We start from the raw sequence: 144,179 nt of genomic DNA, 5'->3' as shown, positions 1-144,179 counted from the left end.
CTCAATTAAACACAGATTTCCCAAATAACATAAGGGCTTCTCTAGAAATCCTCTATAACTTCAGTCAACAAACCATTCCTTTTTTTGCAAGCCAAGTGGCCTTTGAAATGGACTCTCGGTCAGTGAAGTGTCTGTTTTAAAATGTCAGGGCACCACTCTTATTACCTCCCTGATTCCTTTAGTGGGCCGAGTGTGTGAAAAGGACACTAGGTTACTGGCCTTCTTGTTTTATGTGCCCATAGAGATTTGGCCTTCTTATTCTACTTTGTCTACAGTTCTGTTCTTATGGCCACTCACTTTCCCCCAGCCGTGACGGCTTGAAGTGTTTGATGGTTGGCAGCTCTGCTCAAAGGCTGCAAATGGATCTTGGAGCTGGGCTGGGGTTGGTCAAAGTTTATTTTGACTTGAACTGTGTCTATCATCTCATCCAGAGCTATTTCTCTCCCAGATCTTTCTTGGTGGTGGTACCGTGTTTTCTGGGAAAAGACTGGGTGAGTTCGCTTTTCATGGCCTGGTGCCGCAGGCGGGTGGAGACCTCTCTTTAGGAGGACCGATGGAATGGTTGAAAATGAGTAAACTCCCTCCACCCAGCGCACTGGTCCATGCAAAATGAATTCCCCAGACAACACAGTATCAGCTTGATATGCAATGCACACATTGATTGGGACATAGCTACTCTAGTGAAAAGGGGCTTCCTTAAAGTTCAGATGGCCAAGATATAGATTACATCCAACGCTAGCTGCATGTTCTGCATGCTGTCAACCGTCAAACTTGAGACTGTGCCTGGTGTTGTTAGTGACAGTGATTTGGTTACACTAGCTTGCTAGCTACATTACTTGATAATGCTTGTGACTAACAAGGTGTTGTAGAACCTTCCCTCTACTTTAACCCACACATAGAACTGAATTAGCCCTCATTTGGTGTGATTGAATGGCAAAGACATACCCCAAAAAACACCCACATGAAACCACACCCCAAAGACAACTCGTTTGCCTTCAGTCATGGCCACTTGCAATTCTGCATTTTAATCTGGAACATCACCACCAGGCAGCCCACTATGCCCCGAGCACACGTGTGCCAGGTAAAGCAACGGAACTACGGCCTGAACACAAGAAGAAGAGGTGGACGAGGATGACTGCATGTATGGCATGAGTGGCTTTTTTCTTCTTTTACTTAGCCTCTGTTGTGGAGGTTGAGTTTTCAAAAGCTGAGCACAAATGTGAGCATAATGGGCTATCAATATCTAGAACATATTGTAGTATAGTATTGGACTATTTTGTATGGTATTATACTGTATCGTATACCTGTTGGGTGCAGAGGCCCATTCCAGAGCCAGGCAGGCCAGATCCACAGCAGCATAGACAAGGAAGAAAATGGTCACTCTGTTGGTGATGGTGTTCAGCTTCCCTGAAAACACCACCTGCACTAGGACCCATGAGATGAGCACTGATGCCAAGGGGTTCCAAATTTGTGACTGTCTTTCTTGCCAGAGCCAGGACCCCACCTGTAAATATCAATGCAGGACGAATAGGATTGGCACCATGTAAATTAACATGAAGAAAAAAAAAAAAACTGTGAGTGACACCTGTGGCAATCTTACACATTATTTGGGGATTAAGGCCCATTTCTGTGTACGCGTATCGATCCTACTTCATCTACATACTACAGATTGTGTGGAATAAACTCATCAGCTTAAGACCCCCATTTAAGAAGTTAAAATCATGACGAACTTAAGTTGAGGTGAATTTCAGAGAGAACTCTCCCTTTAACCCCAACTGGACTGATCATGTCTGGTTAACCACACATAAAGAGAAGCTGATTATCTGGTTGAAAACGGCCAATGTGGCATCGATAGTAGTCCTAAACATAAATTCTAGTGCCAAAATTGACTGAAAAGTGTAAATAGGATAACTTTGGTCATTAAGTTAGTAACTTCCTAAACTGAGATTTAGGAATGGTTTTTCACCTATGTGGACATGCAAAGCGCCAAACAGCTGAGACACATTGTGTAGAATACCAGAATAGAATGATATAAGAACCTTTGAGGGAGATGGTGTCAATCAAGATGTGCAGACTTGAGGTTATTTCAGCCTTACCACTCGCCAGGTTGTCCCTGGGGAGTGCTCAGAGGATGTGGGAGGCCCCTCACGTTGATGTCCCCCAGGAAACTAGTCCCTCTGGAGAAGATGACTGGGAGAAAGGGGTACATTATCACTGCACCACAGATACAGTGCATTCGAGAAGTTTTCAGACCACTTGACTTTTTGGTACGTTACAGCCTTATTAAAAAATGTATTAAATCGTTTCCTCCCCCCTCATCTATCTACACACACACCACCCCATAATGATAAAGCAAACACAAAAAAACTGAAATATCCCATTTACATAAGTATTCAGACCCTTTATTCAGTACTTTTTTGAAGCACTTTTGGCAGCGATTACAGCCTCGAGTCTTCTTGGGTATGACGCTACAAGATTGGCACACCTGTATTTGGGGAGTTTTTGACATTCTTCTCTGCAGATGCTCTCAAGCTCCGTCAGGTTGGATGGGGAGTGTTAATGCACAGCTATTTTGAGGTCTCTCCAGAGGTGTTCGATCGGATTCAAGTCCGGGCTCTGGCTGGGCCACTCAAGGACATTAAGAGACTTGCCCCAAAGCCAAATATGAGTTGACTTGGGGGTGTGGTTTGATGTGGGTTTCTTTGGTTTATCGTTGCCACCACCAAGACACACCCATGTGTCAGAACCTTGCCCAAGTCTTTGAGTTCCTGAGCCCTCTGGAGCAGGTTTTCATCAAGGATCCCTCTGTACTTTACTTGGTTCATCTTTCCCACAATCCTGGCTAGTCTCCCAGTCCCTGACGCTGAAAAACATCCCCACAGCATGATGCTGCCACCACCAAGCTTCACTGTAGGGATGATGCCAGGTTTCCTCCAGATGTGACGGTTGGCATTCAGGCCAAAGAGTTATATCTTGGTTTCATCAGACCAGAGAATCTTGTTTCTCATTGTCTGACAGTCCTTTAGGTGCACTTTGACAAACTCCAAGCAGGCTGTCAAGTGTCTTTTACTGAGGAATGTCTTCCGTCTGGCTACTCTACCATAAGTTCCTGATTGGTGTAGTTGCAGAGATGGTTTTCCTTCTGGAAGGTTCTCGCATCTCCACATAGGAACTCTGGAGCTCTGTCAGAGTGACCATCAGGTTCTTGGTCACCTCCCTGACCAATGCCCTTCTCCCCTGATTGCTCAGTTTGGCCGGGTGGCCAGCTCTAGGATGAGTCTTGGTGATGGAGGCCACTGTGTTCTTGGGGACCGTCAATGGTACGGAAACATTTTGGTACCCTTCCCCAGATCTGTGCCTCGACACAATCCTGTCTCTGAGCTCTCTAATTTGTTTGACCTCATGGCTTGGTTTTTGCTCTGAAATGCACTGTCAACTGTGGGACTTTTATATAGACAGGTGTGTGCCTTTCCAAATCATGTCCAATCAATTGAATTTACCACAGGTGGACTTCATTCAAGTTGAAGAAACACCTTAAGGATGATCAATGTTAACAGGATGCACCTGAGCTTAATTTCGAGTCTCATAACCAAGGGTCTGAATACTTGTGTAAATAAGGTATCTGTTTTTTTTTTGTTGCAAAATTGTCTAGAAACCTGTTTTTGCTTCGTCCTTATGGGCTATTGTGTGTAGATTGATGAGGAATAAGGCTGTAACGTAACAAAATGTGGAAAAAGTCAAGGGGTCTGAATACTTTCCGAATCACTGTATAAACCTTTGGAAGGATGCCTTTGGTTTCTTTACCCATGGTTAACCATCTCAAGTCTGTGTGGCTTGCCATAATCGTGTTACCGGATAATGTAATTACCACTGCCAAGTAAACAAAGATGCTGGCGTGTGTGTGCATGCTTGTATGCAGTTGTGTGTGAACAGGTGTCTGCATATATGTACATACATACAGTGGCAAGAAAAAGTATGTGAACCCTTTTGAAATACCTGGATTTCCTCTTAAATTGGTCATAAAATTTGATCTGATCTTCATCTAGGTCACAATAGACAAATAGTGTGCTTAAACTAATAACACAAACATTAGTATATTTTTCTCTATTTTGAATACATCCTTTAAACATTCACAGTGTAGGTTGGGAAAGTATGTGAACCCCTAGACTAATGACTTCTCCATAAGCTAATTGAAGTCAGGAGTCAGCTAACCTGGAGTCCAGTCAATGAGACGAGATTGCAGCTCTAACCAACATCTCCATTGACCCATAAAAACTCACAAAATTTGAGTTTGCTATTCACAAGACGCGTCGCCTGATGTGAACATATTATGTCTAAACACCAGACCTGTTTTTTTTTTAAATGGTATTTGAGTATTTGTTATTTAAATACTTATTTTCTCTGTATTTAAGTACTTTCAAATTATGTGGCCCCGGGCCTGGTTAAATGCAATACCTGGTTAAATGCAAGGGAGTATTTGAATTAGTGTATTGGAGTATTTTAAAATACTTTCCAAGTGCATTTCCAAATACATTCATATACTCAACTACTTCTCAAATATAAAAAAAAAAACCTAAATAACAACTTCCAAATGTCTTTGAAAGTAGTTGAAATACCCTAAAAAGCATTTGAACTCAGGTCTGCTAAAACACTCACAAACACACACATCATGTACGCTGAACTTCTGCCAATGTCTGCCCTTAGTCTCACCTGACATGTTGGAACTAGGATTATGATGCCTGTACAGCCATTGAACATGACAGCAAACACGGTGTAAATGTCATCATGGTGCCTGTGGTGTAGTCTCCTGTGTAGCCAGCAGGGAGGGGAGAAGAGATCACAGAATACATGAACATCTATCAAGACAATCTCCAAAGCCAAGATATTGCCGATTTGGATTTCTGAACTATTATGGCTGCGTTTACACAGGCAGCCCAATTCGTGGGGTGTTCTGTAGAATTGGAACAATTTGGAACGTTCAGATAGAAATAGGCTTTGTAGATCAAACATGCCTCATATTTAAAATAATGAATCATTTCAGCTCTATTCATGGCATTTATATTTGCAATGTTCAAGAATGTTTGGCATCTGAACGTTGCCCTGATCTTCATCCAATAATTGGTGTTATGACCAATCATATCAACTCTTGAACAATCAGATCAACCCATTTGTCAATAATTGGGCAAAAGATCAGAATAGGGCTGCCCGTGTAAACAAAGCGTATAGGATTACAGGTCTACGGTGAATACCAAACCAGCCCTCATCTGTTTCATAATAAAACACAAATGAAGATTCAAATGAACAATTTCCTGCTGTCGTTTTACAAGATCTAAACCTCAGTAACAGATAAACATTATTTGGGAGGTATTTGTCATTTTTGTGTTATTTTGTATGAAAAAAAAACATATTGCAGTGCGTGTTGGGATAGCACTTCGCTCTGGAGCCTGCAGCCTTGCTGTCTCGGTCTAGTTCGCCCCTACACCCTCTAATTTGGGTAACTTGTGCATCAAATCTAATTTTATTTGTCACATACACATATTTAGCAGATGTTATTGCGGGTGCAGCGAAATTGCGCCAACAGGGCAGTAGTATCTAACAATTCACAACAATACACACACATCTCAAAGTAAAAGAATGGAATTAAGAAATATATAAATGTTAGAATGAGCAATGTCAGTGCCATTGACTAAAATACAGTAGAATATAAGAGTATACACTATAAAGCAATATGTAAACATGATTTAAACAGTATTAAAGTGACTAGTGTTCCATTATTAAAGTGGCCAGTGACTTCCAAGTCTATAGGGCAGCAGCCTCTAAGGTGCAGGGTTGCGTAACCGGGTGGAAGCCAGCTAGTGATGGTTAACTTGTGCATATGGAGGAGGAGGCAAAAGGGTGGTTTGGGATGCAGCCCTAGTGAAAATGGTGTTTAGGTACTTTTGATGGATATGCTCAAAAGATGTCCACCAGACCTCTACATAGCCCAACCCCTGGCATGCAACCACACCAACAAAACATCCTATACTCCCCCCACAGGTTGTCCCTCAGGGTTGCCAGGCAATGATCAGTGAAGTTGGCAGTGCCCAGGCCGGTGGTAGAATTGGCACCAGGAGCGTAGGGCAGCGTGATGTCCCGCTGGCCCACAGTGAAGAAACAGGATGAAGGTGGCCAGGACCGACATGACGATTACTGAAAATTAGGAAGACGGCCTTGGCATAGATGTGAGCACTAATCTGAAATGACAGTATATGTAGATGTCATCATGTATAGTTTGCAAACAAAACATAGTACATTAAATAGGGTATAATGCATCTCTAGGAAGAGACACACTGCATCACATTTCTCTTTCCTTTCTCCCAGTGTGTACAGGCTAGTGAGTTTCAAGCATGCCTCTAAGGAAGCAGAGGAGAGAGAGAAAAGTATCTTACCCGACAGAAGAGGCAGAGAAGAATGGCCGTGCCATAGAGCAGAGACCACCAGTATTCAGCAGGCAACACCTGGTCCAAGATCAGTGGTGCTAAGGACACAGTAGGCGCAGCCAGCTTCCAGAGCCCCGCTGGCGATGGCACTGACCGACAGAACAGTCAAACTGATGAGGTCAATGTTGAGGTAACCTGATGAGGTATGCTACTATGAACATGGCTATGGACTGGTACATCCCACACTGGCCCACCATGACGCTACACAAACAGACCGGAGAAAATAGTCAAATACTGTAGGTCTGTGTGTGTGTGTGTGTGTGTGTGTATGCCAGCATGTAAAGTCCCCCATATTCCCCTATTTGGATGTAGTCAACAGCGCCAAACATTGTTGGAATTACCACGCCGGAATCCAACAGAACTGAATTTCAATAGCATTTCTTTGTAACCCCAACAACAGCATCACTTTTTGTAACCATACATCCTTACGTTCCAACTTTCCAGATCTTCAACTACACAAAACTGATGCAGAGTCTGCACCATTACTACTCTTCTTGGTTGCACCTCCTCTGTCCATTGCAATCCAACAACAATCGCAACCATTTCTGTTGAATATACAGATAAATCATTTGTCAGTCTGTTGCATAGATTAACATCGAACTCAGGAAATACACCTGCATAAATACACCTGCTCCCGTCTTCCCATTCATGGGATCCTTTGAACCGTCTGTATACACTGCAAGACAATAATACAACTGATTACTAATTTATTGATCCACTAGTGCTCCTACATTATCTTCTTCACACCACTGTTTCTTTTCTTCGGTCAGGCTAAGATCAACACGTGGTCTTGAATAAAAGCACAATGGCACATTTCCTATTGACACAGATGGCCTTATTACAATATCTCTGAGTCCATAATTCATCAATCCCTTTTCCAATCTCTGGGCCAGAACCCCTCTTTTGATATCGTGCATATTTCCAGCAGTCTTCTAATACTGTTAGCGTAGAAAGATCTACCATACTACCCTTCAGTCTTGCCCAGTATGCCAGGGTTACCTTAACTCTTCTAAGGGACAGTGGCATTTCCCCAGTATCTCAAATCAAAGTGTATTTGTCACGTGCGCCGAATACAGCCTTATAGTGAAATGCTTACTTACAGGCTCTAACCAATAGTGCAAAAAAGGTATTAGGTGAACAGTAGGCAGGTAAAGAAATAAAACAACAGTTAAAAGACAGGCTATGTACAGTCGCAAGAGAACAGTCTCTGACTGGGGTGTCTGGGGTCTTTGACAATTTGTAGGGCCTTCCTCTGACACCACCTGGTGTAGAGGTCCTGGGTGACAGGCAGCTTAGCCCCAGTGATGTACTGTAAAGCCTGAACCGGTGTAGTTTTAAATGCACCACCACACATCCTGAGTGCCCTAGCTTGCATCCTATGATGGCACAACAGCGATGTAAAAGCCGCAGAACCATATACAAATAAAGGTGAAATAAAAATAAATAGAAATTAAAAAATAAAAACCACCCATAAAATGTGGACAATCATCAAAGTACGATAAATATTCAGTAAAGATTGCCTATCTGCCCGCCAATCATGCCCAACTATTGACCTCATAAGATTTAATACTTTCTTACATTTATTCTCATACATGTAATATGATGTATCCAGCTTTTCGTCAAACCATAGCCCCAAATACTTAAATTCTGTTACCCTTTCCATTCGTTCTCCATATAATTGAAAACTGACATCTTCCTTAATCTTTTTGTTAGCGAACAACATGTGGCAAGATTTTGATAAAGATAACTTGAAAACCCATGATAATGACCATTCCTCTACTGCTACAACAACACCTTGCATTTTCTCCATTGCATAAGGAATATTCCTTCCCCTTTTCCAAATGGCACTATCATCTGCATATAACGCCACCCCTATACCCTGTCCAATATCTCCCCCAAAAATATGAATCAATGTGAATAAGATAGGACTAATAGCACTACCCTGTGGAGTTCCATTTTCCACCTCATATTCTCTTCATAACTCCAATCCCAACCTGACCTGGAAGGTTGGGGTCAAACAAGAAATCCATACTCCAGTTATACATTCTCCCACTAATACCCATTCCATTCAATTTAATCTGTAGCCAATCCCGCCACATTAGCGTAAAATAAGCTTTTTCAGTATCAAAATATACTATTGACATCACTTCCTTCATTGCCAAAGCTTTGGTCACCTCAGTACTAACTTTAACGAATGCATCAAGGGTAGTCCTTCATTTCTGAATCCACTCGGGTATTGACTTAATAGACCCCTATGTTCAAGATAATACACCAATATGCCTACAATAACCTGTTCCACTAATTTACAGAGATTTGATGTAAGTGCAATAGGTCTATAACGAGCAGGACAGGATGGATCTTTACCTGGCTTCACAAAAGGCAAATCCACAGCAAGTTTCCATCCTGATGGTAGCTCTCCTGTCCTCGATATTTTGTTAAATAAACGCAAATCGTTCCCAAAACTTCTGTAGGCAGATGTTTAAACATAATGTAGCATAATGAATCCTCACCTGGAGCAGTACAACCACACCCCTCGTTATTTCAAACATGGTTAATCCAGCATCCAGTCATTCTCCAGAATCCCACTTCTTACGCTATACATCTTCATGCATTCTTAGATTTTCTTCCTTACATTCATTACCTAGATTGTCAACTTTAAGCACTGCTGCAAAAGCTCTTCATCTTCTTCTATGATAACATGGCGGTCCGCAAACAAACGTTTAAAGTGCATGCTGCCACCTACTGTGCTGGATTGTATGATCAATCATGATCTTCCAAATTCTGTACTACCATGAAAATAAAATTCAAAACCAAATAAATCCCTAACTTCTACCACACCCTTCCTCCTCCCCAACCCCATTAAACGTTATCTATATCATGCTGAAACAACCAGCTGTCAACAGCATGTCAACAACCATTTCAACGGTAACACATCTGTTACCCCCAATTTCTCTTTTGCTGTCTCCACAATAACCTTCAACCTGACATTTCTGCTTTACACAACCCGAGTCGTATTGATAACCTTCCCAATAAAAGCTATGAAGTCAACTTTATTCATTATTAAAAAGTGTCCTTTGACACCACACATTCCTTTACACTGAACAGCTTCATGTCCCATTCTTTGGCATTTAAAACACTGCAGTGCCTATGGACAAAAATTCTCTAACATTGAAACTAAGGAATCCTATCTGTACACGTCCCGGCAAGACTTTCTCAAACCTCAGCATCACTGATAAGCTTTCACTACTTTGACCCTCTTTCCTACTGATCAACTTTTTGGCCTCAATCCCTCTGCCTCCCTTCACATTTTCTTCAATATCATCTGTGGACATAGATATTGAGAGCCCAGTGATGACTCCCCTTAACCTATCACAGTGGTTTCCAGACTTTTTATAGTCCCGTACCCCTTCAAACATTCAACCTCCAGCTGTACCCTCTCTAGCACCAGGGTCAGCGCACCCTCAAATGTTGTTTTTTTCCACCATTGTAAGCCTGCCACACACACACACACAATACGATACATTTATTAAACATAGGAATGAGTGTGAGTTGTCGTCACAACCCGGCTCGTAGGAAGTGACAAAGAACTCTTATAGGACCAGGGCACAAATAACAATTTAATGATAAATAATTTTGCTCTTTATTTAACCATCTTTCATATAAAACCTTATTTGTTCATCAAAAATGGTGAATCACTCACGACAGGTTAATGAGAAGGGTGTGCTTGAAAGGATGCACATACAGTTACTCTGTAATGTTGGGTTGTATTGGAGAGAGTCTCAGTCTTTTTGCACACACAGTCTGTGCCTGTATTTAGTTTTCATGCTAGTGAGGGCCGAGAATCCACTCTCACATAGGTACATGGTTGCAAAGGGCATCAGGGTCTTAAAGGCAGGATATTCTGAGCACAGCCCAATCCAGAAATCTGGCAGTGGCTTCTGATTAAATAACATTTTCACAGAACCGCTTGTTGCAATTTCGAGGCTCTCTTGTTCAGATATCAGTAAGTGGACTGGAGGCAGGGCATGAAAGGGATAACGAATCCAGTTGTTTGTGTCATCCGTTTCGGGAAAGTATCTGCATAATTGCGCACCCAACTCACTTAGGTGCTTGGCTATATCACATTTGACATTGTCCGTAAGCTTGAGTTCATTTGCACACAAAAAAATCATACAATAAATGGAAAGACCTGTATGTTGTCCTTGTTAATGCAGACAGAGAAGAGCTCCAACTCCTTAATCATAGCCTCATTTGTCCGGCACATTGAATATAGTTGCTGAGAGTCCCTGTTATCCTACATTCAGATCCTTCAGATCATTTTTGGCAGTGAAACGAGGCTACTCATGCGAGAAATTTCCTACCTTTCAGTATCATGATCTCTCTTCTTCCTACAGTGCCTTGCGAAAGTATTCGGCCCCCTTGAACTTTGCGACCTTTTGCCACATTTCAGGCTTCAAACATAAAGATATAAAACTGTATTTTTTTGTGAAGAATCAACAACAAGTGGGACACAATCATGAAGTGGAATGACATTTATTGGATATTTCAAACTTTTTTAACAAATCAAAAACTGAAAAATTGGGCGTGCAAAATTATTCAGCCCCCTTAAGTTAATACTTTGTAGCGCCACCTTTTGCTGCGATTACAGCTGTAAGTCGCTTGGGGTATGTCTCTATCAGTTTTGCACATCGAGAGACTGACATTTTTCCCATTCCTCCTTGCAAAACAGCTCGAGCTCAGTGAGGTTGGATGGAGAGCATTTGTGAACAGCAGTTTTCAGTTCTTTCCACAGATTCTCGATTGGATTTAGGTCTGGACTTTGACTTGGCCATTCTAACACCTGGATATGTTTATTTTTGAACCATTCCATTGTAGATTTTGCTTTATGTTTTGGATCATTGTCTTGTTGGAAGACAAATCTCCGTCCCAGTCTCAGGTCTTTTGCAGACTCCATCAGGTTTTCTTCCAGAATGGTCCTGTATTTGGCTCCATCCATCTTCCCATCAATTTTAACCATCTTCCCTGTCCCTGCTGAAGAAAAGCAGGCCCAAACCATGATGCTACCACCACCATGTTTGACAGTGGGGATGGTGTGTTCAGCTGTGTTGCTTTTACGCCAAACATAACATTTTGCATTGTTGCCAAAAAGTTCAATTTTGGTTTCATCTGACCAGAGCACCTTCTTCCACGTGTTTGGTGTGTCTCCCAGGTGGCTTGTGGCAAACTTTAAACGACACTTTTATGGATATCTTTAAGAAATGGCTTTCTTGCCACTCTTCCATAAAGGCCAGGTTTGTGCAATATACGACTGATTGTTGTCCTATGGACAGAGTCTCCCACCTCAGCTGTAGATCTCTGCAGTTCATCCAGAGTGATCATGGGCCTCTTGGCTGCATCTCTGATCAGTCTTCTCCTTGTATGAGCTGAAAGTTTAGAGGGACGGCCAGGTCTTGGTAGATTTGCAGTGGTCTGATACTCCTTCCATTTCAATATTATCGCTTGCACAGTGCTCCTTGGGATGTTTAAAGCTTGGGAAATCTTTTTGTATCCAAATCCGGCTTTAAACTTCTTCACAACAGTATCTCGGACCTGCCTGGTGTGTTCCTTGTTCTTCATGATGCTCTCTGTGCTTTTAACGAACCTCTGAGACTATCACAGTGCAGGTGCATTTATACGGAGACTTGATTACACACAGGTGGATTGTATTTATCATCATTAGTCATTTAGGTCAACATTGGATCATTCAGAGATCCTCACTGAACTTCTGGAGAGAGTTTGCTGCACTGAATGTAAGGGGGCTGAATAATTTTGCACGCCCAATTTTTCAGTTTTTGATTTGTTAAAAAAGTTTGAAATATCCAATAAATGTCGTTCCACTTCATGATTGTGTCACACTTGTTGTTGATTCTTCACAAAAAAATACAGTTTTATATCTTTATGTTTGAAGCCTGAAATGTGGCAAAAGGTCGCAAAGTTCAAGGGGGCCGAATACTTTCGCAAGGCACTGTATGTCTTTCCATTACAGACCATTCAGATTCTTGAACATCATCATTCCACTCTGTATCATCAGAATAATCACCCATAGTGATCGCACTCCAGCACAGCTGTTGCTTCTCCAACCTTCTCTCCATTTCTTCCATTTCATCCACACTACTTGCCACCATCCCTTCAAAAGCTCTTCCTATCTGTCAGTATTTTATTGACCACGCCCATTTGTAACATTTTGTTGTTTATCCAATTAGTGATGGTCCCTCCTTGATCACCTCATGACCCCAAAATTGTACAACAGCTGGTTGGTTTCAGAGAGTACTTGTATTACTTTCACAGAAGTTTAATTAAAACATTATGCGTAAAATTTGGCATTTTATGAGACAGGATTTTTTGAGTGTAGGCAGGCTACAATTTCATTTGTGGGTTTAATTTGAATAATTTCACACAAGTATAAGGAAATATTTATATAGCCTGATTAATTCATTAATGAAAATACAGTTTTAAAACCAATGTTATGTACAGTGAACAATATATAAAAATACTAAAAGCGGACTAGTATATGATCGCATCCAAATAAGGAATTGCTTCACACTTGTTCCAAATGCTCTGTTGGTAGGTGCCATACATTGCAAGCCATCAAATAGTCCTTCATTTCATCAATCATGATGTCATTGTGTCAACACATACATTCTTCTTATTAATTTTGTCCTTGCAGTAGTAGTAGTACTGCAGAAACATCCTGCAGTCCACACTGAAGCCTGAAAGAGTGAACTCTAGTTCCAAATAATGACCAGAAGAGGGCAACGTATCTCCATGTTTCATCAAACATGTTTTCATTATCAGCCAGACAAAAGGCTGCTTGCTGTGTGGCAGGGGGTTGTTTCATTTCTCCTCTCCTCTCTGAGCAGCTCCCCTCTCCTCATCTCCTCTCCTCTCTGGGGGCATCTCAATACTCTAAAGCAGCTCCCTCTTTTCGTCTACTTTTCTCTTTGGGCCCTGTCAATACTCTAAAGCAGATCTCTCTATGTGGCTGCATCTCAATACCCTTAAGCAGCTTCCTCTCCTTGTTTCCTCTCCATCATCTTCTGGGGCACCTGTGGGTCAGATCAGCCATAAGCCACTCCAGCTTGCCAGTGAGCAGTCTGCTGAAAGTCCACAGAACAGTGCTCAGGCTGTGGGTACTCTGAGGGGTACAGGACAACACTGGGCTCTCCACAGACCCCTGTAGGACCAGAGGGAAGAGGGACAAGGTGGGGTATAGGTAGGATGGAAAGAGCGGGAGAACGGGGGGGGGGGGGGGATGGAGGAAGAGAGATAGTCAGTATAACAAAAATATAACACACCTGGGTGATTCCTCACTAAACGAGAACTAAAAAGACCTTAATACTTTAGATTTTCACTAAATGTAATCCATAGAAGGGTCCTTTCACTTCTTAAGAGGAACGATTGCATCTGCCCTATACAGTTGAAACTGGGATTCATCCGTTAAGAGCACACTACTCCAGAGTGCCAGTGGCCATCGAAGGTGAGCATTTGCCCACTGAAGTCGGTTATGATGCTGCAGTCAGGTCAATGATGACGAGCACCTAGATGAGCTTCCCTGAGAAGGTGTCTGACAGTTTGTGCAGAAATTCTTCGGTTGTGTAAACCCACAGTTTCATCATCTGTCTGGGTGACTGGTCTCAGACGATCCCGCAGGTGAAAAAAACGGAAGTGGAAATCCTGGGGTGGTGTGATTACACATGGTCTTGCGAGACCGGTTGGTTGTGAGACCGGTTGGACATACTGCCAAATTCCCTAAAACAATGTAGGAGATGGCTTATGGCTTCCTCAACACTTGAGATATCTGTGGAATTGTGTTGTGTGATAAAACTGCACAGTTTAGAGCGGCCTTTTATTGTCCCCAGCACAAGGCGCACCTGTGTAATGATCATGCTGTTGAATCAGCTTCTTGATAATCCATCCACCTGACAGGTGTGGCATTTCTTGGCAATGGACAAAAATGCTGACTAACAGTGATGTAAACAAATATGTGCACAAAATTGGAGAGAAATAAGCTTTTTGTGCATCTAAAAAAATATTGGGGCTCTTTTATTTCAGCTCGAGAAACATGGGACCGACACTTTACATGCTTCTTTTATATTTTTGTTCAGTGTATACTATTTCTCAATTATGCTTTAAGATACAGACGTCACATATAGCCTAAACAATCCTTCTTCCTTCTATGGGTTTACATTTTGAGGAATCACCCACATGTCCAAATATGGAACCTGTACATTCCCAACAGTTTCCATTACAAACGCTATTAACTTTGCCTAAGCATTTGTTGATTTAGAGCTGGAGTCTGCATTGGTAATTTGATAATACACATAAAAGCCTTTTGTTGACATTGTGTGATGAGAAGGAGACACACTCAAGACACACATTGTGAATGCCAATTGGAAAGAAACAACTGTTCTGTTTTGCTCGTTTCTAGCTAGTCTTATGACAAATGTTGCTGGTGAATGGCCTGTCCCTTGCATAAGCACTCCATGCTCGGCCTACGTGGCTGTGCCTCTGTCATGGGGAAGGTATGCCCTGCTATCTGCTTTTCTTCCTGGGGAAGGAAGAGCAGGGGTCGTCGGGGTCACAGCTACATATGAAATGAGAGGGAGTCAATGAGAGATTCCTGGAAAAAGACAGGATACTGCCTTTTTCATATGGAAACGATAGTGACTTAGCAACACTGATAGGCTAACTACGTGTGGGCGGCGAAATGGATGTGTTTGTTTACAAAATGAATAAAATTGCATGTGGGTGTGTTTGTACACACACACACAGTGCATTCTGAAAGTATTCAGACTGCTTGACTTGACTTACATTTTGTTTTGTTACAGCCTTATTCTAAAAAAAATTTAACATTTTATCCCCTCATCAATCTACACACAATTCCCCATAATGACAAAGCAAAAACAGTTTTCTTGACATTTTTAGTAATGTATAAAAAAAAAAGAAAATATCAGACCCTTTACTCCTTCGGCAGTGATTACAGCGTAGAGTCTTCTTGTGTATGACCCTACAAGCTTGGCACACCTGTATTTGGGGAGTTTCTCCCATTCTTCTCTGCAGATGCTCTCAAGCTCTGTCAGGTTGGATGGGGAGCATCGCTGCACAGCTATTTTCAGGTCTCCTGACATGTTCGATCGGGTTCAATCCGGCTCTGGCTGGGCCACTCAAGGACATTCACCGGCTTGTCCCGAAGCCACTCCTGCGTTGTCTTGGCTGTGTTCTTAGGATCATTGTCCTGTTGGAAGGTGAACCTTCGCCCCAGTCTGAGGTCCCGAGTGCTCTGGAACAGGTTTTCTTCAAGGATCTCTCTGTACTTTGCTCCGTTCGTCTTTCCCTCGATCCTGACTAGTCTCCCAGTCCCTGCCTCTGAAAACATCCCCACAGTATGATGCTGCCACCACCATGCTTCACTGTAGGGATGGTGCCAGGTTTCCTCCAGACATGGTGCTTAGCATTCAGGCCAAAGAGTTCAGTCTTGGTTTCATCAGACCGGAGAATCTTGTTTCTCATGGCATGAGAGTTTTTAGGTGCCTTTTGGCAAACTAAGTGGGCTGTCAAGTGCCTTTTACTGAGGAGTGGCTACCGTCTGGCCACCCTACCATAAAGACCTTATTGGTGGAGTTGCAGAGATGGTTGTCCTTCTGGAATGTTCTCCCATCTCCACAGAGGAACTCTGGAGCTTTGTCAGAGTGACCATCAGGTTCTTGATCACCTCCCCGACCTGACCCAATTGCTCAGTTTGGCCGGTGGCCGGCTCGAGGAAGAGTCTTCTTCCATTTAAGAATGATGGAGGCCATTGTGTTCTTGGGGACCTTCAATGGTACAGAAATGTTTTGGTACCCTTCCCCAGATGTGTGCCTTGACACAATCCTGTCTCTGAGCTTTACGGACAATTCCTTTGACCTCATGGCTTGGTTTTTGCTCTGACATGCTCTGTCAACTGTGGGACTTTTATATAGACAGGTGTGTGCCTTTCCAAATCATGTCCAATCAATTGAATTTACAATAGGTGGACTCCATTCAAGTTGTAGAAACATCTCAAGGATGATCAATGGAAACAGGATGCACCTGAGCTCAGTTTAGTGTCTCATAAAGAAGGGTCTGAATACTTATGCAAAAGGTATTTCTGTTTTTTATTTTTAATACATTTGCAAAAAAAAATTAACCTGTTTTGCTGTGTCATTATGGGGTATTGTGGGTAGATTGATGAGAAAAAAAACATGTAATTAATTTTAGAATAAGGCTGTAATGTAACAAAATTTGAAAAAAAGTGAAGGGGTCTGAATACTTTCTGAATGCACTGTGTATATATGTATATATATATGTCTGTGTATGTATTTATTATTATCTCTTACCGTGATGTCCAGGTGTGTGACTATGTGTAGGTAGTTGTTGACAGTATGCTCCAGCCTCTCCAGAAGAGTTGAGGCACAGCCAGGCTGGCTCAGTGTCCTAACCACCCTCACACTCCCAGTCAGAGCACCCAGAGACACAGTTATGTCCCTCCTCTTCTCCTGAGCCTGTGGTATAAACACACACACATAGATAACACATGCAAACACACACACACACACACACACACACACACACACACAGAGAGAGAGAGAGAGAGAGAGATACAAACATCAAATTATTGCCACAATTGGATGCTACTGAACCGAGGAAAACAAATCATCTGCCTTGAGAAGTAGAAGTTGAAGTGTTTGAGAGCGTACCGATTTCCTCTCCCAGGAAGCCTTGTGAACCTTGATGCAGGGGAGCTGAATGGGGGACGGCAGGGTCTTCAAGACATCACAATCAGCCTGAAGAGAGGAGAGAAGCATACAGACATTAAAGGAGAGAGGTAAGACGGACGGACGGACAGACAGACAGACAGACAGACAGACAGACAGACAGACAGACAGACACAGCTACTCTCTGTGTTAAAGGTAACGTATATGGAAGATTGTTTAAAACATACAGGTTTAGCCTCACCAATGCAGCCTCCATGTCTGCCACAGTGTTTAGGTCCCTCCGGGACTCTCTGTCACACACAAAGTCTATGGGCCTGGTCTCAGCATCCCACACCTCAGAGGCTACCATGCACAGCAGCAGCAGTCCTGGACACATACAGTTGAAGTCAGAAGTTTACATACCCTTAGGTTGGAGTCATTAAAACTTGTTTTTCAACCACTGCACAAATTTCTTGTAACAAACTGTAGTTTTGGCAAGTCGGTTAGGACATCTACTTTGTGCATGACACAAGTACTTTTTCCAACAACTGTTTACAGACAGATTATTCCACTTATAATTCACTGTATCACAATTCCAGTAGGTCAGAAGTGTACATACACGAAGTTGACTGTGCCTTTAAACAGCTTGGAAAATTCCAGAAAATTATGTCATGGCTTTAGAAGCTTGTGATAGGCTAATTGACATAATTTGAGTCAATTGGAGGTGTACCTGTGGATGTATTTCAAGGCCTACCTTCAAACAGTGCCTCTTTACTTGACATCATGGGAAAATCAAAAGAAATCAGATAAGACCTCAGAAAAAAATTGTAGACCTCCACAAGTCTGGTTCCTCCTTGGGAGAAATTTCCAAACGCCTGAAGGTACCACGATCATCTGTACAAACAATAGTACGCAAATATAAACACAATGGGACTACACAGTCGTCATATCGCTCAGAAAGGAGACTTTGGTGCAAAAGTGCAAATCAATCCCAGAACAAAGGACCTTGTGAAGATGCTGGAAGAAACAGGTACAAAAGTATCTATGTCCACAGTAAAACGAGTCCTATATCGACATAACCTGGAATAGCGCTCAGCAAAGAAGAAGCCACTGCTCCAAAACCGCCATAAAAAAGCCAGACTACGGTTTGCAACTGCACATGGGGACAAAGATTGTACTTTTTGGAGAAATGTCCTCTGGTCTGATGAAACAAAAATAGAAATGTTTGGCCATAATGACCATCGTTATGTTTGGAGGGAAAAGGGGGGTGCTTTCAAGCCGAAGAATACCATCCCAACCGTGAAGCACGGGGGTGGCAGGATCATGTTGTGGGGGTGCTTTGCTGCAGGAGGGACTGGTGCACTTCACAAAATAGATGGCATCATGAGGTAGGAAGATTATGTGGATATATTGAAGCAACATCTCAAGCTTGGTCGCAAATGGGTCTTCCAAATGAACAATGACCACAAGCATACTTCCAAAGTTGTTGCAAAATGGCTTAAGGACCGCAAAGTCAAGGTATTGGAGTGGCCATGACAAAGCCCTGACCTCAATCCTATAGAACATTTGTGGGCAGAACCGAAAAAGCGTGTGCTAGCAAGGAGGCCTACAAAATTGATGCAGTTACACCAGCTCTGTCAGGAGGAATGGGACAAAATTCACCCAACTTATTGTGGGAAGCTTGTGGAAGGCTACCTGAAATGTTTGACCCAAGTTCAACAATTTAAAGGCAATGCTACCAAATACGAATTGAGTGTATGTAAACTTCTGACCCACTGGGAATGTGATGAAAGAAATAAAAGCTGAAATCAATCACTCTCTCTACTATTATTCTGACATTTCACATTCTTAAAATAAAGTGGTGATCCTAACTGACCTAAGACAGGGAATTTTTACTAGGATGAAATGTCAGGAATTGTGAAAAACTGAGTTTAAATGTAGTTGGCTAAGGTGTATGTGAACTTCCGACTTCAACTGTACATACATATTAAACCCATTTAAGAAAATCTTTGCTATAGGTCAGTGGCCCTGGCTGGGCAATTCATTTCAGTCAACTTCAGTCAACTTGTATTTGTACCCAAAGACACAGGCTCATGATAGTTTGATTTTACCCATTAGTTCAGTTAATTATGAAACCCCTGTGAATGGTCACTCTCTGAATACTCACTACTTAACGCCATGCCCCTCTCGGTTGCTTCTGATGTCCATTCATGTGGTCCATTTAAAACAAATCTGGTTTACTGTCTTCAGTCGCAATATATCCTTGCCACTCCGAATGACCTTCTGCATGTCTGAAGTACGTTGTGTCCCCTCTATCTCCTAGCGCCCTTCCTACATTTTCATGGCCGGAAGGGCGCGCATTATAAAGTCCCAGAGCGCACTCAACTTTCCTGTTGCACGTCATTTCCATATGCCAAAGGGTCACGAGAACGAATATCAAGGATCTCCTATTCTTACGTCTGTCCCCTGTCATTTAGTAACTTTCTCTCACTCTCTCTCTCTCTCAATGACAATGGCTCATCAACAGAAATATCATCCAATGTTCAGAGGATAATATGTTGATGGGCTACCTAGCCTACTTCCACCAGAGTTAAGGGTTTATTATTGTGAAATGATTCAATCTTTGGTGTGCACAGCTGATCAATCAAGCAATTGGAATTCTTCAATAGCTGTTAGCACGTATCTGCTTTAGGCATGGAGTATAGAGGAAATGGTAGGCCTGAAGCTTAGGATTCTATTGTATCAACTTTCTATATTTTTTTTATCACTGACAACATAATCTTCTAATCTACAATTTACATAGTCACTCAAGTACGCAAACCATGTAAAGCACTTTCACTTTCAAAGAATTTCCCTCCCAAAAATGTCTCTCACTCTCACTCTCACACACACATACACACACGCACACACGCACGCACACACGCACACACACACACACACACACACACCCCCACACACACACACACACACACACACACACACACACACACACACACACACACACACACACACACACATCCACACACTCCCCCCTCTCTATCTCTCTCTGTCTCTCTTACTCACTCACTCCCTGTCTAGGACCGGTGTTTTGTTGTTGTTTTAACTACATGCTTAGGAGACATCCCGTGTGCGACCATCCAGAGAGGTACAGTACATTCGGAAAGTATTCAGACCCATTGACTTACAGCCTTATTCTAAAATTGATTCAATAAAAAATGTCCTGCTCAAAATCCAAATGGAAAATATTAACACAAGAAGCAACCTAATTTATCACACAAATCATTAAAATCCAAACTGAAAATATTTACACAAGAAGCAACCTAATATAACACAGTCAAACTCTCAGTCATTTAGTAAGTTCACCATTCTGCCATTCTCACTGTTAAACATCACATGGTGTTTCAACACAACGGCTCTTCAACACAACACAATAACCCAAAATGACAAAGCTAAAACAGGGTTTTAGAATTGTTTAAACTGTATTAAAAATAAAAAACAGACCCTTTGCTATAAGACTCGAAATTGAGCTCAGGTGCATCCTGTTTCCATTGATTATCCTTGAGATGTTTCTACAACTTGATTAGAGTCCACCTGTGGTAAAATCAAGCGAAAGGACTTTATTTGGAAAGGCACATATCTGTCTATATAAGGTCCCACAGTTGTCAGAGCAAAATCCAAGCCATGAGGTCGAATGAATTGTCCTTAGAGTTCCGAGACAGGATTGTGTCGAGGCACAGATCTGGAGAAGGGGAAGGGAAACTGAGCAATTGGGGGAGAAGGGCCTTGGTCAGGGAGGTGACCAAGAGACAGGTCAGGGAGGTGACCAAGAACCCAATGGTCACTCTAACAGAGCTCCAGAGTTCCTTTGTGGATATGGGAGAACCTTCCAGAAGGACAACCATCTCTGCAGCACTCCACCAATCAGGCCTTTATAGTAGAGTGGCCAGACGGAAGCCACTCCTCAGTAAAAGGCACATGACAGCCCGCTTGGAGTTTGGCAAAAGGCACCTAAAGGACTCTCAGACCATGAGAAACAAGATTCTCTGGTCTGAATTCTTTGGCCTGAATGCCAAGCGTCTGGAGGAAACCTAGCACCATCCCTACGGTGAAGCATGGTGGTGGCAGCATCATGCTGTGGGGATTTTTTACAGCGGCAGGGACTGGGAAACAAGTCAGGATCGAAGGAAAGATGAACAGAGAAAAGTATAGAGCACACAGCCAAGACAACGCAGGAGTGGCTTCAGGACAAGCCTGTGAATGTCCTTGAGTGGCTCAACCAGAGGCTAGAATTGAACCTGATCGAACACTGGATGTCAGCGCAAACTCTTCCAGTCCCAGAAGGGACTAGGCAAGTCAGTTAAGAACAAATTCTTATTTACAATGATGGCCTACCCTGGCCAAACCCGGACGACGCTGGGCCAATCACGGACAGATATGATACAGCCTGGATTTGAACCAGGGACTGTAATGACACCTCTTACACTGAGATGCAGTACCTTAGACCACTGCACCACTCGGGAGACTGAGTCCCAGTGTTAGCCTCTAGGTTACACCATCATCATAATCACTGCAGCCCTAGCCAAACTGAATAGACACCAAGGCCCGGCTACTGTGCAATTCGCCAGGAGAGGAAATTGCTTTAAGTAGCCTCGTTAAAAATATATTTCAGTCATAGTCCTGAGCTGAGCTAACTGCAGAGGTATCACACAGTGGGGGCTGTTTAGACAGCGTGCCATCAGGCGGGTCACCAACAGGACCAGTGGCAATTTTAGCATGTAAAACTTGGTGGGGGGAAAAAAAAAGAAGAAGTGGGATGCATGCCAACAAAGCCACTACACAACACTAAACAATACATTAATTGCACTATAATGTTGACAAACAGTGCCCACAAACTGTTATGGCCTCCATAAAGCTGTCCCAGCAGCAGAGTCCCAACAAATTACCACTGCTACAACTGGCTATCAGCAGAGCCTTGTCTGGCAGCGAAACAGTTAATTCTGCCTCATTTACTGCCTTTAAAAAAACATAGCTGATATGGATGACTTGCTTAAACAAATGTGGTTTCTAATGACAATTGGGATGCACAAACTATGGCATAAGGGGACAACAAGTGGATAAGAGGCAATCCATAATTTCGATTAAGACATTAATGAGCGAGCTAGGATGGAAGTAGTGAATATAACTATTTGTTCAGCACTTTTGAAATGTACAGCCTGAGTATTCAGAATATGGGCCGTTCTTACAGTGTTCTCCCTGTACATCAAGTCAGAACCAGAGGAGAAATAAAGGGGGCATTTAAGCAGACAATGAAAGATCTTACAATATTCGATGATTACATTTTTCTAAAATAGGTTATAGGCTACATGTGCACCACCAAGTCAGTAGGCAAAATTAGAGGTGAAAATAGGCTAAATTATTAGGGTGAGGCACATGGGCTACTAAAAGATTACTACACAACATACACTTAGTATTACTTTCTTAGCTACAGTATACATATCTCCCTGGCATATTACATCATTTATGCAGTAGCATACAATACATTTTTGGACTCACCTTGTTGTGCTGTGCTCATTTGAACAGGAAGATGGTGCGGCGGTCCTTCGTGGGCAAATTTTGTCATCAAACTTTGTCATCAAAGTCTGCCATTCTCTGGATTTATGGTGCTTTCAAGACAATTGAGAACTCAAAAAACAAAAAGGTAAACTCATGATGACATCATTGATCTTCAGGTCATAGCTCTAGAAAGAGGCCCGAGTTCCGGATTTACAATTCCGAGTTGGATGAAAGTTCAAAACGTATTTTCCCGAGTTCCCAGTTGTCTTGAACTAACTAAAGTCAGATTTTGCAGTTCCGGGTTGACAGTTGTTTTAAGCGCAGCACAAATCATGCTTCATCAACAGCATGGCCAACGTTGAATGTTAATTTTAAACTAGGAAAGGAGACCCTTAAGCTTAGACTTTGTACCACACAGCCACTCCACTGAATAGCAGGCTAATGATTCCTTTGCAATAATTAGCCACTAATTCTCGTTCCTAACCACTCATTGGGGTGGTAGGTAGCCTACTGGTTAGAGCGTTGGACTAGTAACTGAAAGGTTGCAAGATCAAATACCTGAGCTAACAAGGTAAAAAATCTGTTGTTCTGCCCCTGAACAAGGCAGTTAACCCACTGTTCCTAGGCCGTCATTGAAAATAAGAATTTGGTATTTTAACTGACTTGGCTAGTTTAAAAAAAAAGGTAAAATAAAAATGTGTAATTTCCAACATGTTGTGTAATGTTTATATCCGATGAGCACTGATACATTTTATCTATAATTTCTCTTCATTATTTCTCTTCATATGACAAGGAATAAAAAGGATTTGCCAGTAGATTGTCGAATTGATTCATGATGATGACTGCTAGCTAAGGTTTTTCAGTCCAATCAATGCTACTATAGATATAATGTAGATATAATGTGATTTGACGTCATTTTATCTGTGGCCAATGATCTTGAGCCTTCTTGGATGGGCTCTTCTAATGTAACTCTATCGCAGCACCCAAGGGCCTTGAATTTTCGAGGTATACCCTTAGACTTGGCGGTGACGTAGTGTCCCCATGAGTGACAGAACACTGAGCCAATCACAGCCCAACGCGCCGTATTTCTGCTGGCTTGCCCCACCACCACAGAAAGCACTGAGCTAGGCTGAAACACCTGCATTTTGGAGCTGCCTTACTCAAGAAAACAAATAAAAGACCATGTTTTATCAACTCAATTATAACTAATGTTTTTTGCTCAAAACGGGCTCTGCCCCACCTGCTCTGAATGACGGGTCGCCTCTGAATGGGACTTACAGGATGACATTGATAGGCTAACGGTGAACATTTTGACCTGCAAGGCCTATTTACCTATATAAATAATGGGCAACTAATAAAAATGTGATGAATATTCATCCCACTAGGCTATATGTTTTTGAAAAGGATTTAGGGCTAATTATCTGGATTATCATTAGAATAATGTTAAGTCTTTTCTCGAGAATACTTTGACTGTTCCAGCGTTCTTCATGCCAAGGTGAATTCAAGATTTCATGAATTACACACACACTGGTGGCGGTCCTGCTGAAGCTTTTATAGCTCAGTAGCCAACCATTAGGTCTACTCTGTGTATTTATATTTCAGGAACAGAAGAGAACAACAAGTGTTAGTCATCACCTCGGATTCAATCTTCCACCGGGTGCTACTCGAATGCCCACGGGTCGCAGCTGTGAGAGGCAGTGACGATACAATTCGATAGGAGGGAAGAGCAAAATCTCAGGGTGGACGTTGATTGATCCCCGTATTTGTGGACAATCAAGTCAGCCAGTAGAATGATACTTCGAGACGTATTGCACCCCATATTAACTGAAAGCATATGTGTGTGTGTGTGTGTGTGAGAGAGAGAGAGAGAGAGAGAGAGAGAGAGAGAGAGAGAGAGAGAATGAGTAGGCTGTATGCCCGGCTTTGTGTGAAGTGTTGAGAGAGTGTTGAGTGCACACCCGTCACAGGTTGCACACGGCCAGACAGTGATAGTGATACTCCCTCCATGCCTTTATCTATCTGCAGACACCTCGAACGGCGCTCGTTAATTAAGACGAATGCGCCACCAGCTCCCGGTAATGGCAACCACGTCTGGACTTTCTTCACAAGGAGATAAGGGGGAAACGTGGCACTGACAGAACCCGCATTGCATCACGAACACCCGGTAGCCTACCCCGCTGCCGATACAGCTCGAGCTTATTTATTTAATACATTATTTATATAATACATAATTTGGCAAAAAATGACGTTCACAGTCACACACTCACATTTGACGGGGTAGCTCTGCTGTCGCTCCGGGGCCAGCTGCTGCGCATCGACGCGGATGAACGCAGCAGTGTTCAGAAGTTTGAGGTGCTGTGTGCGCACAACCAATCAAGGTACCAGCAACAGGCCACCAGTTTTCACGTTTACCCGAGGTGCAGAAGAGTGAATGAGACAGGAGATTGGACTGGAGCGCCTCTGCTTGTGCATGGACCACTGATCAAGAGGGAAAGTAAGCTTGGAAGTTGGAGTTTATGCACGAAACGCGCAGATATATTCCTCATTTTTATTCACTCTGTTACACGAAGGATGGAGGGGCGCAGCTGACGGTTAGGGATCGTAGCCTCGAAGAGGATAAACACACCGAAGGAACCGAACTGCCGGACGAGGGAAATGTGAGTATGAATGAGTCCTCGGCAACCTCAAGTCCATCATGCACCCATACCGCCTCCGGTATCCTGTCTTTCCCCGGTGATGACGAAAACAATGGGTCAAATTATTTTGTCATTATTCCCCTCTTGTTTTCATCAGGTAGCCTATCAATAGAGTATCAATTGAACTTCGGTAATGTGTTCATGCTCGAGGGCAAATAAATCGGTTATTGAGTCAGAGTCACATTGAATTGACTATAGCCTGTAGGCTATAACATGTTTTTATTGCAAAAATGAAATCATGTTCAATGTAGTGACATTGGGCTATATATATATTGACATCCTTTATCTAGACACTGAAACTTGTTGGGAGAAGAGGTACAGGTGGTTATGTATCCTATTCCACTTTCCGCATCAAGTCGTCGTCGGGGCTCAAGGTCCTTCCTTATAAGGTCCCTCATTGCTGCGGTTCATCTTGAAATTTACGCGCACGGCGAACGGCTATTTTATTCGCTCAGAGGACTTTCCTTTCTTGTCGTTTCTGTGACGTTTAATAATAATAAAGTGTTTCTACTTCTAAGACCTGTATGTCATATTTTGACATTGAATCCACTCATTGACATGCAAAAATTGCGATGACGTCATCGAGAGAGTATGATCTAATCCAGATTTTATTTAGGTTTCTTTAAATGGTTTGACCCACTTGGAAATCCTAAAATGACTCTCTTCAGTTCCCTGACTGGTACTTGTCCACTCTCCTCCTTCACATGCATGTACATGTGTTTACACACACACACACACACACACACACACACACACACACACACACACACACACACACACACACACACACACACACACATGGACACACACACACACACACACACACACACACACACACACACACACACACACACACACCTGATGGACACACACACACACACACCCACACACACACACACACACACACACACACACACACACACACACACACTCTACTCTCAGATTCATCTCTGTAGGTCGTACCATTTATGAATAATTTGTTCCCATAGTGGGGTGCCAAAATAAACTCCACAGGTGTGTATTTATTCCGGATTGTTCCTGTTGAGACTGAAGGTTGAACTGGGTCAGTGTGTTGGTGCTTGGGACTGCAGAGCACCTAGTTTCACTACTGTAGGAACGACAATACAGCTGCTCAAAGACACAGCCACAGTAGTACCTGCATGGTATTCCAAGCAGAAGCACACCTACAGCAATAGATATTGCAGAGAGAGACAAAACACACGTAATAACTCCTCTTTCTCACTGAGAAGAAAATTATATGTTTGTGTTGCCACAGTTTGAGCCTTTGTCAAAATAAATATGGCTTGGATTATGTGTGCACGTTTCTGCATATTTGTGAATGTGTGTGTGTGTGTGTGTGTGTGTGTTGGCCTATGATTTTGTTGTTCCATTACCATGAGCCAGTTCCATTACCATGCCAACAGCCTATCAACAGCCTCATCACTGCAGCGGAATTCTTCTGTCAGCCAATCAGAGGCTCTTTCTCTCAGGGGAATTAAGTATTTTCATCCTGTGTACGATGAGAGCCACTGATACTCCAAGGCCCTAAAGGCCTGGAGCGAAATGGCAAATTAGCACAGCACAACACATAAACCACAACATGTAATATTCATATGGAAACACATTCAGTGATCAATTGCCCAGTTTTGTAGGCTACACAGTGGGTGAGGGAAAGGTCATTGTTGAGTATCTTCAAAAGTTTCCAAAGTCGATTTTGATTATGGGGAGTGTGTGAAGCAGATTGTAGTTTTCTGTATTCTATCTTGTTCTAAGGGCAGTTCTGCCTCCAGGGCAAAACGAATGTGATTGGTTGAAAGCTCAACAGCCAGTGGGCAGAGCTCATAGGTGGGAAGGTTGGTGGTGGATGTGGTGCTGGGCACCACCCCAACTCTTACACTGACCCTAAACTTAATAATTTGGAATTACTTGCCTAAATTTAACCAATCACATTTCGTGGCTGAACTTTCGCACAGACCTATACAGTATAGTTAAAGTAAGCGTTTAGATATATTTTATTTGAAAAGACAAGTAGTTGAATATTTAAATATATTTGGCAATACTCAAATGCACTGACTCAAATACACGGCCATGCATTTAACCCAGGCATTTGAAAATAGTATTTGAAATAAGTATTAGAAAAAACTCTCAAATACAATTAGGTAGACTATTTAACCATTCAAAAACTAAAATAAAAGTATTTATTTGGGGCTGTGTATCAGATATTCAAATACACATGAACCCAGGTCTGAAATCCTTAAGAGCACCTGTGCGTCAATCTAAGTAACATAATAAAAAGAATCCCCATCAAAATGTGTCAGTTTAGGCTAGAGATATCATGGGCTGCGTCTCAATTTACCACATCCACCTATGTCGGCCTTCCACATCTGCGATGGAAGGTGGTCAAGCTACAGCTGTGTTTGTCAGAACATCAGACGTCCGAAAATCAGCCTTCTCACGAAAGCATCTGTAGAGTCCGAACTGTGTTCTCCGTTTTTCTTCTACGACCCCCACAAAAGTCACAGGACACGTCTGAAGGTAACCCATTCAAACTAATGGAAGCATGGAGGTTGTTTTGTGCCAACAAAAATAAGGGGTTAAATATGTGTCCAAATAAACACAAATATTTCTTGAGCTTTCTTATATCTCCCAGATATAGGACAGATACTTCAGAATCACATTTCTTATGATTTATAATTTGACTGCCTTTATTTGCCGTTTATGAATGTGTTATTCAATGTGTTTCTATGGGCTTTGGTAGTAAAGGCCAAATTCAATATTTTATCAATTATTTTTTATATATGGTCCTACAATTCTAAATTATAAATAGCTAAATGATCTATGGTATGATCACCCTGAAACAATTCCATATGTTAGCTTAGTACCCCTTCCCTCTCCCCACATTTCTTCCCTAAACATAACCCAACCCCTAACCCTAACCTTAACCAATCGCATGTCTTGCTTAAACTTAACCAATCACATCACATTTCTGCCCTTGGGGCACAGCTGGCCTCAGAAGAAGATTCTGAAAGGGAAGCTCATATGAGCATTGTTGAATGTCTTGAAACTTGCCACTAAATTAGCAATTGTCTCTTCTCAATGTCCTCATGTCATGGAGCTCCATTCGATGATCTGTCTTGCAGTCTCTTTTCCCTCTGATATACTCACTGACTGTGTGATGATGGAGGATGACTTATGCAAAGCGGTACTGTAAATCGATGCTGTAGCTTTACTCTGTGATTCAAAACAGTGTATGGACTCAATGGGCTAGTACTTTATGTCCCTGCATAGCAACTAGCATTTGCAGCTCTAGTCTACAATCCCTTTTAATTACAGTGCCTTTATTAGGTGTAACAGAGCTGAGGGCTCTTGTTCCACCCATGGTCCCCCAAGCAGCTCTCTATTAGCCTGACAACTCACACTAAATTCTTCCGCTGCTCTGTCGTTCACCACATACTTTAGTCTGAGACCGCCATCATTGAAGTCGTTTGTGGTGACGAGGGCAAGAGGGGTGTTGTACTAAACAAAGTCATCAGCAATTGGATCGTCTCTAACCAATCAGAGTATGAAAGCCAGTTACGAGTTTTAAAACCGTGGCTTTACCCAGATGTGTTCTGGCTCCGGCCCAACCCATCAGTTTCTGGACAAATCAGACGACCCTGAATGTGTTCACATTCGTTGAAGGCTCGGGGAGGCACTCAGATCCAGACTCAATGCGGAGAAGAAACTAACATCCGTGGGCATGGCGGAGCGTTTGGGCGGAGCAAGAAGTCTGGGTAGCCAGGCAATTTCTCTATCCCTATTCCCCAGAAATCCACTGTGTAAAGACACTGCTTCCATATGCTGTTATTGGGGTTGCACTGTCTTCTTTACCCTGATCACTCAAAAGCATAGCTGTGTGATCTGAATGGCTGTTATGCATCTGAGTGATGCTTTTGTTTACAGGCCATGGTTAGTCAGTCCTTTCAGACCCGAACATTGCTCATCTGAGGTGAGATAAAATCTATACCACACATGCAGTGTATACCGGCTAAAGTGTAGCTTTAAGTATCAGGGGAAGCCATTGGCTGTGCATGTCACTTGAATGCAGCTATACAGCCTCCAGTGTATATCCTAGGCTTACAATGAGTAATGAGTACACAGTACTCAGTATTCAGATCCCTTCCCTTTTTCCACATTGTGTTACTTTACAGCCTTATTCTAAAATGGATTAAATGATTATTTCTCTCATCAGTCTACACACAATACCCCATAATGACATCATTCTTAAATGGACGGAAGCAACTCCTCAGTAAACGGCACATGACAACCCGCTTGGAGTTTGCCAAAAGGACTCTCAGACCAAGAAAAACAAGATTCTCAGGTCTGATGAAACCAAGATTGAACTCGTCTGGAGGAAACCTGGCACCGTCCCTACGGTGAAGTATGGTGGTGGCAGCATCATGCTGTGGGGAGGTTATTCAGTGGCAGGGACTGGGAGACTAGTCAGGATCAAGGGAAAGATGAACGGAGAAAAGTACAGAGAGATCTTTGATGAAAACCTACTCCAGAGCGCTCAGGATCTCAGACTAGGGAGAAGGTTCTCCTTCCAACAGGACAACGACCCTAAGCACACAGCCAAGACAACACAGTAGTGGCTTCGGGACAAGTCTCTGAATGTCCTTGAGTGGCCCAGCCAGAGCCAGGACTGGAAACCCGATCGAACATCTCTGGAGAGACCTGAAAATAGCCGTGCAGCGACGCTCCCCATCCAACCTGATAGCGCAGAGAAGAATGGGACAAACTCCCCAAATACTGGTGTGCCAAGCTTGTAGCGTCATCAAATCAAATCAAATGTTATTAGTCACATGTGCCGAATACAACAGGAAGAACTTACAGTGAAATGCTTACTTACGAGCCCCTAACCGACTGCAGTTTTAATAAATACGGATAAAAATAAGAGATAAAAGTAACAGTCATTAAAGAGCAGCGGTAAGAAATAACAATATATACAGGGGGGTGTCGGTACAAAGTCAGTGTGCGGTGGCACCGGTTAGTTGAGGTAGTATGTACATGTAGGTAGAGTTAATTAAAGAGACTATGCCTAGATTACAACAGAGAGTGGCAGTTGTGTGGAGAGGGGATGGGGGGGCAATGTGAATAGTCTGGGTAGCTATTTGACTAGATGTTCAGGAGTCTTATGGCTTGGGGGTAGAAGCTGTATAGAAGCCTCTTGGACCTAGACTTAGCGCTCCGGTACCGCTTGACGTGTGGTAGCAGAGAGAACAGTCTATGACTAGAGTTGCTGGAGTCTTTGACAATTTTTAGGGCCTTCCTCTGACACCGCCTGGTATAGAGGTCCTGGATGGCAAGAAGCTTGGCCCCAGTGATGTACTGGGCCACCCTCTGTATTTCCTTGCGGTCGGATGCTGAGTAGTTGCCATACCAGGCAGTGATGCAACCAGTCAAGATGCTCTCGATGGTGCAGCTGTAGAACCTTTTGAGGATCTGAGGACCCATGCCAAGTCTTTTCAGTCATACCCAAGAAGACTCAAGGCTGTAATTGCTGCCAAAGGTGTTTCAACAAAGTACTGAGTAAAGGGTCTGAATACTTATGTCAATGTGATATTTCAGTTTTTTACTTTAAATAAATTTGCAGGAATGTTTAAAAAACAGTTTTTGCTTCGTCATTATGGGTTATTGTGTGTAGATTGATGAGGAATATATATATATATTTTTTTTTTTTTTTATTGAAAAAAGGCTGTAATGTAACAAAATGTGGAAAAAGTAAAGGGGTGTGAATACTTTCTGAATGCACTGTATGTGTGGAAGCCGTTCTCAGCAAGGACAACTGTCCAGAAGAGAGAGCATGTTCCATTCTTTCTGCCGTTCTCCAGAGAGATAAGTGGTTCATGTTTTCTGTGAGAGCTCTTCCACACAGGGCAGCACTGAATTTAGCCTAGAGGTTAGAGAGGCGGGCTAGCAACGGGGAAAATGTGGTGGGCATCCTCTGTGTTATCTTCTTCCATTGTGCCCTTGAGCAAGGCACTCGACTTTAATCTGCTCCATGGATGCTGTACTGTCTGTGGATGTTGTAGTCTTGAGAGCAGTATTACAACAGTCTTACATTATATTGCCTATCTAAGTTCAAGGGAAAGGGGCATGGGAACAATAGCATGTCTACTGTACCCAGCCTCACAAAACTAGCTTCAGTTGTCATGAATCTTCATCATGAGCTGAGCGCTGTTCAGTGGCTGTGGTGCTGTGCTGGGCGCTGTTCAGTGGCTGTGGTGCTGAAATCAGCAATCAACTGTCTTCTGTTTGGAACGCTTAGACCATGGTGCTGTCCATGGTGCTGAATGTCTGTGCTGTATTACATTCTTAGAAAAATTTGTTCTGGATAGAACCAAAAAGGGTTACGGCATCCCTTAAGGTTCTGTATAGAACCAACATTGGTTCCATGTATAACCTTATGTGGAAACAATTTTGGTTCAGTGAACAAGAACCCCTGGGGTTCTGATCAAATAACCCTACAAAAACCTCTAGGAGTGCCATATATGAAGCAAGCAATATAACCCTGTTTGGTCCTATCCAGAACCAATGTTTCTAATAGTGAAGGGCACAAAAATGTATTACCGTAGGTCAGTTTAGATGTCTTTGTGACTTTTCCCAGATACTGTAGTTAGTAGTTCCATCAGGCAGTTTGATTGTCCATGCATGATTAAGTCTATTCTGGATTCATTTGCTCTATCACGGCTAATAATAATTTGCTTTTAATGGGCATGTCTAATGCTGTAAAATATTGGACTAATCTTTATCCAGGAAGTCACAGTTACATGTATTCAGGAGTCCCTAATACATGGTTAGTTGATCATGAAATCAATTTCATCTTAATTAACTGAGCCAAAATTAGGCACTCTTGACCTGAGGTAGGACGATATTGCTTTTTGACTATGATTTAAGCTCAGTTTAGTGTTTTTCTTCAGCACATGATGTATGGTTATAGTATTTGGTTAAGATTATCCTGGATCTGTGCCATAGGGAATTTTGCACCCAGAGTGCTCATGAGTTATGTGAAACTGGCCCTTATAAACTGTAGCCTAGGCTGCTTTAGTTTATTTTACTTTAAACAAGTGTGGGTAGACTATTATTACCAAATTATGACTCATCAGTTCTCACCTGTAGACAAAAGAACACCGGTGCGCCGACTGATAGATTCAAGGAGAAACAGATAAGAGCTATTGGAACGAATACAAAACATAATTGTAAGCTCATTGTGCTTGGAAACTGCATCACCCCCGCAAAACACAAAACATCAACTCCGCTCCCTTCGAACTCCGCTGGGACAGACTGTACCAACGTGTGGAGGAGGGAGGCGGCGTTGAAACAACCCGCATATGCGGCTACTCATCTGGAATAGATCGCACTAGTTCTTCAGTAGCAGCGGCGGCTTAGGCTATGATAATAACTTGCTACATTACACATGTGTAGAAGGCTATAGCTGTATAAAGGCAAGGAAATTGAGTGACAAATTAATGCGGACCGTGGATAAATCATATGGATGAGGATATTGAGACGATGCCGGCAAAGGACAAGGCCGAGAATCGGTCGCTCCAGTATCAGCAAACTTTGGTGAGTTTTTAGTGGGATAATCCCTAACCGGTCATGCTCATGTAAAAGTTATGAGTGCAAATCACTTGGGGACATGCGTCATTCATTTGAAATCCCGAGACACAGTCACTGAGCAGTGCCTTTTTTGTAGGCTTGATAGATTTTTAAGTGACTGTCAGATTTTTTAGATGTCATTCACAGAACATTAGATAACACCAGAATCTCTGGCTGCTTTTTTTCTCCGCATTATTGCTGTGACTGGGCTGCTGCGCTGCTTGCGAAAATATGTGGCAGCGAGAAAATCGATTCAAGACAAACATCCATTTCAAAAGCTGGGCACCGGCATTGTGTGTGTGTGTGTGTGCGCGTGTGCGTGCATGCGTGCGCGTGTGACAGTGATTCGTGGTTTGTATTCCAGTGTGAACTGTTGTCAAGGCACAGTTATAGTGGCTGCCTGGATTTAAAGGTTGCCGTCCGTTTATCGATTACGCACTCGGTCGTGACCGTCCACCGTTTAGGGCGCTATTCTGAGGCCTGCGGGCTCTGGAGCGGAGCGTGAAAGGTGTGTGCCAGGTCAGGTCTCTACTGTAGATTACGTCACCCCATCTTCAAATATCCTCAAGTGTCTGCCTTATGACACTGCGTCAAAGCTATGCACCTGTTTCACAGATTTATAAAAGTATGGACTGGTTGAGGTTAAAAAAAAGTAGGACTCCCAAATAGGCAGTGTGGGCACAGCTATATCACTGCAGAGGCCTACTCTCCTTTTCCCATCATTCTTTTCCACTGTTTCTCTCTCTTCTCATTTTCCACCACCTTCTCACTCTCTCCAACCTATTTCCCCCACTTTCCTCTCCCCATCTACCACATTTTCTCTTCTCCTCCACCTGTCTCAACCAACATCTCCCACTGCACCTCCATTCTCTTTTCCACTTCATCCCCCTCTTCCCCTCACTCCTTCCTTGCTCACACTGCCCCTCTATTCCTCCACCTGTCTATACTCAAAGCAACCAATATCTCCACTGCCCCTTTCCCTCTCCTTCCCCCTTTCCCTCTCCTTCCCCCTTTCCCTCCCTCCTCCATATTTCCCTGCTAAATCTGCCAATCTACACATGAACTAAAAGTGGATCCGATCTGAATAATAATTGCTTCATGCACCAGTTTTTCACACTCATGTCACTGTGTGATTGACAGATGTAGCCTGGAGCACTTCATAGGGATATCTATAAATGGGGACAGATGGAGGGAGAGAGAGAGAGAGAGAGAGAGAGAGAGAGATAGAGAGAGAGATATCAGAACAGGATGCAGAGAGATGGACTACTTGAGAGATTGATTGATAGAGAGAGAGAGTGATCATACCAGGAAGAAGAGAGATGTACTGAGATAAATGTGTTCCGCCATAACTGTGTGTTTCTTTGACTGAAGTCCAGCTTTTAGTGTGTATCTGAGAGAGAGGGGGGGGGGGGGGGGGGTAGAATGACTGCGATCTGTTTCTCTATCTGCTTTATCAGACTGCGTTCCATGTCAATATCAGACTGCAGTAGTTGTCTGTCTCTGTGCCTCCTATAAGCATACATTAGTGGAAAGAGAGGGAGGAGGGGGCTCTCAGGCATTTTTAGGAGATTTTGTGCTATTTATGCTCTTCAGGAAGGCATCACGTGGCAACAACACACCCAGACAATATGCTAGTGGTGTATATGTGGGAGGGTCTGGTGGACATGTGAGAGAAACTGTGTGTATTTTTGTGCATATTTTTGTTGCTTCTGTGTCTCATTTATTTTGGTGCACATCAATGTTCAAGAGTGTGTGCATTCACTCGTGTGTGTGTGTGCATATGTGTGTGTGTGTGTGTGCGTCAAGTTCAAACTAACTTTTTGCGCTCCATAATGAGCCTAAATGTCCCAATTTATTTGAACTGCAATTTGAATTTTGCCTTCTTTAAATAGCATCCTCTATTCCATGACCCTCAGCAACAGCCACGAGGACGTGACAGCGTTTACAGGGGAAACGCATAACAGTAGACTAAATCAAACGATGTAGGCCTAATGGAATGATACAAATGTAGAGTACCAATTGAAGGGAACTAACACTTCATTGGCAGTTAAATATGTGTAGTAATTACTCACGGTCGCTACCGATAGAGGCTACCCACTGGGCACAGACGTCAATTTAACGTCTATCCCACGTTGGCTCAACATTATTTCATTGAAATGATGTGGCTACAACGTTGATTCAACCAGTGTGTGCCCAGTGGGTATATTTAACATATGGCCTACAAATTGAAGGAAACAGGAAAAGTCGGGTATATGATTCAAACGTTCTACAAAGCACAAACCGTTACATTTGGTGTGACTCTTTGCCTTGTCATCCAATTTGGCTTGCATCTCCAAATGTAATCCTTGCAAGTTATAAGGCCATACAATTACAATTCTGTACACCCACACTAGAGCCCGACCGAGCACGCCCCCATTCTCATCGACGGTGCTGCAGTGGAGCAGGTTGAGAGATTCAAGTTCCTTGGTGTCCACATCACCAACAAACTAACAGGGTCCAAGCACACCAAGACAGTCGTGAAGAGGGCACAACAGAACATATTCCGCCTCAGGAGAATGAAAAGATTTGGCATGGGTCCTCAGATTCTCAAAAGGTTCTACAGCTACACCATCGAGAGCATGGTTGCATCACTGCCTGGTATGGCAACTGCTCGGCCTCCGAACGCAAGGCACTACAGAGGTTAGTGTGAACGGCCCAGTATATCACTGGGGCCAAGCTTCCTGCCGTCCACGACCTCTTTACCAGGCGGTGTCAGAGGAAGGCCCTAAAAATTGTCAAGGACTCCAGCCACCCTAGTCATAGACTGTTCTCTCTGCTACCACACGGCAAGCAGTACCGGAGCGCTAAGTCTAGGTCCAAGAGGCTTCTAAACAGCCTCTACCCCCTAACCATAAGACTCCTGAACATCTAGTCAAATGGCTACCCAGACTATTTGCACCTCCCCCCCCTCTCTCTTTTACACCGTTGCTACTCTCTGTCACTTTAATAACTCTACCTACATGTACATATTACCGCAACTAACCAGTGCCCCCACACATTGACTCTGTACCGGTACCCCTCTGTATATAGTCTCGCTATTGTTATTTTGCTGCTGCTCTTTAATTACTTGTTACTTTTATTTCTTATTCTTATCCGTATTTTTTATTTTTTAAACTGCATTGTTGGTTAGGGGCTCGTAAGTAACCACTTCACTGTATGGTCTACACCTGTTGTATTCGGCGCATGTGACTAATACAATTTTATTTGACTTGATATGGGATTTTTGGGTCCAGTACGATACCGATTTTAGGGAGGCAAAAGTCACTGATTACTGATACCACCAAAAAGCTATATCCTATATCTAACTATATCCTCTATAAATACGAAATTAAACACAAACACTTTTTCAGTTTACCTTCTTAGATACAACATAAAGAGTTGTCTGTCTATGACAGTGGTTAAGAATGCAGAAGTGTTTGTGCTGAAGCACCACAAGCACACTAATAAATGAGAAGGGATGAATTAATTCAACTTGTCTCAAAGTAAATCTGAAACTGCACTGTTCACAACCTGAAATGCAGTACCATGCAGTTCTTAATGTCTACACTAGATGTCAGCATTTGTATTGAGTAGATTCACTGCAGTGCTTTATAACATTCAAAGGTCATGTAAAGAAACATTTTATGGCATCGTCTGGTGCCCAAATTGATGATATATGTCGCACAGCAAGAGCCGAGTCGAAACTAACAGATTTGGTTCAGTCACTTCAGTCAGTCGTCCTGATGAGCCCTTCCAAGGTAGCTAGTTTAGGCTTGTGGCTAGAAGGTCAGCATGAATTTGGAACTTGTCTGCCGAAGTTGGGACTAGGGAGAGTGTTCAGAATCATTCCGTTTTAATCGGTGACGTTAACGCCGTAGTGGTACATTTTCAGTGAAAATCACTACAATAAATTAGCTTTATCTGTCACCATCTGATATTGGCTAAACTATCTAGCTACTTCCCTCTGCTTACTGGGGCAATCGGGAGTGAAGGACAGTGTGCCTTGTTGCCGGCTTGCAGCGCATACTCTCCTCATTGAGCATTAGATTGTACCACGGTGATGGTTACTACCACTATTAGATGTTTTCGACCCCTCGCCCATCGAAATTAAGTTTTAACTAGCACCATGCTTCTATTGTTGCCAGTTAGCCAGTATAAACTAGCTAGGTGGGAAGGGCTCATCAGGACTACTGACTAACCAGTGTCCCCGCACATTGACTGTACCGGTACCCCCTGTATATAGCCTCGCTTATGTTATTTTGTTGTTGCTCCTTCATTTTTATTTTATTTATTTATTTTATTTTTTACTTTAGTTTATTTTAGTAAATACTTTATGAACACTTTTATTTCTTAAAACTGCACTTTTGGTTAAGGGCTTGTAAGTAAGCATTTCACTGTAAGGTCTGTTGTATTCAGAGCATGTGACAAATACAATATGATTTGATTTGATTTGAACTGAATCCATTCATCTTCAAAGCTGCCGCGACGTACGTCATCAATTTGCGCCCCCCAGGGGTGTCCGTATAGCCTCTGCCGAGAACTTGTTATGACAAGCACACACTTGCTGTTCATTAGGACAATGTTTTCTTACTGAAACATTCGTGTAAATTACACTGTTATTCAATTCAAAATCTATACAAAACGTATTGGAAAAACGTATTTCAACTGCAAATACAATGTCCTGATGATTTGAAATGACTGAGAATGTTCGTGCAGGAAAATCCTTGCCGCTCTGGTTTTAGTCACACACGTTCTAGTTTAGCTTGCATATTTCGGGAATCTAAATAAACTCGTTAACATAATATACCCAGACAGTAGCGGTGTTATTTTTGTATCAAGGATAAGTGTTCACTTTGGCACCAGTGTTAGCTAGGCTAACTACCTTGCTGGCTAGATAGAGACTAACTCAATTGCTGGCTAGCTAGCCAGCTAACGTTAACTAAGTGAGAATGTGATGAGGATAGGGCTGTTTTGCTTGGTGAAGTGTACTTTTGATGATTTACTTATTCAAATATGCTGTCACTGACTGCGGCAAGCTACTCACCGTCAAACCACCATGCCTACTCTCACGTCGTGACTTAGTGGCGAGTGATGTTCAGTGAGCAGCTCGTAGAGTGCCCTCTTTAGGCAACCATTCCATTTAAAAATATATATATTACAGCAAATGAGCAGACATATTTTTTTCATTCTATGTATATCATTTCAGTGCTTTATCTGTGGAATAAAGACTGATTCAAATATTTCTCCGACCATATCAGTGAGTCCGATTCATCAGCCAGGCTTTAAACGGCACAGTCTTTCATACTTCACTGTGGGAAAGGGGCAGGAACTCCTGTAATGTTGATATGCTTTTCAGTTTCCTGCCATATTTTAGATTTAAGTCATTTAGCAGATGCTTTTATTCAGAATGACTTAAAGGAGCAATTATGGTTAAATCCTTTGCTCAAGGTCACATCAACATATTTTTGACCTAAGGGATTTGATCCAGCGACCTTACAGTTACTATCCCAAAGCTCTTAACTGCTAGACTACCTGCCGCCCTGGTGACTGGTTTCACATTTGTCTCCAGTGATAATGCGGTAAAATATATCTAAAATAATTGTAATTTACAAACCTAGGTCTTCTCTGTAGCTCTTATCAATTTATAAATTACAGCTTGTGGACAATGCTGTTATTTCCAGCGGGAAAAAAGAAAGCAGATGTTTTTCCACATGGAACAGACAGGTTTGCCCGACATTATTCATGGTTTCCTCGCACGAAAAGGTGGTGGATATAAGTCAAGGTCAGTGTACACATCGGTGGACACACCTCCATTTCTGTGATCTCCACCCCAAGCACATAGCTGGCTCATACGTTTCCCCATACGTAAATTCATGGTCAGAATGCATGCAGAGAGAAAAGTGTATGAAAAAAGTTCCATTTATAGGTGAAGTTCCATTTATAGGTGCATATCTCGGGTGTGAATTCCCCTCTGGCTATGTACCTCCAGTTCATTGCAAATAAATACATGGCCTATACAATTGCGTGTGTGTGTGTGTATGTGTGTGTGTGCGCCTGTGTGTGTGTGCGCCTGTGTGTGTGTGCGCCTGTGTGTGTGTGCACGTGTGTGTGTGTGTGTGTGTGTGTGTGTGTGTGTGTGTGTGTGTGTGTGTGTGTGTGTGTGTGTGTGTGTGTGTGTGTGTGTGTCTGTGTGTGTGTGTGTGCCTGCATGTATGTATGTGTGTGATGGTATGTGATACATGAAACTCCCTTCATCATCTGAAATGGAGGTAGGCCTTTTTCACCTCAGGGAGAAATGACTGACAGATGGCTCATATTCCAGATATTAACCAAACATGTGAGAGCTAGTTGACATGTACTGTGGGGCCAGAGGGCCCTGTACCTTCTGCTCTCCCAGTTAGAAATGTAATATGACTCTGCTATGTATTGGTGTTTAGACATAGCCTAGGACTCGAAGCTACAGATGGGTCTGAAACTGAAAATAGGCCTTGTTTTACTCATTCAAGGGTTGGCTAATTTACCCTTTCTGGGCTTGTGTCAACTAGTGATGTAGTGAAATAAATGTTCACGTTTAAAAACATCCCGCTGAAAAACATCCCCACAGCGTGATGCTGCCACCACCACTCTTCACCATATGGATGGTGCTAGGTTTCCTCCAGATGTGATGCTTGGCATTCAGACCAAAGAGTTCCATCTTGGTTTCATAAAACCAGAGAATCTTGTTTCTCGTGGTCTGAGAGTCTATAGGTGCCTTTTTAGCAAACTCCAAGCGGGCTGTCGTGTGCCTTTTACTGAGGAATGGCTTCTGTCTGGCCACTCTACCATAAAGCCCTGATTGGTGGAGTGCTTCAGAGATTGTTGTCCTTCTGAAAGGTTATCCCATCTCCATAGAGGAACTCTGGAACTCTGTCAGAGTGACCCTCGGGTTCTTGATCACCTCCCTGACCAAGGCCCTTCTCCTCTGATTGCTCAGTTTGGCCGGGCGGCCAGGTCTAGGAAGAGTCTTGGTGCTTCCAAACTTCTTACATTTAAGAATGATGGAGGCAACTGTGTTCTTGGGGTCCTTCAATGCTGCAGACATTTTTTGGTACCCTTCCCCAGATCTGTGCCTCGACACAATGCTGTCTCGGAGCTCTACGGACAATTCCTTCGACTTCAGGGTTGAGGTCGTGTTGTCATCTTCAGCTATTGTACTCATAAGTTATTTCTCCATTTATATGTTTTAAAGGTCCAACTCAGCCGTTTTTATCTCAATATTAAATCATGGGTAGTAATTAAGTACCTAACTGTGATTGTTTTCAATTAAAATGGTCAAAAATAAGCTAAAATAGCTTCTTAGCGAAAAGCAATTTCTCAATCATGAATTTTGCTAGGACTGTCTGGGAGTGGTTCGAGTGGGAAGGAAAAACAGAAAATGTGTTATTGGCAGAGAGGTTTAGAACTCTCTTTCTTATTGGTCTTATTATTATTATTATTATTATTATTATTATTATTATTATTATTATTATTATTTGTCTTATTGGTCTATTAACTAATTAGTGTGTTGTGACTAAGATGAAGATCAGATCAAATTGTATGACCAATTTATGCAGAAATCCAGGTAATTCCACAGGGTTCACATACTTTTTATTGCCACTGTAAAACACAGGGAACACACCATTTTGGACTGCACTGGGCCTTTAACATAAAGAGCCATAAAGACTGATCGACTGCGGCTGTGGCATTGGCTTAAACAGATTTCTATTTTTAGTGATTTTCAATTAACCTTTACCAGGAAGGAAGTCTCGAGCTTTGAATCCGTTATTCGAGAGTCTTGGCAAGACATCAGTGTTCATGATAAACCAACGCAATACACACGAACAAATACAATATTTAAATGTAGTTGCATTGGTTGATGGCACATTTTGGTAGTGGATGAGGTGAGTTGAGATGAGGTGAGTTCCCATTGTGCACCTGCTGATAAAAGTGCTATGTAAATCCACCTATTACCCATCACCACATGGTAGGGTTAAGGTCTGTTTCCAGACAGGTGTCTGGGTCAGCGAGTTTTGGAACTCTTGTCCGGTGCAATGCATGATGGGACAGCTGGCTGCCACTGCCACCGTATGCCTCCGGTATGACTCATAGGATGAATGCATAGAGGGATGGTTAGACAGAAGGTGTTTGGGTGTCTTTAAGTATTATAACATTCCAACTGATGTCTCCTCCTTCAGAGTGTGTGTGTATGTGCATGACTGTGCGTGTGTGTGTGTGTGTGGGGAGGGTGCATATGTGTGTGGTAAGCCTCTGTCAGAACAGATGTTAGACACAGCAGGCTCATGTCCTTATGGCCAGCGGGGGTTCAGAACGATTTGGCTGCTGCACAGATCAAAGTCATGATCAACCTGAACAGGAAAAGCAGCCCGTGGAGAACTGCAGATGCAACCAAATATGATCCATTCTCACACTGTGTGTGTGTGTGTGTGTGTGTGTGTGTGTGTGTGTGTGTGTGTGTGTGTGTGTGTGTGTGTGTGTGTGTGTGTGTGTGTGTGTGTGTGTGTGTGTGTGTGTGTGCGCGTGCGAGTTTGTGTTTGTGTTTGTGTGTGCAAGGTGTGTGTGTGTACATTAATAGGTGTATGAGAAAGAGCAAGTGTGTGCAAGGTGTGTGTGTGATTGCACTCTTGCGTGTGATTAGAGCATTAGCAGAAGATGTGCCCTAGAGAGAAACACCTCTAAATCCATGTCACACACACACACAACACACACAGAGACTATTTTGCTCTTCACAGGGATGTAGCTTGTCATAGTCAGCATTCCTGTCTCTGCACACACACAGAGGTGGGCTCGGTTCCACTTTAGCTTCTGACAGAATAAAGCTACCTTCTCTCTCTCTCTCTCTCTCTCTCTCTCTCTCTCTCTCTCTCTCTCTCTCTCTCTCTCTCTCTGACGTTGATGATGAAATACTGCAGGTGTGAAGGAGGGACAAAGAACGGTACAATCTCTTTGGACATGTAGGGTAGTGTATTGCAAAATCAGCATGTTTAAACGATACGTTTCAGTTTGACTGAGTGTCAGTTAAATTTGATACAGGGCGTTGATTCCTGAAATGACTGGAATGGCCATTTCTGGCACACCACATAGGTTAGAGGTCAAATGCCTTAGGTAATTCTATGAGGTTGTGTTATGTTTTTGGGGGTCGCTTGTGAACGTGTGTTCTTGATATGATGGTGTGCATAGGTAACTACTCCACCAACACCAGCCTCCATGACCGACCTACTGTATATTAATGCAGATCTTCAGACAGATGAAGTCTCACGTTCCCAGCTAATTCAATTTCCCAAGCCTGTCCCATGAGCCCTGGGGGTTTTGGATAAGCTGCTCTATCACTGCTCTGAGTTTCAGTACTTTGTAATATGCAGGTGTGTGTTTTGATCATAATACTAGAGCAGATTGTGGAATGAGATTTTAGTGTCGTTTCTGTTCTTTGACGCAATACGGGCACTCTTGGTGCGCGCAGGGTTTTTGTTCAAGCCCAGTTCTGACACTCCTGATTCAACTGAGGTAGATAAGTACTGTGATCTGATCAAGGCAGCCTGATGAGTAGTTGAGGAGTTGAACCAGGTGTGCACAAGTAAGCGGTTCACAACCTTTTCCGTTCCTGGGACCAGCGAATCACCATCAAAAGCTCTAGCTCTATCCCAAAAAGAATATACAGTTTATCTTGGCGGTCAAATGTAGTTACTTTGAGCAGGGAACAAATGAAAGACCTATTAGCACAAACAATTAGCATTGTTAAAAGTAATGTTACATTGCTTATAATACATTAATACTCCCAACGGTTATTATTTTTGGAACAACAAATGTAAAACATTTAAACATTTAATTTGGACCACCAGTAGTACCCCTACGGGGTGGTCCACGGACCCCGGTTTGTAAAACACTGGCCTAGTTGTAAGTAGCAGTAGGGGAAGCACTCCTGTGGTGTTGTCAGCCATCTTGTTTAAGTTGCTATGTCATTGTTGCTTTTTCATCTGTTGACAATGTTGCAGGGAATATCTTTGGTAACCGTAGTGTTGACCACAGCTCATTTAACACACAGTCCTTCAGTCCACCTGCTGCTACACCAGGGGACCGCACGCCAGATGGTGTGTGATTGGTTTCTCACAAGCACAGGACGGGGCCACTAACAGGCAGCATTAATACCACTGTGTGTGTGTGTGTGTGGTCTCCTGCACGTGATTGTGTTCATTATCATTTAGCCTACAGATTTACTGTACCAGTCAATAGTTTGGACACAGCTACTCATCCCAGGGTTTTTATTTTTCACTATTTTCTACACAGACTGTGCAAAGTGGTCAAGGCAAAGGGTGGCTACTTTGAAGCAGCTCAAATATCTAATATATTTTGATTTGTTTAACACTTTTTTGCTTACTACATGATTCCATGTGTTACTTCATAGTTTTGTCTTCCCTTGTATTCCACAATGTAGCAAATAGTAAAAAAATTAAGAAAAACCCTTGAATGAGTAGGTGTCCAAACTTTTGACTGGTACTGTACATACCAGGTATGTGTTTCCACTATCAGCCAGTGTACTGCCAGTGTGTGCGTTTCGTCAGGATGTAGCTGGCTGCCTACACAGTAGAGTGGTTCCATGTGTTGCAGTGTCATATGTGGACTTGCCCTAGTTAAATGGGTAGAACAGGGAGAGGCTGATGGGCTGTAAAGTGATGGGAGGTGGGCTATTGGACATCCCTCTGTCAAGACAGAAGCCACGGCTGTGCAGCTTTCTTTCTGTGCCTCACCTGCTCAAGCAAGCGGAAAGAGCAAGTCTGGAGGAATCGTGATGCCCATCTCAATGAGTGGGAGAGGGGAAATAGAGGGAAAAAAGGTAAGTGCTGGTAGCTGAAGAGAGCGGGAAAGTAGAGAGCAGAAAATGTCTGGAGGCGTGATGCTCATCTCAATGCGTCTCTGGCTTCTCACTGCTCTGATCACAGCACTGTATTTAGACAGAAAAAGGGACAGAGCGTAGGGAGAGCAGAGATGGAGAATAGAGCAGAGATGAAAGGCACTGCACTGACCCTATTAACTGGTATATACAGAGAGCATGTCTCTAAATGTTTGATTACCGAAGACATTTTAACCAGGAAATTGAAAGGATGACCCTTGTGCCACTAGATGAATGTATTTAGTGGTGGGTGCAGGCCTGTGTAAAATCCAGACAGACGTACAGGTTGGTATATGGGGGAAGAGTCCTCAGCTGGCAGACAGGCTCCCCGCCATAGACATCACCCTAATGTCACACTGTAGGATCACACTCCCTAGAACTTGGCACACATGCCAGTTAACTTTCATTAGAGACACGCTGCCGTCAAGCAGTCGCCTGGAAACATGTGTCACTTTCACATCTGCGAGACAAATGTCATTCCTCTACATGGCCACATTATAGAGGCATTTCCAATACAAGCATTGTTCCAGCAGCTTATTACTTCTGCTTGTTCTGGCTCAGTCTTATGCCAATCTACAGACAAGACGCAGCGCTTGTGTGAAGCTACCTTCCAGAAACTGTTTCCAGAACACCTGATTCATTAGCTTGGAATGAATTCCTCAAGTAGTCAAGGCACGTGACCAATTACACTTACCTTGAAAGACTGTCAGTATCCAAGTACACAGTTTTTTTAAAACAAACAAGGGACAACCCTTCAGAAATTAAGCCAATGCGTTGCTATAGTGACCTTGCATGGCTTAACATAACTCTACAACCAAACAAGGATCCAAGGTGATTGGCAGAAATCAGAACCACCATGTGCCCAAAATGTTGAAAGCAATATCAGTTCTCCAGTAGAGTCAAACAGAAACACATCAACATGCAAATTGAAAATCAATCATTTTATTTAGCAAGCTAGTGGATAAAAAGTGAATAGGCATCTTGTATCTGCTACTAAGTCCTAGTCAGGCCCTCATCCCAAGCAGAGCAGAAGTATTTCTCAGGCCTGGCAGGTGGTTCTGGTCAGAATCAGCTCTCCACTGGACACCACAGAAGTCTCTCCATCCAAAGACACATCTCTCCCTGGAGGAACACACGATTAAGTCAATGCTTCAAGCACTAAATCCAACTAATGCAAAACAGTTTAGTATTTCCAGCTACTTTCAAACCCTGGTCAAATTAAGGTTAGGATGTATTGATGTTTGTGCAAATGTAAACCCCATAGTGCTCTAGGACCAGGATTGATGGCCACCACTTAAAAATAACTAAAGCGAGATGATCAAATTTAAATCCATCCCTAGATTTATTTATTTTTTAAAGCCACTTACTTTGCCTGTTGCAGCTCTGTTGACAGGAGTGGTTTCCAGTAGCGTAGCACACCTCTGTACTACAGTGAATTAATACCTGGATGGAAGGAATGTTGGCATTAATTGGGATGATTCATGTACTAGAGGCAGCTCTGCAGAGTGGTCACTAGCTGGAACAGAGTCAAACCTGACCTTTACAGCCAATTTGTTTATGAATCTCTACAATGACCAATTTTGACTTAACAGCCATCCCATCTAGTGCAAAATCCTTGATAATTGATAATGAATGTCATCCTGCAGATGGAAAGCAAACCTTTAGCTTGGTATAATTTAGCAGACAGGCTCCAGAGTGACTTACAGGAGAAATTAAGGTTAAGCAGCTTGCTTAAGGGCACAGATCTCACCGACTCAACAAGTCGAACCAGCAACCTCTCAGTTACTGGCCCAACGCTCCTTAACTGCTAGGCAGCCCCAAATAGCGACAATTATGCAAGCCATTAAAAATCCGTCAACAGCACCGCTGGCTTTCAACTAGTGACTTGGACGGAAGTGGAGTGGACTTCCTGGCCAATCAGTCAACCATCAGGGAGAAAAGCCCAGCAGACCACGAGGCCTTGATTGAAACACTCCTGCTGTAAAGTAAAGTAAAGATGCAGTACCCTGTCCTTCAGAGGGGCTAAGGTGTGCGCATCCACAAAAGTGAACATCTTGACCACAAAGCGTTTGTAGTGGGTGGGGAACATGACGCCAGACACAGGGATCACAGAGGTCAGGTAGCGGTCATCCTGAGATGGACACCTGGAGGGGGGGGGGGGAAAGTCATTGTTTGTACAACTCTAGGATCTTCCTAAAGTTCCTAAGTTAACATTCTGGTTGGAAGAGCCCCAGTTAGTTGACATGTAAGCACAGATTTAAAATTAAAGTAAGAAAGGCGCAATACATGGAGAGAAAAAAAAGCAGCAAGGCAACCATCTTAGTTCTCCAGTTACCCATCAACCAGGAGGTCCCACTTGGGCAGACTTAGAGGACTGGGGGTGGAGGTGGCCCAGCAGTGCTCCAAATTCAGGACCAGGTTAGAGTCAGTCCTCCTCTCGATGTAAACCTCAACATAAACCGGCTCCTTTAGGACCTTGACAACTGGGTAGTCTGCCTCGCTGTAGTAGGAGGTGTAGGCTTCCACATCTGTGGAGACAAAGGTTAGAATTCAAACACTTGAAGTGTAAACATTTCAGAACAGTGCTGGCCAGCTTACACCACCCCCTCCCCCAAGAATGTTGGAACAGGCATGGTTCCACCCAGGAAGCAACACATTTGAAAGTCTTGATAGACGATAAGTTAAAAAACCAGGCATGTTATGCCACAAAGCAATTTCCCCTCAGACACAACTACAATTTTATTATTCCTTTTACACAACCGTTTTGCCAACTTACCTTCCACACATCCCTCGTTGTAACATTGTCCTCTGGCCAGTCGCAGCGTCACGCTGATGGGTCCAGGAACAGCAACCGGAGCAGGTGGAGCAACAGTGTTCACCTCAACAGTCAGTATCTCCACTGCCGTGCCAGTGTACTTACACTGGAACCGAAGCCTAGGAGAGAAACATTCCTACTGTTATGGGATGTACATTAGGACCACCAGTATCGGGTTTCTCAACATTGATTGTGTGGGCTAGCTAGCATTTGCTGGGTACGACAAGTCGAGCGTCAAATTGGATACCAGTTAGCGTCAGCGTCTTTAGTTAATTAGTCCCCTTGAAATATCTTAGATATCAAAAGAAAAAAAAAATTGCTGGAGCATTTAATTGAGCCTCAGGTGGAATTGGGTGAACATTAAGCCACTGGAGAGAAGACCCACTCAAAATGGCTGTCTCTGGTGATTGAGCCACGAGGTCCAATCCCCACTTCATAGGAAGACATCATGCTGTTCTCATAGACCACATAGCCACTGTCCTCCTGAAAAGGTACAAAACGCATTTAGTTGGTGTACACCAATGGGTATATAACAGCCAGGCTTTAAATGAAGAGCAACACAGGTGTTCATTTTTATCCTCACATTAGATGAGGCACACTGGGTAATTACATAACTAGCCAGTTAACTACCAGGGAGAATAGAACCCAAGCAGTGTTTCAGACCAAGATATGATTATACACCCCCCCCCCCCCCCCTCTCCCCCTTGTGGGAGCTACAATGGATTGGATTCATAGAGTCACAGTGCATGGCACATTAAGACAGCTACCCACCATCAGAGTGGTGCCACATGCAGTGACAGGGAACTGGTATACAGCAAAGACTGTAGTGGTGCCAACAGGCTTACAGGGGGCATCCTGCCCACCAAGCAGACTAATGGAATCAAGGTCCAGGTTGGGCCGAGTGGAATCCCTGGCCACCACCACCACAAACTGACCATCTCTGCTACACTGAACAGTCACTGGGGAAGGAGATGGCACAGAGAGAAGACACTAACACTCCATAAATGAGTCTTACAAGTTAGAGCTTGGCAGGGAGAAGTACAAATTATACAAACATTGTAAAAATACATTAGGAAAAACCTAAACTACAGTAGTTGACTCACCTGCTTTCCCATAGTAGCACCGCCACCCATCAAAGCAGCAGTTGATCGCGTCACATTGAGCAATAGTAATCGCAGGGGTTCCACAAGTAATCCTCTCTTCCTCCTTTACTTGGCATTTCTCTATAGGAGTGGAAGCCACTGGCCTCCGGCTGACCTGCTGAGGCTGCGCAGCATAAGTTACAGGTCTAGTCAGATGCTGTGGACCCACTTCCCACATTAGTGCACCAAGTACATTGGCGCAGCACACGACCACTATCGCAACTTCAACCCACCCTGCCATTGTTGTACAATATTGGACTGACTCCACTGTACTTCTGTAGCTTGCTGAGGCTTTTATGCCTGAGCTGTATTCATTACGGAAACCGTTTACCATTTAAGAACCAAACGGACAACAAACAGAGCAAAACAAGAGTTTCTATTGGACAAATTCAGGCAGGTCCGCCTCGTTTTATTCCGTTTGCTTCCGTTTAAGGAAAGTTCTGCAAAGGAATCGGAGTATTGAATATACCCCTGATTGAGTGTGTTGGTTTGGCGGGAGCCCCTCCTCGTTAAGAGTCATGCCGTCGCCAGCCCTGGGTAGTTAATCAGTCAGGGCCTGGCAGGTGCAGCTCATTGACGGCTCATTTGGCTCTAGGGAGGGATCATTACCTAGGGATTGTGTCTATCAAATTGGCCAATTTAAATGCTGTGAAATTGATCAATTGTCTGGGTCCGTCTCAGTAGTCGAAAGTTGCTTCCTCTTCTTCTGTCATTTTCACTGATCTGAGAATATAGGCTACAAAATAACCAATATTCAAAAATGTCCTTTCCCCAGTCTTCTCAGCACAAACGGAGGAAGGAGGACACCATTTTTGACTATTGAGATACATCCTCTATTAGTCTCCTTCACTTTCTCTCTCTCTCACCTTTTTCTTGTCCCCCCCTTCTTCTCTCCATCTCTCTCCCGTGTTTAATCACAGGAGGTTGGTGGCACCTTAATTGGGGGCGAACAGGCTCGTGGTAAAGGCTGGAGCGGCATAAGTGGAATGGTATCAAAATACATCAGACAAATGGTTTCCATGTGTTTGATGCCATTCCATTGATTCCGTATGAGGGACACCTTTTAGCTAGTCCTTAAGACTATTGAAATGCAGCCACTATTTCTCCTTCCTTCCCCTTCCATCTCTCCCTCCCTAATTCTCTCTTGCCCTCCCCCTTCTCATCCCTCTGTCCTCCTCTCTCTCTCCCATGTGTGATTAATGTATTATATTAAGCAGAACTCAGAAGCTGGTTGTGTAAGCTGAGGGTCATAATGAATACTTAAAAATGATCTAATATTCTCTTTCTTTTCCCTTCCCTTCCTGCCCCTCTCCCTTCCCCCTCTCATGTAGATGTATGGGCGTTACACACAGGAGCTCGGTGTGTACGCCAAGGAGGAGGCGGCCCGCCTGCGTGATGGCGGGGGGCTGCGGAGGGTCACCAGTGTTCGCAGTCGGTCGGCAGAGCTGCTGGAGTATGAGAAAGACCCTTGCGCTAAGTGTCATGGTGAGTGACCGACTGACGGTAACATGACCACTCATATTTACTAAGATGTCTAATGAACTCAACATGACCACTCATATTTACTGACCTGTGTAATGACCACAGAAAGACTACAGTGCCAAGTATCAGAGTGAGCGAGTACTGTGCTCCTATGACTGCACCACAACCACTGAATTGACAGCATCATCCTATGCTACACTAACCACCTCACTGACCACAATCTCGGTTAACCCAGAACTAAAGTCTTGCGTAATTGGTCAGATGCTCTAAAAAGTTCTGGGTCCATATGTTTTAATTAAGAGAAGAGAGAGAACGGGGATCGGAACCAGAACGAAGAGCTCCACCCTCTCTCTTTGCAAGTTACGGGCATGTCTATGGGCCAAATGTCCCCTCCCCTTCTTAAATTCGAAAGATGATAACACCTGCGAACTCGTGATTTGTCCAAATAACCAGTGACGGAAAACCCAAGCACCGAAACTAATGTTGCTCGCGATCTCACGCATCTCGCTATATCATGACAGATCTGCTGTACCATATATGTTCACCCAGTCTTTCCACGAGAGATAACCCAGACCATAACCTGACCTGACCGCTCTGCCCTATTGAACACAGAACACATTTGAAGAGAGGTTCTGATGTTACTGGTGCATCCTATCAGCCTCTAAATGAGAGAGATGGGTAAAGTTGACGCTTATGACACAGCATGATGACCGATGAGCAATCCTGTGCCATGGCCTCGTGGGTGACGGCACTGCTCTTCTGCCAATGTAAAAAACAGCCCCCTCTGCTGGTAATGAATGGTCACTTAGTGTGTCTGTGATGACGAGGGCTGCTGCTGTGCATGTCAATAGCTCCTCTGTCACCTTCATCTTTACTGCGTCACGCCTTTCAACCTCCTGGCTTTTCTCTCCAGAGTAGTACGACATGATGGGGGACAGGAACAAGGAGAGGATGTGCGTGTGAGTGCATGCGTGACTGAGAGAGAGAGAGAGGTAGAAAGAGAAATAAAAATAAAGTAGCATCACTATCTTTGTGGGTGTGATTTAGAATGCATGTGACTGTGTAGGCTGAAGTTTATGGCTGTGTTCCAACTGCTTTCTATCCGTGTCTCCTACACACCATGCCCTTGTGGCTACTGAGCCGATTACGATTGGATAGGTGAAAGCATTATCGTAAATACTCTAGCTGACTGGGAAAGAGCTTACTGAAAAGATATGTAGCCAGAGTGGTTGGTTTAGGGACTTTTTCCTCTGTTAATAAGATAGCAATCAGATGTAGTTGCTGATCAAGTGTAGTACCTATTGTTGTGTTCAGTGACCAATTTATTTATTATCAGTCTATGAGAGAGAGAGAGAGAGAGAGAGAGAGAATATACAGTGACATTATATGTGTGTTTATATTTGTACTAGGAAGCCTGGTTTCCGTTCAGGCTAGAATGAATGGTGGCTGGCGCTTAGGAGAAAACGTATCAATAGAGTTAAAAGGGTACTGGCACTCAAACCTTGAAGAGGAATAACCCAATGAGGCCCGAGATGCAAAAGGCATAACAAAGGGTGAAAGACTCTTGAGTACCGGCGAGATCTTGCCACGTTCTGGTACAGGTTGCATAACTCGAGGAGAGCAGAGCCCAGCCATCCTCCCCACCGGAGGAGTAGGAGGATGTGTGTCTGCCTCTGTTCTACTCCACATCCAGAGCCACGGTTTGAGAGCCCTGCCTACACACTCCGTCAAAAAGGCTGAGCTGCTCATCGTGACGGTTAGCTCTAGAGAGCGAAAGCGGCTTAGCGAAGATGGAGAGAGCGCTAACATGCTACGCTAACACTTAATCCAGCGTGACTGACTCCTCGCGCTCGCCACCATTGGCCGTCTACTGTGTTCTATCTTGTACATGTAGTTCTACTGCCTTTTATTGTGACGGTCTGCGTGCATTAACTTCCATAGGCCGCGTGTTGAAATCATTCTTTTTTACAACCTGGGGTTGTGGGGGAAAGAGCCCAGATGACAGGTTGTGGTTTCCAAAGTGTTTCCGGTATTTATTTATCCTGTTTCAGGGGTTCTTCCAGAATTCCTTTGAGATGCGCCAGTGCCTCTGATGAAACGGGCTTTTCCCATGTCGGTCACTGGTTGCTTGTGATTGTTGTGGCCTATGCTTGCGCTGAGGGATTTTACACTCACATTTGTTTTGATTGCTTTGGCCCACGTGTCACTATATCATGTATTTTTGTACGATTCATATTACAAACAGAATAAGCAATTCATTACGTAGGGATAAAAATGTGCATCTGGCAGACGGTGTGCGTTTTGAATTGAGATGAAGACGTCTGTCACGCTGCTGTGGATATAAGGACGGGCCAAGTCGCACATGCAAGCACCGGGCAAAGGGCCACCCACTACGTGCCAAACTAGTGTGTGTTTGTGTGTGTGTGTGTATCTGTTAGCCAGAAAGTCTTCCTGAGATGACATAGGTACCACTAGCAGTGGTGCCACTAGTCAATGGGATATCGTGGAATAGTCTGTACAACAATACTTTCCAGTGAACCTTTTGGATCCCATATATTTTTATTAAATTCAGAAACAAATTGAATTACAAGGCCATATACATGATTAGGGGAGATAAAATGGGAGGGTTCAACGCAGGGATTAGACCCCGGTCTCCGTCGAGGGGAACACGTGTGTCGAGAGAGGAGAATGTTACCCCTTGATCCCGGACCTGCACACTAAACATTTTGTCTGAAAATTCAACCTGCACAAAGACAAATTCCCCCAACCAACCAACCGAGTAAGTTGAAATGGAATTTTATTCAAAATTCTGTCTTGTAGGGGACTCGCTTATCAAGATAACAATGAGAATATACAGTGAGCTCCAAAAGTATTGGAACAGTGACAAATGTGTTGTTGTACATTAGCAGATGTCACAAAGTGCTATTCAGAAACCCAGCCTAAAACCCCAAACAGCAACCACTGCAGATGTAGAAGCACGATAGCTAGAAAAAACTCCCCAGAAAGGCAGGAACCGATAAAGAAACCGAGAGAAGAACCAGGCTCTGAGTGGTGGCTAGTCCTCTTCTGGCTGTATCGGGTGGAGATTTATAAGAGTACATGACCAGATTGTTCTTCAAGATGTTCAAATGTTCATAGATGACCTGCTGGGTCAAATAATAATCACAGTGGTTATATAGGATGCAACAGGTCAGTACTTCAGGAGTAAACGTCAGTTGCCCATTCAGAGGTCGAGAGAGAGAGAGGTCGAGAGAGAGAGAGGTCGAGAGAGAGAGAGGTCGAGAGCGAGAGAGGTCGAGAGAGAGAGAGAGAGGTCGAGAGAGAGAGAGAGGGAGAGATTCTTGGGTGTAGTCATGGCCCTGGTCAGAGTGGTCAGCTCTGGAGTCGAAAACAGCAGGTCCGGGACAAGGTAGCATGTCCGGTGAACGGGTCAGGATTCCATAGCCGCAGGCAGAACAGTTGAAACTGGAGCAGCAGCACAACCAGGTGGACTGGGGACAGCCAGAAGTCTTCAGGCCAGGTAGTCCTGGGGCATGGTCCTAGGGCTCAGGTCCTCCAGGAGGAGAGAGAGAGAGAATTAGAGGGACCCTACTTAAAGGAACACAGGACACCAGTTCTTGAGTGTCTCCATTGATCTTCGTTCCTGGCAGTTCTGTGCAGAATCAGGACAACTGAGCTTTGGAGAAGTACGCAGATTTAAAAAGGTGTCCGTAATTTGCTTTCTAATATTGATCTATTCATCAAAGAAGTTTATGAATTCATCACTGCTGAAGTGAAAGCCATCCTCTCTTGGGGAATGCTGTTTTTTAGTTAGTTTTGAGACAGTATCAAAAATACATTTTGGATTGTTCTCATTCTCCTCAATTAGGTTTTAAAAATAGGATGATCAAGCAGCAATGAGGGTTCTTCAGTATTGCACGGTACTGTCTTTCCAAGCTAGTCAGAATACTTCCATTTTGGCTTGCTTCAGGGCTCGGGTATTTTCTGCATACTAGGGAGCTAATTAACAAAACTAGGTCCAGAGTATGACTGTGGCAGTGAGTAGGTCCGGAGACATGTTAGACAAAACCCACTGAATCGATGATGCCTCCGTAAGTCTTTTGGAGTGGGTCTGTGGACTTTTCCATGTGAATATTGAAGACACCAAACATTTGAATATTATCTGCCATGACTACAAGGTCCGATAGGAATTCAAGGAACTCAGTGATGAATGCTGTATATGGCCCAGGAGGACTGTAAAACAGTAGCTTTAAAAAGTGATTGAGTAGGCTACATAGATTTCATGACTAGAAGCTCAAAATATGAAAACACTGTCGGAAATGCTAGCAACACCTCTGCCTTTGCAGAGGAGATATGGTCACTAGTGTAACCAGGAGGAGATGCCTCCTTTAACACGGTAAATGTATCAGGCTTGAGCCATGTTTCAGTCAGACCAATCACATCATGACTATGATCAGTGATTAGTTCATCGACTATGACTGCCTTGGAAGTGAGGGATCTAACATTAAGTAACCCTATTTTGAGATGTGAGATATCACAATCTTTTTCAATAATGACAGGAATGTTTAGTTTTGCCTAAACTAGATTGAGGCATGGACACAGTCTCAATGGGGATAACTGAATTAAGTGATAATGCATGAGAATTCAGTGTTTGGAGGAGATATTCATTGAGGGCCAGCAAACCGTGCCAATATATCCTCCAAACATCGCTTTCGAGGGCATTATCAATTTTATATAACGAGTTACCAACATATTCAAATCAAGATTGACATATTTTCATTAAAAACTTTATTTTGATTCATTTCTGTCACGCCCTAACCTTAGTTACCTTTGTTTTATTTTTTATTTTGGTTAGGTCAGGGTGTGACGAGGGTGGTATGTGTGTTTTTGTCTTGTCTAGGGTTTTTTGTACATCTAGGTATATATAGGTCTATGGTGGCCTGAATTGGTTCCCAATCAGAGGCAGCTGTTTGTCGTTGTCTCTGATTGGGGATCCTATTTAGGTTACCATTTTCCATGTTGGTTTTGTGGGTTATATTCTATGTTTAGTTGCCTGTTCTGCACTAGCCATATAGCTTCACAGTTTGTTTTGTTGTATAGTTTTGTTCAGTGTTCTCTCTTTCATTAAAGAGTTATGTACGCTTACCACGCTGCGCCTTGGTCTCCTCCATACAACGACCGCGACAGAATAACCCACCAAACCAGGTCCAAGCAGCATGAAAAGAAGGAACAGCGCTTAATGGGAAAATGGACCTGGGAGGAGATATTAGATGGAGCAGGACCCTGGACACAGCAGGGGGAGTATCGCTGTCCTACGGAGGAGTTAGAAGCAGCGAAAGCGGAACGGCGATACTACGAGGAGAAATAAGGGAGAATAGAGGAACAGCGAAGATATGAAGGTACACGGCTAGCACGGAAGCCCGTGACGCAGCCCCAAGATTTTTGGGGTGGGGGGCACACGAGGAGATTGGCTGAGTCAGGTAGGAGACCTGAGCCAACTCCTTGTGCTTATCGTGGGGAGCATGTAACTAGTCAGGCACCGTGCTATGCAGAGATTGGCAAGGTGTCTCCAGTGCGCTATTCTAGCCCGGTTTGCTCTATTCCAGCTCCTCGCATTTGCCTGGCTAGAATGGGCATCCAGCCAGGACGTATTGAGCCAGCTCTATGTTCTGGATCTCCAATGCGTCTCCACGGTCCAGTACGCCCTGTTCCTCCTCCCCGCACTCGCCCTGAGGTGCGTGTCACCAGCCCGGAACCACCAGTGCCGGCACCAGGCCTCCAGTGCGTCTCGGGAGTCCAGAGCGTCCGGAGACAGTACCCAGTCCAGAGCGTCCGGCGACAGTACCCAGTCCGGAGCGTCCGGCGACAGTACCCAGTCCGGAGCGTCCGGCGACAGTACCCAGTCCGGAGCGTCCGGCGACAGTACCCAGTCCGGAGCGTCCGGCGACAGTACCCAGTCCGGAGCGTCCGGCGACAGTACCCAGTCCGGAGCGTCCGGCGACGGGCCACAGACCGGAGCGTCCGGCGACGGGCCACAGACCCGGAGCGTCCGGCGACGGGCCACAGACCCGGAGCGTCCGGCGACGGGCCACAGACCCGGAGCGTCCGGCGACGGGCCACAGACCCGGAGCGTCCGGCGACGGGCCACAGACCCGGAGCGTCCGGCGACGGGCCACAGACCCGGAGCGTCCGGCGACGGGCCACAGACCCGGAGCGTCCGGCGACGGGCCACAGACCCGGAGCGTCCGGCGACGGGCCACAGACCCGGAGCGTCCGGCGACGGGCCACAGACCCGGAGCCTCCGGCGACGGGCCACAGACCCGGAACCTCCGGCGACGGGCCACAGACCCGGAACCTCCGGCGACGGGCGGTTACAGTCATGTCAGGCTCTCTCGGTGCTCTTCTGTGCATGTGACGTGGTAAGGTTGGACCCAGGTGCAGAGAAGAGACCAGACGAGGAACCAGTGGTTAAGGATAAACATACCACTTTACTGAGAAACGGTAGTCGCAGGATCACAGTGCACTTGAAAAACAACAAACACTATGTCTCAAACTCACTCAGGACACAAACGCACCCAGTAAACAATTTAAGCTTATGCAAAGGACCACAGAAAACACACCTCTTTTAACAGGGGCACAATCACGAAATAATAAGACACACCTGAGTCCAGTAAAAGTCTCTTGGGTGGTCTCTGCCGCCCTCTGGTGCCAGGAGGAATCACGACAGCGCCGCCTGGACGAGGTACAGCTCTGAATCAATTGTTCTTTCATCTCCATGTCAATGTCTGCAAACTCAAAGTTATTTGCTAACATGCAAAGTCTGGTTTGGTAAGTATCTAGGCTCTCGCCTACTTCTTGATCCTGACTCACCGTCCCATTACAATACACAGAGTCATTGGACAAAGTCGTCTTATGTAAGGGGGAGGTTTGTTAAGAGCCCCGACGCTCAGTCTGAACATTAACACACATTTCTTGCAGTACAGTTTTGGAAGAACCCGATCTTTCATACCAGCGAGAAATTATTTTCAAATAACAAAAGGTTAAATTGATACACCTTTATAGGGTTAGTGTTCCCACACGACAATATCTCCATGTTACAGCGCGTGTTTACGGAAGACAGAATCAGACGGAAGACAGAATCGACTACCTGTGCTAATTAGCTATCTGTGTCTCCTAACACCTGTGTGTGTGTGAACGGAAGATGGATGCCTCAAATGTGCTGCTACTGCAAAATACTGTTGGCTGCAATTCTTTTAAAACCAGTTTTTTTTTTTTTTTTTTTAATTTTATTTGACCTTTATTTAACCAGGTAGACCAGTTGAGAACAGGTTCTCATTTACAACTGCGACCTGGCCAGTTAACATGAAGTCAATTTTGCACTTATGAAAATATTTTGATGTGATGGGTCCCATCATGTTGCTCAGTTGGTAGAGTATGGTGCTTGCAACATCAAGGTAGGGGGTTCAATTCCCACTGGGGACCAATACGAAAACGCATGAAAATGTATGCACTCACTATTGTAAGTCGCTCTGGATAAGAGTGTTTACTAAAATGTCAATGTGAAAGTAGGAAGATTTATGTTTCCAGAACCATACCGCAATTGAGAATTGATTCACTTTTATATGGAGTTTTTGGCTGTTTTGGCTTCTAGAGCCAAACAGAACATGTAAGGTCCTTGGACTATAAGGATTAACGTTAGGTTCCTTTAGTCCATTATTGGACTTCTTGCCCTGCTGCTGAGTGGCTTTACTTACTATATTGATACTGAACGTTCTTTTTCAGTTTTGTGTCTGCATACTTATCTGCCTCTACCGCGAACGTGTCGCAAATGTCATGCGCTCGTTCTCCTTTTTAAGTGCAACAGCAGTGCTTTCAGCCTAGCATCGCCGCTATGGTGTAAAGTTTGAATATCTGCACCCATTTATTCCAACGTGTCCCGACAGAACTAGGGTCACTTTCAGTTTTAAACTGTGCGATTGCTGGCGCCATTTCAATGTCCTTTTAGCTAGCTACCAGCTTGTTAGCTTGCAAGCGTTAGCGTGCTAGCCTAGCTTGCTAATCACGAGTGAAAATCCTTTACTTGCCCGAAAGTAAAATTCAGTTGAATGTTTGTTTTCTTGCTGTAATCCATCTAGTTTTTAATCCTCGTCGCCATGGTAATACTCCATATGCATGAATAATAAAGTAATGTCCAGACACAGTTCAGTTGATGGTCGTTTATCTAGAAGCGTTGCATGGTTGGTACACACATGTTCAGTGGTTGACTGACAACCATAACCTGTAGTACTATTGCTCTACCACGAGGTGTCCTATTGCACTAGTGTAGTCATGAACAATGTAATCAATGTTACTGCACTGTCGGACCTAGAGAATTACATGTATGTGTTTGTGTGCATACGTGTGTGTGTGTGTGCATGCTCGCCTGAGTGTGTCTGCACGCCCGTGCGCATGGGCAAGTGAGGTGCCAGTCAGCAGGTGCCCTGGCTGGCGGTTGTCAACGGGGCCTATCACGTTGCCATGAACACAGTTGTGCCCCTGCTTCCCCACTGTTCCCTTGGGGACCTCAATGTCCCCCTGTGACCTGCCCCATCACTCTCTGTCTGTCAGCTGTTCTCTCTCTCGCTCTCGCTCTCGCTCTCGCTCTTGCTCTCAATTCAATTCAAGGGGCTTTATTGGCATGGGAAACATATGTTTTCATTGCCAAGTGAAGTAGATAATAAACAAAAGTGAAGTAAACAATAATATATCTCTCTCCGCCTGCTGTTAACTGCGGTTCTGTCTCTCTCTTGATTTATCATGCCTCTCCCTCTTATCTCTTTCCTTTTCCCCCTCTTCCTCCATCTTTCTCTCTCACTTGTCCATCTCTCCCTCACCACGTCAATATTCCTCTCGCCATCTCTCACAAAGATAAGACCATGTTTGGATTTCAAATCAGTAGTACACATTTATTGAAGGATAAAGTCATATTTATGTCCTTGTGGCAGTGAAGGGGCATTGGCTAAGTACAGAAGATGTCCAGCGACTGTGTCTGTAGAGCACGTTGGGTGTCTAGAGGGACACAGTCCACGAACGCTCTAGATACGGAACCCGTACAATACCAGACTTTGCCAGTTCATAGAGAAAGGAGAATACTTTGAGTCCAATGGAGCCTCTTTTCACTGACCTAACTTTATCTATATATACACAGTGCCTTGCGAAAGTATTCGGCCCCCTTGAACTTTGCGACCTTTTGCCACATTTCAGGCTTCAAACATAGAGATAAAACTGTATTTTTTTGTGAAGAATCAACAACAAGTGGGACACAATCATGAAGTGGAAGGACATTTATTGGATATTTCAAACTTTTTTAACAAATCAAAAAATGAAAAATTGGGCGTGCAAAATTATTCAGCCCCTTTACTTTCAGTGCAGCAAACTCTCTCCAGAAGTTCAGTGAGGATCTCTGAATGATCCAATGTTGACCTAAATGACTAATGATGATAAATACAATCCACCTGTGTGTAATCAAGTCTCCGTATAAATGCACCTGCACTGTGATAGTCTCAGAGGTCCGTTTAAAAGCGCAGAGAGCATAATGAAGAACAAGGAACACACCAGGCAGGTCCGAGATACTGTTGTGAAGAAGTTTAAAGCCGGATTTGGATACAAAAAGATTTCCCAAGCTTTAAACGTCCCAAGGAGCACTGTGCAAGCGATAATATTGAAATGGAAGGAGTATCAGACCACTGCAAATCTCCCAAGACCTGGCCGTCCCTCTAAACTTTCAGCTCATACAAGGAGAAGACTGATCAGAGATGCAGCCAAGAGGCCCATGATCACTCTGGATGAACTGCAGAGATCTACAGCTGAGGTGGGAGACTCTGTCCATAGGACAACAATCAGTCGTATATTGCACAAATCTGGCCTTTATGGAAGAGTGGCAAGAAGAAAGCCATTTCTTAAAGATATCCATAAAAAGTGTCGTTTAAAGTTTGCCACATTCCACCTGGGAGACACACCAAACATGTGGAACAAGGTGCTCTGGTCAGATGAAACCAAAATTGAACTTTTTGGCAACAATGCAAAACGTTATGTTTGGCGTAAAAGCAACACAGCTCATCACACTGAACACACCATCCCCACTGTCAAACATGGTGGTGGTAGCATCATGGTTTGGGCCTGCTTTTCTTCAGCGGGGACAGGGAAGATGGTTAAAATTGATGGGAAGATGGATGGAGCCAAATACAGGACCATTCTGGAAGAAAACCTGATGGAGTCTGCAAAAGACCTGAGACTGGGACGGAGATTTGTCTTCCAACAAGACAATGATCCAAAACATAAAGCAAAATCTACAATGGAATGGTTCAAAAATAAACATATCCAGGTGTTAGAATGGCCAAGTCAAAGTCCAGACCTGAATCCAATCGAGAATCTGTGGAAAGAACTGAAAACTGCTGTTCACAAATGCTCTCCATCCAACCTCACTGAGCTTGAGCTGTTTTGCAAGGAGGAATGGGAAATGTCAGTCTCTCGATGTGCAAAACTGATAGAGACATACCTCAAGCGACTTACAGCTGTAATCGCAGCAAAAGGTGGCACTACAAAGTATTAACTTAAGGGGGCTGAATAATTTTGCACACCCAATTTTTCAGTTTTTGATTTGTTAAAAAAGTTTAAATATCCAATAAATGTCGTTCCACTTCATGATTGTGTCCCACTTGTTGTTGATTCTTCACAAAAAAATACAGTTTTATATCTTTATGTTTGAAGCCTGAAATGTGGCAAAAGGTCGCAAAGTTCAAGGGGGCCGAATACTTTCGCAAGGCACTGTATATTTTGCATACCTGCCCATAGCCTCTCAAAGGTTCTGTCCCAAATTGGACCCTATCCCCTAGTGCACTACTTTTGGGGCCCATAGGGCTCTGGTCAAAAGTAGTGCACTTTAAAGGGAATAGGGTGCCGTTTGGCACATGGCCTTTGAGAGGCTATGGGCTGATATGTCTGTGGAGTAAGACAAAGACAGACGTATAGAGCAATTGAAAGAAACTTGAATGAAATAGTTAGGTCAGCTAAAAGAGGCTTCATTGGTCTCAATGTATTCTCCTTTTCTGTAAACTGGCAAACGTCTGGAATTCTACTGGTTCAGTATTTAGAGAATGTAAAGACTGTCCCTCAAGACACTCTGTGTTCTGCTGACACAGTTTGCTGTGCTTTTTCGGTATTTAATGAATGTCCCTTCGTTACCACAGTGATACTAATATTACTTTACCTTACAAAAACATATACTATAGTGCAGTTTGTGTAATGCAGTTTGTATAGTGCAGTTTGATTAGTGCAGTTTAAGGCGATTTTTACAGTTAACAACTGTAGCTATTTCACATGCTGATATTGACTTTGGTATTACTGAGTTGTCATTGGCTAGAACTCGAATTGCTAGGGGGCTGGCCCACGTGGAGGAAAATGTAGGGGAAATGGCGCAGCAGAGCTTTCAAACTCGGGATTTCGTGGCTAATCGAGGTAAGACAGTAATTCTACTAATACATTATTCATGTATGAATTACACATGATGCATCCAGCCCAAAGAGGGATGTTTGAAAAAATACTTAATAATCGCCAAAGTTCCGGAGCATGCCTTTAAAGGAAAAATACACCCAAAACCACAAATTCCTATAATTAAAAGGTGTTAAGTAACACTATGTGAGAACAACACGTTTTGTTTTTCAAGTCAAGTTTTTATTATCACATACACAAGTACAGTGAAATGCCTTTCTTGCTTGCTCTTTCCCAACAATGCAGTAATAATCAATATCAGTAGTACTATATTTTTTGTTATAAAAAAATTTAAGTAGAACAAAAACACACAAGAAATGTTAATAAGAACACGCAAAAGTAAGCTACAGTTGAAGTTGGAAGTTTACATACTCCTTAGCCAACTACATTTAAACTCAGTTTTTCACAATTCCTGACATTTAATCCTAGTAAAAATTCCATGTCTTAGGTCAGTTAGGATCACCACTTTATTTTATGCATGGGAAATGTCAGAATAACAGTAGAGAGAATGATTTATTTCAGCTTTTATTTCTTTCCCACAATAAGTTGGGTGAATTTTGTCCCATTCCTCCTGACAGAGCTGGTGTAACTGAGTCAGGTTTGTAAGGCTTCCTTGCTCGCACACGCTTTTTCAGTTCTGCCCCCAAATTTTCTATAGGATTGAGGTCAGGGCTTTGTGATGGCCACTCCAACACCTTGATTTTGTTGTCCTTACGCCATTTTGCCATAACTTTGGAAGTATGCTTGGGGTCATTGTCCATTTGTAAGACCCATTTGCGACCAAGCTTTAACTTCCTGACTGATGTCTTGAGATGTTGCTCAAGATGCCATCTATTTTGTGAAGTGCACCAGTCCCTCCTGCAGCAAAGCACTCCCACAACGTGATGCTGCCACCCCCGTGCTTCGCAGGTGGGATGGTGTTCTCCGGCTTGCAAGCCGCCTCCTTTTTCCTCCAAACATAATGATGGTCATTATGGACAAACAGTTCTATTTTTGTTTCATCAGACCAGAGGACGTTTCTCCAAAAAGTACCATCTTTGTCCCCATATGCAGTTGCAAACCGTAGTCTGGCTTTTTTTGTGGTTTTGAAGCAGTGACTTCTTCCTTGCTGAGCGGCCTTTCAGGTGATGTCGATATACAACTCGTTTTACTGTGGATATAGATACTTTTGAACCTGTTTCCTCCAACATCTTCACAGGGTCCTTTGCTGTTGTTCTGGGATAGATTTGCACTTTTTGCACCAAAGTACCTCCATCTCTAGGAGACAGAACGCATCTCCTTCCTGAGCAGTATGATGGCTGCATCGTCCAATGGTGTTTATACTTGCGTACTATTGTTTGTACAGATGAACGTGGTACCTTCAGGCGTTTGGAAATTGCTTTCAAGGATGAACTTGTGAGGGTCTACAATTTTGTTTCTGAGGTCTTGGCTGATTTCTTTTGATTTTCCCATGATCCAGAGCAAAGAGGCACTGAGTTGGAAGGTAGTCCTTGAAATACATCCACAGGTACACCTCCAATGGACTCAAATGATGTCAATTAGCCTATCATAAGCTTATAAAGCCATGACATAATTTTCTGGAATTTTCCAAGCTGTTTAAAGGCGCAGTCAACTTAGTGTATGTAAACTTCTGACCCACTGGAATTGTGATACAGTGAAATAATCTGTCTGTAAACAATTGGGAAAATGACTTGTGTCATGCAAAACCTAAGTGTTTGTAAACTTCCGACTTCAACTGTACAGGGTCAGTGCCAATACCATATTGACAATACCATATTATTATTAATACCATACATGTGCATACTATGTGCAGGGATACTGGAGTGATAGGGTTAGATACAGTTTGTACAGTCAGGTCCATAAATATTTGGACATTGACCAAGTTATTATTATTTTAGCTGTCTACCACAGCATATTAGAGTTGAAATGAAATAATGAATATGAGCTGAAAGTGCAGACTTTCAGCTTTAGTTTGAGGGTATTGCCATCCAAATTGGGTGAACGGTGTAGAAATTACAGCACTTTTCCATGTGATGCCCCCCCTTTTTAAGGGACCAAAAGTAATTGGACAATTGGCTGGTCAACTGTTCCATGGCCAGGTGTGTGTTAATTCCCTCATTAGTTAATGTACAAGTAAGCAGATAAACGGTCTAGAGTTGATTTAAGTGTGGCATTTGCATTTGGAATCTGTTACTGTTAGCCATCATTAGGCTGAACAATCAAAACAAACCCATCAGAGCGATAGCAAAAACATTAGGTGTGGCCAAATCAACTATTTGGTACATTCTTAAAAAGAAGGAGCGCACTGGTGAGCTCCGAAGCACCAAAAGACCTGCAAGGCCACCGAAAACAACTGTGGTGGACGACAGAAGAATTCTTTCTTTCTGGTGAAGAAAAGCCCTTTTCACAACAGTTGGCCAGATCAGGAACACCCTCCAGGAGGCTGGCGTATCTGTGTCAAAGGTCAACAATCAAGAGAAGACTTCACCAGAGTAAATACAGAGGGTTTACCACAAGATATTAACCATTAGTAAGACTCAAAAACAGGAAGACCAGATTAGAGTTTGGCAACAAAAACATCTAAAAAAGCCTGTACAGTGAATTCTGAAGTGTTTAGGGCTATATTATTATCTGCTCAGATTCAGCCAAATACATCAAAACTCATTGGACGGCGCTTCACAGTGCAGATGGACAATGCACCGAAGCGTATTGAGAAAACAACCCAATACTTTTTTTAAGGCAAATAAGTAGAATGTTCTGCAATGGCCAAGTAAATCACCTTACCTGAATCCAATTGAGCTTGCATTTCACTTGCTGAAGGCAAAACTGAAGGCAAAAAACGTCCCAAGAACAAGCAGGAACTGAAGACAGCTGCAGTAAAGGCCTGGCAGAGCCTCACCAGGGAAGAAACCCAGCATCTGGTGATGTCTATGGGTTCCAGACTTCAGGCAGTCATTGAGTGGAAAGGATTTGCAACCAAGTATTAAAACTCACAATTTAATTTATGATTATGTTAGTTTGTCCAATTACTTTTGAGCCCTTAGAACTGGGGGGCTTTGTATAAAACTGGTTGTAATTCCTACACGGTTCATACAATCATTTTGACAAAACCCTTAAATTAAAGATGAAAGTCTACACTTAAAGCACATCTTGATTGTTCTGTTTCAAATCTATTGTGGTGGCGTACAGAGCCAAAATGATGCAAATTGTGTCACTGTTCAAGTACTTATGGACCTGACTGTATAGGGGTAATGTGACTAGACATCAGAATATATGATAAACAGAGAAGCAGCAGCTTGTGTGTGTGTGTGGTGTGTTTAGAGTCAACATGAATGTGTGTGGGTGTTATGTTAATGTGAACAAATTGTGTGTTTGTTTGAGTGTGTGTGTGTGTTGGTGTTTCAGTGTGAGTGAGTATGTAGTGTGCATAGAGTCGGAGGAAAAAAACAAATAAAACAGAAGGGTAAATGCACATAGTCTGTGTAGCCATTTTGTTAGCTATGTAGCAGTGTTATGGCTTGGGGATAGAAGCTGTTCCAAGCCAGTTGGTGTCAGAGTTGTTGGTACGGTACCAGTTGCCATGCGGAAGCAGAGAGAACATTCTATGGCTTGGGTGGCTGGAGTCTTAAGTCGACTGCAAAACCCACAATACAATAGCTAGCAAAGGTAGCAAACAATAATATCAAATACAATATCAGCATGTGAAGTAGCTATAGTAGTTAGCTGTAAAATCTCCTTAACAAACTGCACTATCAATTTAGGAGTTAACAAACTCACCATATTCAACCTGCAAACCTGGTCTTATAGACTAGACAACATTTATTTATTTTATTTCACCTTTATTTAACCAGGTAGGCCAGTTGAGAACAAGTTCTCATTTACAACTGCGATCTGGCCAAGATAAAGCCAAGCAGTGCGACAAAACAACAACACAGTAAATGTAAATCCAAGAAACTCAAATGGATATGATATGTTACGTTTGGTATGGTTACACTGGTTGGTCGTATTACAACGCGAATGTCTAGCAACCCAAAAGTTGCGAGTTTGAATCTTATCACTGACAACTTTAGCATTTTAGCTCACTACCAACTTTTCAACTACTTAGCATGTTAGCTAACAAATGAATACATAACATATCACACTAAATGGAGAATCTCAGATTTACGTACAGACTTATATGAATACGAATGCTTTGAGACCAGATTGAGCATTGTGATAATAATTCATAGAAAGATGACTTTTAGATCGTGAAAATGTCTATCGCACGTCAGATGTCCCCTCGCTCGAATAAGCCATTGATTGTCTTTTTGCGATAATCCCGACCTCGAGAAATGTGTCATTTAACAGAGGTTCACCTCATTTCTCCTATTTTTCTGATTCAGTCCGTGGTATTTAGCTTAGCGCTGATACGAACTTAAGACGTCGATCTGCAGGTGCTGGAAAGGGTTAGGCTTAGGGGAAAGGTAACATGCTTAGTTGCAAAGTAGCGAAAAAGTAGTAAGTAGTTGAAAAGGTGCTAAAATGTTACATTTGTCAGTGACCTTTGGGTTGCTAGACGTTCACGTTATATGCCAACCAGCCACCCACACAAGTTTTTGACTTAAGTAACCACCTGTCTTATGTAACCACACCAAACGTAACATATCATACTAATTTGAGTGTTTCGGATTTACGTTTACTATGTTAAATCCAGTCTATGATACCAGGCTGCAATGCTATGTCATACCGGCTGTATTTCTGCCTGTGTGAACGGCAAGAGTTCAGATACACATGAAAACATTAAATGACCCCAGGAATCGATAGAACATTGCTCAGAGATGCACAAATACGATATAACATTCAAAATGGGTGAATCTTTCCTTTAATTTGACCCTCCTCACAGCAGGAAAATAATCCAGGAAATGTGAATAATTATGTGGATTTTGATTCATCTACATTTTAGTAGGAATGAATCCCTTTTTCATGAGGGTTTTTTCCTTTTTTGAATTTGACCCCTTTTTCTCCCCAATTTCGTGGTATCCAATAGTTTTTAGTAGCTACTATCTTGTCTCATCACTACAACTCCCGTATGGGCTCGGGAGAGACGAAGGTTGAAAGTCATGCGTCCTCCGATACACAACCCAACCAAGCCGCACTGCTTCTTAACACAGCGCGCATCCAACACGGAAGCCAGCTGAGAAAACACCGTGCACCTGGCAACCTTGGTTAGCTCGCACTGCGCCCAGCCCGCCACAGGAGTCGCTGGTGCGCTATGAGACAAGGACATCCCTAACGGCCAAGCCCTCCCTAACCCGGACGATGCTAGGCCAATTGTGCGTCGCCCCACGGACCTCCCGGTCACGGCCGGTTACGACAGAGCCTGGGCGCGAACCCAGAGTCTCTGATGGTACAGCGCCCTTAACCACTGCACCACCCGGGAGGCCTAAGTCTCTCTCTTTCCACCCATCACTAAGTCCACTCATTCCCTTTCTCATTCATTCAGCTCAACATGTTGGAATGCATCTATCCATCCTTCCCACTGGCTTTTCACACTGTTCCTTCTGTACACATTTCTCTTTTCTTATATTTTTTGTGCTCTCTCTCTCTGCCTGTTACTGTGACTATTCCTCGCTTATCTTGTGCTTCATTTTCCTATGGTTTTCCCTCTCTCCTTTCTCTCCCACCCATCTCTCCCTTTCCTCCCTCTCTCCTCTCCCCCTCTGTTCAGTGTGTACGTCTCGCTGTCAGAAGTTCCTGATCTCGCGTGTGGGCGAGGACTGGATCTTTCTCATCCTACTGGGTCTGGTCATGGCCCTGGTCAGCTGGGTGATGGACTATGCTATCGCCTTTTGTCAGCAAGGTGAGAGAGAGGGATGAAGTGGGAGAGAGAGATGGAGGGAGAGAGAGAGAGAGAGAGAGAAAGAGATATTCTTGGGTGTAGTCATGGCCCTGTGTGGTCAGTGGTCAGCTAAGTGATGGACTAGGCCATAGCCTAGGCTCTAAGGGTATGGAAGGAGAGAGAGAACGGGACAGAGGGAGGGAGAAAGAGAGAACGGAACATAGGGAGGGAGAAAGAGAGAACGAAACAGAGGGAGGGAGAAAGAGAGAACGGAACAGAGGGAGGGAGAAAGAGAGAACGGAACAGAGGGAGGGAGAAAGAGAGAACGGAACAGAGGGAGGGAGAAAGAGAGAACGGAACAGAGGGAGGGAGAAAGAGAGAACGGAACAGAGGGAGGGAGAAAGAGAGAACGGAACAGAGGGAGGGAGAAAGAGAGAACGGAACAGAGGGAGGGAGAAAGAGAGAACGGAACAGAGGGAGGGAGAAAGAGAGAACGGAACAGAGGGAGGGAGAAAGAGAGAACGGAACAGAGGGAGGGAGAAAGAGAGAACGGAACAGAGGGAGGGAGAAAGAGAGAACGGAACAGAGGGAGGGAGAAAGAGAGAGAGAGAACGGAACAGAGGGAGGGCGAAAGAGAGAACGGAACAGAGGGAGGGAGAGAGAGAGAACGGAACAGAGGGAGGGCGAAAGAGAGAACGGGACAGAGGGAGGGAGAAAAAGAGAACGGGACAGAGGGAGGGAGAAAGAGAGAATGGAACAGAGGGAGGGAGAAAGTGAGAATGGGACAGAGAGAGAGAGAACGGAACAGAGGGAGGGAGAGAGAGAGACCGGAACAGAGGGAGGGAGAGAGAGAGACCGGGACAGAGGGAGGGAGACAGAGAGAACGGGACAGAGGGAGGGAGACATAGAGAATGGGACAGAGGGAGGGAGACATAGAGAACGGGACAGAGGGAGGGAGAAAGAGAGAACGGAACAGAGGGGGGGAGAAAGAGAGAACGGGACAGAGGGAGGGAGAAAGAGAGAACGGGACAGAGGGAGGGAGAGAGAGAGAACGGAATGGAGGGAGGGAGAGAGAGAGAACGGGACGGAGGGAGGGAGAAAGAGAGAAAGGTAGCTGGCGTGAGAGTGAGAGAGATATTCCGAGCCCCCCTAGTGTAAAAAAAGTTTATTTCATTGGTTTAATGTATCTCTGTGTGTCTGTGCAGCTCAGAAGTGGATGTACGGGGGACTGGACAGTAACATGCTCCTGCAGTACCTGGCATGGGTCACCTACCCAGTGGTGCTCATCACTTTCTCAGCAGGGTTCACACAGATACTGTCCCCGCAGGCTGTGGGTAAGAGACACACCCACGCTCAAGTGTGACACATACACACACACGCAATTACATGAATGGGCGCGCAGACACACACACACACACACACACACACACACACATGTACTCTCTCATTCAATTTCAGCTCACACCTAAATTCATTGCTAATCATGCACACTCATATATGTAAATACCTCATTTACATACAGAATGAAACACTGTGCATGATTGTTTAAAGGTCACAGATGTATGGAGTGGACTCCGTTCACAAGAGTAGTTGGCAAAGGTTATACAACTTCAGGACATCCTTGACTATATCCTTGAAACCGCTAGTACTGACAGCCTTGAATACATCATCTTGAAGTTGATGCATGAATATACCTTTTACTCCCCTTCCTTCTCTCTCCCTCCTCCCTCCCCCTCCTCCGGCCCTCTCCTCTCCCACCTCTGCTCTTCCTCCTTTCTCTCCTCTTCTTTCTCAGGTTCGGGTATCCCAGAGATGAAGACCATTCTGAGAGGTGTAGTGCTGAAGGAATATCTCACCTTTAAAACCTTTGTGGCCAAAGTTATTGGGCTGACCTGTGCTCTGGGCAGTGGCATGCCCCTGGGAAAGGAGGTGGGAAACCCCTAGTGGACTGTTACAGAATGAAAGGGATATGTTTGAAATTCCTGCGTTCGTGTTTATCAAGAATCTCAGAGTAGAAGTGCTGATCTAGGAACGGTTTTGCCTTTAGATCATAATGAATAAGGTTATGGACAGGGGGCGACCTGATCCTAGATCAGAAGTCCTACTCTGAGAGGCTTTATGAATACGAAATTGGTTTAGTTCTGCCTTTTTTTTCTCCCTGTCCCCCTCACTCATCCTATAAACCCCTACCCCTCCATCTCTCTCTCTCTCTCTCTCTCTCTCTCTCTCTCTCTCTCTCTCTCTCTCTCTCCGATCACTCTCTCAGGGCCCGTTCGTTCATGTGGCCAGTCTCTGTGCAGCCCTCCTGAGCAAGTTCTTGGCTGCCTTGTTTGGTGGACTCTACAAGGTGAGAGACCCCCCCCTCACACACACACATACACATACACACACACACACACATACACACACACCTAACCTTTAACCCTTCACACACGCTTACTCCCACTCAATTTGGTTTAGTATCTGTGTGGTACCTGTCTGACCAGCCTGCCACCCCTCCAGGACCCACTCTCACCTCCACTCACCTGAGTCCAATCCTGGGCTCCAGTCTGGCTCCGGTCTATGGTTCTCTATGATTACTTTCTCTGCCAAACACCACCCAAGACTTGGAGGAAGAGGAGGAAAAGGAGGAGGAGGAGAACAAGGAGAGGGAGGGAAAGGGAGATGAAGGAAGAAAGTGTCAAGTCAGCAAGAGTCAAATAAGACTGTCTACTTTATAGAGCTTCCATATTGATCAGTGTCAGCGCTCAATCCATTTGAACCCAGTCACTATAAGAGATTGCATATACTTTCCGTCCAAAAAAAACCAACGCAATGACGCATCAAAGAGAATATCCCAGAAGATTTTGGTCTCTGCTTTTCATCTTTTGAACTCTTAGGTACTCACTCAGATTTCTGTCTTTTCCCACTTACTGCTTAAGGAAGAGCCCTTTGAGGGAAACAAGGTACGAGTGCACGTGTGTCTGAGTATGTGCACATCTCAGAGTTTCCACGTTTCATGTACACATGTTGGAGCGTCATGTGAGCATCATTCCATTTCTAATCAAGGGTTCCTATTATATTCTATGTGAATGACACATGACATCTCCCTTGACTTCATGTTAGTCTGTTCATTCTAGAATTCCTCTCTGTGACTCCATTGTATTCCAATGCCCTAGGCCTTCCCTCTTTACCAGAAATGTGTATATGTGTATGTGTGTTTACATGTGTGTGTGTGTGTATGTACTATGGGTGCTTGCACATACGTGTGTGTGTGTTCCTATTCCTACAGAATGAGCTGAGGAACACTGAGATGCTATCAGCAGCGTGTGCAGTGGGGGTAGGCTGCTGCTTCGCTGCCCCCATTGGAGGTAATTAGAATATACTTTGGGTGAGAAATACAATAAGTCAAAGAATGGTGTTACTGCAAAAGTGTGTGTGTGTGTGTGTGTGTGTGTGTGTGTGTGTGTGTGTGTGTGTGTGTGTGTGTGTGTGTGTGTGTGTGTGTGTGTGTTGCAGGTGTGCTCTTCAGCATTGAGGTAACATCTACGTTCTTTGCGGTGAGGAACTACTGGAGGGGCTTCTTCGCTGCCACCTTCAGCGCCTTCATCTTCAGAGTATTGGCTGTGTGGAACCAGGACGAAGGTGAGGAGGTGTGTGTGAGTGTGTGTAAGGGGAAGGGCTTTGGGTCTACGTCACTGAGTCAATAGTTAGTCGGTGGTGACTCATGTTATTCCTCCCTATTTCTCTATCTCTCTCTTCTCTCTATGTCTGTCTTTCACTCAGAGACCATCACAGCCCTCTTTAAGACACGTTTCCGCCTGGACTTCCCCTTTGACCTCCAGGAGCTGCCAGCCTTCGCCATCCTGGGGTACGGTTTCTTGTTTGTATTTTGTGTCCAACACGCCCAGGTCTGACTCCTCCTCATTCTGATCACTTCAATGGCTATTGGCTTCAATGACTATTGGCTATTGACTATTGGCTTCAATGGCTGTTGGCTTCAATGGCTATTGCCTATTGGCTTCAATGGCTATTGAACTAGAATGGTGTGTGACACTGTCCCCTCTCCTCCTCAGGATTGCGTGTGGTTTTGGTGGGGCTCTCTTTGTCTACCTGAACAGACTGATAGTAGAGTGTATGAGGAAACAGAAGACAATCAACAAGTTCCTGCTCAGGAAGTGAGTCTAACACACACACGCGCACACGCGCACACACACACACACACAACTTCATACACTGCTACACACACCAAACACACACACACAGCGCCGGCTCACCCTTTACGTGGACCACACACTGCGCGTTTGCGGCCCAGACAAAAATAAAAAATATTTTTACAAATTTGAGAGAGAGTTTGAAAGAAAACACTTTTGAGAGTTGGAATTCTATAATACACAAAGTGCAGCATGACTACAAATAAACAAACATTCTCTCAAGTCATGTTTTGGACCCAAGGGTTATGAGGTGTGGGGCCCCCAACCATATCTCACTTTGGGCCCCCAAAAGGCTAAAGCCCTGAGTTCTTTCATACATGAACAGCAGTGTATTATAGTGAAGATAAACACTGTAAAACAGGATGGGAGCACCTGAGAAACACATATTATATTATTATATTAAAAACATTTATTTATAAAGCCCTTCTCACATCAGCTGATATCTCAAAGTGCTGTACAGAAACCCAGCCTAAAACCCTAAAAAGTAAGCAATGCAGGTGTAGAAGCACGGTGGCTAGGAAAAACTCCAGAGAAAGGCCAAAACCTAGGAAGAAACCTAGAGAGGAACCAGGCTATGAGGGGTGGCCAGTCCTCTTCTGGCTGTGCCAGGTGGAGATTATAACAGAACATGGCCAAGATGTTCAAATGTTCATAAATGACCAGCATGGTCAAATAATAATAATCACAGTGGTTGTCGAGGGTGCAACAGGTCAGCACTGTTGCACCCTCAACAACCCAAACACCCACTTTTGTCAACCAGAAAATGCTCATGATCCTTTGGGTAATTTGTTATTTTCAATGATTAGTAATGTTTTGAGCTAGTAGGTGTGTCCATGTTATATATGATATAATAATGAACAGATTGCATTTTGTGTCCAGGTCACCTCAAGATGAATGGTTTTGACCACTGGAATGTTTTACTTCCTTCCGCACACCACTGTTTTAGTTCAGTGCCGTTAGAAAGCACTACCGTGGTTGCACCACTGTTTTAGTTCAGTGCCGTTAGAAAGCACTAGCGTAGTTGCACCACTGTTTTAGTTCAGTGCTGTTAGAAAGCACTACCGTAGTTGCACCACTGTTTTAGTTCAGTGCCGTTAGAAAGCACTACCGTAGTTGCACCACTGTTTTAGTTCAGTGCCGTTAGAAAGCACTACCGTAGTTGCACCACTGTTTTAGTTCAGTGCCGTTAGAAAGCACTACCGTAGTTGCACCACTGTTTTAGTTCAGTGCCGTTAGAAAGCACTACCGTAGTTGCACCACTGTTTTAGTTCAGTGCCGTTAGAAAGCACTACCGTAGTTGCACCACTGTTTTAGTTCAGTGCCGTTAGAAAGCACTACCGTAGTTGCACCACTGTTTTAGTTCAGTGCCGTTAGAAAGCACTACCGTAGTTGCACCACTGTTTTAGTTCAGTGCCGTTAGAAAGCACTACCGTAGTTGCACCACTGTTTTAGTTCAGTGCCGTTAGAAAGCACTACCGTAGTTGCACCACTGTTTTAGTTCAGTGCCGTTAGAAAGCACTACCGTAGTTGCACCACTGTTTTAGTTCAGTGCCGTTAGAAAGCACTACCGTAGTTGCACCACTGTTTTAGTTCAGTGCCGTTAGAAAGCACTACCGTAGTTGCACCACTGTTTTAGTTCAGTGCCCTTAGAAAGCACTACCGTAGTTGCACCACTGTTTTAGTTCAGTGCCCTTAGAAAGCACTACCGTAGTTGCACCACTGTTTTAGTTCAGTGCCGTTAGAAAGCACTACCGTAGTTGCACCACTGTTTTAGTTCAGTGCCGTTAGAAAGCACTACCGTAGTTGCACCACTGTTTTAGTTCAGTGCCGTTAGAAAGCACTACCGTAGTTGCACCACTGTTTTAGTTCAGTGCCGTTAGAAAGCACTACCGTAGTTGCACCACTGTTTTAGTTCAGTGCCGTTAGAAAGCACTACCGTAGTTGCACCACTGTTTTAGTTCAGTGCCGTTAGAAAGCACTACCGTAGTTGCACCACTGTTTTAGTTCAGTGCCGTTAGAAAGCACTACCGTAGTTGCACCACTGTTTTAGTTCAGTGCCGTTAGAAAGCACTACCGTAGTTGCACCACTGTTTTAGTTCAGTGCCGTTAGAAAGCACTACCGTAGTTGCACCACTGTTTTAGTTCAGTGCCGTTAGAAAGCGTTAGAAAGCACTACCGTAGTTGCACCACTGTTTTAGTTCAGTGCCGTTAGAAAGCACTACCGTAGTTGCACCACTGTTTTAGTTCAGTGCCGTTAGAAAGCACTACCGTAGTTGCACCACTGTTTTAGTTCAGTGCCGTTAGAAAGCACTACCGTAGTTGCACCACTGTTTTAGTTCAGTGCTGTTAGAAAGCACTACCGTAGTTGCACCACTTTTAGTTCAGTGCTGTTAGAAAGCACTACCGTAGTTGCACCACTGTTTTAGTTCAGTGCCGTTAGAAAGCACTACCGTAGTTGCACCACTGTTTTAGTTCAGTGCCGTTAGAAAGCACTACCGTAGTTGCACCACTGTTTTAGTTCAGTGCCGTTAGAAAGCACTACCGTAGTTGCACCACTGTTTTAGTTCAGTGCCGTTAGAAAGCACTACCGTAGTTGCACCACTGTTTTAGTTCAGTGCTGTTAGAAAGCACTACCGTAGTTGCACCACTGTTTTAGTTCAGTGCCGTTAGAAAGCACTACCGTAGTTGCACCACTGTTTTAGTTCAGTGCTGTTAGAAAGCACTACCGTAGTTGCACCACTGTTTTAGTTCAGTGCCGTTAGAAAGCACTACCGTAGTTGCACCACTGTTTTAGTTCAGTGCCGTTAGAAAGCACTACCGTAGTTGCACCACTGTTTTAGTTCAGTGCCGTTAGAAAGCACTACCGTAGTTGCACCACTGTTTTAGTTCAGTGCCGTTAGAAAGCACTACCGTAGTTGCACCACTGTTTTAGTTCAGTGCCGTTAGAAAGCACTACCGTAGTTGCACCACTGTTTTAGTTCAGTGCCGTTAGAAAGCACTACCGTAGTTGCACCACTGTTTTAGTTCAGTGCCGTTAGAAAGCACTACCGTAGTTGCACCACTGTTTTAGTTCAGTGCCGTTAGAAAGCACTACCGTAGTTGCACCACTGTTTTAGTTCAGTGCCGTTAGAAAGCACTACCGTAGTTGCACCACTGTTTTAGTTCAGTGCCGTTAGAAAGCACTAGCGTAGTTGCACCACTGTTTTAGTTCAGTGCCGTTAGAAAGCACTACCGTAGTTGCACCACTGTTTTAGTTCAGTGCCGTTAGAAAGCACTACCGTAGTTGCACCACTGTTTTAGTTCAGTGCCGTTAGAAAGCACTACCGTAGTTGCACCACTGTTTTAGTTCAGTGCCGTTAGAAAGCACTACCGTAGTTGCACCACTGTTTTAGTTCAGTGCCGTTAGAAAGCACTACCGTAGTTGCACCACTGTTTTAGTTCAGTGCCGTTAGAAAGCACTACCGTAGTTGCACCACTGTTTTAGTTCAGTGCCGTTAGAAAGCACTACCGTAGTTGCACCACTGTTTTAGTTCAGTGCCGTTAGAAAGCACTACCGTAGTTGCACCACTGTTTTAGTTCAGTGCCGTTAGAAAGCACTACCGTAGTTGCACCACTGTTTTAGTTCAGTGCCGTTAGAAAGCACTACCGTAGTTGCACCACTGTTTTAGTTCAGTGCCGTTAGAAAGCACTACCGTAGTTGCACCACTGTTTTAGTTCAGTGCCGTTAGAAAGCACTACCGTAGTTGCACCACTGTTTTAGTTCAGTGCCCTTAGAAAGCACTACCGTAGTTGCACCACTGTTTTAGTTCAGTGCCCTTAGAAAGCACTACCGTAGTTGCACCACTGTTTTAGTTCAGTGCCGTTAGAAAGCACTACCGTAGTTGCACCACTGTTTTAGTTCAGTGCCGTTAGAAAGCACTACCGTAGTTGCACCACTGTTTTAGTTCAGTGCCGTTAGAAAGCACTACCGTAGTTGCACCACTGTTTTAGTTCAGTGCCGTTAGAAAGCACTACCGTAGTTGCACCACTGTTTTAGTTCAGTGCCGTTAGAAAGCACTACCGTAGTTGCACCACTGTTTTAGTTCAGTGCCGTTAGAAAGCACTACCGTAGTTGCACCACTGTTTTAGTTCAGTGCCGTTAGAAAGCACTACCGTAGTTGCACCACTGTTTTAGTTCAGTGCCGTTAGAAAGCACTACCGTAGTTGCACCACTGTTTTAGTTCAGTGCCGTTAGAAAGCACTACCGTAGTTGCACCACTGTTTTAGTTCAGTGCCGTTAGAAAGCACTACCGTAGTTGCACCACTGTTTTAGTTCAGTGCCGTTAGAAAGCACTACCGTAGTTGCACCACTGTTTTAGTTCAGTGCCGTTAGAAAGCACTACCGTAGTTGCACCACTGTTTTAGTTCAGTGCCGTTAGAAAGCACTACCGTAGTTGCACCACTTTTAGTTCAGTGCCGTTAGAAAGCACTACCGTAGTTGCACCACTGTTTTAGTTCAGTGCCGTTAGAAAGCACTACCGTAGTTGCACCACTGTTTTAGTTCAGTGCCGTTAGAAAGCACTACCGTAGTTGCACCACTGTTTTAGTTCAGTGCCGTTAGAAAGCACTACCGTAGTTGCACCACTGTTTTAGTTCAGTGCCGTTAGAAAGCACTACCGTAGTTGCACCACTGTTTTAGTTCAGTGCTGTTAGAAAGCACTACCGTAGTTGCACCACTGTTTTAGTTCAGTGCCGTTAGAAAGCACTACCGTAGTTGCACCACTGTTTTAGTTCAGTGCTGTTAGAAAGCACTACCGTAGTTGCACCACTGTTTTAGTTCAGTGCCGTTAGAAAGCACTACCGTAGTTGCACCACTGTTATGGTTCAGTGCCGTTAGAAAGCACTACCATAGTTGCACCACTGTTTTAGTTCAGTGCCGTTAGAAAGCACTACCGTAGTTGCACCACTGTTTTAGTTCAGTGCCGTTAGAAAGCACTACCGTAGTTGCACCACTGTTTTAGTTCAGTGCCGTTAGAAAGCACTACCGTAGTTGCACCACTGTTTTAGTTCAGTGCCGTTAGAAAGCACTACCGTAGTTGCACCACTGTTTTAGTTCAGTGCCGTTAGAAAGCACTACCGTAGTTGCACCACTGTTTTAGTTCAGTGCCGTTAGAAAGCACTACCGTAGTTGCACCACTGTTTTAGTTCAGTGCCGTTAGAAAGCACTACCGTAGTTGCACCACTGTTTTAGTTCAGTGCCGTTAGAAAGCACTACCGTAGTTGCACCACTGGTGTATAAAATGAAAAGGCACCTGCAAAATATATATTTTTTAATCTATTTTGTTGTTGTTTTTTTATGTTGTTTCATGTCCGACGGTGTTGGTCACATGGTGTTGTTACATATCATTTGAGAAGTGCGCACCGGGAACAAATTCAATTTGTAATTTCACTTTTCCTGTAAGAGCCATGATGAGCATGGCTCGGGCATGTCTGGGCTGTATTGCAACCTATGACTCTGCCTTCCATCAGCCTACTAAAGGTTGCACCTTTGCAGACAACTGCATGTCCGGTAGGGACCTCGCAATTGAGAAATAATCAGTAGGTCTAATATTACGTGATTAAATCTGTGGGGGGGGGGGGGGGGGATCCTCCCCAAACTGTGTAGAGGCATTTAACACCATTCTGCACTTTGCCATCCATTTCCCAACATCAATCGGTTAAATTACATTGTTAAAACATTTTCATTCAGTTACAAAAGTAACAGTCCTGGGTGAGCCCACCGTGGCCGCTTTGAGGTTACAATGTAGCCAATATGTGTGCGCTAAATGGAAAAGCACAGGATCATTTGTTTTGTCGATAAAAACTAACAGCTCTGCTTGGCTTGGTAAGGAACAGATCGAAATTCACTGGGGGGGAGGGGCTGGTCCAACTCAAGATGTCATAAAAAAATGATGCACCCCCTTCCCAAAGTAAAATATTTCCACATATAAATAAATGTAACACCCTCCCCCCTCATAGAATGAACTCAAAATAATGTTTATGACCACAAATAACAATAACTGTAGCGACCCTGTGTTTATAAATATGGATATTTTTATGGGTACAGTCGCAGGGCTACGAGCTCACTCTCCCTGCTTGTTTCATTACACTACGATCAGCCGGCTGCAGACAATGATCAGCTAGGGGGAAATCAGATTTTTTACATTTGGATGCCATATTTATAATTCTATAAAATATATGCAACAAATTCTCCACCAACAGGTTTCTGTGCCAATGCACCACACAACCAATAAACAAAACGTACTGACTTCGGCACTTCAATATCATAGCTTGCGTTTTCAACAACACAATAAATAGACTATTTCAATCTTGACAAACAGAAAACACATCCCTCCCTACTTTGTAGGCCTACCCAGTATAGAAGGTGTCACACCCTAACCGTAGAGAGCTTTATATGTCTCTATTTTGTGTTGGTCAGGGTGTGATTTGGGTGTGCATTCTATGTCCCTTTTTCTATGATTTGTATTTCTGTGTGTTTGGCCGGGTGTGGTTCTCAATCAGAGGCAGCTGTCTATCGTTGTCTCTAATTGAGAACCATACTTAGGTAGCCTTTTTCTCCACCTGTATTTGTGGGTAGTTTTCCATGTATAGTTGCCTGTGAGCACTACGTTGGTGTCACGGTTTTGTTTGATGTTTATTGTTTTGTTGGCGACATCTTATAATAAAGAAGTATGTACGCTCACCACGCTGCACCTTGGTCTCCTCCATATGACGACCGTGACAGAAGGCTTGGCTTGACAATCTCCGAGGGTCATTAAACTTTTTGATGTTTTGTAACAGATGTCTCTTTCCATTCATCAATTGGCCGCTGCACAGTTTGGATTGATTGCTTTTATTTGTACACAAAGATTTATACACAAAGTTTTTTTCAAGTGACAGGGATTGCACAATAAAGTTTGGGGACGTATTTCTATTGTGGCAATGACATAGATACAGACACATCCCAAAGATGGCGACTAAAACATGCTCAACCTCCAGATCAGTATGAGGGTGGAGTTTAAAATACAATTCTTAAAAGCTTGTTTGGCCTGTAGATAATTTTTTAGATGTTAGGAACTGCTGGTGAACCATGATGTGCAGGCATAATCATAGTGACACTGGACTAGTGCACTTGCCATAGTCTTTAGGGTGTATATAGCTAGGTTCCCATCCAGTTGGCGACAGATTTCACGTGAATGTTCTAAAATCTTCACAAAAACAATATGCAATTTCAGCGCTGGACCACATGACAGGCAACATTTTAATGTACCGGACCTTTGAGAAATTCCTTGGACATCCATCTGCATTCAGATCCAACCTGGCGCAGACAGCGCCATCAATAAACGAGGGCTGTTGGCCACATTTAAGTGTACTTTAAAACAGCCTTTATCAAATTACGAAAAAACACTATTCCTTGTGTTTCGATGTGTAGCATATGCAACTTTTTTATCAATTTTTTTTTTTTCTTTAGGTACTTTTCGAAAACAATAATTGTCCACCTCGCGGTTCAGCTGTCAGATATTTGAGCACTAAATGTATTAGGGCATTGCATGCAAAGGCTTAGGTGTCCACGGTATGATCATAGTTTAATAGGCTATATATGTCTTCACTGTTGACGTCGAGACTGGTGTTTTGTGGGTACAATTTAATGAAGCTGCCAGTTGAGGAAATGTGCTTTTCTTTCAAAAACAAGGGCATTTCCAAGTGACCCCAAACTTTTGAACGTTAGAGTATAAATATATAAAGGATGAGAAGCTTAGGCCTAACCCCAGAGAGATAGAGAGCATGCTACGACACCGACATGCATTTCTTCATGTCAGATGGCTACTACTCTACATATATGTACAGAAGGAGGGTAATTTGCACATTTTAGATCCAAATATTTCTATTGTTATTTTATAGCCCTGAAACAGTCTTCCTCACCTCAAGTTCAACTGTCGGAGTCAGTTGGAGCGCCCAGGGAGCATTGCCTTCAGAAGAAGAGAGAATGTAAACCAGGAACCCCCCACCCCAAAGCAACAACAAAAACGTTTGACAACCCTCCCCTATTTTGGACCACACTTCCCCCACAGTACATTTTGATCTGTCCCTAAGTAATATGGACAAAATAAGCCATTTCTAATATGTATGCTGCTAAAACAAGTTCATTTTAAACATTTTCATGGTGACATTGCTTCAGCGCCCCCCAAAAAATATGAATGTGCTTGCTGGGAATAAAATGTTTCTATTCCTCGTACTTTTTCTTCACGATTTGTTGTCAAATATGTAGCCTACTCACTGTGGTTGTTGTTCAAAAAAAATGTTAGTAGCCTAGTCCTGTAACTGCAGGCTACAGATTGGTTCAAATGTAAAACCCTTTTTTCTCTTACACCTCTTAAGGATCTAACCCTTTTTTTTCATTTTCCACGTACAATGACATACCCAAATCTAACGGCCTGTAGATCAGGACCTGAAGCAAGGATATGCATATTCTTGATACCATTTGAAAGGAAACACTGAAGTGTGTGGAAATGTGTAGGAGAATATAACACACTCAATCTGTTAAAAGATAATACAAACTAAAAAACATGCGTTTTCTATATTGTTTATTTTTATGATATTTGAAATGCATGAGAAAGGCCGTAATATAATATTGCACTTTAGGCTCAATTTAGATGTTGGCCACTAGATGGCAGCAGTGTGTGTGCAAAGTTTCAGATTGATCCAGTAAAGCATTGCAATACTGCACAGTATTTTGTATTAAGTCTACCCAAATGTGCCAAATTGGTCAACTGATACATTTTGAAGTACATAACTATAGAGAACATACAAAAATGATATGATAATACAAAAATAAGGTTTACACACTCCCAGGAATGTCATACTGAACATGATGGATTATTAGCTTATACACATCTAGATGGCCGTGCGGGGAGGGTGTGGAGCCAGAGACAGCAGGGGTTCAAACTGTAGAACCCAGTTCCTACATTTGAATATAAAAATAGATTTTTATCAAACAAACTATACTACATTCTATCTCTGGGACCTTCAGGATGACAAATCAGAGCAAGATTATTGAATGCAAGTACATTATTTACCTTCAGAGGTGAATGCATCAAATCACTTGTCATTATATAAGAGTTCTTGGTTGTTGTGCACTTTTTATATGGGTAGACTATGTCCTGGAAAGTTTGTTGTTACTTATAATGTCATCCTAGTCACATTAGCGCATGTTAGCGCATGTTAGCATCAACCTTCCCGGTATAAGGACACCGATCCCATATAGACATGAAGGTCAGTCAATCCGGAAAATGTCAAGAACTTTGAAAGTTTCTTCAAGTCCAGTCGCAAAAACCATCAAGCGCTATAATGAAACTGGCTCTCATGAGGACCGCCACAGGAAAGGAAGACCCAAAGATTTTTGATTCCAACCGCCGTGCCATTGTGAGACGCATAGTAGGTGAATGGATGATCTCTGCATGTGTGGTTCCCACCGTGAAGCATGGAGGAGGAGGTGTGATGGTGTGGGTGTGCTTTGCTGGTGACACTGTCAGTGATTTATTCTTGAATTCAAGGCACACCTAACCAGCATGGCTACCACAGCATTCTGCAGCGATACGCCATCCCATCTGGTTTGTGCTTAGTGGGATAATGCTCAACAGGACAATGACCTAAAACACACCTCCAGGCTGTATAAGGGCTATTTAACCAAGAAGGAGATTGATGGAGTGCTGCATCAGATGACCTGGCCTCCACAATCACCCGACCTCAATCCAATTGAGATATGTTTGTGATGAGTTGGACCGCAGAGTGAAGGAAAAGCAGCCAACAAGTGCTCAGCATATGTGGGAACTCCTTCAAGACTGTTGGAAAAGCATTCCAGGTGAAGCTGGGTAATATTTGAACAGTTTGAGCTAGAGCAGTGGTCTCCAACCATTTATTTCATAAAGGCTACTTCATACAAAAAGCTACTCATGTACAGCTTGCATATTTTGTTATTGTGTAGTTCTAATTCGATCAATAGAAACAAAGAACAGCACCACATGCATAATGTAATTGTGTTTTGGTTCTTAAAACCACACAATTTGAACAGAAACCATTCTACAGTAGTCTTGAGAATGTTGCCTTTTTAATTAAAGTAATGATGGACTTTCGTTTCTCTTTGCTAATTTGAGCTGTTCTTGCCATAATATGGAATTGGTATTTTACCAAATAGGGCTATCTTCTGTATACCACCCCTACCTTGTCACAACACAACTGATTGGCTCAAACGCATTAAGAAGGAATGAAAATCCACAAATTAACAGACACACCTGTTAATTGAAATGCATTCCAGGTGACCACCTCATTTAGCTGGTTGAGAGATGTCAAGAATGTTCAAAGCTTCCATCAAGGCAAAGGGTGGCTACTTTGAAGAATCTCAATGACAAATAAAAATGTATTTTATATAACACTTTTTAGGTTACTACATGATTCCATATGTGTTTTTTCATAGTTTTGATGTCTCCACTATTATTCTACAATGTAGAGAATAGTACAAATAAAGAAAAGCCCTGGAATGAGTAGGTGTGTCCAAAATGTTGACTGGTAATATATATAGGGCTTTGAACAAGAACTGTCAACTTGAAAATGCAAACTTGAGTTCACATAAAAATAATATTGCAAACGTATTATTCATTTATCATAGCGGGACACACTCACTCACTCACTCTAATGACCCACAGCTCCTCTCTCCATGTCAGACGTCTGGTGTATCCTGCTATGGTCACCTTGATCATCTCAACCCTCACCTTCCCCCCTGGGTTTGGACAGTTCATGGCTGGACAGGTCAGAAGTTACACTTTAAAAAAAATATCTGTGTCTGTGTATCTGTCAACCACAATGTGTATGATACATTTTTCTAAATATTAGACCAAGGATGCATTTCATTTGTCTAAAACACCTTCCTTCCTTGTCCCCTTCATAGTATCTGATATGAAGGATCAGTTCTGTGTTGTCTTCACCGATCCTATTCTGTTAGATCAGATAATGGAAGGAGACAAGGAAAGGAAACCATTTTAGACTATTACGATTGATACAGTATATCCCATGCCTAACAGTTCTGTCGCTCCTTGTCTCCTCAGCTGACGCAGCATGAGTCCCTGGTGGCGTTGTTGGACAACCGAACATGGTGTCGGCAGGGCGTTGCCGAGGAGTTTGACTACATCAGCCACTCCCACGCCTGGAAACACCCCCAGGTTAACGTCTTCATCACTCTCATCCTCTTCATCGTCATGAAGGTACGTGTTCATTGATTTGAGATCGAGAGAGTGGGTTTCTGTGTGGGCTTGGGATAGGTGAGGCTGATGTTGTTTGTTTTTAATCATTTTTATTGAACCTTTATTCATCCAGGTGAGTCAATTAAGAACACATTCTTACTTACAGTGATGGCCTGTCTCGGTGTGAATCTGTGATTGTGTTGATGTCAAATGTTCTGCCCCAGTGTGTCTGTTTTCAGTTTCCTCTATTACGTCTCTATCTTTATCTCTCCTCAGTTCTGGATGTCTGCAGTAGCTACCACCATGCCTGTGCCATGTGGGGCCTTCATGCCAGTTTTCCTCATTGGTAAGACACTTGCTGTGTGTTCGAATTTGTGTATTTAGCCATACACACTAAAAACACCTGTATGTACACTAACACTTTATGTGCAGGTGCGGCATTTGGACGTTTGGTAGGCGAGACCATGGCTATCATGTTCCCTGATGGCATCCATGCTGATGGTAGTGTCTATCCTATAGTGCCTGGCGGCTATGCTGTAGTGGGTGAGTACATCACCATTTGCATTAAAACGAACCTGTTTTTTGCTTTCAAGGCCCCATTACAGTTCTAACGTGTTTACTTATGGCTGAATCCGAACCTGAGACGACTGAATTTAACCATAGGCCCCTCCATTTTGGCTCTCTCTGATGTGATTGAATCGGCAGGCGGTGCACGACTAGTTGCACGACTAGGCACCATTACGGCTCTTACATGTCCACTTATGCTTAAAACAAAACCTGATACTTCACCATAGGGTCTATCTTGGCCGTTTCTGTTCTCTGATGTGATTGAAACTGCAGGCGGAACTCCACCAGTTGCACTAAAAGCAACCCGTTTTTTCATCTTCAAGGCCTCATTACAGCTATTTTGTATCTACTTATGGGAGCCATCTTGGATCTTTCTGTTCTCTAACATGATTGAAAAATGCAGGAGGGTGTGATGCCGAAGCTATTTTCGTCAATTGTGCTACCTTATTGAATGTGACTGGTGAAAATATATTATGCTACGATAAAGCAGACAAGCAGATTAAGGATTGAAATAAAAAGTTAAATCATTTTCTGCTCTTCGTTGATCTGATAGATTATTGGGGCGGCAGGGTAGCCTAGTGGTTAGAGCGTTGGACTAATAACCGGAAGGTACAAGGTACAAGGTACAAATCTTTCGTTCTGCCCCTGAACAGGCAGTTAACCCACTGTTCCTAGGCCGTCATTGAAAATAAGAAATTGTTCTTAACTGACTTGCCTAGTTAAATAAAGGTAAAATTTAAATTAAAAAAAAAATAGATTAGTAGAATTTTTTTATTTATCCGTTATTTTACCAGGTAAGTTGACTGAGAACATGTTCTCATTTGCAGCATCGACCTGGGGAATAGTTACAGGGGAGAGAAGGGGGATGAATGAGCCAATTGTAAACTGGGGATTATTAGGTGACCGTGATGGTTTGAGGGCCAGATTGGGAATTTAGCCAGGACACCGGGGTTAACACCCCTACTCTCACGATAATTGCCATGGGATCTTTAATGACCTCAGAGTCAGGACACCCGTTTAACGTCCCATCCGAAAGACGGCACCCTACACAGGGCAGTGCCCAATCACTGCCCTGGGGCATTGCAATATTTTTTAGACCAGAGGAAAGAATGCCTCCTACTGGCCCTCTAACACCACTTCCAGCAGCATCTGGTGTCCCATCCAGGGACTGACCAGGACCAACATGTAAATGTAACTATTACAATCACATCGCTAGCTTGAGCTTTCATTTGTTTTGTTGTCTAAAACAGTAAAGCTAACAGTAGCATTGAGAACCTGTTCACCTATTGCTTATGAAACAAGTTTTTTTTGTGGAGAGATGTAATGAATGAAATGTGGACACACCCACTACTGACCCTGTGCTGCTAACAGCCTTTCTGTACTCTCTGTAGTTGTAAAAAAAAAACGTTCCACCACTTTGGGCTAAGTCATATTCATCATCATCCATACTGTGTTTCCCTCCTCCCCCAGGTGCAGCGGCGTTGTCGGGGGCAGTGACTCACACGGTGTCGACAGCAGTCATCGTGTTTGAGCTGACGGGTCAGATCAGCCACATCCTGCCGGTGATGATAGCGGTGATCCTGGCCAACGCCGTAGCCCAGTCCCTCCAGCCCTCGCTATACGACTCTATCATCAGGATCAAGAAACTACCCTATCTCCCTGAACTGGGCATGGGGCACCACGAGTAAGTCTGTCTGTCCTTCTTTCCTTTGTTCATGTCTCTATCTCCCTTGCTTTCTGTTACTCCCTTTTCTTTATTCTCTTCTGTTTTCAACTGTCTTCTTGACTGATTCTCTCTTCTTAACATTATTTCTTGTCCTTTCTTCGTCTATCTCCTCTTTCATTCTTACCCCTTCTCCTGCTCTCTTCTCCTCCTCTCCTCCTTCAGGAAGTATAACATCCGTGTGGAGGACATCATGGTTAGAGACGTGCGTTACATCACTCTCTCCTCCTCCTACCGAGAGGTACAGGAGGTCCTGATGACTGGACAGCTGAAAACACTGGCCCTGGTTGAGTCCACAGGTAAGGGTACGTGTGCAACTGCACATCTGTAGTCAGCTATGAATCCAAGATGCATCCTTCCTCCATGACACCATGACACATGTCTCCCTCTCTACCGCTTTCCTTCTTCTCTCCCGTGTCTTTCACTTCTTCCAGCCTTTTGTTTTTGTGTCCTATTCCATCTATTCCGTACTCTGCTTATTACTCTCCCTTACTGTTCCCTCTTTCTCTCCTCTCCTTTCTCCCCTATTCCCTGCACCCCTTTTCTCTTCCTCTATCTCCTCTCCCTTATTCTCCTTTACTCTTTTCTCCCCTATTTTGTCACTTTCCCTATCTTCCTATCCCACTCTTCCCCTCTCTCCCTCCCTCTCTCTCTCTCTCTGTCCCTCAGACTCTATGATCCTGTTGGGTTCTATAGAGCGCTCCCAGCTCCAGTCACTCCTGTCCCTCCAGCTGGGTCCAACGCGCAGGCTCGACCACCTCCGGAGGCACGCCCAGGACAACGGCACACACACACACACACTGGGCGCGCACACACACCTGACCAGCCTGGACACCATGGACAGTCCCCCCAGCCCACCCTGCACACACACACACTCCTACACCTCCAACTCCTCCAATACCAGCGCACGCCATGGGGTTCGCTTCCTGGTGAGTGTAGCGGAGGTGAGTCGGACTCCCGCTCACGTGAGGAGGTAGCCCTGCGTGCGACTTAAAGTCACTGTTACCGTCAAGAGTGGGGGGTAGTTATCCATACATAATGTATGGATGTGTATGTGGATGGACAGATATTGCTTACAGAAACTGTGTGAGTCAGGGTGTGTGTTTGGAAAGGTGTGTGTTAGGATAGGTTTGTGTGTATGTACAGTAGGTGTGGGGCTGGTTTGGTGTGTCTGGTAGGGGACGTCTGTGAAGTTTGACTTACAGGATGTGGGGCATCTTCAGTACTTCAGTATGGCTTCTGCTGTCTACTGTACCTCTAACCTGTGTGTGTGTGTGTGTGTGTGTGTGTGTGTGTGTGTGTGTCTCTATCTAGATCTCAACAGAGGAGTCCTCCTTCAGTGCAGCTGTGTCCAACTCTCAGCTGCCACTCAAATCTGCAATGAAAACTGTCCCTACTATTCACAACACAGAGACACCCAACAGTATACATACTCTCTCAATTAATAGAGACACGCCGACTCCCTCTCCTCTGTCAGGCTCTCAGCAGACCCTTTCCTGTGGTGACCCTGAGAGAGAGCTACTCGAGGTGAGTGTGAGTGTAAGTGTGAGTACGTGCATGTGTTTATGTTTTTGTGTGTATGCTTGTATCCTCATATGCCTCCTTCCTTTACGTCCACTCTGTCCTCAGAGAATCTTTAGTAACTTTAAGCCCCAGCTTTGCTGTCACGTAACATTGCGCTGATGTTACGCCATTGCACCTCTCCTCCCTCTCCTTAGTAAGAGAAGCATAACAAGCGTTCTGCGTTGCAGTAACATTGCATTCATATTTACATCACCCACTATCCGTCTCCTCTCTCCTTATCAGCTGGTAAGACCATTATAGAGTATAACGTTGCTGTAACGTTGTTTTTAGGTTGTGTTAACGTTGTGCTAACGTTCTGCTATGTTACTCCCTTCTCTCCCTGGCTTTAAGAGCCCGGCAGAGCCAGAGGCTCCTGAGAGCAGGGGGCCCAAACGAGTCAGGATCTCCATGGCGGCGGTAAGACTGCCGCCTGCATTAGAGCCCGTTGCTAAGTAACCGTTGCCTAGCGACCTAGCATAGAGCAAGTGACCGACCATAATCGCTTTGGGTACTTCTACCAACCCAAAATATACTGCGGCTTTGTAACACTTTGTAGAGAGAGAGAAATGAGAAGGAGAGAGGAAGGCACAATTGACCAAATCTGAGTTAAGTAATTTTAGTGATTCAGCTGATTATTTAGCCAACAAAAGCTAAATCAGCAGTGACTCACAAAGCCAGCCGAGTAACAGCGTAGCTGCAGGGGCAGAAACATCCACTTTTGATTGTGGTTATGTGTTAGTCTCATTGTTTGGTATGTGTTGTTAGTCTTTTGCGCTCATATGCAATGGTGGTATGGATTCATTGTATATTTGTGTTTGTGTGTATGTGGGTGTCACTGTCTCTCTTTGTTTTCAGGAGTCCCCTGAAGTAGAGGATGACATGACCACAAACGAAGTAAGACTGAACTCTCTCATTGGTAAACTTGCGTGTCAGTCAAAAGCTAAATGAAAATGCAGTGACTGATGTGAGAGCTTTATAGATGTTATTTTATTGGCTGAGTTTTGAATCCACTCCCACAGATAGCAGAGTGGGAGGAGCAACAGCTGGACGAGCCAGTGGATTTCAACAACTGCAAGATAGACCCCGCCCCTTTTCAGCTTGTGGAGCGGACATCTCTGCATAAGGTGTGTCGTCATCAGTTCACCTGTCACTCAATCTACCGATCTCTTACTGGTCTACATAGTAACCCAACTGATACGTCTTAGTTGTGAAGGTTTTTCTTGTGATACTTGTTGTCGTTGTTTCACTGCCAAGGCAGACATGAGCAGAGCATCTGCTAAATGACTCAAATCTAGAAATGTAACCAGGCTACAGGTGTCCGACAAAGTCTGAGTTCCATCCCAAAAAATGGTTCTCTTCCCTCTGCCCTTGATGACCCCTTTGATTGATGGGGTTGGTGACAGAGATATGATAACACACAGCTCCACTAGTCAGGAGCCTTTTATTACAAATAGAAGTCTCTGCACTAAAACCATGGCATTTTTCTAATAGACAATTTTGTTCTCAATTATGTTTTACCCTCTCTCTCTCATTCCCTCTCTCTCTCTCTCTCTCTCTCTCTCTCTCTCTCTCTCTCTCTCTCTCTCTCTCTCTCTCTCTCTCTCCACCCCCTCTCTCTCTCTCTACCCCCCCTCTCTCTCCATTCCCCTCTCTCTCTCTCTCTCTCTCTCTCTCTCTCTCTCTCTCTCTCCATCCCCCCTCTCTCTCTCTCTCTCCATCCCCTCTCTCTCTCTCCATCCACTCTCTCTCTCTCCATCGCCTCTCTCTCTCTCCATCCCCTCTCTCTCTCCATCCCCTCTCTCTCTCTCTCATTCCCTCTCTCTCTCTCTCTCTCTCTCTCTCTCTCTCCACCCCCTCTCTCTCTCTCTACCCCCCCTCTCTCTCCATTCCCCTCTCTCTCTCTCTCTCTCTCTCTCTCTCTCTCTCTCTCTCTCTCTCTCTCTCTCCATACCCCCTCTCTCTCTCTCTCTCTCCATCCCCTCTCTCTCTCCATCCCCTCTCTCTCTCTCTCTCTCTCCATCCCCCCCTCTCTCTCCCTTTCTTTCACTCCATCCCCTCTCACTCTCTCTCTCTCTCTCCATCCCCTCTCTCTCCACCCCCCCTCTCTCTATCCCCTCTCTCTCTCTCCATCCCCCCCTCTCTCACTCCATCCCCTCTCTCTCTCTCTCTCTCTCTCTCTCTCTCTCTCTCTCTCCAGACTCACACCATCTTCTCCCTGCTGGGACTGGACCATGCCTATGTGACCAGTACAGGGCGGCTGGTGGGCGTGGTCTCCCTCAGGGAGGTGGGTGTTCCCGTGCATTAGAAGAATCCTTATGTCACGGTCATGTAGTTATTTGTATTTTCAACACGGATGTCATCATACTATGTTTGATTTGAGTGCACTTCACCTCAAAATCACTGCAAACACATGATATGACATCACAGGAACATGTCCTCGTTACGTTTTGGCTGCGGTTGTTTGAATATTGTCACCACCTCAGATCAGTCCTAAGGACAATGTTGTGCTTCATTAATCAGAAGCAATCAAGGCTAATCAATCTGCTCTTTACAAAAGTTGATGCAGATTAACAACCCAGTGCGCTTGGAGATGGAATCAAAAGCGTAATATGAATCACTACTCCGTGTAATCCAAAATCACATCATAATGTTCAATTCTATATCTCTGTCTCTCTCTCTCTCCAATCTTCTTTCCATCCTCTCCCCCGTTTCTTTCCATCCTCTCCTCCGTCTCTTTTCATCCTTGCTCCCTATTTGATTATTTTCCCTCTCCCTCCAATCGCTCTACCTCTCCTCTCTCTGTCTAACTTCTAGCTGCGTAAGGCCATAGAGGGTTCAGTGACGGTGACAGGGGTGAAAGTTCGCCCCCCTTTGGCCAGTTTCCGTGACAGCGGCAACACTACCAGCGTTTCCGAGGTGACAGAGCTGCACAAGCTTTGGAACCGCCACAGAGGCCTCTCGTTACCACGGGAACCCACCCCGCCCGACATGGAGGACCAATTGGACGTTATGGATGAGGAGACCCCTGTCCACTTCATACAGGACCAATCAGATATGGAGTTTGAAACCATCCCCACTGACAATATGGACCCGCCATCAGAATTGGTTCTTCAGGAAAGCCTCTCAATAACAGAGGACCAAACAGAGGAGTTTATCTTAGAGTGCAGCCCTTCCCACACTGACGAATCAGAGCTGGCTTGTGATTTTGACCCCTCCCACCTCCCTGAGACTGACCAATTGGAGCCGGCGAAGGAACATGGAACCCCACCACATGGAACCAAACCCCAGAACATAGAGCAAATGGACCAATCAGAACTGCAGTGTAAGCGAAGTCCCAACCGCACTGAGGACCAATCGGAATGACAGAAGGGGCGAGGGACAGTTAGGAGTTGCTTCGTGGTTCGTTGAGGTTTCTACAACCTTAGAGGTCACGTTCACCTGGATCTGTCTGTGTCCACAATGTATTGTGTGCGCGTGTGTTGGTGTAAATGAGCTCGTATTCCTGTGTGAGTGATAGAGTAACTGAGTGAATGTGACAACATGGTTCTGTGTTTAACAAAGTGTTTTGGTGTGTGTGTGTGTGTGTGTGTGTGTGTGTGTGTGTGTGTGAGACTTGGTGGAACCTTGCCCATGCACCCATCTGGTGCTGACACTTCTATTCTCAGTTTGATTATCAGAGCCAAACTACATTTCCCCCCCTAAATATAGCTACAAATAACACACATAGAGAGAGAAAGCCGATCAGAGGGATAAAGGAAAGGAGAGAGAGGAAAGAGAAGGGAGGGTCTCACTTTAGATTAAGTGGCCTATAAAATCGACGTATTTTCACAGCTACATTCTAAAGGACATTCTGTAATTACAGTATAAGTGCATGTACAGTCATATCTGAAATGGGATATTAAGAGAAAGACAATAAGTTACTACCCAAAGGCAGCTGAGAAAAGGCCAACACGTTGACATTGCTCAGTCATAAAATGGCATCCCACAGGGTTAAGAGCATTTGTGAAGCACATTGTAATTAACATGCATTTAACTCAAAGTACATATAGCCTTGTCTGGCATTAAGGTAGGAGGGCGGACGGACGTTAGAGAGTTTCTTGTCTTGTAACAGGGTGTTTTGGTCACAGTGTCATTTTGTATCTTACATTTCTTGAGATAGGATGTTATGTGAATATCGTATCCTATCTACTGTACCGTGTTCTGCATGTTTCTGGAATGATGTGAGTGTTAATGACACGTTACATTGCACAGGAAAAGTTGGTTATGTGGAGAGAGAGACGACATCAGTTGTTGTGAGCACACATATGCACATAGGCCAATAGTACACGCACAAGGGCTCGATTCAATCCGTGGCGCTGAAGATCCGCGTTGCCGTGCGATTGACATTTTGAAGGCAATGTTCCCGCATTAGCGGACACTACGTTCACGGTAAGTGCTGCACATTTCAATTGTGCTGTGGATCTTCTGTAACACAGATTGAATCGAGCACTAAGTAAATGAACACCGTACACATTCATAAATCTACACATAGAAAATAATCTCCTAGACAATACACACCACACACACATTGAAAATGATTAATACAGCCTGCCTGGCCTTGAAACCAGTTTAGAAATACATACTACCAGCTTAGAAGCACAGTTATAAGTCTCCAAGTGTACTGGTGAGCAATAGAAGCCTCTAAAGGACTGAAACAACTGTTGTAGAGAGAGTGTGTGACTGTTCTCCACAGTCTCATTATAAAATGAGTTCATCAAACAGATGTTATGTAATTTGTCTCTTCAATCATTTCTCTTAGCTCCGTTGACAGATTTGAGCCTATATATATATATATATATATATATATTTTCAATTCTATGTAAAAACCCTGCCATAACAACTACAATTTAACGGTTCATTTTCTTCTGTAAAAAAAGTCAGTTGTGCAAACCATTTATTGTCGTCTTACTTTTGTATGCACATAGAATGTGAAGTAGTGCTCGCCATACAAGATATAATGTAAACTGAGTCTAATGTATAGAGTGTATAAGGTAATTAACAGCGCTAGTTAAGCAATAAGTCTGTAGTTTCTCCCTTTATATAGCCCCGGCCTGTATATGGTTTGTACATATGAAAATACATTATGACGGAAATCTACGCATTGTACATAGGAGAATATGCATTTGAGATCAACAGCCATTGTTATTTTTCAGAAAACATACTAATTGTTTTTTGTACATTAAATTTCAACAAAACTTTGAGATGTAAATCTGTTTTTCAAAATGTGTTTATTCTCTGTGTGTGTGTGGGGGGTATTTTCCTTACTGTCTCATATCAGAGATGGGTAAAATGATCAAACGGTGAAAATCTCTTCTTTTTTTAAATCATGTTTTATTCATCCAGGACAAACCCCATTACTTGACTTCACATCATGGTCCTGGGAAAACACGACAATAACAATCCATAGAAAACCAGTGAAATAACAACATAAAACCTCCGTTTGAACACAGTATTCGGGAATCGAGTTTCAACTCTCAAATACAGCGTAACATCAGCAAAGAAGTGGCAAGGAAGTGAAAAAGAAGAGAAAGAGAAAAGAAACAGGGTGCAGAGGAAGCAGGGAGAGACAAGCCGAGAAAAGGAAGGAAGGAAGAATTGGAGGAAAGAAAGAGAAACAGGGGAAAGGAAGGATGGAAGATGAATAAAGGCTAGCCATCACTAAGTTACATATCTAAGAGTCGACAGACTATCCAGGGGAACACCTACAAGATGAAAAACACAACATCCACAACATCCAATGCTCCCTCTTTTCTCCTCCTCCTCCTCCAACCTCCTTCTCCACCTCCTACTCTTCCTCATCGAATGACGCCACTCCCGACGAGCCTCTGTCGGAGAAGAAGCTTCTCTGGCTCTGGCAGGAGTGCCACTCTCTACCTTCCTGAAACACACTCCCTTCTTCGTCTTCCTCTTCCGCTTCCTCCTCTCCAAGAGACTCAGAGTGAGAGGTTGAATAGCAGGAGTCAAACCTACTGCTTCTGATCCTCGGCCTCCAGTCAGGCTTGTGGACGATACAGACACCCCCACCGGTCTCTAGCTGTGGTACAGGCTGATCCTCACCATCCACTAGTTCCCCCTCTCTGGGGAATGGGCTAGCCCGGTCACTCTCTAGAATAGGCCGGTCATTTTGCTGTGGAGCTGGGTCATTCTTAGATGTGGGCCTATCACAGTGCAGGCTGTTGCTGCTAGAGCCAACGGGAATGGTTGAGCTGATAGAGGGTGGAACTTTAATGCTGCCAATCTCAGCCTGGAATGACACTCGGGGCTCGTGATTGGACGTTGCGGTGTCTGAGGGAGGAGCAAAGAGTCAGAACACCTGGAGATGGATGAGAAGAGAGAGATGGAGGGATGAGAAGAGGACGAGTGAGGGACAGGGAAGGAAAGAAAGAAGAGAGTGAGGGATATTGGGGCATAGCACCGAGTCTAGGGGCTCTATTCAATCTGTAAAACTGATGCGTTACAGATCCTGCAATAGAAATGTAAAGGTCATTTGCGATTAAGCCGGCATATACAGTGTTTACCGTGAACACAGTCTCCACTAAAGCAGGAACACTGCCTTTAAATTTCAATCGCGCTGTAACGCTGAATTTCCACGATGCGGATTGAATAGAGCCCTAGCTGGAAATGATGATCGAAACACACATGATGAGATGCATGACATAGATATTGGGTGTACTTCTGCGCAAAGTGGGTGTATGTGATTACCTGAGCGGGTAGAGAGTGTGAGTGTGTTTCTGTTGTTCTGGAGAAACTCTTTGTCAGCTTCCTCCACATCATCATCATCCACAGAAGCCCAGGCTTTCAGCTTTGCCTCAGCGATAGCAAACTGCTCTGCCACTCCTGGAAATGGACACACAAACAAATAGGACAAATATAAACACACACAGGCTAAAAACAGGACTGTTTATTTTCACCCAAAAACCTTACAGCACACATCAAGCACGTGAGAAAGTGGGACACAGACAGACAGACAGACAGAGTTGTCTCCGAAATCATTAGAAAGTGAACAGGGGAGAGGCTGTATCACCATGGGGACACTAGGGGACAGTGAAGTGACAGTTGGAAGAGAGTCTAATTGGCTACCATCTGTTAGGCTCTCACAGGACAAGCCGTCATCGCTTAGGTGACACAGGAGGGGCACAGATCTGAGCTGTGACATGTGCAGGGGTTAGAGAGGAGCTGTGGGACAGGTGTAAGGATGACGGGGGGGGGGGGGGTCAAGACCACACACAAGTACGTACGAACGTACGCACACAAACACATGGTGGTGGTCCACTTTACTTTTGATCCAATTGACCCACAAATCGTCAGCGTGGACGTCATATGCTAATGACTGAAATCCACAGAGTAAAGTACTGTACAGAGGACACATTCCTGATACGATCCTATCTGAGCCATTGGTTATTAAACACCATTGACTGCAGATTTAGGTGGATAATAGAAACAGAGAGATAAGCTGAGATAAGATTCATTCAAATATATTAAAAGAGGACAACATTAAATTGCTATAAATTGGTGTGTATCAGCGGCTCTACTTTACTGGCTAAGTTGGTGGAGGGACACACACCTGCAGCGAAGCGCGCCTCCTGTTCCCCCTCAGTGAGGTGGCAGTAGGAGTTGAAGTGTGTGTGGAGGGGGTCCGTGGGGGAGTCTGTGGGTTTGGGCCAACCCTTCCACTCTATGAGGTGGGCGACCCTGCCACCCTGCAGGGACGTGGGCTTGGTCACATGGTCCTTCATCGCCTGGGATATGCCTGGAGAGAGAGAAGTATGAGGCCCGGTTTAAAGAGAGTGTGACCTCTAAAAATGATGGGTCCTGGGTCCTTCAATCTGTAGTGCTGAAGATCAGCACTATAGCGCCATTGAAATGTAAAGTTAATTTCAGATTGTGCCGACATATACAGCCTTTACCGCGAATGCAGTCTCCGTGAACGCGGGAACATTGCCTTTAAATTTATATTGTGCTCCAGTGCAGGTCTTCAGCGCTATGGATTGAATCGTTGCACAGGATTTGTATGTGTGAGATGAAAGTGAATTAGTGTGTGTGTGTCTGTCTTTCTGTCCCTTACCATTTAAAGAGGATCTGGCCAGAGCAGCAATCTCCTGGATGCTGACTGCCTTTCTCGTGTCTGAAGATTTTCTTGACTTGGGGATCATTTCAGCTTCCTGAAATTTTACCTGGAAAAAAAAGCAGTCATGCTCAGTATGTCACGTACACCACAGCACTTAAAGTGTTTTCTATAGTAATGTTGTAGGCCAGGGATGGACAAGTTAGATGGGGGTGGGGGGCCACAAAACATCTGAACTCATCGTGGTGGGAGGCAGGGGCTCGTGATCCTGCGTACCCACCCACATCCATGCCCCCACCTTGTGAGCAAAACATTTTAGGGGCTTCTCTGTTGACAGTGAGGAGAAAAAAATAGACGTTTTAGAGTTCATTTCCTGCAAATCTACACATTTTGCCATTTGTCTTTGGAAAATTGTGAAATGTTATAACTAATTTCATGCAATTGTACTTATTTTACCATGGGGCGGAGATATTTTTCAGTTTTACAGCTTATTTCCTGGAAATCTATACATTTTGCCATTTGTCTTTGGAAGATTTTGAAATGTTATAACTAATTTCATACAATTCTACACATTTTGCCATGGGGCGGAGAGAAATGTTAGCAGTTTTTAATAGGTTATCAGAGTGAGAGTGACTAACAAAAAACTTGACCACCTTTACTCCACACACAGAGATGCATACAAAGCTCTCCCCCGCCCTCCATTCGGCAAATCTGACCATAATTCTATCCTCCTGATTCCTGCTTGCAAGCAAAAACTAAAGCAGGAAGTACCAGTGACTCGCTCAATACGATGCTACACTACAGGACTGTTTTGCTTGCACAGACTGGAATATGTTCCGGGATTCATCCAATGGCATTGAGGAGTATACCACGACAGTCATCGGCTTCATCAATAAGTGCATCGACGACGTCGTCCCCACAGTGACCGTACGTACATTTCCCAACCAGAAGCCATGGATTAAAGGAAACATCCGCATCGAGGCTAGAGCTGCCGCTTTCAAGGAGCGGGACACTAATCCGGACGCATACAAGAAATCCCACTTTGCCCTCAGACAAACCATCAAACAAGCAAAGCGTCAATACAAGATTAAGATTGTATCCTACTACTCTGATGCTCGACGGATGTGGCAGGGCTTCAAAACTGTTCCTGGAACTGGATCCTGGACTTCTTGATGGGCCTCCCTCAGATGGTGAGGGTAGGCAACAACACGTCTGCTACGCTGATCCTCAACACTGGGGCCCCTCAGGGGTGTGTACTTAGTCCCCTCCTGTACTCCCTGTTCACCCACGACTAGGTGGCCAAACATGACTCCAACACCATCATTAAGTTTGCTGACAACACAACAGTGGTAGGCCTGATCACTGACAACGATGAGACAGCCTATAGGGAGGAGGTCAGAGAACTGGCAGTGTGGTGCCAGGACAACAACTTCTCACTCAATGTAAGCAAGACAAAGGAGCAGATTATGGACCACAGGAAAAGGTGGGCCACACACGTGTAACGGATGTGAAACGGCTAGCTTAGTTAGCGGTGTGCGCTAAATAGCGTTTCAATCAGTGACGTCACTTGCTCTGAGACCTTGAAGTAGTTGTTCCCCTTGCTCTGCAAGGGCCACGGCTTTTGTGGAGCGATGGGTAACGATGCTTCGTGGGTGTCAGTTGTTGATGTGTGCAGAAGGTCCCTGGTTCGCGCCCGGGAATGGGCGAGGGAACGGTCTAAAATTATACTGTTACATTGATGCTGTTGACCCGGATCATTAGTCGCTGCGGAAAAAGAGGAGGTCAAAAGGGGGGTGAGTGTAACGGATGTGAAACGGCTAGCTTAGTTAGCGGTGTGCGCTAAATAGCATTTCAATCAGTGATGTCACTTGCTCTGAGACCTTGAAGTAGTTGTTCCCCTTGCTCTGCAAGGGCCACGGCTTCTGTGGAGCGATGGGTAACGATGCTTCGTGGGTGTCAGTTGTTGATGTGTGCAGAAGGTCCCTAGTTCGCGCCCGGGTATGGGCGAGGGGACGGTCTAAAGTTATACTGTTACACACGCCCCCATTAACATCAATGGGGCTGTAGTAGAGTGGGTCGAGAGTTTCAAGTTCATTGGTGTCCACATCACCAACGATCTATCACGATATATCAAACATACCAAGACAGTCGTGAAGAGGGCACAACAAAACCTTTTCCCCCTCAAGAGACTAAAAAAATTTGGCATGGTTCCCCAGATCCTCAAAAAGTTCTACAGCTGCCCCATAAAGAGCATGTTTCCTGGAATGGCAACTGCTCTGCACTACAAAGGGTAGTGCGAATGGCCCAGTACATCACTGAGGCCAAGCCTCCTGCAATCCAGGACCTATACAATAGGCGATGTCAGAGGAAAGCCCATAAAATTGTCAGAGACTCCAGTCACCCAAGTCATAGACTCTTTTCTCTGCTACCGCATGGCAAGCAGTACTGGAGCATCCAGTCTAAGACCAAAAGACTCCTAAAGCAGCTTTTACCCGCAAGCCATAAGACTGCTGAACAATTAATCAAATGACCACCGGACTATTTACATTGACCCCCCCCCCCCCCCCCCACCCCCCATTTGTTTTGTACACTGGTGCTACTCGCTGTTTATTATCTATGCATAGTCACTTCACCCCTACCTACATGTACAAATTACCTCTAACCTGTATCCCCGCACACTGACTCAGTACTGGTACCCATATATAGCCTATTTATTGTTATGTTATTGTGTTACTTTTTATTCTGTTATGCTTTGGTATTTTTTGGTAAATATTTTCTTAACTCTTCTTGAACTGCACTGTTGGTTAAGGGCTTGTAAGTAAGCATTTCACGGTAAGGTCTACACTTGTAAGTAAGCATTGCACGGTAAGGTCTACACTTGTAAGTAAGCATTTCACTGTGAGGTCTACACTTGTAAGTAAGCATTTCACTGTGAGGTCTACACTTGAAAGTAAGCATTTCACTGTAAGGTCTACACTTGTAAGTAAGCATTTCACGGTAAGGTCTACACTTGTAAGTAAGCATTTCACGGTAAGGTCTACACTTGTAAGTAAGCATTTCACGTAAGGTCTACACTTGAAAGTAAGCATTTCACTGTAAGGTCTACACTTGTAAGTAAGCATTTCAAGGTAAGATCTACAGTTGCTGTATTTGGCGCACGAGACAAATAAAGTTTGATTTGATCTGTATATATATTTTGTCTTTGGAAATGTATCCATGAGCCTACAAAAGGTTGGACACGGGGCAGCCAGTTGCCCATCCCTGTTGCAGGTTCATGGACTCAAATGTTGCTCAGAGCCCAGTAAGATATCATGACATCGATTATTCAATCGTGTCTTTTATGAAGCAGCGGACAATGGCGCATCACGTGCGTGAGAACGGCGAAAAGACCAGAGACAATCCTGTGTGCGTTTCAGCACGTGGACAGCAACCGCTCCTCAGAGCGTATGATGGCGCAGGAGTTCCATGACTTTGCACTAACCATTTAAAACAGTTCAAATATATTTACATATTGCCTCTATGATAGTGTATTTTACAAGCAAGCAATAGGCTACGCACGTTGTTGCATGTTGTAAGAAAGTAGGGTCCATCATAATTTGTGGGTCAACTAACAGTAACACCTATGAAAAAGCGCTGCCTTTTTCCATGAAGGAACCATGGAATCGTTGGTACGAAGTCTGCAAAGGACGACTCCACCCTACCTCCTCTCGTTGTCGCCCCCCTCTTTCTCCTCCACGAAAAGTCAACCACATATTGGACACGAAGAGACGACGTATCACCGCGGAACAAGACAACGCATTAATCAACCCCACCGCTTGTCTCTGCGAGTTTTAACGCTGCTAATGACTATACTGCCGCGACAGATGCCAAAGAAACGGTAAGCCGGTGAAACCATTTGGCTCAAACGGTTAAACTTGAGGGAGTCCAAGAGACCGGACAAACATATGGCCCGAGGCAAGCTCAATAGGCTACTGCTGTGTAAGCAGCTCGAAACCCCGATCTGCTCAACCTGCTGTGAAAGGCTACGATCCCCATTAAAATAGAGATGCACGTGTGCGTCTGGAGTCAGGGGGTCAGCGATTTTAGCCTCCTTTATTTATACTTCAATAACAAAGTTGTTATTTGGTGCACAGTCCAATACAAAAAAGAGGGCTCTGGTCTACACACGTTTATAATTATTTGGCCCTCTAGCTCTAGGTGCAACAGGTTGAAAATGAGACAAGGTCACCGAGAATGATGGCGAGCTTTAGTGGCCCTGGGGGACAAAGAAGACTTTAGGAATTGGCTGGAAATCAGTCGGCTACACGCTAAACTAGGCTACACGTGGTTGACATGACCACGCTAATACCAGACATTCCTAAGCAGATTTGCGCTTAAACAGCTAACAGGAAAGCTGCCACTTTTGAGACCATGGCACGCACAGATGCGCTGTATAATGACATCCATGCTGACAATATGTGGGTCAAATACAAAGTGTACCAAGACCACCATGACCATGTTTATGTTTTTCAATATCTCTCTCTCTGCCTATGTGTGTGTGTGTGTGTGTGTGTGTGTTGTTTGGTTTTACTATCCTTGTGGGGACCATAAGTCGTCACAAGAATGGTAAAACAAGGACAATTAAGACAAGTGGGGACATTTCGCAGGTCCTCACAAGGAAAAGGGCTATTATAGGCTAAAGTGTTAGATTTAGGGCGAGAATTAAGGTTATGGTTAGGGGTTAGGGGTTAAGAGTTAAGGTTAGGAGTTAGGGAAAATAGGATTTTGATTGGAAATACATTTCTTGGTCCCCACAAGGATAGTAAAACAAAAGTGTGTATGTGTGTACACATTTTACTATACTTGTGAGTACCAGAATTCTTCACAAGGATAGTAAACCAACTAAAAAGGCTATTTTAGTTAGTGTTGATTTAGGGTTACAATTAGGGTTAGGGTTTAGGTTTTGAGTTATGTTTAGGGTTAGGGGTTAGGGTTTAGGTTTTGAGTTATATTTAGGGTTAGGGGTTAAGGTTAGGGTTAGGGTTTAGGTTTTAAGTTATGTTTAGGGTTAGGGGTTAAGGTTTTGAGTTATGTTTAGGGTTAGGGGTTAAGGTTAGGGTTTAGGTTTTGAGTTATGTTTAGGATTAGGGGTTAAGGTTAGGGTTTAGGTGTTGAGCTATGTTTAGGGTTAGGGGTTAAGATTAGTGTTAGGGGTTAAGGAAAATAGGATTTTAAAAAGTAATAAATGATTGGTCCTCAAAAAGTCCTTACAAGTATAGCATCTGTCGTTCTGCCCCTGAACAAGGCCGTTAAACCACTGTTTCTAGGCCTTCATTGAAAATAAGAATGGGTTCTTAACTGACTTGCCTAGTTAAATAAAGGTAAAATAAAAAATAGTAAGTGTGTATGGGCCTATATAGGGCAGAAATATTTGAACTTCAACACAACATGAAGAAATGGAGCATTCAAACAAATAACCTAATAGAAAAACATGCATGACTGTCCTTGTTGATAGGCAACAGCACCACTCTGTAAAGGGGATTACATGTATTCTTGGATAAACATGAGCCTAGCCATATGTTCGACTTGGCATAGTGTAAGCAGCAAGGAAAGATGGTGATATGCGAGCTCCCACGCGCCTATTCAGCACCCACGCGTCTTTTCAGCACAGGGACAGATCAATGTAGGCTAATTCCATCCATGCTATTGTTTCCTTGGGTTTGATTGTGCTAAAGACTGTCTTGCTTTATTTAACCATGCAGGACAATCATTGAGAACACATTTACACTAACGACCTATTGTAGGGTAGGCCTAGAACCCAAATGTCTATAGCGCAATAGGTAATATGTCATGTATTCTGTTGTGTTTGGAAACCATACTAGCAAACACGGTCGTTATAGTGCTATTACAATAATCCCATAGTATGGAATAGGGGATAGATAGGCTATATAGGACCTATGGACTACTTTTATTTTTGACACCTCGTGGGGTGTTTAATCTACCGTAGGCCTACCATAGAAATGGATAAATAAGCATGCCGTCTCTGAGTAGAATTGATTTACCGTCAGGCCCCTGCCTGTTCACGGGTGAAGTGACATGGCTATTAACAAAGAACGAGGCCGACAGCGGACATCATACTGTGATTTGTGGCACGGTAATTGCCAGGAGAAATAAATAACGCCGGTGCCGGTGTTGCTGTACACCGTGTGGCTCGAGCAGAGGATGCGGCATGTCTCCAAGCAACGGGAAACAACATCTGCATATCAATGACCCTGACTCGGGAGAGGGCTTAGTAACGGGCTCCGGTTAACGTTACAGAGACTGCCGCATTGTCATAAAAAAGCCAATTAAAAGGGATAGCAAGCATGTCGATCGGTAAACAAAATATAGGACTTTACTTAGGGAATAAAGGCATGCAAATAAATGTCGGTCACACACATTAGCACCTACCTGTAAACCGAATAGAGGTTGCGGCACCGTCGAGCGTCGCACATGATCACAATGAGCTTGTCTCAAATCCCATTAACAGATGCTAACGTGGTGCCCCGTGTTGTTATTTCCCACGGTTTTTAAATGATTTCTCTTGTAGCCTTGCACAAAACGCCCGTCTTTCACACTACAAGCCTCAGGTTGTCGCCCCGCGATATGGGCTGCTACAGCCTACCTATATGCGCTCTGTCCAAATTGTTGGCACGCGTCATCGGCGAAAGGCGGCATCATAACCAAATCTGTCCCCCTCCATACAATTATCTTCCCTCCTTTTAAAACATGTTGCGAAATATTTTTTGGAAACTATTACTGGTCTGTTGTCTGTTAATGTAGATTACGTATTTGACCAAATCTAATTGGAGACTAAAATGAACACTAATTGTAGGCTATCGCTTTTATAACCAACAAACCTGTACATCTGGTGGTTAATCCATTTTTTAAAATCCCTTCACCGGGACCCTGATGATCACAGAGGGGTACCAAAGCAGGTACCAAGTCAATGTGCAAGGGTACGAGGAAGTTGAGGTAATCGAGGTAATATGCACATGTAGGTAGGGGTAATGGTGACTAGGAAATCAGGATAGATAATTAACAGAGGAACAGCAGCGTATCTGAAGAGTGTGAACGTGTGTCTGTCTATATGTGAGTGTGTGTGTGTAGAGTCAATATGCATGTGTGGGTGTGTTTTGTGTATGTATGTGTTTTAGATTTAAGAGGATCCCCATGAGCCGATGCCAATGGCGACAGCTAGTCTTACTGTGGTCCAACACATAACGAAAAATACATTACAACTGACATACATTTAAAAACATTAACATGTAGTGTGTGTGTGCATATACAGTGCCTTGCGAAAGTAATCGGCCCCCTTGAACTTTGCGACCTTTTGCCACATTTCAGGCTTCAAACATAAAGATATAAAACTGTATTTTTTTGTGAAGAATCAACAACAAGTGGGACACAATCATGAAGTGGAACGACATTTATTGGATATTTCAAACTTTTTTAACAAATGAAAAACTGAAAAATTGGGCGTGCAAAATTATTCAGCCCCCTTAAGTTAATACTTTGTAGCGCCACCTTTTGCTGCGATTACAGCTGTAAGTCGCTTGGGGTATGTCTCTATCAGTTTTGCACATCGAGAGACTGAATTTTTTTCCCATTCCTCCTTGCAAAACAGCTTGAGCTCAGTGAGGTTGGATGGAGAGCATTTGTGAACAGCAGTTTTCAGTTCTTTCCACAGATTCTCGATTGGATTCAGGTCTGGACTTTGACTTGGCCATTCTAACACCTGGATATGTTTATTTTTGAACCATTCCATTGTAGATTTTGCTTTATGTTTTGGATCATTGTCTTGTTGGAAGACAAATCTCCGTCCCAGTCTCAGGTCTTTTGCAGACTCCATCAGCTTTTCTTCCAGAATGGTCCTGTATTTGGCTCCATCCATCTTCCCATCAATTTTAACCATCTTCCCTGTCCCTGCTGAAGAAAAGCAGGCCCAAACCATGATGCTGCCACCACCATGTTTGACAGTGGGGATGGTGTGTTCAGGGTGTTGCTTTTACGCCAAACATAACGTTTTGCATTGTTGCCAAAAAGTTCAATTTTGGTTTCATCTGACCAGAGCACCTTCTTCCACATGTTTGGTGTGTCTCCCAGGTGGCTTGTGGCAAACTTTAAACAACACTTTTTATGGATATCTTTAAGAAATGTCTTTCTTCTTGCCACTCTTCCATAAAGGCCAGATTTGTGCAATATACGACTGATTGTTGTCCTATGGACAGAGTCTCCCACCTCAGCTGTAGATCTCTGCAGTTCATCCAGAGTGATCATGGGCCTCTTGGCTGCATCTCTGATCAGTCTTCTCCTTGTATGAGCTGAAAGTTTAGAGGGACGGCCAGGTCTTGGTAGATTTGCAGTGGTCTGATACTCCTTCCATTTCAATATTATCGCTTGCACAGTGCTCCTTGGGATGTTTAAAGCTTGGGAAATCTTTTTGTATCCAAATCCGGCTTTAAACTTCTTCACAACAGTATCTCGGACCTGCCTGGTGTGTTCCTTGTTCTTCATGATGCTCTCTGCGCTTTTAACGGACCTCTGAGATTATCACAGTGCAGGTGCATTTATACGGAGACTTGATTACACACAGGTGGATTGCATTTATCATCATTAGTCATTTAGGTCAACATTGGATCATTCAGAGATCCTCACTGAACTTCTGGAGAGAGTTTGCTGCACTGAAAGTAAAGGGGCTGAATAATTTTGCACGCCCAATTTTTCAGTTTTTGATTTGTTAAAAAAGTTTGAAATATCCAATAAATGTCGTTCCACTTCATGATTGTGTCCCACTTGTTGTTGATTCTTCACAAAAAAATACAGTTTTATATCTTTATGTTTGAAGCCTGAAATGTGGCAAAAGGTCGCAAAGTTCAAGGGGGCCGAATACTTTCGCAAGGCACTGTATCAGTTACACATACATGGCAGTACATACAGTTGAAGTTGGAAGTTTACATACACCTTGGCCAAATACATTTAAACTCAGTTTTTCACAATTCCTGGCATTTAATCCTAGTAAAAATTCTCTGTTTTAGGTCAGTTCGGATCACCACTTTATTTTAAGAATGTGAAATGTCAGAATAATAGTAGAGAGAATGATTCATTTCAGCTTTTATTTATTTCATCACATTCCCAGTGGGTCAGAAGTTTACATACACTCAATTTGTATTTGGTAGCATTGCCTTTAAATTGTTTAACTTGGGTCAAACGTTTGGGGTAGCCTTCCACAAGCTTCCCACATTAAATTGGGTGAATTTTGGCCCATTCCTCCTGACAGAGCTGGTGTAACTGAGTCAGGTTTGTAGGCCTCAATGCTCGCACACGCTTTTTCAGTTCTGCCCACACATTTTCTATGGGATTGAGGTCAGGGCTTTGTGATGGCCACTCCAGTACCTTGACTTTGTTGTCCTTCAGCCATTTTGCCACACCTTTGGAAGTATGCTTGGGGTCATTGTCCATTTGGAAGACCCATTTGTGACCAAGCTTTAACTTCCTGACTAGTGTCTTGAGATGTTGCGTCAATATATCCACATAATCTTCCTACCTTATGATGCCATCTATTTTGTGAAGTGCACCAGTCCCTCCTGCAACAAAGCACCCCCACAACATGCTGCTCCCACCCCCGTGCTTCACGTTTGGGATGGTGTTCTTCGGCTTGCAAGCATCCCCCTTTTTTTGTCCAAACATAACAATGGTCATTATGGCCAAACAGTTCTATTTTTGTTTCATCAGACCAGAGGACATTTCTCCAAAAAGTACGATCTTTTGTCCCCATGTGCAGTTGCAAACCGTAGTCTGGCTTTTTTGGAGCAGTGGCTTCTTCCTTGCTGAGCGGCCTTTCAGGTTATGTCAATATAGGACTCGTTTTACTGTGGATATAGATACTTTTGTACCTGTTTCCTCCAGCATCTTCACAAGGTGATTGATTTGCACATTTTGCACCAAAGTACGTTCATCTCTAGGAGACAGAACGCATCTAATTCCTGAGCGGTATGACAGCTGTGTGGTCCCATGGTGTTTATACTTGCGTACTATTGTTTGTACACATGAACGTGGTACCTTCAGGCGTTTGGAAATTGCTCCCAAGGATGAACCAGACTTGTGGAGGTCTACCATTTTTTTCTGAGGTCTTGGCTGATTTCTTTTGATTTATCCATGATATCAAGCAAAGAGGCACTGAATTTGAAGGTAGGCCTTGAAATACATCCACAGGTACACCTCAAATTGACTCAAATTATGTCAATTAGCCTATCAGAAGCTTCTAAAGCCATAACATAATTTTCTGGAATTTTCCAAGCTGTTTAAAGGCACAGTCGACTTAGTGTATGTAAACTTCTGAACCACTGGAATTGTAATACAGTGAAATAATCTGTCTGTAAACAATTGTTGGAAAAATTACTTGTGTCATGCACAAAGTAGATGTCCTAACCGACTTGACAAAACAATAGTTTGTTAACAAGAAAATTGTGGAGTGATTGAAAAACGCGTTTTAATGACTCCAACCTAAGTGTATGTAAACTTCCGACTTCAACTGTACACACAACAAGTAGGTGACATAGGGGAGAGGTGTTGTGCCGTGAGGTGTTGCTTTATTTGTTCTAAAAAAAACAGGTTTGCTGTTCACTTGCACTATGTAAGATGGAAGGGAGTTCTATGTTCTCATGGTTCTGTATAATACTGTACGTTTCCTTGACTTTGTTCTGGACCTGGGGACTGTGAAAAGACCCCTGGTAGCATGTCTGATGTGGTAAGTGTGTGTGTGTCAGGGCTGTGCGTAAGTTGACTATGCAAACAATTTCGAATTCCTAACACATTGTTTCTTATAAAAACAAGAAGTGACACAGTCAGTCTTTCCTCAACTCTTAGCCAAGAGAGACTGGCATGCATAGTGTTAATTATATCCCTCTGATTACAATGAAGAGCAAGACGTGCCGCTCTGTTCTGGGCCAGCTGCAACTTAACTAGAATTGTCTTTGCAGCACTTGACCATACATTATGACTGAACAATAATCGATATAAGATAAAACTAGAGCCTGCAGGACTTGCTTTGTGGAGTGTGGTGTCAAAAAAGCAGAGCATCTCTTTATTACAGACAGACCTCACCCCATCTTCATAACCTTTGAATCTATATGTGTTGATCATGACAGTTTACACTCTAAGTTAACACCAAGTAATTTAGTCTCCTCAACATGTTCAACAGCCACACCATTCATTACCGGATTCAGGTCTAGAACTTAGGGAATGATTTGTACCAAATACAATGCTCTTAGTTTTAGAGATGTTCAGGACCAGTTTCTTACTGGCCAACCATTTCTTAACAGACTGCAAATCTTTGATAAGGGTTTTAGTGACTTCATTAGCACTGGTTGCTGATTATATGATATGGTTGAATCATCAGCATACATGGACACACGTGTTTTGTTTAATGCCAGTGGCAGGTCATTGGTAAAAATAGAAAAGAGCAGAGGGCCTAGAGAGCTGCCCTGGGGTACACCACACTTTACATGTTTGATATTAGAGAAGCTTCCATAAAAAAAAAAACTCCAAGTTCTATTAGATAGACAGAGGTTTAAAAGCACATAACACATACATTTTCTCAATAACAGGTTGTTGGGCTCCCGAGTGGCGCAGCGGTCTAAGAAACTGCATCTCAGTACAAGAGATGCCACTGCAGTCCCTGGTTTGAATCCAGGGTGCATCACATCTGGTTGTGATTGGGAGTCCCATAGGGCAGTGCACAATTGGCCCAGTGTCGTCCGGATTTGGCTGGGATAGGCCGTCATTGTAAATAAGAATTTGTTCTTAAACTGACTTGCCTAGTTAAATAAAAATAAAAGGTCAAACATATCAAGGCTGCACCGATCAGTACATGTTGAGTGCCCTTCTCTATAAGCATGCTGAAAGTGTGTTGTTCATTTATATACAGAGAAATTGTATTTGGTCGAACCCAATTTTTCCCAACAGTTTGCTTAGAGCTGGCAGCCAGCTGATAGGTCTGCTGTTAGAACCAGTAAAGGCCACTTTACCACTCTTGGGTAGTGGAATGACTTTGGCTTCCCTCCAGGCATGAGGACAAAGACTTTCCTCTAGGTTCAGATTAAAGATATGACAGATAGTAGTGGCTATAGTCAGCCACCATCCTCAGTAGCTTTCCATCTAAGTTGTCAATGCCAGGTTTGTCATTATAGATCAATAATCATTTTTCAACCTCTCCCACACTAATTTTACAAAATTCAAACTTTCAATGCTATTCTTTCATTATTTGTTTTTTAATGCATGAGAGCTCACTGGCTCACTGTTCATTGTTGGCATTTCCTGTGTAAGTTTGCCAATAATTGCCAACATCAAATGGTTTTGAATTGAATAAGCCATCGGATTCAATGAAAGATGGAGATTAATTTGTGTTTCTGCCCATAATTTAAAGTACTCCAAAGTTTATATCATTGATCTTGGCTTCATAATACAGTTTCTTCTTCTTTTTGTTGAGTTCAGTCACATAATTTCTCAATTTGCAGTAATTCAGCCAGTCAGATGTGCAGCCAGACTCATTAGCTACTCCTTTTGCCCCATCTCTTACAACCATACAGTTGTTCAATTCCTCATAAATCCATGGAGCCTTAACAGTTCTAACAGTCAGTTTCTTAAAATATGTATGTTTATCAATAATTGGTAGAAGCAATTTCATAAATTAATCAAGTGCAGGAATTTTGAATTTTGACTTTCCTGGATATAGCCACTATACTGTGATCACTGCATCCAATGGTTACAGATACAGCTTTAGAACAAAGTTTTACAGCATTAGTAAAAATGTGATTGATACATGTGGATGATCTTCTTCCTGTAGTGTTTGTAAACACCCTGGTAGGCTGATTAATAACCTAAACCAGATTACAGGCACTGGTTACAGTGAGAAGCTTTCTCTTGAGCCTACAGCTTGATGAAAACCAGTCAATATTCAGGTCCCCATCACATACACTATTAAGCATTTCACACATATTATTTAGATACTGACTGTTAACACTTGGTGGGCTATAGCAACACTCCAAAAGAAAAGGCTTTAGATGTGCCAGGTGAACCTGCAACCACAACACTTCAATAACACTTGACATAAGATCTTTTAAGCATTACAGGGATATGGCTCTGAATATATACAGCAACACCTCCCCCATAAGCATTTCTGTCTCTTCTATAAATGTTATATCCTTGTATTGCTACTGATGTATCATCAAATTAATGATAAATTGAGTCTCAGAAATAGCTAATATACTGTATGAATGTTAACTGACGTTAGCAAGTTATTGATTTCATGAACCTTATAAGGCTACATATTGTATATTAATATGGGCTATTTTCAGCCCTTTCCTGGGTAGCTTATCAGAGATGGACATAATATAGAAAACAGCAAACAAAGCTATACATTCAGCAGTCCATTAATCAGTTGGTGTGCGTAAGTGTGTGTGTGTGTTGCGGGGTTGAAGCTACGAACCCATAGGCTTGGTTCGCTCAGGATGTACAATAAACAGAGTAGCAGCAGCGTATGCGAAGAGTGTGAAAGTGTGTCTATGTGCGAGTGTTGGGAGTGTCACTCGACACTCTCCACTTCAGCCCCGTCGATGCGAATGGGGGCGTGCTCAGCCCTTAGTTTCCTGTAGTCCACGATAAGTTATTTTGTCTCGTTGACATTGCTGCCAGGTCTCTGACCTCCTCCCTATAGGCTGTCTCATCGTCATCAGGCCTACCACCGTCATGTCGTTGGCCAACTTTATGATGGTGTTGGGAGTCGTACGTGGCAACGCAATCATGGGTGAACAGGGAGTACAGAAGGGGACTAAGTACGCACCCTGAGGGGCCCCCGTGTTTTGTGTCAGCGTGGCAGATGTGTTGTTGCCTAACCTCACCATCTCGGGAGGCCCGTCAGGAAGTTCAGGATCCAGTTACAGAGGGAGGTGTTCAGTCCCAGGCTCCTTAGCTTTGTGATGAGCTTGGAGGGATCACTGACCTGTAGTCAATTAACTAAAACTCCTTGTCTGAGAGAGATTTACATGGTTACCAAAACATCACCCCAGGGTAAGCTTGCACGAAATATAACCCTTATTTAAGTGTATCTAAAATTCCAAGGGAAAAATTTATGGTGGAAAAATGATTGGAATCATTTCCGTTTGACCGCTAAGTTTTATGGGTATTATGACACTTCCACTGTGGGGTTCTATAGACAGCTACGAAAATCATAGATGAAAACCCTCTTGGTAAATAGTACAGTCTTCAGCTTATCATGAGGTATTTTAACTCAGGCAAGCAGAACCTCAAGACTTCCTTAATATTAGAGATTGTTAATAGCTGGTGCGCAGAGACACACCACCCCCTCCTTGAGTTTACCCGACGCTACCGTTCTGTCCTGCCGATGTATAGAAAAACAGAGCTAGATTTACATTTTCCATGATCACATTGTTAGGATAGTCTTGAACAGAGATTGTCCCGTTTATTCTCCAGTGATTGCACGTCCGCCAATAGAACGGAGGGTAGAGGCGGTTTATCCACTCGCCGATGTAGTCTCATCCGGTATTCTACACGCCGGCCTCTTCCCTTTTCGTGTGTCAAGGCTTCGTGCCTGGTCCGGGGATGAGCAGTATGTCCGTCTCATTAAAAGTAGAAATCCTCATCCAAACACAGTGCCTGAATTGCACATGGACACCTGTTTAAATTCATAAATGTTCACGTGACATAAGGACTTCATAAGGGTTGTAGGTGTAATAAAGCCTATAGGCACCAACATGTTAGAAATTAATATGGAGGAAATTAGTAATTGGAACTAATTTTTAAAAAAAATTCTGTATAAGGCAGTGGTAATGTTCAGGATAGATAAACAGTTTGTGTGAACTGAAACGACCAACACCAGAAGAAAAGCATGCCGAAACAATATTGAACTACATATTTTAAAACGATACCATCTTTGAGGACTAACACTCAAATAACAGCCATAACAACATGCATAGAATTGCAGATCACTTGCTTCAAAACTGCAAACTTCTCTCAGCTCAACAATCTTTCATTGCTGAAAATTTGATTTACAACAGCAAAATTCTCTTCACCACCAATATACCCTTCTAGCAAACAGGCTGTTAGAGTTATTAACACGTCCTCTTCCAATGAACTGTGAGAAGGCGAAAATAATGAAACAGTCTATCAAATCTATTCATTTTGAAATGGATTACTTCTACCTGCCATTATCATTCCACTGATAATACAAATCATTACTTTTGTTGATATCATATGATGGGGTTCCCTGGGTTGCCGACTTTACCAGGGCAAGAAAAGTTTGAAAAGCCCTGCACTATAGTACCCCTAACGCAAGACCTGGGACATGCATGTACAAACTCCGCTCAGCAACTTGATAAGTCTTTTATTTGCAATTTTCGGTTTCCTCATCTTTTCCAGTTTATGATGCAAAAAGAAGCAGTAATTCCTTAAATAATAAAGAAAGCAACAAAATATTTACAAAAGTCCAATAAAACTAATCAATGGATGACCTAAAGCACCCCTCTCTGCATCTGGACAAACTGCCACTTCTGTTGGAAAATGATACAGCATTTTATAGTTTACATTACATCAGTAATTTATTTTTATTATTTCTGAAAAATAAAACTGACAAAAAAAAAAAACTTTAATATATATGTACAGAACGCTCCTGAAATGTGATTCCACTTAAGAGTAGAAAAGGCTTTCGGATCATTTCTGTTTTTCTTATTTCATCAAGTTGATTTCTGTAGGTTTCAAGTTTTAATGGTGATTTTTGTCATTAAGGAGTCCTCTAGTTATGGGGTTTGTTTTCTCATTCGACAGGGGTCGAGAGAGAACGCACCCAACAGTTCATCATGTAACTACAGGAGAGGTAAAAGACGCAGTATATCTCAGTCAGGATTGACTACTGGGGGAGGAAGTGAAAGGTAGGCTTTAAGGAAGCATATAGAAGACCCCCACCGTCCTCCAGTAGCCAAGGTCAGAGGCTAATGGTCAAAGGTCACAATCCATCCCCCATCTTGTTTCTGTCCTCAAAGTCCCAGTACTGCGGTAAACAGGAAGTTGAAAAAAGGAAAAGAACCGTCGCTCAGAAAGCCATTCAGAGCCTCTATAGTCGGCAACATACGCTTGATGTCAGCTGATCAGCAAACATACCTCGTCTACACCATTAAAAGAAACACACTTCAACCATGCTGCGCACACACACAAAAAAAGAGAAGACAGAGCTCTGTGTTCGATCGGACGTCACACACACGCATGGCATGATACCCCACTCCAAGGGAAAAACATGCTACATGACACCTCTACCATTGTCTCTATGCGTTTGCGTGTCATATAGTATGTTGCATAATATAATTTTGTCTACAACCACAAAGAGCAGCGTGTTGGTTTGTCATTGTTTTCTCAAGAACAACAAGTCAAAAGGGTTTTATACGCAGTGACCGTAGTAGTTATTCCACGCGTTTACACAAGCAAAATCCGTCTCAATCATTTATTTCATTTTCGGCGGACACACGCCATCACAAAAGAGGGAAAAGAGAATGAGGAAGTGAGCAGAGAGAGAGAGAGAGAAGAGAGAAAGTGATTGCATGTCAGGTCCCTCTCTAAAAAGCCTTGTTGAGGATCGATATCAGTCCACCACATTAAAAAAAAAAAGGGCCACAGAGTCCAATTCTCTCCTCGGGCTCCCCTTGCAATACACCTCCCTAGCCATAGAGGGCGGTGGTGGTATTAGAGAGGACATTTAGTCCTTGTCGGACTCCTCTTCGGCCTCGCGGAGCCAGGTGAAGAAGGCGGTGACCGACTTAAGGGCCACGCCCTTGCCGGTCTGCTCTGCGGGGTCTTTGCTGGACTCCCACCTGTAGAAGGCCTCCTCTTTGATCACGTCCTCGTCGTACAGCGCGTCAAAGAACATCCGCAGCAGATCTGGGGAAGGGAGGATGCCACAGTCAGAGAGGGTAGTTAAGATGCACAGCCATAATCATGATTCCTGAACTATGAATCTAGCCACAACACCATCTGATAGAGAAATGTTGATAAATACATACGCCTTCAGCAAACATTTTAATTCACACAAACAATCAAAGTTCATCTTACATATATATATTTTTTTTGCGAGACAGAAGACAATGCCAGTGGGGCAGAATGTGAACGACAATCACAAAATCTACACGGAATGGGAAGCAACTGCAGTGTTGTGGATGTTCACGACACAAAAAACATCAAAACGGAGGTTCTGTATCTGAGCTGGTGATTGGCTGGGCCACAAGAGACTACAGCCAATGAATAGGCAAAGAGGTTTACTCTGCGAGCACTCTAGCACACCAGGACAATGAGGTTGTAAAGGCGTGACTCTAGCCTCGCTACCCACAATCATACACAACCTCACAGAACTGAGGCGAAACACACACACACCACAGTACTGTACTCACTGGCCGGTTGCTCCATGTGCACCATGAGGGCCTGGAGGGCGTAAAGGGCCTGCAGCTCCCTATGCTCGTCACTCAGGTACCGCTGCAGCAGCTTGGCCCTCTGGGTAATCTGCTCCACGTCCACCTTGTACGGGTTCTCACCTGGATGGAGGGAAGGAGGGAGAGCGTGTTAGAGTGAATGAAGGCGGAGAGAGAGGGAGAAAGGATGGATGCATGTTCCACCCCCATTCTTCTTACAACGTAGTCTCCAACCAGTCAACCCGATTCATAGGAAAATTAACCCAGACCCATAAACCTAGAGTAGCACCAAACGACCAACACTGATTCTACACCCAACTTGATGCCCCCATTGCCAATCAGACAGATATCAGAATGTACCAGCGATTGGGCATAGAACCAGAAGTCGGGAACATTCTGGCACCGAATACATAGCACTGTCCTTGGTTTCTCTCCATCGCACACACACAATATACAGGGCAACAGCATGCCAAGAAAGGAGGTTGGAAGCATCTTTAAGGTATGCAAACAGAAGGGCCAGATATATGGGCTTCGCGGTACTCACATATAACAGCTGACTGGCAAATGGAGGTCATCAGAGCGCGCACAAACTGGTTGGCAGCCGCCTGCTGTTCGTCCAAGTTGGCCTGTAAGTGAGAGGGTAAATAAATAAGTAGTTACCACACAGAGCCTGCTTTCCCAAAAGTTACATGTAGATAGCGTGTTTAAACTTTCAATTGACCGGCTGATACAAAGTTGCATATGCACATCACACACACACACACACACACCTCGACCCAGTCTCTGATGCGCTGGTTGTTAGCCCTGTCCTGGATCAGCCTGTCCAGATGTTTGCTAAGCTCCTCCCCACTCATGGGCTTCTTCTGATTGGTCTCATCCGACTCCTCCCCCAGGGTAAACTCAATTTTCTGGAAAGAGCGAACACACCATAGAATTACATTAGGAACTCTATGGAAGGCACACTCCGGATCCCTCAGGTTGCCTGACCACGTCACAAAAATTGATACGCGCGCGTTATGATTCTGAAAGGTCAAACAGCCATCTACAATGATAAGAAGCGGCCGTGTGGGGAACCGTAGGTGGCTTGCTTCAGTTAGTTGTGTCTTGTTCTTGAGATCGCGTCTCGAGGTGTTTGGACTTATGTCACGTCTATGCAAATATGGCTAAAATTAACTAGCTAACCAACAACTGTGACAACGCAATTGGAGTCAACCAATGCTTATTGTATGTTTTCAATAAACATTTGGAGACAAAATATAGTTCACGCTGTTGTCAATGATCCTTTGATTCTAAGCCAACAAGGTCCGTTTTGCACACATCGGTTTCGTTGCTAAACACACCTTTAGAACGACAAGGCAAACCCATATCAACTTCCCTTAACCAAAACAACTAAAATCCTCTCATTTATTTAGGGCAGTCGCATGTTCAGTCCACCGATCTTAAATCTTACATGGTATTCAGATCGAGTGGCACTAAAAAAAATATTATTATTATTTTTTTGTAAAGTTTAACCCCTTCTCCCACACTGACCTGTTCAGTCACAAACTTATTGACATCCTCATCCTCTGGCAGGAAGTCTCTCCAGTTGAGCCCTGCTTCCGTCCACAGACCACCCACCTTCTTGTGGGTCTGAAAAGCATTTATTTAAAAAAATCATTAATACACAATTAATTTACACACACACAAAATATTTTATGGACATACACAAACCCCACAGAGCTGCTTGCACAGAGACACTTACCATTCCTTTGCAGAGTAAGTGGAGAATCTGCACCAGCAGCAGACCAGCCTTACCCAGGGGAACCAGGGGCTTGGAGATCTCCCTGGAGAAACACACACACAGTAGCAATGGGTTACTGAGCGTTCCTTTAAACTTCTCATTCATTCTTTACGCCCGTCTCAAACGGTATATTTTCTTGCCTAACACTTCTTCACTATTCATCCACAAAGTGAAGCATCAGTCAAAGCCTTTCTGGATTCAACGCTGTTACATGGAAGTGACTGTTGGGAGTTGGGGCCTATGCAACCTATATAGAGCCTGGGCCTCACCTGAAGAGCTGTCCCATGGGGATGCCTCCGTCATGGAGCATGGGGGTGATGAGCTCAGCCAGGTATTGCCAGATGTGGGGGATGTCTATGGCCATATCCTCAGCCACCTCCAGGATCTCCTGGAGCCTTTGATTAAAACATAACCAGGTAAAGACATTATTCAGTGCTCTCTCACCCACAAAACAAGGCAAAGTAATCCCTATCTTGTGGACAGGATTGCATGCTTCCTCAAAACACACACATTTTCTTTCACCATTTGAGAAACGCACACAACCTGGTCTTTAGGGCACTACTCTCTCTGCCTCTCACCCCTTGTAGTACTGTGTTGTGGGCAGGGTGCCGGCCTTGAGGAGTTGGTGCAGCAGCAGGCCCATCCGTTCCCTGGCGATGGCGCTGCGCTCCAGAGTGTCCTCCAGGCCGTTCCGCACAAACACAAAGAGCAGCGGGGCGCTGTTCAGCTCCCCTACACACTGCAGCGCCTCCTACAGGGCCGGACGGGGAAGGACAGGGGTTTAGTATTACAGCAGTCAGCTATGCAATCGCCTCTGTGTGTGTGTGTGTGTGTGCGTACCTTTGTCATGGACACAAAACTGATGGTGTGTGTGTGTGTGTGTGCGCATTTTCATGTTGTCGATGTGGCCTGTGTGTGTGTGTGTACCTTCATGTCGTTGAGATGGAGGTACTCCTCGATGATGGCGCTGGACTTCTTGTCCAGCTCCTCCTCGGTCATGGCCGGTTTGGCCGGAGCAGCGGGGGGAAGGGTGGGGCCTGTCTCACGCTTCACTGTACAGATACAACACAGTTACACACACACTATTGTACACAAAAACATATATTACACTACGGTGTGTGCACATGTATCCAGCGTGTGTGTGAATGATGTATGTGTTGGCAGTAGAAGCGTGTGTGAGTCAGTGTGTGTGTGTATAGCCTCTTACCAACAGCCTCCTTGCTAGGAGCCCTGTCCCGGCTACCGCTGCCTCCCCGGTCACGGCTGCCTCTGTTCCGGTCGTCAGACATGCTGGCTACGCGCCGGACGGGGGGTTCCGTAGGGGTGCGACTATCGCTCCTACGCTCCTCTGTCTCGCGGCTGAAGCTGCGCTTGGTGACAGGCGGGCGGGCGTCGCGACTACTGTCGCGCCGCTCGAAGCGGTCGAACCTGTCCCGGTCCCCGCCGCGGTCACGACTGGAGCTGGACCTACGGAGAAGGAGAGAGATATTGGAGAGCGGAGAGAATGGGTAGAAAATTAAAGGCGTGTAAGCGAGAGTCGGGGGGCAGAGAGAAAGATCAGGAAGAATGAGGGGAAACGGAAAGCAAAACAGCAACAGAGGTACTGACCTCTGGGGTACCCTGCGGTCAGCGTCCGAGGACAACGCTGGTGGAGCAGACTGCTGCAGGGCAGAGAAACGGTTGCCAGTGGCCGGACGGCCAGTCTCCGCTGCTAGAAAACAAAAGGAAGGAAGGAATGAGCGAGAGATCAATACACGCATATCACACAAATGCCAAGTCTGTATATGTAGGTGTGCATGCGTGCATTTGTGTGTGTATAGTACAGTGTGCACTATAAGTGTGCAGAGTCCAGTGTGCACTGTAAGTGTGTAGAGTCCAGTGTGCACTGTAAGTGTGTAGAGTCCAGTGTGCACTATAAGTGTGTATAGTACAGTGTGCACTATAAGTGTGTATAGTACAGTGTGCACTATAAGTGTGTATAGTACAGTGTGACACATTTGTTGGGTATTTTGCACTTGTGTGAGGGATGTCGGTGTGTGTTTGTATGAAGCAGGCTTCTACCCGACTCCCCGTGTTCGGCACGCGCCCATATGTGGCCCTACCCGGTTCAGCTCCGGCGGCAGGCTTGGCTCCTGTGGTGCCTCCACTGCTGCCCTTGCCCCAGCTGCCCCACATGCCCTTACCCCCGAGCTGGGGCGCAAGGAGCTGGTTGTTGAAGTCCAGAGCACCAGGCTAGTGGGGGGAGAGGTCAAAAGGTTAAAGGTTGAGAGCAGAGGTGATGACATAAGTATATCCATCTCAATGGGGACTCGCCTTGGTAAAACAAAATGACGAAAAATGGCTACTTAAGAGACAAGTGAAATCCCTGAGAACACAAACTCTTCACCTGGTCATGTGATCGCAAAAAAGCATCCTTGCTGAAATACAATCAATACACACTATTGCTTACCTTCCCCCTCATAATTAGGAACCCGATTTGTGTTGGTTTAGTAATTAAAAACACGTTCCTTTATTAGTTGCGAACTTTAAAACCACCGCTCACCTTGGTGATCTTGCTGAGCCGGCTGGTATCGATGGGTCTGTTCTTGGTGGAGATGGGCACTGTGTTCCAGCCTTCGTCCTGGGGCTGGCTGCCCCTAGCCCCCTGGCCGCCGTGCTGGCCCCCACGGCCCCCCTGATCCCTTCCTCCTCTGTCTCGGTCTCCCCCCCTGCCGTCTCTTCCTCCACCACCACCACCACCTCCTCCTCCTCCTCCTCCTCTTCCACCACCTCCTCCACCACCACCTCCTCCACCACTGTCATTCCTTGACATAAGCTGCTGTTGGACCTTGACCAGCTGCATTTGCTCCTCTCGCTCAGCGTCCTTGTGGATCTGGTCTATGGTCTTCGGGCCTTGCTCCCCTCGCCGGGGCACCCAGCCACTCTGGTGGAGGGAGAGAACTCTTTTAAAGTCTAAGAATTCGCAAAGGCTTTAGAGCCATATGATGAATTAGAGTATGGTCATTACTGTGACGTCATGACTGTAATGATACTATTGCAGAGAAGACAGAGAGGAAAGAAGAAGTGAAAGAGAGCGCTGAAGAGGAGAGCGAGAGAGGAGGGGGTGGCGTGAAGGACAGAAAGAGAGAGGAAGAGGGAGAGAAAATGAGAAATGGAGAGAACATTGCACAGAGAGGGATGGAGGGAGGTGTAGTTGTACCCGTCTGAGGTCAATGACGTCCTGCAGCATGAAGCGGATCCTGGACGAGGTCTTCTTCTCCTTGATGATCTTGTCCATCTGGGCAAAGTACTGGTCCATACGGGGCTGTAGGGACAAACAGAGGGACACTCAGACTGGTGTGTGTGTGGCCATTCATATCTGCAGAGGAAATATGTCAGGTATCAGTATGTGTGTGTGTGTGTGTGTGTGTCCCTGTGCATTGGCATGCGTACATGCCTTTATGTGTCTGTATCTCTCTCTCTCTCTGCATACCTTGGCCTTCTCAAAGTCCAGGTCCTTGCCGATGGTGGACAGCAGTCTACAGAGGCACTCCAGCGACTCCTCGTCGTGGTTCTTCAGCAGCTTGACGATGCAGTCGTGCATGATGGCCTCCGTCAGCATCTTCAGCTTGAACAGCTCGCCGATGAACTTGATGTTGCCCAGCGACCGCCGGCGCGCCTTGTCCTTCGCCTCCTCCAGCTCCGCCTTTAGACCGGCTTTCTCCTCCTGGGAGGCGAGAGGTCAAAAGGTCATTTGAAAGTAAAGAAAGCTGTATTGCCCAAAATGCACCCGCTCTTTGAGGGTTCGGGACGGAACAGAATGTGATTCTATCTTTGCTAGTTCAACCACAGACCTCGGCAAAAGTGAAAAACAGCAAGTCAAATGAATAGTCAAATAAATGGATTTAGAATTTGAGGATACAGACCAATCTTGTGATATTGGCAATATGAACATGGGTTGGATATGAATATAACAGAACGCATCTGTTGTGTAGACAGGATGTGATGTCGTACCTCTTTTGCGGCCTCCATCTCCTTCTGTTTGGCCTCAAAGATCACATCGTCGTCCTGGTCCTTCTCAAACTCCTTCTGACAGCGGTTCAGCAGCAGCTTACGGAAGTTCACAGTCACTCCCGGCTTGTCTGTGGTGGGCACTTTCAACTGGGAGGACACAAGGAAAGGAAACAAGGAACAAGTCATGTTTAGTTCAAGGTCAGTTTCGTTTATGTTCAGTGGGGGACTGGCTTAGAAAAGTACACTCAAACAAATGGATGAAGACAGAATTAAAACAGAGGGGGAGAAAAGGAACGAAAGAGGGCTTCTCAGCTCCTCGAGTTCTTCATTTCCATCGCTATACTGCAGTGTATGGATGTGCATCTTTCCCTTTCAAGACGACACCATACACACCTAGATACATGGGCCCCGAAATGATACATTTTAGTTTGAAACGATTCGGTGTGATTCAGTTTGATGCACTAACGTTTGTTGCAATAGAAACATAAATTTTCCATTCTAAATTCCAATCTGCTAAGGCCTCCCGAGTGGCGCAGGGTGGAAGGCAATGTATCATAGTGCTTGAGGTGTCACTACAGACCCGGCTTTGATCCCAGGCTGTCACACAACCGACCGTGACCGGGAGTCCCATAGGGCAGCATACAATTGGCCCGGCGTTGTCCGTGTTAGGGGAGTGTTTGGCTGGGGGGGGGGGCTTTACTTGGCTCATAGCGCTCTGGCGACTCCTTGCTGCGGGCCCGAGCGCCTGCAGGCTGACTTCGGTAATCAGTTGAACGGTGTTTCCTAACACATTGGTGCAGCTGGCTTCCGGGTGAAGCAGGAGGGTGTTAAGAAGAGCGGCTAGGCGGGTCATGTTTCAGAGGACGTAAAAGTCTGCTGCTGATGGAGCTCATGAGCTGGGCCTCTCTCAACTGGACCTGTCTGAGCTGACTTCTGTGTGTGTGTGTGTGTGTGTGTGTGTGTGTGTGTGTAATGATGTACGTAGGCACCTGATCTGAGCCATAAAGGAGATAAGGCATCTACCACCCCACTACAAGAACTTGTCATGTATTTTTTGCACATTAACTGTTTGAGCTAGTAATGTATGACATAGCCAATGAACAGCACAACTCGGTTGTCACAAACTATGAGGTATTTTCAGAAGGCAGAATGTAATGAGCAACATTTATTTTAGTTAACCAGCGATTCGTAATGGTTCAATCAACTTTCTGACTGATGCACTTGTATCTTTAACATTTGAATCGGGTACCAACGCGTACTGGTGACGCGTTACCTCCCTACTGCACTGGTCCAAACACATGGCTCAAAGTAGAGGCAGAGAGAACGAAAGAAAAAAAGACAAACACAAAATTCCCAAACGTCGTCAGTCACGTCACTCACCCCCATAAGGCAGCGGCACATGTTGGCGTAGGCCACGGAGAAGTTGGGCTCGGAGATGGCCTTCTCAAAGATGAGGTCGATCACTCCCTTCAGCCGCTCCTCCGTGTCGATGGTCAGCTCTGTGACTTGTTTCATCAGTTGCTGGAACATCTGAGGGGTCAGCTTGTTGAGGATGGAGCGGACCCTCTTGAAGAGCTCCTGGGTCTTGGCCTGCTCGGGGTCGTCGCTCTCCTCCTCCTCGGGGCCGGTCCCGCGGCTCCCCGCCATCTTCACCGCGGGCTTCCAGGCTTTCTCTGCCTTGTTGAGCTCCACATCACCGCCTAGCGATGAGGAGATGATGATCTTGCGGGGCTCCTTGCGCTGGCCCTGCTGGGAGCGCCGGGGTCCTGGGGGCTGGGGGGGGAAGAGGAGAGAGAGCGAAGGGGGGAAAGCAAGATGGGTGAGGGGTAGAGGGATAAAACAGAGAGAAAGAACATCATGTAGAGCAGATAAGAGGGAAATGATGTCTATGAACTTCAAACAAACTGGGCTGTCAATCTACTCACAACTTGAGCCCAGCTTTAGACATAAACAAGGTAGAGAGCAGCACCAGTTCCACTCAATGGCAGTCTTAGAACACTATTCAATGGTCATCTTTAAATGCTCACAATAAATTACTGGTTGTCGACCAATTAAACCATTTGTTTTCAAGCAACGTGTGACAAATTATTGATTTATATCATGTGGAGTGTGAGGTAATAACATACTTTGAATTGTGACTAATGCTTTCCAAGAGACAACAGCCCACACGTGACCAAAACAAATTGTCGATCTTGGTCTTGAATTATAGGATCTCTACGCACTTACAACAGAGGCATCTGGATGGATATAACCCGTTTTAGCAAAGATGTGTGGTCGGTTTTATACACCTGTCAGCAATGGGTGTGGCTGAAATAGCCGAATCCACATACCTTTGTGTATATTTATAGTGTATTAAAAATAATATATATATTTACAAAGAACAAAATATGGGGGATTGGAAATGGAGACCAATTTTTCCACTTAAGCCTCCATCCATCTGCAATATTAAATATGATCTACCCCACAAAAAAAAATATATATATATATTTTTTAAAGTGTCCACTATATAACTCCATACACGGACAAACACTGCGATACTCACTCCCATATGGTCCCTTCCAGGGCCCCGTGGTCCCCCTCCCCCACCTCCAGAGGACTGTCTGCCCAGGTTACCCATGAAGGCGGGGGTGAAGTCTGGCCCGGCGTTCATCATGTTGCGACCCGGCTCCGCTGGGCGCATGGGGGTCTTATTGGCCTACAGAGAGGAGAGGATTAAGAACCTATGAATTTGACATTGAAATTAGTATTCGGGACAGACTCGAAAAGCACACGAATGAACTACGGGAGCATAATCACTTCACTTCGCTGTGAATAATACACTTCAAACTGAATGCCTATTAAAAATATATATATACCCATGTTGGCTCATTAAATTGTTATTTCTTTCCTTCAATGATATAGTTTACCTTATCCAACACCACATCGCAGATAAGAGGCAGGCCCTCGGGCTTGTTCATGCTGGCACCAATGTACCGGAAGCCCAGCAGGAACTCCCTGTCGTACCTCTTCTTATCCTCCGGGTCGATAGGCTTCCATTGCTCTGTTGGGAGGAAAGGGTGGAGGAGTGGGAGAGTTTGAACGGGCGACGGACTCTTCCTACTGCTTAACCGTTGCTGGGACACATTCAACCAAATCTATCAGACTGCTCCTGAAGAGACATGCATTTCGGGAGGGATAACGCTGGCCATACACCTGCACAATGGGGTCGTTGACCATTCACGATGAGATATTTCACATAAGAGATAGTCGGGCGTCAACGAAGATGAAAATTGGGTCACCTACAGACACATTTATTTCCAGGGGGCCACCCACCTCCTTTGTACTGGTACTTGAGGTCGCCTGGTTTGAGCGGGGGCGTGTCGGCGTTCTGCTTGTCCTCCTTCTCCTCCCAGGTCTCATCTGGCGCGTCGGCGGTCGCCAAAGGGGGAGGGGCCACAGGGCTGGGCTCCGCCAGAGTGGACAAGGGCTCGGGGGCAGCCGCCGCCTCCTTCTCCTGTATGGATGAGAGAGTTGGGAGAAGGGACAGGACAATTGGAGGGGTAAGACGGAGTAGAATGAATTTGAGACCCCTACAATGCAGTCAGGATTTGGGGTGACAATCTTTTTTGATACATTTTATTTTGTTGTTGTGAGAGAATACAAGTTTCAGATTCGCATACGGGAAGTTTGACGAAAACTTGCTGGGAAGTGAAATGATTGTCGACAGATATACCAGGACTCCAGGCACAAAGACCAACGGTGCCATATGCCAAGTTGCTCTTGCACTGACCAAACCGGAGTAGCAGCTGGACTGCAGTGCTGGGAGTAACAATCTTACACGTTTTTCAAGGTTTACCACTGGTGCACCTTCAAGTGGTCACGGACAACTGTTCAGAATAGCTCATGACTTTAGAAGGCCGCTCTGCTCTATGCAAGCAGGCACATGAGTAGATAGAAACGCACCTCTTTGAAGGCATCCAGCATGTCTCCTATGGCCTCCTTCTTGTTCAGCTCCTTCATGTTCCTCTTCTTCTTTGGCACAGACACAGCAGCTAGGAGAGGAGGGTTACATCCAGAAGTTGTTACGTCAAAACCTGAAGCCGTCTGCACCAGCCAAACCCTTGGTGCCCACAGTACTTCCTAACCAAGTGATCCCGACCAGTAAAAACCTTCCCCTCTCACCTTGCATAGACGTGTCCTCTGAAGGGCTACTGGCCAAGGGCACCGTGGCTGCATCTTCCTCTTTCTCCCCCTCTTCTGCCACAGCAGCATCTGCAAGGGTAGCAGTTTCCTGAGGTGTGGGAACGGCAGGCTCGGTGTTGGGCATTGCAGTTCGCTCTTGTGCGGGCACGGGGGCGTCTACCTCGTCGGGGTACTCCTGGGGGAGGCCGTTGGACAGGGGCGTCTGCGCCTCCCTCTTCTGGGCCATGGCGGGCTCTGCCTCTGGGACAGAGGGAGTGACGGCAGGAACGGGGGCAGACACGGGCACAGCAGCAGCAGTTTCCTTTTTCGGCGCTGTCGGCTCGACCACGCTCTCAGTTTTAGTGGGAGCTTCCACAGACACCACCGGCTTCACGGCCGGGGCAGAGTGTTTGATCGTTGCTGTGGCGACGGGGGTCAAAGGTCGGGGAGCGGGCTTAGTGTGTTCTTTAGCGACCGCCACCGTAACAGGCGCCACTACCTCTGGCTTGGTGGTAAGCACAGGCTCCTCCTTTACCTTCTCTACAATCTCCTCCTCCTCCACCACTACTTCTTCCTTTTTATTATCTGCCTCCTCTTTCTCCGCTACCAGAGCAGGAGGCTTCTCGACGGCTGCTAGGGCGGCCGAAGGCTCTTCCTCAATGGCAGGAGCTTCAGGAGTCACTGCCTTTCCCGCCAGGGTCACACCGGCATCCACCGTGTCACTGACCTGAGCGATGGTGGTGATGGGGGGTGGTGTCTGCACCTCTGCAGGGGGAGCGGAGGTAGGAGCTGCCGGGGGCGAGGGGGATGGGGGAGGGGCCTGGTCTTCCTCTGGCGGAATGGCCTCCTCGGCCTTCCCCACAGCCGTTGGGACAGCCGATTGGCTGACGACCTGTTCGGTAGGTGGGGCTGCCTGGCTATCTTTTTCCTGCTTGGCCTCAGTTGAGACGGTGGCGGTGGCAGGCTCTGGGGTCACCAACGCAGGAGGCGGTGTCATGGCGGCCATTGTTTCTGCAGGTTCCGTGTTGTCATCTGAAAAAATACATAATCAGTTCAGGACCATTTTGGAACTATTACGTAATATCATTCAATCATTGAAGATCAAGTTCATCGTTTACTTCATGCTGTTCTACTCTCTATGTAATGTGGCAAATATCACCATGTAAAGACATTGTAGTACCACAAGACCTGGGAGGACGCTCACCTGTTCTCGTCATCATGGTGACGGGCTTTGTAACTTCTCCGTTGGTCTGGGAAGGACCTTCTCCCTCTGTAGTGGAGGACTAGTGGCAGAAAACGAGGAGCACCGTCAAAACTAGCGTACACTAGATTTAAAAAATAATAAACACAAATATGTTGTACAGTGTTTTCTAACGCTATCCTATTGCCTTGATCAAAACAAGTCGAGTTGGAGACGAGACAACAACCTAAAAGTAAACACTAACTGAATGGAACTGTTCTGGATCAGTTGGCTTCCATTCCAAACTTCCTAGTCTCCTCTATGACATCATCTCTGTGGAATCATCTCAAAGACACAAGATTCCAAACTTGCATTGTGAGCTCATCACTGGGAACGATCCCAAGGAATTGGCAAAACCAGGGGATGTATTGAGGGATGTGAAACATTTAGAGTTGAATGTATAGAACTAGAATGTATAGAGCTGACACTGCTCTGTCTGAAACATTCATATCTGTTCTACATGATACATTTCTGCTCCCCCCCATAGTTTGATGTCCTCATATGATAAATACCAATCACAAAGTTTCAGGATGTGAACAGCAATAGAGTTTTAATCATTGGACAACAACGTTTCTGAATGGTCTGTGAGGTTACATTGTCCTGAACAGGCAGGCCCCAGTGGGTAGCGAGGCATACCTGTGATGGGGGGGTGGAGGTGGCCCTTCCTCCGGACATGATCTCCTCTGTGATATCGCGGCCCCCCTGGTTGGGGTCTCGTATTCTGATCTGAAGAGAAGGAGGAAGTTGAACAGCCGACAGTCAGACTACTTCACATTAAAAATCGACTAGCCTGGGCAGTATTCACTAGACGCCAACAGATGAAAAATGCACCGAAACCGGGAGGGACTGGCTATCCGTTTTCTTTTCCCCATTGCAAAACGTTTTGCTACGGTATACACTGACGAATACAACCCTAGTTAAATAGGCCTAAATAAATGATAGCCCCCTTTTCTCTTCTCAAGTCATCCCTCCTACCGTCTAAACTAACCTATACTTCTTTCCCGCTGTTCAATCTCCATCTGTGTCATGAGGTTAGTTGCCTTTAATCACATATCTAGGGTCACATTACCCTGAGGCCAATTCTGATATAGGAACAGATTACCATCCCCCTGATTCTATCTTTAACCATAAGGGGGGGAGGGAGAGAAGGTATCCGTGTCTGACCCCGTATAAGCGGTAAGGGGCAAGATGTACTACTCCTGCACTGCATTGACCTCAGCAGCGAGGTCATAGTATACCAGCTGCCCTCTGACCTTTATAGGGCTTTTCCACTCCTAATATATATCCTGGTATTATACTAGAGAAAGTGTTCTCAGTGTGGGCTGACACTAACGACTTGTTAAAAGCAGCATCAACAACTTCTGAATCCCCTGAACAGTTGCTTTTTATAAGGAAAAGGCCCAATTGATATGCTAACAGTTAACCTTTGCCATGTTCACGCACCAAGTCCCAGTCTGGCCCCATGTCAGGGTCAAAAGCCTGCATCTTCAGGCCAAACACCAGGGGTACAGTCTTAAAGTGGAAAAGCAAGATTAGTTTGTGGTACAGTACCGCTATGCGCTCCCTCTTGGGTGCCAGTGGTTGGCTCGGCGGCGGCTGAGGGGGCAGGGCCTGTTGCTGGGGCTGGACGGGGCTTAACATGACAGGCGCCGTTTGGACAGGGGGTGTGTGGCTGTACTGGGGCTGGGCCGGGTAGTAGGCACCTGCTGTAGGGGGGGGGGGGGGGGGGGAGAGGAGGGAGGCAAGTCAAACACAGCACGAAAAGCAACACACAATGGCACACTAAAATGACCAAACATACCATACAGACTAAACAAGCATTGAAATAACCACACACTAAAATAGAACATGTTAAAATAACCACAACGGGGCCTAAAATAAAAACCCTGCCAGATGCGGGTAGATTGGCATTGGCGGGTAAGACGTCTGTTTCCCCAGCCACGTTGGCAGTGCAAGCACTTCACTCGTGAATAAGAAGAGAGTTAGAAGTGAAGAACAAGCACATTTACAGCAATATAAAGAGCTGGCAGCTAAATCGCACAAAGAACGACCAACCCTAAAACATGCCAGCTCCCACACTGCCTGGCTGGGGAGCTGTGCGCACTGGGATTGAAGTGCTGAAGTAAGACTGATTTTAGAAGCGCGGAGCACAGGCATAAATGTTGGTCTAATTCACTCTTAAAGTCTACTACAGTGAGACTGTGTTCCTTGGCTATTACAATGTTTTGTTCAATGTTCACAAGCCAGGTTGTTTCCAATGTGTCTGCTTCAACTGCTAGCGAAGACCTGAGATATTTTAAGATGTAGCCGATGTCACAAATAATGAAATAGCATTGAGCAATATACCACATCACTGATTACTAGTAATACATTTGTTTGAGAAACATTACAAAGCATGCTCCTCCAGGTTTGGGGGGGGAGGGGGGGGTTAAGTGGCTGGGGGACCAAAAGGTTTGTTTTAAGCCGTGACCCACATGCACCCGGAGCAAAATAAAACTATGTATACATATGGGTGGGGGGGTGGGGCAGCTACAAACCAAACAAACACACAAAACTACAAACCAAACATGCAGATAAAGATGCAGCCCCGCACACACCGTGCAACACACACTTACTCACCGGGGTAGCGCTGGGAGGTGAGAGGAGCGCCGTGGAGAGAGAGACGCCCGTTCTCTCGCCCGCCCCCTCTCCCCCCACCCCCCCGCCTTTCCCTCGCAGCCAGAGAGGGCTCTGAACACGACAGGGGGAGGAGAGGAAGGAAGCGAGGGAAGGGAAGAGAGAAAAAGGAGAGAGAGAGAGGACAGGAAGAGAGATGCAGAGTGAGTGAATGAGAAGGGAACCAGAGGTAAGCAGGGTGTTAAGGCAGTAAGAGGCAGCAGGTGAGAAGACAGAACACAGACTGATAGAGCCGAACCAAAGCCAGAAAAAACACACACACAGCCTTGGTCCTAAGAGAAACAAAGACTACCATACACACAAACACCTGCCAGGCAAAACCACAACAAACAACCAGCAAAGCCATACGGTAAAGAACCTAAGATCAACTGACTGACCAACTGTAAGATCAACTAAGATCAGGCCCTAAAATTAACACCCGCCACCTGCCAAATGCGGGTAGATTTCGGCATTGGCAGGTAAGACTCCACCAGCCACGTTGGTCAGGGCTCAACAGTGCAAGCATTTCACTCGCATTTGTTAACAAATATAGTCAAGTGTGAAAACGTTTAAAAGTTAAATTAATTCTGCTGTAGCTGTTTTCAAACTATAGCTGGAAAATGTAATCGCACAAAGTCAAAGAACGACAAAGCCTATATACAGTTGAAGTCGGAAGTTTACATACACTTAAGTTGGAGTCATTAAAACTCGTTTTTCAACCACTCCACACATTTCTTGTAAACAAACTATAGTTTTGGCAAGTCAGTTGGGACATCTACTTTGTGCATGACACAAGTAATTGCTCCAACAATTGTTTACAGACAGATTATTTCCCTTAATTCACACTATCACAACTCCAGTGGGTCAGAAGTTTACATACACTAAGTTGACTGCGCATTTAATAAACAGCTTGGGAAATTCCAAAAAATGTCATGAATTTAGAAGCTTCTGATAGGCTAATTGACATAATTTGAGTCAATGGCGGTGTACCTGTGGATGTATTTCAAAGCCTATCTTCAAACTCAGTGCCTCTTTGCTTGACATCATGTAAAAATCAAAAGAAATCAGCCAAGACCTCAGAAAAAAATGGTAGACCTCCACAAGTCTGGTTCATCCTTGGGAGCAATTTCCAAACGCCTGGAGGTACCACGGTCATCTGTATGCAAATAAACACCATGGGACCATGGAGCCGTCATACCGTCTCATAGAAATGAATATATTTTGGTGCAAAAAGTGCAAATCAATCCCAGAACAACAGCGAAGGACCTTGTGAAGATGCTGGAGGAAACCGATACAAAACGATCTATATCCACGAGTCCTATGTCGATAGAACTTGAAAGGCCGCTCAGCAAGGAAGAAGCCACTGCTCCAAAACCACCATTTAAAAAAGCCAGACTACGGTTTGCAACTGCACATGGGGACAAAGATTGTACTTTTTGGAGAAATGTCCTCTGGTCTGATGAAACAAAAATAGAACTGTTTGGTCATAATGACCATCGTTATGTTTGGAGGAAAAAGGGGGATGCTTGCAAGCAGAAGAAAATCATCCCAACCGTGAAGCACGGGGTGGCAGCATCATGTTGTGGGGGTGCTTTGCTGAAGGAGGGACTGGTGCACTTCACAAAATAGATGGCATCATAAGGCAGGGAAATTATGTGGATATATTGAAGCAACATCTCAAGACATCAGTCAGGAAGTTAAAGCTTGGTCGCAAATAGGTCTTCCAAATGAACAATGACCACAAGCATACTTCCAAAGTTGTTGCAAAATGGCTTAAGGACAACAAAGTCAAGGTATTGGAGTGGCCACCACAAAGCCCTGACCTCAATCCTATAGAAAATTTGTGAGCAAAACTGAAAACGCGTGTGTGAGCAGAGGCCTACAAATCTGACTCAGCTACACCAGCTCTGTCAGGAGGAATGTGCCAAAATTCCCCCAACTTATTGTGGGAAGCTTGTGGAAGGCTACCTGAAATGTTTGACCCAAGTTAAGCAATTTAAAGACAATGCTACCAAATACTAATTGAGTGTATGTAAACATCTGACCCACTGGGAATGTGATGAAAGAAATAAAAAAGCTGAAATAATTCTCTCTACTATTGTTCTGACATTTCACATTCTTAAAATAAAGTGGTGATCCAAACTGACCTAAGACAGGGAATTCTTACTAGGATTAAATGTCAGGAATTGTGAAAAACTGAGTTTAAATGTATTTGGCTATGGCGTATGTAAACTTCCGACGTCAACTGAAGCTCATTCCACTTGCGCTGCAACACAGCCTTGCTGTGGCCCTCTGTGCGTGTGAAGATCTGAGTCAAAGATTCATTTTTAGCGGCTGGTTGGGTTGTGCATCGGAGGACGCATGACATTCAGCCTTCGTCTCTCCCGAGCCCGTACGGGAGTTGTAGCGATGAGACAAGATAGTAGCTACTACAACAATTGGATACCACGAAATTGGGGAGAAAAAGGGGTAAAAATTTAAAAAAAATATTTTAAAAAAATACATTTTTAGATGCCTACCCACAGGCATATCAATTGGTCTAATTTACTTGAAACTAAAGTCCCCCGAAGTGAGACTGCCCTTGTTTCTTCACTATTTACATTGTTTTGTTCACAAGCTAGGTTGTTTCTCTCTCTTTGAGTTTCAACTGCTAGGGAAGAGAAAACGCTTCTACTAGTCAGACTCAATCTCACAGGCACAAACATGACGAGTTGCGCTACCACGGTAACCTCCCGCCCTTAAAGGGGCAGGTGAGCATTTGTCTCATCTGTGATACAGTATTTTGGTTTAAAGACTCAGGTCACAGGCTCCCGAGTGGCACAGCAGTCTAATGCACCGCATTGCAGTGTTGCGGCACCTGAAGTCCCATAGGGTGGCACACAATTGGCTCACCATCGTCCGGGTTAGGGGAGTGTTTGGCCGGGGGGGGGGGGGGGGGGGGGGGCTTTACTTGGCTCAAGATGCTCTAGCGGCTCCTTATGGCAGGCCAGGCGCCTGCAAGCTGACTTCGGTCACCAGTTGAAAGGGGTTTCCACCGACACATTGGTGCTGCTGGCTTCCGGGTCAAGCGAGCGGGTGTTAACAAGTGCGGTTTGACGGGTCATGTTCCGGGGGAAAAATTATGGGCTCAGGTGACAACAAAATATTATTTAATATACCACATTAGTTACTTCTTACTAGTAATTAGGGATGCAATGAGACAGTATGTTGTCGAACCGTTCAGTACGCCCCCTACAGTTCAATACGCACACATGAACCGCAGAATTACAATATGCCTGCCATTTTCCTATGATTTCCAAATGTAATTATTGCGCTGCAGACTACATGCACGTTGTACATTCAGATCCACAGAACCAGACGCACAACTTGAGAACAGGCTTGGCAGGCAACTGCTTGGGGCCACAGGACATTAGGGGACCCCTGAGGGCTGACAAACTTTACCTCACAGCAATGGCTCAAAATGTGGCAACCGCAGTGACCGCAACCCCCTCCCCCTTAAAACAACCAATGGACGATTTGCAATGACATCTCAGTAGGAAACCTCCCTAAAGTGGCCCCATGAAGAGAGGAAACTAAAAACAAATATTCTTTCAGCTCCAATGTGACAATGGCGAGCGCTAGCGAAACAGAGAGAAGCACATTTGAAGAGGCACAGCAGTCTTTCAAATCCCCTGTATGGGAACATTTTGGCGTTCAATACAATGATGAGGGTAAGAAGACCGTAAACAAAAGTACAGTCCGCAACCATTGCCTTGCCACTGTCGGCTACTCGAGTGGAAACACTTCTAACATGTGCAATTTAAGTCGCCATCACCCGGCCGTATCCCTTGCAAGTGGAGCTGGAGCAAAGAGAGTCCACTCGTTAGCAAAAACACAACAACCTCTTGCTGCTGCCTTCCAACAACAATTTGCGACAAATTCAGAAAAATTAAGAAATAACGAAAGCAGTGGGAGTATTCACAGCCAAAGATTTGCAGCCCTATTTCGTGGTTACTGACTCGGGATTTCATCACCTGATGAAAAATGTCCCCTCCCACACATTTTTCAGCAGCAAAGTAATTCCCAAACTCCATGAATCATCAGAGAGAAATTGAATATGGAATTGACAGACACCCTATCTAACTCTCTCCACTGATAGTTGGACTTCCAGAGCAACTCAAGGCTACCTCACTGTGACGGTTCACTATGTACTGGATTGGGTTGACGAAGGGGTAGCCCTTGAACTAACGAACGCTGTGAAAGAGTGGAAGCAAGAGAGACCAAATAGCACAATCCCAGCCACTACAGATAACGCACAAAAGATAGTGAATGCCATCCATGAAGCTGATGGGTTTGGGCCCCCACATTGGATGTTTTGCACAAATCCTGAACCTTGCAGCCAAGAGGGCAGTCTCTCTCTCTCTCAAGGCAGTGTCCCGCCTCCTGGGGAAGGTCACAAAAACACCACCGCTACCATTCATGACATGCTGGAACGTTGTGGAACAGCAACCGGCCAGCTACTCTGCTGTATTGGAGTAGGCGGTGAAGAAGTCGGTCAAAGACTGACTGACAGTGAACCATGCTGACTGACAGTGAACTGAAGCTGGCAGAAGAACTCATTTTGGCTACTCAACCCCCTGAAAACAATGACAACTCTCACGAGCAGTGAAACCTCATCAATGATCCCTCTAAAGTCAATGATTATCAAATCCATGGCACCGGGTCCTGAGGACAGTGCAACCATTAGGGAGGACCAAGGCAGCCATCACTCAGGAATTGGAGAGAAGATACACAGACCGGGATCCTCTGGAGTACCTTCAAAGATCTACAGCCCTTGATCCAAGGTTTAAACCCCTGCTCAGCCTGCTGCGACAGAGTCGACAAGGACCTCAAAGAAATTGTGACGCATAAACATCAGGTATTTGATCTATTTTTAAACGATTTCTCATGATATTGCTTTTATCATGTGCGTTAATGTGATGAGATGTGTCACTTAATAATAATTGTATTATTATTACTAGCCATTTATCTTGCAGTTTCAAGCAGGGCCATCCACAGAGGAAGAACAGCCATCATTATCCCCTCCTCAAAAGAAGATCGCCATGGCAGAGTTATCTGGGGAGCTTTTCAAAGCAGAGGAACAGACCAAGCCCTTTCCCAAAATGATTGAGGTGGTCACCTCATACAAGGCAGCAGATTTCCTTCATGTGGATGCTGATCCTTTTGTGTGGTGGAAAACAAACCAGTCAAAGTTCCCCCATGTTACAAAACTTGCACAACAGAGTCTCGGTGTCCCGGGAACCTCTGTTGTAAGTGAGAGCGTTTTCTCCACCGCAGGGGACATTGTCAGTACAAGACGTTCTCGTCTTGCTTCAGAGAATGTTGGACGTGCTTATGTTTTCACAGAAGAACCTAAAAAGAACCTCAACATAAAGGAACAGATATCTCATACAGGGTACCAACTTGATGTTGCACTTTGTTATTTTTACTTTTAAATATTGCCTATACAAGTATGTACCCTGTTTATTTAAAATGGAGAAGGCAAAGAACCTACAGGTCATCAAAGCTAAGAAGCCATTTTCATTTGAAGGTTTTTCTCCCCTTGACTGCATACAGTAGAGACAGAAACCAGGCCTAGTCAGTCATGCTGCCATTTTTCTGAATGGAATGTTATATTTGTCTATAGGCAAAATAAAGAGTTCATTGTTTAAACGGTGCTGTGTTATGTTTCTTAAATATAAAGATACCGAAACTGTACCGTGGGCCCACTGTCCGTTGCATCCCTACTAGTAATGTATTGTATTGTTGTATGTATTGTTCTAGAAACATTACAAAGCATGCTTGTTCGTTTTTGTGTTTTGCTGGTGTAATTTTAGCAGGCCAAAAATATTTTGGCTGGTAAAATGTATTGTTTTTTATCTACCTGCCACAGTGGCTGGTGGACCAAAAAGTTACATTTATGCCCTGACGAAGAGCATCTGATTGCAGTTCAACACAAGATTTTGGTTCGAGTTCCAGCTGCTGATCCAGTCGTGCCAGTGGTTCAAATCCAGATTGTGGTTGTGGTCATGCTTGGCTGTAGAGCCATGGCCCAGAGTGGAGCACCTTACCATAGGTGGGGTATTCAGCCGGGCTGGTTCCTGGGTAGAAGCCTGCCGTGCCACTGGTCACGGGGTATTGTGGACTGGGTGGCATGTAGGGAGCCCGGTACTACAGAGAGAGAGGGGGGGCAGACAGGACACTTAGAACTGTTTAAAGGTATAGGACTGTGAGTTACCTGTCCTAAAGGGGTCAAGCTTCTTGTTTGCTGCGTTTCGGGATAGCTACAACACTATGTTGATTTTAGACTTTTTGGTGCTGGAATACTGTACGAGAGGTGTTATACGATTTACATTTTAAAATTCCCAAAACTTCCACGACATTCCAGAAAGCTGTGAATTTTATGGAATCTTGCAACCCTATATTCAAGTGAAGTTAACCATTAACATAAAGTCATCATGACCAGTTGTGGCACCTGTCCAGGGGGGATGAAGTAGCCCTGAGGGGAGCCAGCAAAGGACAGCTGCTGCCCAGGGATCATCATCATCTGGGAGCTGGGCTGGTAGACGTGGGTGGGACCCACCGGACGAGGCCCGCTGCTGGTCTGGACCCGGGGGGCACTGGTGGACATGGTGGCCCTGTTGGCATAGTAGGGCTAGAGAGATGGAGGGGAGAGAGAAACTGTCAGTATATTTCTACAGTATATTTGAGTGTGTGTATGAGCCAAATGGTGAGCTGTGTGTACTGCGGTGTTAAAATGTCACATGTTGAAACTGTCAGATGGTGGAGGTCGGTCGAGACTCCAGAGAGCTGAACACACTGCACACACGATGACTGCCATGGGGGGGGTTTTAGTTTGGGATTTACAAGCCTGTGTTGTGAATTACTGGACACCTCATGGGTGCATGTTCATAGAGTAGCGAGTATGAGAATCCCCCATGACTAACAGGGAGGCGCTATATCCATCCTGGCCCAGTATTTACAAAGCGTCTCAGAGTAGGAGTGCTGATCTAGGATCCGTTTGGCTTTTTCGATAATATTGAATACGATTCTATGGACAAATCCTAGATCAGGACTCCTAGTCAAAATACACTTTGTGGACACAGGCTCTGGTTAGTATTTCAAAAGGTGGTCAAACTGGGAACTAGGCTATAATAGGACGGAGCAGGATTAAACTGAAGCAGGATCAGCTACAAGTTTCGACAATGATCATAGCTAGCATCTACCCAACAAAATAATTTTGCCAATGATCACTGATTATTGTCAGCCCTCGGGCAAGGGTCGAGAGTAAACTTTTGGACGTTAGTTCTATAGACTCAGACTAAACTACGGCTAGGTTCGACGGACCGAGAGGAGGGTGAGAAGGAAAAGAAGCTGTTACCTGCAGTGCCCTGTATCCGCCCTTCAGCCGCACAACACACGAGCAGAGAGCAAGGGGGGGGGGGGGGGGGGGGGGGGGTGAGAGGAGGAGGACAAGAGAAGAGAGAGCAGAAGGAACGAGAGAATGAGAAGAAGCAGTATATCACTCAGCCACTAACAGTTTGCTGCTGACTACCAGAAAATATGAAGCCATCAAGGAAAAATAAAGCTAGAGTTAAATCCACAAGGAACTACCGTTGATCGTAGGCCTGGCTGATGGGTTGGCTGGCACTTTGCCTGATTAGGGAAACTAATTTATACATGAACAGGTGAAACGTAAAAACCGATGGAATTGGTGCCTAGGAACTTTACCGTATAGTCCTACAGTGGGTGGAATCAGGTGTAACCAGGGGCAACCTATGTAATTAGCAGCCTGAACACATCACTAATGAAATCCTTGGTCCTGGAGAGCCACAAAAGGGCTGAGGATTATAGCACGGCACTCTACTCATGGCCTGAATTGATACTTTTTGAAATATTTCACTCAAAATCAGGTGGTTTTACATCTAGTTACAGCTGGGTCTGATCAGAACTAGAATGGCTGTTTAGCCTCATCTTTCTCTGAAGTTAAATTGCATTCACGCACAGCGGTCTACTTTCAGGTCGAGATGACAGACATTTTGGGGAAGGTGAGGGGAGTTAGTACCTGTTGGTGTAAAGCACGAGGCCCTGCGGCGAACTGGGAGGGAGGACAGCAAAAGAGAGCAAGAGATCAAGGTTGGTAGCCAGGGACACTTAAACACAAACAGGTTGGACCAAAGCGTTACAGTTAAGCAAGAGTTGGAGTTAACAGCATAACAGAAGCTTGGACATTTAGAGAGTGTGAGCAAAAGAGCAGGAAATAGAATGAGAGAGATGGAGAGGGTAATACCTGTCGCGGTTGCGGTGAAGAGTTCATTTGTTGAGGTGGTGGGGTGGCGAAGACGAGAGAAGGGGGCTGACCTGGGGCATAGGCAGCCTGGGAGAGAAGGGAGGGAGAGAAACACAACTACGTTAGTTAGATCATTTCCTGCCAGAGATGGGTTGTGTTCAATATGGTACAATGTAATAAAACAAAAATGTGTATCCTTATTGGACAAGTTCAGGTAGCAATGTCCCAGTTTCAAAACGTTCTCACGTGTTTTTGTCCAAATGAACACTACCCTGACCAGTCAGCACACACTGGGTCTTGTCAATGGCTCTCACCTGTGTCAGTCCAGGGGAGGGGGAGGGGTGTGGGACAGAGGTGGGTCCCGTTATAGGCTGCGGTGGTTTGTTCATTTCACTTGGTTCTGCATTAGGGTGGCGCTGACTTGCCAGCCGATCTGAGGAGAAGGAGGAAGAGTTAGCAAAACAACAAAAAAAATCTAAAATCAACAAAAAACCATGGAAGACTACAATCTACATTTTGATACTGGGTAGGTAGGTAGGTGAGTAGACTAGATATACAATAATAACCTGGACACCATGCCCACTGACCGATGATCGAGCAGCCTCAAGTTAACTCCCTATGAAGTTCATGGGCTTCCACTAACAGGGATGTCAGAACTTGTGACAGCATTGTTGTTGAGGCGAGTTCCAAAATTGGAAATCGGTTAGTGGGTTTGTCTGCGCTATAGAAAGGTTGTCCCGCCAAGCAGCAAGGGTGGTGTTTACTGACCCTGCCCTGATAACAGTAATGCCTCCTCCCTGTACCCTTGCGCCAATACACACTTATTTTCACCTCCCTATATCCCTCCTTCACTTTCCACTTAGTCTTCTAGGCTTAGCCTATTTCAGCTGGGGAAAGTTGCATATACCTTTTAACCGCTATTTAGACCTGAAACAAGAGAGATCACATCCCTCCTGGGGTTGAATTGGGTTACGGGTAATTACCATATCTCCACTTTAGGCGCAGTTGAACCATCTATTGTTCCTCCTGGCAGATGCTAACAATAAAAAAAACACGTTGCAACATGACTATCGTCAAATCACATAATGATGGGGAGATGAATTTGACATGACACATGGATGCGGATTAGAAATGGCGAAAAACCAGTTAATGGGGTCATGGGGTCCAAGTGGCGCAGCGGTCTAAGGCACTGCATCTCAGTGCTAGAGGACGTGATCGGGAGTCCCATTGGGTGGTACACAATTAGCCCAGCGTCGTCCGGGTTCGGGAAGGGTTTAGCCGGGGTAGGCCGTCATTGTGAAATAAGAATTTGTTCTTAACTTGCCTTGTTAAATAAGGGCTAAATAAAAATCTAAAATATATATTCACTTCTCTGCATCTGTTCTTGGGGATTAGGCTCATGCTGGCCTGAGCTGGTACATTCACTCACGCTCAATTGAACTAACTGGTTAGCTAGTTTCAGAGAATGTATTGTTTCTGGTCAAAGTTCACTTGCCAGTACCCTCTATTTGATTGTAACAGATTTTCCCAATTTGTTTTTATAGATATGTGCTGGTTAGTGGTTACAATGTTTGAGATTCTCTATATTTTCTGTATACTTTTACTGTTAAGCAATATATTCCACATTTGAGTGGTGTGGGTTGTAGACAGGCATGGGTCTACTGAGACATGTAAGAGGTTTCGCAAATTCCCATTACTTATTGCTACAGTGTTGCCATTAATTCACGCATGAAAAGAAGTAGTGTCAAACTGTTATCACATGGTCTAAAGAGGCGATCCCACATTAGGAAGACGTGTCATATGGCTAGCTAACTACTAGCTAGCAAGTACCCGGTGTTAGCCATGTTATCCCATCTGTGGCTAGCTCATTATTTGGTAAACACATTTTAGGCACTAAATACAAATAAAGACCATGAAATAACCCTATGATAACACGATCGGTTTGTGGTTCGATTCGGTACAACTAACATTACTGATGGGTCAAATTGCAGGGAAGGCCTTCTAGCATGCCAATGATGGTGGATGTCAAACACACCCCACTAGCTAACGCGCGCTAGCTAGCTAGCTAGCTAGCCTGTGTGGTAGTTCTACGTGTCTCTCGTAGTAATGTCGAGTGACTGATACATTCTGCAGTGACATGTCGACACAATTTGTGCATCGCAATATTAAAGACATTACTTTCTTGGTATCCAATTGAAATAGTTGATACACTTTCATATGTTAATTGGTATGCTAGTCTTGCGATCATCATTAATTCGTTGTAGGCCCAACCAAGCCTCACACATAGAAAAACCAGCATGACAATTGCCTTACCTAGATTTAGCTATGTTGACAGGTCGGATTAACCAACGTTAGATATTTTAAAAGTGTGATTTAAGAAACTCAAGAGTAAATCGCCAGACCGGCATTGAAGTAAAACACAGGCTAACGAAATGGTTTAGATAGTTAGTCAATTTGTTTCGATGGGAACTGTCATATTGAACGTTCAAAAGAGGGAAGATTAGGAAGCTAGAAACATTCCAGGCTAGCGTTAGCTCGCTAACTAATTTACCAATACCTTCACCCACTTAAAACACCGACATGAACTGGCATTCGTTTAAACTCAAAAGGTTAGCTCGTTTTGACCAGCACAGACAGCCAAAGCCAATATTCAATTTTAGCTAGCCAGCGGTTTTACATGTAGCTAGCTAACATTAGCTACTCTTCTAAACTAGCTAGCTAGGTTAGCTAACCTTGTAAATGGACGGACAAGAGCAGGGCCTTCATCCAATTGTCTTTCAAAAGATCGATAGCAGGTAGCGCACACTGGATTCTTACCGGTTATGAATTGTGTCTGAGGGATATGAGCGAAGACTGGAATCAACAGTGGAAAATATATATTACACCCGATCGTCCGTTACTTAAAAATTGTAGTGTAGTTTCTTGTCCTCCCCTCCAAATGGAAAGTGGTGCCCTTATTGGGGTGAGTGCTATTGCTGTCACTTGTTCTTTAAATCCATGGAGCGTGCAAAAGTGAGTAGGGCATAAAATGTATTAATATAGCACTTGAAGATTATTATTCACAACTCCAATGCCTCCGGAAAAAGCCTCTGGACCGGAGGTCCATGATCAAGGCGCCGATGGTGACGGATTGCCGGTCAAATACACAATCTACTGGGGTTTCGTTCGGTTTACAGCGAGGCCATGTTGCGATGCATTCTCGTCCGCTGGAGCCGGCCGGACGGTGAGCCTGGTAAGTCGCATGGGTACTTCCGGGAAAATCATTATTTGATGACGCATCCTCCGTCATGTGACAGTGGACACGAACATTAGCATTTTTCCGCTTCTGTACACAAACTTCATATGCGTGTTGTATAAATTATTTTTAAGAGCTATTATTGCATAATGTTGTATTCGTTTGTCACTTACACCCCCTAGATTATTGTCATTTCCTTGTTTACTCACAATCTCAAGAGTAGACATTTGTTTGTAATTGATCAAGGCCAATAACTTAACATGTCTGTGGTAGGCCTACACATATAAGAATATGTAATTTAGTCAATACGTTATTAATTGATATAATACAGGAGTTTTTCAATGAAGAGGTGGCACAATGCAGAAGTACATAGTGCTAAGAATGTGTCAATGAATGGTGGTTGATGTATATCCTTCAATCTTTCTCAGCGGTCACACAAACCTGTGAAGCCAAATGGATTTCCAACTGCAGTATTGATATAATAAATGTCATTTAACTTGACTGTACCCACTTAGCCTCTGGAGAACAAAATAAGTAGCACTTGCCTAGTTGCTTTGGACCTGAAGATTTCAAAATGATTTCCTCTCATACTGTGCTCTCGAATGGCTCAGTGGATTGGAGCATGGTGCTTCAAACACGTGAGAAACACCAGAAGCTGTATGTATCAAAGTGTCTCAGAATAGGAGCACTGATCTAGGATCAGGTATCCCCTTGTCCATGTAATCTTATTAATTGTGGATGAATCTAAAAGGCATTCCTTCGTTGACAGGCTTGATAAATATGGCCCCAGAGCACACACAACAGTTCTTGAGACACCCATACAGGTTTGGTTCTTCAGTCACAATCACATTCATCCATCAGCTTCAGAGGAACTTGTTCAATGTTCAGAGATTATGAGTCAGATTGTTATTATTTATTTTGACAGGGAAGACATATTGAGACCTAGGTCTCTTTTCCAAATGCGCCCTGTATAATACAATATAAAATACACATTAAACACAAAATAAATAAATACAAATATATATACACATTAGAATACAAAAACACAGTCATGGTAAGCACAAATAAAACATCACAAATTACCCAGAAAAACTGTTACATTCATTCACAAATAAATCCCCAATCAATACTATAAATTGCCCAAACGGCACGAGAACACCAAGAAGAAATGTATTTAGAATTTTGTTCCAGCAATACCATGCATTAAAACTAAAAGCAGAGTTACCTAGCTCAGTGGAGACCCTAGGAACCTCAAGAGTTAACCAATCCTGTGAACGGGTTAGGCATGTCCGGTGTTTTCACTTCCACAGCAAAGTTAGACAAGACGGAAGGTTATGAAGTCGGCCGTGAAAAAAAAGGGAGTAATGTAGAGATCTGTGGGTCTTTAGCGAAGTCCAGCCAAGCTTTTGATACAGGATACAGTGATGAGTATCAAAATTATAACCTGTAACAAAACCAAGGGCACTATGGTAGAGGGGAACCAAAGGTTTAAGAGTAGTACCAGCTGCACTTTGATGAATAATATCGCCATAATCAAGAGCAGATAAAAAGGTTGACTGAATAATCTGCTTCCTACTGATTTGAGAAAAGGCACAATCTGTTTCTGTAGAAAAAGCTAACTTTAAAGCTTACCTTCTTAACCAGCTCATCAATATATTTTTAAACATCAAATCCATATCAATCCAAATGCTGAAGTATTTATATGCAGGAACACGTTAGATTGGAGAACCATCTAATGAGTGAACATGTAATTCATCGGAAACATTCTTACAAGAGTTTAAAAACATGTCTTTCGTTTAGCCTGTATTAAGCACAAGTTTTAAATCAGCAAGGGATTCCTGCATTGCTCTAAAATCTGACTAGAGTTTTGACACAGCCAGATCAACAGTCAGGGCAATAGCATACATAATAGTATCATCCAAATACAGATGACATGTTTTATTTATTTAACAGATTGACCAATGGTGTTTATATAAATAGTGAAGAGAGCAGGTCCCAAAATTGACCCCTGTGGTACACATTTATGTACTTCAAGAAATTCAGACTTAACCCCATCCATCATGACGTCCTGAGTTCTGTCACGAAGATAATCATGAAACCATGAACAGGTGTTAGAACTCAGGCCTATCGAGGACAACTTAATCAATAAAATAGCATCATCAACAGTATCAAAAGCTTTGGACAGGTCCACAGAGCAGCACATTTAATTTTAGTGTCTAAAGCATTGACGAGATCATTAACAACTGAAGGGGTTTCTGAAATAGTGGTATGCCCAGGAATAAACCCTGATTGATTCACACACAAAAAATAAGAGCAAATTTGTACATTTACCAAGGATTCAAGAAGCCTAGCTAAACAATGAAGCCTTGAAATGGGACTATCGTTATTAAGATCTGTAACGGCTGTCGTGGGAAGAAGGTGAGGACCAAAGCGCAGCATGGTAAGTGTTCATCTTATTTAATGAAAACTGAACACTGAATAACAACGCCACAACCGGAACAGTTCTGTCTGGTGTAGACACACAAAGACTGAAAAACAACCACCCACAAAACACAATCGAAAACAGGCTACCTAAATATGGTTCTCAATCAGGGACAATGATTGACAGCTGCCTCTGATTGAGAACCATACCAGGCCAAACACAGAAGTAGAAAATCATAGAAAAACTAACATAGACAACCCACCCAACTCACGCCCTGACCATACTAAAACAAAAAGCAAAACAAAGGAACTAAGGTCAGAACGTGACAAGATGTCTACTATCCCCGTCCTTAAGGAGTGGCAGGCAGCACCAGATGATTTCCATACTTTTGGAATATTTCCTGATAACAATGTTAAATAAAAAAATGTGGGTTATTGAAGCATCAATGATGGGCGCGGAACACTTAAGCAGACCAGGATGCAATTTGTTGGCCCCTTGTTGTCTATTGCTAGCCAAGCATCCAGGACTTATTTTTCTGTAAATAGCCTTAAAGAAAAGCTTTGACTATTATTTCTCTGATCATTCATCAAGTTTCCCGTGTCAGCATCCAGTCCAATATCATTGTGAATAGGCTTAGAAGTTATTTCAAAGAGATAGCCTTCAGAAATAAAATGGTGATTAAATTCATCAATGATGGCATTTTTCCCCATTACAATCTGAAAGAGCAGTTACATAATTAGCAGATTTAGCCTTTTCTCATTTGTTTTACAATGATTCCTCAGTTGCTTAAAAGCTTGCCAGTCTGGGCCTGTCTGTGTTCCTGGCCTTGACCAAAGCATCATCTCTTTGGTGAATGACTTCTGATCATTCCGGAGTGTACCAAGCATTCAATCGACATTTTACCCGTCATTTTTTAAAGGGAGCGTGTTTATCCACAATAGTATTCAAGACATCTGTAAAAAGGGTCAAAGATAAATCAGGTTCAGGGATAACTGAAATACAAATCAGGGTCACTAAAATAAAAGATCATCTTTGTGATGACAAGAGGCTTCGATTTTTGTATTCTCACATCTCCAACACAAACAACTGGGCAGCAATGGTCACTAATATCTTGGGCGAAGACACCGGTAGAAACATATTTCTCTGGTTTATTCGTTAAAATAAGTTCAATCAGAGATTACATTTAAGGATCTCTAGGTTTGGGCCATGTAGGCTTAGTCACCAGCTGGATTAGGTTTAGATCCTTACACATGTTTTTTAGATTGTCTGAAGCCTGCATTTCCCAATCATAATTTAGGTCACCCAGGATAATAACTTCTGATTTAGTAAAAGAAGACAACAAGCTAGTTAGGTTAGCCGGTTAGCCGATGGAGGATGGTAAGATCCCTGTAACAGTTATGGATAAATGTTTCCCCAGAGAAAAGCTTAAAGATAGTAGTTATATATTTTTTTGGGCAAGGGAAATGGATTTCAGTAAAAGAGATAGAGAAATTATTTTAAATAAATATAGCCACTCCACCACCTCTACCCTGTCTGTCAGCTCTGAACACATGATAGCCCTCAATATTAATATCAGAGTCCAGAACGTCCACAGAGAGCCAAGTTTCAGTCGATACCAGAATATCCGGATTCATCTGCATAGCCCAGATCTTGATGTAATCCAGTTTAGGAAGTAAGCTCCTAACGTGCAAATGCATCAACCCAAGATCTTTATGATTTTCAAAGTCACATGGAAACTCAAACGAGTTACGTTCGTTCCATAGGTGGTTGCAGGCCCTGTCTGATGGTTGATATTTATCTAGTTGGTATGGCTATAAGATTGCATAGAGCTGCACCATTTGGTCCATCTCTATTAGTAATAAAGGAAGGAGAAGAAAATTGAATTACTTTTCCAAGGTTAGCACCATAGGGCCTGAGGCCGCAGCCAATGTCAATATGAGGAACTTTCAGAGTAACCAATGCTATACATTTACTTGCATGGGCTTTGGTTGCTATCGTGCAACAGCCCAATCCATCTACGTGATTTGAAAACCGAGGGGGTTTTGGAATTCACAACCTCTCCTTCAACATTAGTAAGAGCAAGGAGCTGATCGTGGACTACAGGAAACAGGGGGAGAGCACGCCCCCATCCACATCGACAGGTCAAAAGCTTCAAGTTCCTCTGTGTTCAAATCAAAAAATACTTAAATGGGTCCAAACACAGGCGCACAGCCGTGAAGAAGGCACAACAGTGCCTCTTCCTCCTCAGGAGGTTGACATTGATTGGCATTGGCCCTCAAAAAGTTTGACAGCTGTACCATTGAGAGAATTTTGACTTTCTGCATCACTGCCTGGTATGGTAATAGCACCGCTCTGGATCGCATGGCGCTACAGATGGTGGTGTGGACAGCACAGTACATCACTGGGGCCGAGCTCCCTGCCATCCAGGACATTTATATCAGGCGGTGTGGTAGAATGGCCCGAAAAATCATTAAAGACTCTAACCACCCACGCCATAGACTACTCCCTCTGCTTCTGCACGGCAAGTGGTACCCGTGCATCAAGCCTGGCACCAACAGACTCTTGAACAGCTTCTATCCCCAAGCAATAAGACTGATAAATAGCTACAAAAAATAGCTACATGGACTGAGGTAATCTTGTATCTTTATTGATTTTGCACTGTGTCTATGCACACTCATAGGGCCCTACACACAACCTCACACCATCATCTGCTTACTCACACATTATATGCACATACATGTATACTGACTCTACACACACCCACTCACATACAAGCTGCTGGTACTCTGTTTATCTTATATCCTGTTGCCTAGTCACCTTAACCCCTTACATCACTACCTCTGTCACTCCCTGCACACTGTAAATATGGTTTTGGAACTGACCCTGTATATAGTACCGGTATGCTTACTTACTGTGTTCTTCATATTTCTTCATATTTCTCATGTTATTTTCCCTAGTATTACATTGTTATTGATTATGGAATTGTTGGGTTTTGAGTTCGCAAGAAATGCATTTCACTGTACTTGTGCATATGACATTAAAACTTGAAACTTGAACTAAAAGCACTGTGATATCCTTCACCGTAGCCCCCGGGTTGCACAGGGTATTTGCTCCAGGGACCAAGATGTGGCTCACCATGGAACTACCAATGGTGATGGCTGGAGGAAGGTGAGTGGCTGTGGACGTCTGGCCTTTTCTGAGCCTCCTTGAGGATCAACGAGAGATGGAGGACAGAGGACCCACATCATCAAGGTGGTTGCTGCCAATCTGGAAAAAGACAGTTTCCCCTTATGTGTCACGGATCCCCGTACTGCTGCTCATTCCATTCACCATCTCTGGAGGTCTGCTTCACCGGCTTCCTAGGCCTCACTGAGCTGGATTCATTACCACCATCCCCGGGCTGTCTTGTCTCATTATGCACAGCTGATTCCCATTCCCCCCTGATTAGTATGTTATATACGTACCCTCTGTTCCCCATTGTCGGTTATTGTTCCCATGTCCGTTGGTCTTGTGAGTACCTGTGCTTTGTTTCGGCTTTCGTGCTGAGTGTATTGTGTACTCGTTATTACGGGTCTCGTCCCGTGTAATTATTAGAGGTTTAAATCTCACTCTTTTTTGGGGGATACATTCCTGTGTATTATATATACGTGTTTTGGGCTTTGTCCCCATGCCTTTTCCATGACATGTATTTTTGGGTGGAGTAATAAAAAAAAACTTGTCTCCGATCATTACACAACGTGACATTATGGTGGAAATTGGTAGACAGCATTTTTATTTTTCTGTTAAAATCCACGCAAATAAAATAAGTTGGCGAGGAATCAGACAAGTCAATCAATGCACACAGTGTGATAGTTAGATTGAATCACAGTTTGTAGGCTCACCACAGTTATTGGCAGCAAGGCAGGACAAAACCACAGACTAGAATCCAGCCAGGACTAGGACACACAAACTCACCAGCATAACCGCAAGGAGAGGGCGGTGACTTACTCAATGCGATGAAATGCAGGGGCCCATCAAAACAGCAAGGCAGCGGAGGCTGTATAACCAGTATGACAGCCAGGAGAGAAGAACCTTGGAGGGGATGTAGTTTCCTGTACAGGCCAGTAGAAAGTTGGGTGGGTGGCAAGTGTTACAATGGGTCGCGGGAGATTCAAAAAGAGTAAATCCAAGTGAGGTTGGCAGTAGTTGAAAAACATCCAGGCACAATGACTCTGTATGCAATATTGTCCAATGTGTTCACAGCCAGATGAAACCAAGGTAAAAAATTATTACGATATTAATGTTGAAGCATCCCTAGTTAGGACAACTTTAAATGTGCATTTTGTTATGAATCTATTTATTTGGTCACAAATGTGTAAAATTAAATGAATCATGGCAATAGACTAAATATTGAGAAACCATAGCTGGGTACCATGTCTGACAAACAAAATATATTACTTGATAAATATCCAGTACCAGTCAAAAGTTGACACCTACTTATTCCAGGGTTTTTCATTATTTTGACTATTGTAGAATAATAGTGAAGACATAAAAACTATGAAATAAAACACATGGAATCATGTAGTGACCAAAAATGTGTTAAACAAATATATTTGCGATTCTTCAAAGCAGCCACTGTCATGTGTACTCCCGCTCCTACCCGC

The 144,179-nt window shown here is 44.2% G+C and overlaps 4 protein-coding genes and 2 non-coding genes across 15 annotated transcripts; 1 reads left to right on the top strand and 5 right to left on the bottom strand.

Annotated features, from left to right (window-relative positions):
- Positions 1–46,393: 46,393 nt before the first annotated feature.
- On the bottom strand, positions 46,394–48,239 carry LOC139386920 (zona pellucida sperm-binding protein 4-like). The gene is made up of 5 exons (XM_071132807.1): positions 47,981–48,239; positions 47,649–47,836; positions 47,263–47,360; positions 46,839–46,996; positions 46,394–46,590 (listed from the first exon to the last, which is right to left on the bottom strand). Exons 1-5 carry the CDS (start codon positions 48,195–48,197, stop codon positions 46,394–46,396), a joined length of 858 nt encoding a protein of 285 aa, XP_070988908.1. The 5' UTR covers positions 48,198–48,239.
- A 1,111-nt stretch (positions 48,240–49,350) lies between these two features.
- On the top strand, positions 49,351–89,676 carry LOC139386919 (chloride channel protein 2-like). The gene is made up of 24 exons (XM_071132805.1): positions 49,351–49,504; positions 66,738–66,869; positions 68,054–68,182; positions 68,644–68,777; positions 69,115–69,195; positions 69,770–69,793; positions 70,120–70,198; positions 70,347–70,472; positions 70,614–70,698; positions 70,904–71,005; positions 81,781–81,865; positions 82,162–82,317; positions 82,573–82,642; positions 82,729–82,839; positions 84,334–84,547; positions 84,752–84,885; positions 85,256–85,515; positions 85,901–86,009; positions 86,064–86,113; positions 86,501–86,566; positions 87,008–87,043; positions 87,169–87,273; positions 88,347–88,433; positions 88,964–89,676. Exons 1-24 carry the CDS (start codon positions 49,351–49,353, stop codon positions 89,510–89,512), a joined length of 3,078 nt encoding a protein of 1,025 aa, XP_070988906.1. The 3' UTR covers positions 89,513–89,676.
- Positions 89,677–91,813: 2,137 nt separating this feature from the next.
- On the bottom strand, positions 91,814–100,883 carry LOC139387288 (protein FAM131A-like). 2 transcript variants are annotated; one of them, XM_071133402.1, is made up of 5 exons: positions 100,683–100,883; positions 94,254–94,362; positions 93,753–93,938; positions 92,891–93,025; positions 91,814–92,473 (listed from the first exon to the last, which is right to left on the bottom strand). In XM_071133402.1, the coding sequence occupies exons 2-5, from the start codon at positions 94,339–94,341 to the stop codon at positions 91,974–91,976; spliced, it is 909 nt and encodes a 302-aa protein (XP_070989503.1). In that variant the 5' UTR covers positions 94,342–94,362; positions 100,683–100,883; the 3' UTR covers positions 91,814–91,973. The 2 variants fall into 2 exon arrangements, with proteins under 2 accessions (XP_070989503.1, XP_070989502.1); XM_071133401.1 differs by lacking the exon at positions 100,683–100,883 and adding an exon at positions 97,955–98,026.
- Positions 100,884–109,659: 8,776 nt separating this feature from the next.
- On the bottom strand, positions 109,660–137,104 carry LOC139386523 (eukaryotic translation initiation factor 4 gamma 1-like). 9 transcript variants are annotated; one of them, XM_071132124.1, is made up of 32 exons: positions 136,697–137,104; positions 134,194–134,312; positions 133,880–133,966; positions 133,655–133,687; positions 132,971–132,991; positions 132,065–132,244; positions 131,661–131,760; positions 124,468–124,622; positions 123,553–123,642; positions 122,881–122,959; positions 121,677–122,708; positions 121,458–121,546; positions 120,828–121,008; positions 120,422–120,555; positions 120,058–120,210; positions 118,896–119,288; positions 117,516–117,662; positions 116,995–117,228; positions 116,722–116,826; positions 116,065–116,445; positions 115,625–115,754; positions 115,131–115,230; positions 114,730–114,989; positions 114,450–114,574; positions 114,101–114,273; positions 113,792–113,917; positions 113,484–113,565; positions 113,273–113,371; positions 112,513–112,650; positions 112,287–112,368; positions 111,725–111,865; positions 109,660–111,218 (listed from the first exon to the last, which is right to left on the bottom strand). In XM_071132124.1, the coding sequence occupies exons 2-32, from the start codon at positions 134,266–134,268 to the stop codon at positions 111,037–111,039; spliced, it is 5,307 nt and encodes a 1,768-aa protein (XP_070988225.1). In that variant the 5' UTR covers positions 134,269–134,312; positions 136,697–137,104; the 3' UTR covers positions 109,660–111,036. The 9 variants fall into 9 exon arrangements, with proteins under 9 accessions (XP_070988225.1, XP_070988220.1, XP_070988221.1 ...); XM_071132119.1 differs by having other exon boundaries at positions 115,131–115,233; positions 136,612–137,087; XM_071132120.1 differs by having other exon boundaries at positions 136,612–137,087.
- On the bottom strand, positions 111,527–111,657 carry LOC139387629 (small nucleolar RNA SNORA3/SNORA45 family). Its single transcript, XR_011629207.1, has one exon. It is a non-coding gene; the product is annotated as a small nucleolar RNA SNORA3/SNORA45 family (small nucleolar RNA).
- LOC139387622 (small nucleolar RNA SNORA57) lies at positions 112,095–112,224 on the bottom strand. Its single transcript, XR_011629201.1, has one exon. It is a non-coding gene; the product is annotated as a small nucleolar RNA SNORA57 (small nucleolar RNA).
- Positions 137,105–144,179: the final 7,075 nt, after the last annotated feature.

Source organism: Oncorhynchus clarkii, chromosome 28 (assembly GCF_045791955.1).
Source record: "Oncorhynchus clarkii lewisi isolate Uvic-CL-2024 chromosome 28, UVic_Ocla_1.0, whole genome shotgun sequence".
Taxonomy (NCBI): Eukaryota; Metazoa; Chordata; class Actinopteri; order Salmoniformes; family Salmonidae; genus Oncorhynchus; species Oncorhynchus clarkii.
The sequence above is the reverse complement of the archived record's forward strand: the minus strand, read 5'-3'. Positions and strand labels throughout refer to the sequence as shown.

Excerpts from the sequence above, each read along its gene's own strand:
- LOC139386919 (XM_071132805.1), top strand. The coding sequence starts at position 49,351 with ATGTATGGGCGTTACACACAGGAGCTCGGTGTGTACGCCAAGGAGGAG. Across the intron at positions 82,643-82,728 it reads CATGCCAGTTTTCCTCATTG|GTGCGGCATTTGGACGTTTG; the intron begins GTAAGACACTTG and ends CTTTATGTGCAG. Across the intron at positions 82,840-84,333 it reads TGGCGGCTATGCTGTAGTGG|GTGCAGCGGCGTTGTCGGGG; the intron begins GTGAGTACATCA and ends CTCCTCCCCCAG.
- LOC139386920 (XM_071132807.1), bottom strand. The coding sequence starts at position 48,197 with ATGTGGGAAGTGGGTCCACAGCATCTGACTAGACCTGTAACTTATGCT. Across the intron at positions 47,361-47,648 it reads CATGTGGCACCACTCTGATG|GAGGACAGTGGCTATGTGGT; the intron begins GTGGGTAGCTGT and ends GTACCTTTTCAG. Across the intron at positions 46,997-47,262 it reads ACCAGAGACAGCCATTTTGA|GCTTCGGTTCCAGTGTAAGT; the intron begins GTGGGTCTTCTC and ends TTTCTCTCCTAG.
- LOC139387288 (XM_071133401.1), bottom strand. The coding sequence starts at position 98,005 with ATGTGGTTGACTTTTCGTGGAGGAGAAAGAGGGGGGCGACAACGAGAG. Across the intron at positions 94,363-97,954 it reads GGGGGCGACAACGAGAGGAG|GTAAAATTTCAGGAAGCTGA; the intron begins GTAGGGTGGAGT and ends TTTTTTTTCCAG. Across the intron at positions 93,939-94,253 it reads GGCCAGATCCTCTTTAAATG|GCATATCCCAGGCGATGAAG; the intron begins GTAAGGGACAGA and ends CTCTCTCTCCAG.
- LOC139386523 (XM_071132119.1), bottom strand. The coding sequence starts at position 136,645 with ATGAAGGCCCTGCTCTTGTCCGTCCATTTACAAG. Across the intron at positions 121,009-121,457 it reads TGCTGGATGCCTTCAAAGAG|GAGAAGGAGGCGGCGGCTGC; the intron begins GTGCGTTTCTAT and ends TCATCCATACAG. Across the intron at positions 113,372-113,483 it reads ACTTACTCTGCAAAGGAATG|ACCCACAAGAAGGTGGGTGG; the intron begins GTAAGTGTCTCT and ends AATGCTTTTCAG.